The 144179-nt window shown below is 49.4% G+C and overlaps 2 protein-coding genes across 7 annotated transcripts in view; both read left to right on the forward strand.

Moving 5' to 3' along the window:
• Positions 1-13102: 13102 nt before the first annotated feature.
• Positions 13103-46443, forward strand: LOC122369512 (UDP-N-acetylglucosamine transporter-like). Of its 2 annotated transcripts, XM_043344306.1 has the most exons (7): positions 13103-13176; positions 17319-17510; positions 29227-29381; positions 29569-29691; positions 34492-34663; positions 35781-35899; positions 44387-46443. In XM_043344306.1, exons 2-7 carry the CDS (start codon positions 17324-17326, stop codon positions 44636-44638), a joined length of 1008 nt encoding a protein of 335 aa, XP_043200241.1. In that variant the 5' UTR covers positions 13103-13176; positions 17319-17323; the 3' UTR covers positions 44639-46443. The 2 variants fall into 2 exon arrangements, with proteins under 2 accessions (XP_043200241.1, XP_043200242.1); XM_043344307.1 differs by lacking the exon at positions 29569-29691.
• Positions 46444-141027: 94584 nt separating this feature from the next.
• The window catches only part of LOC122369514 (sodium/calcium exchanger 2-like), a 52948-nt gene continuing 49796 nt past the window's right edge, over positions 141028-144179 (forward strand). For 4 of the 5 annotated variants that reach the window (XM_043344308.1, XM_043344311.1, XM_043344310.1 and 1 more), the window contains exon 1: positions 141036-143116. In XM_043344308.1, the coding sequence (XP_043200243.1) occupies positions 141414-143116 (1703 nt within the window). In that variant the 5' untranslated portion in view covers positions 141036-141413. Of the gene's footprint in view, positions 143117-144179 lie in introns of all 5 variants that reach the window. The other variant, XM_043344309.1, reaches the window with a different exon arrangement.

Here is a 144179-nt window from a genome sequence, read left to right on the forward strand (position 1 = left end):
TTCCACTTTTGACACACCATGAGTAGGATCAATTCGTTAAGACCAAAGACGTGTTTTATGCATCGTAGAGCGTAGATAGTTTTGGTAGGTATAGGTACTTCATTCATTGTGCTGAATGCACGTTCATTTGTGGCAGTTTTCACAGGCAAGACATCAACTATGTGCAATAGAACGACTAAGTTGAAAAACATGCCAAAGGAGTAAATAAATGATAAGAGGGCAGCGATCAACGGATGTTGCCAATAGGTAGAAGGGCTGCGATCCACAGGAGGGCGCTAATAGGTAGGAGAGCCCCGATCAACATCCCGAGTTTCGATAGTAGGGCACCGATAGGTAGGAAGTTGGCGAGAAGCAGGAGGGCGCCAATGGATAGAAGGGCAGCGATCAACAGGAGGGCACCAATAGGTAGGAGGACCCCGATCAACAATCAACAGGAGGGCGCCACCAGGTAAGAGGGTGGCGAGGAACAGGAGAGCACCAATAGGAGGGTGGCGATCAACAAGAGGTCGCCAATAGGTGGGAGGGCGGTCATCAACTGGAAGTCGTTAATGAGCGGAAGGGTGACGATTAAAATGGGGGTGGCAATGGTGAGGAGGGCGCCTTTGCTCAAGAGGATGACACGAACAGGAGGGCGTCTGTGCGGAGGGCGCTGGTCAACAGGAAGGTACCAGTGGATAGGAGGGCGGTGATCAACAGGAGGGTGCCAGTGGTTAGGAGGGCGGCGATCAACACGAGGGCGCCAATAAGAGAAGGGCCCCGATTAACATTCAACAGGAAGGACTAGGGAACCAATAGGTAGGAGGGCGGCACTGAACAATAGGGTGCCAAAAAGGAGAAAGGCGGCCTTGAAAATTTCACATGAGGGCGCAATAGGTAGGAGAGCGCCAATAATTATGAGGACGCCGATCAGCAGAAGGGCGGCAATATGTAGCAGGGTGGCGACCTACAGGAGGGCGCCTTCGGGTGAGAGGGCGCTTATTTACGGGACAGCGGCTTACATAGGCGACCACCGTTACGCTTAGAGAGCTACAGCCTACAAATGTGGTTGGAGGGCGCCCAAGGGAGCCCTCCAACCGTATTTGGAGGGCGTATTTGGAATGGGCGTCCTCCGAGGGCGCCCTCCATCCGTATTTTCCCTGTAAACACATTCGCGATTGGAGGGCGCCCTCCAGTCGCGATTGTTTTTCGATTCGATTATATCACAATTGCATTTGCGATTGGAGGGCGCCTTCGGCGCCCTCCAATCGCAAAGGGCGCCTTCGGCGCCCAAGGGGGGGGGGGGGGCATGGCCCAGTGGCCCCCCCCTGCCTACGCCCCTGTAGCAGGCATTAGCAAAAATTGCGAGTAGGGCATGACAGAAAGATGATTAGTGGTTTGTATGGCATGGTCATTTTTAGCGGCTCGAAATAACATTTCTCAAGAAGTCTAACTAAAGAGCAAGTTGTTGTTGATTATCACTGACTTGTGTTTGGGGGTTAATAATGACTGAATTTTTGAGTTTGGCCCAAATTTTTTGACAGCATTGTGTGCATTGATCAATTCTGAGCTCAGGGACATATATTTTATTTAGATTATACGCGTTTGTTTTTCACAACTTCCAGCGCTTTAAAGAGCGCCGGGCCTTCAGTAGAGCGGCGAGGTGACAATTGCCCCTACATCATGTGGTTTACTGGCGCATATCTCGAAAAGTAGCAGGGAAAAGCAGCAAAGCACCTATATGCAACGAAAGATCAGTAATCAGAGGCTAGTATAAAATGTTCATTTTTAGCCGCTCGAAATAACATTTTTATAAAAGTCTAATTAAAAAATAAGAAATGATTTTTAATTACGTCTTGCAGCTGCTTGCAAAAAGCTAGCTTATCTTGCAGAAAAGCGATGCAATATGTGAGAATGATGTTGGCACAGTGAACAACAGTGCCCTGAACTAGTCTGACAGGAAAGTTCGTTCAAAACAACGATTGGTCAGCTAATAAAATACCACTAAAGATCATCATGAAAATCGGTAAATGTGGTGGCCACTAGAGAGTCTAAATTGTCTTGTGTTTGGTGACAACTGACGACCTCAATTTTGACCTTAGGGAAAACTGGCATCGGAATCGTATTCTTCGATCAATTTGGGATTAAATGATACCTATTTTGTTCATATTGCGGACAGTCAGTTTGGGGGAATTTCTAGCGCTTTTTCGGGCTGCCGGCCTACAGTGCGGCGGCGCTGCCGGTCGCCGCGGTTGTCACCCCCGCGGGAGCGGCCTCATCAGCGGCCCGCCGTCGGCCGTCACATCACCGGGATCCGCGCCGTCGGCCGCTTAAGCCGCTGCACAAATGAGCCGGCCGCGACAGCTGGGCCGCCGCGCCAGCGCCCATCCAGACCGTCGCCGTCGACACAGTGCGCACCGGCACACAGTGGTCAGTGGGCATCGCCGGGACCTTCGGGATATACCAGAGATGGCTCTGATGACAAAACCGGAGACAAACTTAGGAAGAAAACTTAGGTTGGATGGACTCTTAGATTTTCCACGCAAAAACAAAACTCACGAATAAAACTGTACAGGAGGAAGGGTAGGGAGAGAGAGAGAGAGAGAGAGAGAGAGAGAGAGAGAGAGAGAGAGAGAGAGAGAGAGAGAGAGAGAGAGAGAGAGAGAGAGAGAGAGATCCCTTTATTGGCAGACTCTGGGTCCATAAGAAGTAACACACAATAATGATGACGTGACGATCAAATGATGATGACGGTATGAAGATGACATGGGTATATGACCAACATCAGCAGCGCTCAACAACCACACAATTCTGCAGTCCACACTTTACGCATAGGAGATGTGTGGGCGATATCACTGTAATACAGCGTAGACATTATTCGGTTTTCTGACTTTTTCAAACGCGACATGAAATTCCACACAGCTCTGCGGTAGGCCGCATCAAAGCCATCTATGTGTTCTTGCGCAAACATTCCAGAGGCACTACAATATTTAGGGTAGCCTAAAAACATTCTAGCAGCGTTATTGAAACACACTTTAAATTTCCGAAGAACCGATGCATGAAACGAGTGCCATAAATGCATGTAGCTGATGTTAGAACAATATGCATTGTACAAATACTTTTTAACCGAATATGTACATAAAGCGAATTTACGACTCAATGAATTGGCACGACAACACAGTAATCGGTACTGGTGACAAATCTCGACATTGTCCACTTTGGTTCGTGTGCTCGAAATGTGGTATCCAAGATACTTATATTCGTCGACATATGAAAGCACACTATTGCACAATGATATCTTAGGGAGTGATAGATTTCGAAGACTCACGGGAAGCATGGCCATGCAGACTGTCTTTTTAGTATTGAATAGAATGTCATGATCTTTCGCATACTTGGAGCAAATGTTCAGCAATTTTTGAAGCCCAAAAGGCGTAGGCGAAAGAATGACCATATCATCTGCATAATAGAGATGGTTGAGACCAGGGGGCTGTCATCCCGAGCTTTCCTATTTGCCGGGCACCCGGATCTTTAACATTACCCGTGACGTCAGCGGACCGGACACTTCTCAGCTGGCCTTCCCCGCAAATTTGGCCTTGAATTCGATTTTGAGGGTCACGGACTCACGGTTGTAAACAAGTTCATTTCCTGTTTCTTGCTTGTGTTGTACCTTGGTTGTACCCTCGAGTTGATTGTTTGAAACCATTGAAACTTAAATTGATTGAATGATTCAGGACTTGATTCAGGATGTCGTACTGTGCGGTGGCTACATGCCGAAGTTACCGAAGGACTGGCAAGTTCTGCACAAAATCGTTTTTTCGGTTCCCGAAGGATCCAGCCACATGTGCGACCTGGGTGCATAGATGTTCGAGGCAGGATCCTATAAATGTGTTGCAGGCAAGGATTTGCTCAGACCACTTTCTTGATTCAGATTATGATCCTTCCTACCTTGTGAAAGCATCCCTGATGCCAGGTGTGAGCCCATGTCTGAAGACTGATGCGGTTCCAACACAGAATCTGCGCAGTGCTGGGTCTTCGGGGTATGATTTCATTTTAATGGATTTGATATGAATGCCAACTATTCAGTTGGTAATGTACTAATTCGAATCTTTCTTATTGTGATGGAAATTGTAACAAATTTATATTTGCTTTTGGATTTGCACTGTGACTGTGTGCGCTTGTCAGATATGTACCATGACACATTAATTTGTAAATTAGGTTGCTAGTAAGCAGGTAGGTACCAAGTTAGGTACCGCTACCGACATATTTGCATGATACTTGAAACATTTTGCATATCAATATAATCTGTGCATCAGTCACCAATGCTCAAAGCAGCTCACTGAAGTTGTGCCCTATTTGAATGTTGATGTAAATGGTGTTTCACAGACCGGCGCAACAAAGCACTCGGGCTTCAAGGAGTGATCGCCGACAGATGAAGTCCCTTGCGCAGGACATCACACTGAGGGAGCGTCCTCATCTCTGAGTGATAGATCAAGGTGAGGAGATAATTGAATTTGATATTTTCTTTGTTAGGTGCTTGAACTGTCAATACAAGGGCCCTGTTTCACCAGTGATAGCAGCACGCTGCTATTACACGTGTCAAATTGGGTTCCATGGAAACATCAACAAAGCATGACTCAGTCAATCTGTGTGATGTCATCAAATATTGCTGCTAGCATCTTCACGGCCATGCGATCAAACAAATGTATCAAACGCAATTCAACGAGACAGCAACTCTGGTCCAAACGAAGCTCACGGATTGCACGAAACGTCATTAGTGTGACCTCATCACATTACGTCAGCTCGTGCAATTTGATAGTAGGTAGCGTGCTGCTATCACCGGTGAAACAGGGCCAAGGGTTCCAGCAATCAGTAGTTTTGATAGAGACTGAATACACTCAGATGCTAGCTTTGAGAATGATGTTGCAATCAGACTCAGACTAAGCTTACCTCTGAATCACTTGAGTGGAAACTGTGGGCAAGGCTCTAAACCTGGGCCCTGTTTCACCGGTGATAGCAGCACGCGGCTATCAAATTGCGCGAGCTGACGTAATGTTCACGTTAGCTGACGCTAGCTGACATTAGCTCACAGTTGTGCAACTCTGAACTTATATTTATTCTATTGCTTTACATTACTCTGAAGAAGACTATTCCTTAACCTTCCAGGCAGGGGGAGTGGGGGGCATTTTCTTACATGGCCATAGTAAAATTGAGTTCATATTGTTTTGACTCATGGTGACCTGACCTGTGACCTGAGGTGGTATTATCAGTGACCTCTCATAGCAATATATGCACTAGGAAACTGGCGCCCTATCGCTGATTTTCGATTAAATGCATTTTACTTGATGTTATATTGCATTCCCAAGAAGACCCGTGAACAGTTTATTTTTATTGAACATTTTATTTTTGACCTGACCTGTGACATCATCGGTAACCCCAAGGTCAATAAAATTGGATTTCCCCCGAAAAATTAGACAGGGCTAAAGCACGCTGTTTGATTTTGCAGATCCATCCAGTAGTTTCGGAGATATGGGGGAGGCAAAAAAGTCCCACCCCCGCTCGTAAGGTGGCCCGGAGGCCCACCGCCTGCTGGGTCAATTATTAATTTTCAGCTTAACCGTGATGATAATTCACCCTGAAAATGAAGCGCGCTGTTCATTTTTTTTTATTTCAGATGCAAGAAAATACTAATGCTCTATTTCCTTCCCACAGATCTATCTCACTGGATGCTTCGAACCAGATGGAGTGGTCTCCTGCAGCTACGGATTTGCCGGCTGGCGAGGTCCAGTATCTGTCTCCCCTGGAGGAAGTGCAGAAGTTGAGCCAGCAAAATCGGCGTTTGAAGCTGCGCATGGAGAAACAGAAGCGGCAGTGGCGGCAAGAGAGACAGATGCTTCTGCGGAAGCTGCGAGTGGCTGAGCGGAAGGCGCACAAGCTCCAGAAACTGCTCAGATTGGGAGTCGTCACGGAAAAGCAGGTCTCGACTGTCCAGTCGGGTCACAGAGTGCAGTGGACAGCAGAGGACATCTCTCGGGCACTTGGACTGCGGTGCAGGAGCCGAAAGGCCTACGAGTATGTGCAACAAGTGATGCACCTGCCTCTTCCTTCCGCTGCGACCCTGTCTCGCTGGATCCGCGGCTTCCGCGTGACGCCCGGAGTAATAGAGGCAGCTCTCGCCGTACTGAGGGCAGCAGTCCAAGGTATGGGCGCCTTGGAGCGTCTATGTGTAGTGTCCTTCGACGAGATGGCACTGAGCAGCCGATACTGCTACGACGCATCAGCCGATCAAATCCTTCAAGGATCTAAACTGCAGCTTCTGATGGTTCGTGGACTCTGTGCTGCATGGAAGCAGCCACTATTCTACGAGATCGACTCTCCTATGACTAATCAGAAGCTGAACAGCGTCATCTCCGTGCTGGAGTCGCTGGGTCTGAGGGTGACAGCGGTCGTCAGCGACATGGGCGGAGCAAACGAGGGGATGTGGCGCTCCTCCGGCATCTGCGCCGACCGGACGTGGATCATCAACCCCGTGGACGATACCAGGTATTTCATTAGTGCCAACTTGAATCTCCTCTGTAGATCCAGAATCAATTTTGGCTTGTACTGCAATAACAATGTTAAACAGTTACAATTGTCGTAGTTTATTACGAAAATTATTTTTATGATGCATGAAAATGTAGTAGCTTCGTGATCAATAAGCCATTTAATGCTGTCGGTGACCGATGTGTTTCGCTCCACCACCCCCACTGAACCATACAGCATTGAGATAAGTGTTGTTGGAGGCAACTTTCAGACATATTCATGGACACCCTTGTCGTTAACGTGTGTGTCCGCATCAGTATAAAACATAAATGAATCTTGTTCATAAGGATCTTAAAATTGTTATCTTTGTATGTATGATTTCATTGCCATTTTGTCGATTGATCCCAGATACCTGACTGATCATTTGATGCTTTTCAATATCTTAACAGGTTTCAAGCAAGTGCAGTGGCGTAGTAAAATCATCCTATGAATTTATGAATCATAAATTATGTTTTCGCGGCATGGCCTTGTCCCCGATTCCCACAGATCCAGCCTCACAGTAATCTTAATCCTCACACGTATTGCATACAAAGTGAGCCTGCTGCCCGTGACCCGGTTAAAGTGACCATCCCTGATCCCACTCTAACATTAGTTTTGAGTTGAGATAGCCAAAATGGGGTCCCTGGCTTGCACTTACCGGTTTGAGCACTCACAAGATCGAGCAATGCCTCAAATCGAAAATATCTAATTTCAAAGTTGCAGCACTTGGATTCAGAGGGGCTAATGCATTAGAATGCTCCCTCTGAATGTGTGACGTCAGCGCAGATCTAAAGATTTCAAATCTTTTACTAAAACATTTGGTAGCACGCGATGGTATACGCTGCTTTGCGCGCAACAAGTGCCGCACTTTCAAATAAAGTCACTAGGAACAGCGGAGATCCCAAAAAGTAAACAAACGTAAAAGTCCAATGTCTTGAAAACCGGTGAATATTTTTCGATGAAATTTGGTAGATATTCGTTTTGGCTCTTTCTGAACCGAGCGACATCACTTTCATGCCATTTCATTAACTTTTTTATTTTAACCGCTTTTTGAGCCAGCTATTCGTGAAAAAAACGAGGGAGAGATCCGTTTGACACTCCCCCTACCCTCTCCATGAGTGTGATGGTAAAGGCAACTTCCCAATAACGTTTGGAGGAGCTTTCCTGATCCTAATCCTGCTTGTCCCGTCCATTCCTTTTATCCAAGGAGGGTGTGGGTGTTCGCCGACGCCCCGCACCTGATCAAACTGATGCGGGTGCACACGGTCGCGGACGACGGAGGACTCCTGATACCCGATGGTCGCGGCGGTCGAGCACTGCTGGGTCGAGGTACCTTCCTGGAGCTGCTCGAGCTGGATCGTGCCGAGCTGCGGGTCGCCCACAAGTTGACGAACCTTCATGTTCAGGTAAGTATTTTCAGACGTTTCAGACGAGGTAAATGCTATTTCGATCGATGTTTTTAAGCTTCTAGATCTCATCAGAGATCTTCCAACCGTTTTGCAACTACCAGAGTGGACCGGCTAGAGGGTGCCCTGCACTGGCCACCACCCTGCACTGTCATTTGGATGTCTCGCTTCGTGCTTTACGACGTGCAGGCTGTCTCGCTCCTTCGTTTGTCGCTCAGCTGGTGTCTTGCTGCGGGCTAAACGTGGTTTCTTTGACACATTGTCGAGCTTTTAATATAGCATTTAAGAACTGCTTTAGGGAACGCTGTGACTACCGAACATTACCGCCAACTTAGCTGCTTCAGACAGCGGCCCTGTGCAGCTATGTGTTTTGACTCCTCTGTGGCAAAACTGATGTAGTATTCGCCGCTTTGCTTTTGTTTGTTTGTTTGTTTGTTTGTTTGTTTGGTTGGTTGGTTGGTTGGTTGGTTGGAAGGTGGAACGATCAGTGAAAACATGCATTTGCTCGCAGAAGTACTGCATAGATTGACGCTTCACCTGGAGTTCCGCCAGCAGCCTCTTAGCAGCCTCACCGCATTTTTTATTGTTAAATTTTAAATAAGTGAGGTGGTACGATCAGTGAAAAATAAACTTTGCTGGTGCGAACCAACACGACGCACAACACCCACGTTTTCCCTTTCCACTAACACGACCTTATAGCACATATTATTGCTTGTAACGTGAAAATGCAATAATATGTTGTCAACATTGTTTTGCAGGGCACCGGTCAGGTGAGCCAGCGGGTCCGGCTGGCCACGCAGCTCTTTTCGCACACGGTGGGCACCGCCATCAAGGAGCTGCTGCCGCGCCGCCAACCACAGGCCGAGGCTGTCTTGACGGCCAATGCGTGGTTTGACGTTTTGAACAGCCGGAGTCAGTTCGACGCCACAATCGAGCGGTCCGCCTATGGGAGGACTGCTGAAATCAAAGCGGTCCAGGACCGGGCCCTGGACAAGATGACGTCTCTGATCTCCGACACTCGTAAAACGTCTGCAAAGCACCCCAACGGTCATCGGAGCATGCTGCCGTTCCAGCAGGGAATGCTACGAACCACAGTATCTCTCCGTGGGCTGTACGAAGAGCTCCATCGTACTGTGCCCGAGCTGCAGTTTGTCCTGACCAGCCACCTGAACCAAGATTGCTTAGAGAACTGCTTTTCGCAGATCCGGAGCCTGGGTGGAGCGAATACCACGCCCAACGCGGTAGAAGTGCGCTCCCGCCTGAAAGTGCTGCTAATGGCGCCGGCTCCACAGGTGGCTGCTTCCAGCGGTCGAGCAGTACTGCAGCTGGAACCCAGCGACTTAATGTCGACGAGCCGCGCACCGCAGCAGCTCCCGTGCGTCTCCAACGAGGCCCTGGAGGGCCTGCTCATTCAGGTACTTAGACCTACCAGCTGGGGGCACTGCCTGAATTGCTACATGTCTACTATCCTCCACGCCCTTGGAACGTATGAAATTTTGCAAATAGAGGATCATATGATTCTATCTTATTATTAAGCACTGCTTTAAAGTAATATTTTAAGTTTATAGTAGAGATTCTCATTTTATGCATAATCGTGCAGGCATACAAAAAACGGCAATGTCTAGGCATGCAGTGCCAACTGCCAAATATAGCTGATTTGGCATTCGTACTATCATTGCATCCATTTCCAGCTTTGACAGTTCTCAACTTTTCCAGTTTGAAGAGCCGGACCAAGAACTGGCGGCACGTGAGGACAACGAAGCAGAAGGAGCCTACCAGGCAGTAGCCGCTCCTCCATCTTCATCTCACGAAGAGGTCACGCCTCTCCAGTCGGAATCTGCGACAGCTGGAGACGAGCGCCTGGAACGGGAGGCCCTTGCGTTTGTCGCTGGCTTCGTCGCGGCCAAGTGCCGCCACCTGGATGCTGGGCTGGGACAGACTACAGACCAAGCTCCGCCCAGCTCAGTCCCATCCAGCTGGGTCCGCGCCCTCAGCCGGGGTAGGCTCACCGTGCCATCGCCGAACTGGATGACCATCGTGGAAGAGTTCGAGGTCATCTTCCGGTTGATGATGGGTGATACCGTCGACGGTCAGTCCGGTATCGTGCAGAGGCTGCTGGCGGCACTCCAGGTAAAGCGTCCATCTCTGGACGCCAGGATCGCGAGGAAGCTGGTGACGACGCGGGTCCACCTTCGGATCCGCTCACTAAACCAGCGCCAGGACGAAGTCGCAGCCGAGAGACGCGCCGCCAAGCAAGTCCGCCAGCACGTCCGGAGTGGTGAGCTGCATTTATTTCTTTTCGACTTGCTCGACATTTTTATCGCTATCATTCAATCGTCTTCAATCGTCATGGTAATCAAGCCATTGTAACCAGCTCTATGAGTGTAATGTCTGCATTATCTCTCCTATTTTTGTTTTGCACTTGAATGTGTCTATTTATTGCGCCCAGTTCAATTGGACAAATAGTCGAAATCGGAGTTGGCGTTAAACAGGACGGATTGCATGCTATATCTTGACTTTGGTAATCAGTAAAATTCCGGAGAGTCAGAATAGTTGAAGTGTCTACCGACCCTCCTTTCCGCTAGACCAATCGTTTAGTAGTGCTCCCAGCGAGCAGTGTTGTTACGATAAGTGGTGCTCGCGCTAAGATATTGTACAGTCTGTCTTAAAAGTACCGCGCAAAGTGACGGTGGATCCATCAAGCCTGACCGAGGGAGGGCCTGCTTAATTTGAGTCATCGAAGCAATTGATATTCTCGTCCATTCCTCAGGTCAATTGGTTCGGTGACTTTTAAATTAAAGCAGGCCTTTCTTCGGTAAGGCTTGATGGATCCACCGCCACTTTGCGCGGTACTTTTAAGACAGACTGTACACACTAAATTTTGGGGTTTCCCACTTAACATTAGTTTAAGCTCACCGACCGTCGCCATTTCAACAATCACTATTCACTATTAATTCTATCTTTATTTAAACAGCACCTTAATTAGATAGATTTTGTGGCCATTGATACGTCCACGTATTGCAGAGCTCAGGCCACCACTTAGGTAAGAAGGATCATTGATTTCACTTGACTTTGTTTCAGGTAAATCGGCAGGAAGCAGCTGAATCAGGTGGAGAACGCACTGCGTCTGCCGGCGGCGTCCAGTGCCGACATCTTTACCCCGGCATCACTCGCCAGTGTGGAGAGCGCCGTCACTTTCTGTCTTCTGAGGCTGTCAGACAGTTCAGCCGGGCAGCGAGCAGCTCCCGGCGCACCATCACTGGGAGCCAGGCCGGCCTACGCGAGGAGCGGATCACTTGTGCTTACGACTTCGTCCTGGCGCTGGTTTAGTGAGCGGATCCGAAGGTGGACCCGCGTCGTCACCAGCTTCCTCGCGATCCTGGCGTCCAGAGATGGACGCTTTACCTGGAGTGCCGCCAGCAGCCTCTGCACGATACCGGACTGACCGTCGACGGTAGCACCCATCATCAACCGGAAGATGACCTCGAACTCTTCCACGATGGTCATCCAGTTCGGCGATGGCACGGTGAGCCTACCCCGGCTGAGGCGCGGACCCAGGGCGTGATCACGCGAGCTGCCGGCTTGGCCTCTTGCTCCTTGTGCCGACTCGTGGTTGCGTTAACCATTCGTGATTGCGTTGTGCCGACTCGTGGTTGCGTGAACCATTCATGGTTGCGTTAACCATTCGTGATTGCGTTGTGCTGACTCGTGGTTGCGTTAACCATTCGTGGTTGCGTTAACCATTCGTGATTGCGTTGTGCCGACCCGTGGTTGCGTTAACCATTCGTGGTTGCGTTAACCATTCGTGATTGCGTTGTGCCGACTCGTGGTTGCGTTAACCATTCGTGATTGCGTTGTGCCGACTCGTGGTTGCGTTAACCATTCGTGATTGCGTTGTGCCGACTCGTGGTTGCGTTACCCATCGTCTGTGTGCCCGTGTGTGCGGGGACACGGACCACATGTGCTCCCTCACTGGATGGATATTGGATAGACATGCGCGAGCAGTGTTGGGGTCGTTTTGTTTCCTGTCATGGAATACATCTGTTGGTGGTTCTTAATTGGTTCGGTACCTAGGCTTTCGGACGGAGTGAATCAATGCTTTCGTTATTGTGCCCATGTGGCCGAACAAAAACACGATATCATCACCATTCACCATCCAGATACACCCCAGTTGCCCGCATGGCTTTGGCCCCCGGGACCCTAACACCGATAGCCCCGCGATTACGCACAGGAACATAAACCAAAACATAGTCCTTGCAATGCATTCCTCCAGGCTCCATCGCAGTCCTTTGTCTAGCAATTTTCGGAGTACGTATCTGCGGTATCGCGTCCGTAGCAGCCTTGGGAGCTGCTGGTGACTACAGGGGCCTCACGGGTCCCGAGTCATGTGGGCCATAGCACCACAGGGCACCGCATCTTTTTCGAGATAAATGACCGTTATGAAGCATGTCGCATTTTCCTGAGCATGACCTGGCGTTAACATAACTTAAGCGCCTGCCGGCCCTCGCCTGCCTGCGGCTGACAGCTGACGAGTGACGAGCCACCTGGAGATCGCCAACTCAACCCTAATTACGGCGTTGTCCGCTAGGTGGCGGGGTCGTACGATCCAAGTCGGGACAGGGGATTCTCATAATTATTTTGTTATCATATTTTCCCCCTTTTTAAAGTCATTTAAAAGCGCTATTGCACAAGTAATTTTTCGATTAGCAGCGATTCCAGCCGCCGCATCAGGGTCAGGATGGAGCCAGGGAGCGTATGCGCCGGTGACGTCACCGTAGTGTTGCAGATTTGTAACATTAGCGAGCCCCGGACGATCTTACCTAACTTATACGGCCTTGGACGTCGTGAACAGCCCTCTGGAAACGTGGTAGGTTAGGTTAGGTTAGGTTAGGTTAGGTTAGGTTAGGTTAGGTTAGGTTAGGTTAGGTTAGGTTAGGTTAGGTTAGGTTAGGTTAGGTTAGGTTAGGTAAGGTTAGGTTAGGTTAGGTTAGGTTAGGTTAGGTTAGATTTGGTTTGAATCTAACCCCCCCCTCCCCCACCCAAAAACCCCGATTTCCCAGTGTCCCCTAGGATGAAAATAGTTCTTGTTTCAGGATATTGTATTTAGTAGTCGCATCCAATTCTTTTAAATTACATATCTGGCGCATCAGAGGCAAAACAATGTCGCCATTTTGCGTCTCTGCAGTGTTGTGTGCGTAGCGCATCAAAGGTGGGGTGATTTCTTTATTATATTTCGGTAAGTGGTGCGAAGTTAAGTGTTTTGAAACTGTTTTTGATGTAATTGGCCATCGAGAAGGAGAAACGATCATCAAAATTGTGTTTCTTTAATGTAAAAAACTGAAGTTTTACCGACTTGTCAAAAAAACGAGTGTATTGCTTGTGACGAGGAAGCAGTAAAATTACAGAAAGAGTCTGATTCACTTTTCAGACATAAATTTTGCACAGTCTTACACTATTTGACATCCTGAATCCAGATATGATATTTACATGTGGCAGAAATATGAAAAACACCTAAAAATTTTAACAGTCACACCCCATTCACATCACCTAAGCCAGCCATGTGCAGTGCACACACCGCCGCAAGTGAGACGATAAACGCCGCTGTATTAAAACATTTGCTGCCATTTCTGGTAAAACAGTTGCGCAACGTATGTTATGAAAGTGACGTCAAAATAACACAACACAAAACAAATTGTGGTATATGGTCAACTCATCAGCAACTCATATGGGAAAGAGAACACCAGAAAATCGGCAGAAGCTAATTTACTAAATTAACCTAGCCTAACCTAACATAACCTAACCTTACCTAACCTGACCTACTGATTTTCACCTACCTGGGAAAAAGAAAAAAATTGCTCGCATGAATACCTAGATTTCAAGCAATGGTAAGTCAGATATTCTTGGGTTAAGCAGTTGTGTATCTGGCTTCAGGCCCTTCGTCCTGAAGCCAGATTTGACTTACCATTGCCTGTAATCTCTCCTAAGGCATTGCCTTTGGTATGACGGCACTGCATTAGGAGCGCCGGTCAGCCCTGTGCTAGCGCCTTAATTATTTCACAATGCGGCTCAGAAATGATTAGAGAATGTTATGGTATGGTGGACTAACGGGCACACACTGTGTAAACTGCTGTAGGTGAAACGAAAGCAAGTATTTTTTAGTAAAGAACTGCGATGGCAACATGATGACAATGTAAAGGGACTATCCCACCTTCTAAAATGTTGTTAAAACCAGTTAAATTGTGCCCGACTTTATAGACTGGATGACCAGGAACACGGTTCTGGCATTTATTTTTCATTAAACATCTTAGGCTTCCCATATTCCAAACACAAACTTTCAAATATTTGACGTCACAGCCCAAAATTACCTCCTTCCCCAGGCCACATTACTGTCATAAACCTGATTCTTTTTACTCTGTAGGCACCACAACCAAGTTCAGACCAAGTTTTAAGCGATTTTTCAACGAACAAACCCATTTAAATCAGAATGACTAAACGAGGTGACGTCACACTAACGGTCGCTCCATGTTGAAGATAGGGCCTTGTACAAAGCCCATTTTCAAATGAAGGGAACGAATTTCTTCAACACCAAGAGGTCGCGGTTGCAACCTAGATAGATAGTGGTTTCTGAACCTCGCCGCAAACTTGGCTATCTCAACTCAAACCCCATGCCCGCGCCCTGCTGGGGGGGGGGGTGTTTGAACACCCCCCTTGTGGTTTTTCGCGAATATCTCAAAAACGGCGGCGCGGAGCGCCGCCGTTTTTGGTACACCTTATCATACATCAATTCTACACATGTTGTAAAAAATGTTAGACCAAGGTCATTCAAGGTCAGGTCATCAGGTCACTTGAAGTGACCTCACCTCATAAAAGGTTTCAATGTCTGTCATAGCTACACCGAGTGACTGATCGCTTTGAAACTTTCAGCGATTGCTAAGAGCAATAGGATGTACAAAATGTATATCTCAGAATTTTGATATCGATGACCTAAGGTCAGGTCAATTTTGCGACCTCCCCATTATAAGTCAATGGGAGAAAATTGAAATGCGCCTCTTTTGGATGAAAGACATTATAAACACTCCCAAACACCGAATTACAAGTGGTTTATACACACTGAACATGAAAATGGTGTCCGTGACCCTTGTTTATGCCCTGAGGTCATCTTAGGTCACGAATGGTATCTAACAGTTTTTCGCAAATAACTTTTGATAGAGGCATGCTAAAGCGATGAAAACGCCTTAGATGTGTTCAGCTCGACGATACGGATCGACTGATATGCAACATGACCCTTTCCGGTCAGGTCATGACCTTGACCTGAGGTCAAATTTTCAAGTTGACCTTTCAAGGTCAAGTTATAGTTCATTCGATGCGTCTTGACGAGAGGAACACGATGCCGGTGAAAGTAAGCTCGTACAAGGCTTGGGTCAGAAGTTATTGCAGAAAAACTGTTTCCGAAAAAATCGGCTATTTTTGCAGTTTTTGCCCCCTGCAGGCAAAACCGTTGACGTTAGGTCAAATCTGAGAGAATTACTCAGAAAGGGCGTTAATAGGGCTATCGAATGCGCTTTTCTGCGGCGCTGTAGCTCTATTGGTTCCCGAGTTATGCGTTGACTTCTTGGAAATTTTCGACATTCGACCTGGAAATCGGCGAAATTTTGCCTTCAATGACCTCTGGTGACCTGACCTTTGACCTGACCAAAAAATTGACCGAAGTGATTTCGTCATTATTTTTGACGCTCTTTCGAACGCCGCCTTCCGCGTATCGCTACGTGGCCCAGGAGCCGAGTTACAAGGGGGGGGTGTTCAAACACCCCCCCCCCCCCAGCAGGGCGTGGAAATCCAGGACCCCCAGCCGGGCGCGGGTTAAAGGTGGGATAGTCCCTTTAAATGAACGCACGCTAGCGGCGTTTGAACTTGCGAGTATCTGTCAGTAATTTTACGACATAGAAAATGTCACGAATTCTGACAATCATAGACGAGGCCGGTTTTGACACAAAAAAAAAAAACAACATGAAAATCATGCTTTTTCAGACACCCCAAACATTTGCATGACTGGCCATATTGCGATTTATTCGATTAGGTGAACTTGAAAGGTGCCCTTTTCGGTACCTATTTATGGCCACTCGTGAGCCCCATTTGCATCACTGTGCCATCGCCCGTAGGCACCTTATTGGCATTGATCTAATAGTGTGAGATATGATGACAGACTTTCTATCCGACACATTGTGATGTCCGAGACTGAAAGCTGAGCGGCTGATGCTTCTGAAGCCCTCCCAGCCTTCTCTTCCACTAGTTCAAAATGTCCAGCGGCGGCTTCATGCAGGATTGCCTTTGGGCTGAGCGAAACCCATGACATGTCCGTGTGCCGGCAGCCACCATTGTCGCCCTGCCTCTGACTAATATGTGCGCCGGCAGCCACCATGGGCGCCCTGCCTCTGACTGATATGTGCGCCGGCAGCCACCATGGGCGCCCTGCCTCTGACTGATATGCGCCGGCAGCCACCATGGTCGCCCTGCCTCTGACTGTATGTGTGCCGGCAGCCACCATGGTCGCCCTGCCTCTGACTGTATGTGCGCCGGCAGCCACCATGGGCGCCCTGCCTCTGACTGATATGTGCGCCGGCAGCCACCATGGGCGCCCTGCCTCTGACTGATATGTGCGCCGGCAGCCACCATGGTCGCCCTGCCTCTGACTAATATGTGCGCCGGCAGCCACCATGGTCGCCCTGCCTCTGACTGTATGTGTGCCGGCAGCCACCATTGTCGCCCTGCCTCTGACTAATATGTGCGCCGGCAGCCACCATGGGCGCCCTGCCTCTGACTGATGTGCGCCGGCAGCCACCATGGTCGCCCTGCCTCTGACTGTATGTGCGCCGGCAGCCACCATGGTCGCCCTGCCTCTGACTGTATGTGCGCCGGCAGCCACCATTGTCGCCCTGCCTCTGACTGATATGCGCCGGCAGCCACCATGGTCGCCCTGCCTCTGACTGTATGTGTGCCGGCAGCCACCATGGTCGCCCTGCCTCTGACTGTATGTGCGCCGGCAGCCACCATTGTCGCCCTGCCTCTGACTGATATGCGCCGGCAGCCACCATGGTCGCCCTGCCTCTGACTGTATGTGCGCCGGCAGCCACCATTGTCGCCCTGCCTCTGACTGATATGCGCCGGCAGCCACCATGGTCGCCCTGCCTCTGACTGTATGTGTGCCGGCAGCCACCATGGTCGCCCTGCCTCTGACTGTATGTGCGCCGGCAGCCACCATGGTCGCCCTGCCTCTGACTGTATGTGCGCCGGCAGCCACCATGGTCGCCCTGCCTCTGACTGTATGTGCGCCGGCAGCCACCATGATCGCCCTGCCTCTGACTGTATGTGCGCCGGCAGCCACCATGGGCGCAGTGCCGCTCAAGTGGCTGACGCTGCTGGTGATCACGGTGCAGACGACGGCCCTGGTGCTGGTGATGCGCTACTCGCGGGCCAACGCGTCCGGCCGGCCGTACTTTGCCAGCACGGCGGTGCTGCTCACCGAGGCGGCCAAGATGACCGCCGTGCTGCTCACGCTCTGGCTGGAGAACGGTAGGTGAACCTCACTCATGCCATTCCGATGCATATACTCACAATTAAAATCACCTACCCGCTACATTAACCCGCGCACCGACGGGGTCTGCGCCAACTTCGTACCGACGGGGGGGGGGCGGATGACCGCCCCCCTGAGATCTCGAGAACGAAGCAAGATAGCGACAAGCGGTAAACGGCAAGGGATACGCACGGACAAGGTCTACAATTTTTACCTAGGTCATTTTCAGGTCAGGTCAAAGATGACGTCACAGGGGTCAAAAAAGTCAAAATGGCGGCGCTAGGTATAGGGAGAATTTTTCTCGAATAACTTTTTAAACTAGTCAATATAGGAACAAATTAAGGGCACCATCGTGATCCTCTCGTCAATCCGCATCGAATGATATATATGTTGACCTCGAAAGGTCAAGGTCAAAGGTTGACCTCAGGTCACGTGACCTCGAGGTCATCATGTATATCATTCGATGCGTCTTGACGAGCTGAACACAATGAGACCATCCGCGCGGCTGTGTCTTGTTCCTGTACGGAGTTATTGTCAAAAAACCGCTGGTGACCTTTGATGACGTCACATGACCTCACAGCTGCTCAACAGCAAAACAGACCTCAAGCTAGTGAAGGTTGATCGTATATGAGATCATGTATGGTTTATAGGGCCATTCCGACCCGTTTTAGTGGTAAAAACAGGGAGTTTATTTGTATTAGAATCTTGTGGCCGCAGTCGTGCCACTGCGGCGCCGCCGCCGCCCCGTCCAGGCTCGGGATGAGTTATATGGCATTGTGCGGGGCGGGGCCGGGAGGAAACGGCCGGCGGCACGCGCAGCGCAATTGTAAATTTAAGATATGTCATTTAAGGCACGTAGGCCGCCAAGCTGGCGCCTTCCGTCACCTCGTCGCTGCTGTGCAAGTTCGCACTCGTTTTGGGCGTGTTCTAGACGTTTCGTAGCCTGTTGAATAAAAGGTGGGTCACGTACGACCCCCGGCCAGTCTGGGCCGGCGCGCGACGGAGGCAGCTGGCAATACAACGGCAATGTGGACGTAAGGAGTTTACAACAAGCTATTTCGGCCTTGGAAGACTGCCGTGATGGGGAACGAGAAGGAGACCTGTGATGGTTCGGACGCTGCGGCTGATCTCCGCTTAATCCCGGAGTTTGACGGTGTGTCGCAGCCCGTGTGCGAGTGGCTGGACAAGGTCGAACTTGTGTGTCAGCTGCGCGGCATCAAGGGACTGCACGTCGTCGTCCCGCTGAGACTCACTGGTGGTGCGTTTGCGGTATATCAACAGCTCGGAGAAGATGAGAAGAAAAAGTACGAGGACATCAAAAGGGCCCTGACATCGGCGTTTGCTTCGGATCGGTTTGAAGCCTACGACCAATTTGAACGTAGAAGGCTGCGTCCAGGTGAGACGGTGGACGTGTTCGTCTCTGAGCTGCGCCGGCTGGCTGGCTTGTTCGGAGGTATGCCGGACGACAGCCTGGCATGTGCCTTCGTGGCCAAACTGCCAGATTCAGCACGCCGTGCGCTCAGGGCTGGATCACGGATGGAGGACATGCCGTTTAGCCAGCTAATCGGTCGCGCTCGGGCCGTGCTAGCCGACGAGGAAACAAACACCGCGGCCGCCGCCGCTGGCACAAGGACTGGAGCACTCCCGGCCACAATGAAATGCTACTCGTGCGGGCAACCGAACCATATCGCCCGCGACTGCACGGCAGGCCGCGGACAGCGGGGCCGTGGAGGCCCCCGTGGTGGACGGAGCCTCGTGAGGTGCTACAACTGCAACCGGCAGGGGCACATCGCCTCTGCGTGTCCGGAAAACGACGCGGGAGGGGAGAGCTCAGCGCCAGCCTCCTCTCCTGTCGACCAGTGAACGGGGCGCTGCCAGTCGCGCAGCTGTCGGTGGACGGAGCGAGCTGCAAAGCGCTGGTTGATACAGGATGCAGCCAGTGTGTAGCTCACGTGTCAGTTTGTCGGAGGTGGAACCGACGCCCGGTGAGCGTGATGACAGTGAGTGGAGGGCGTTATTGGTGTGAGGGGTCAGGCGTGGCACGCGTGCAGCTGCGGTCCGGTGAATCAGTGTCCGTAGATGTGCTCGTCGTAGCACGTAAGCCACTGGGGTTTGAGTTCATCCTCGGGATGAATGGTATCAGAGCACTGGGTGGCGCTACAGTGAGTTCGGATGACCGAGTCAGATTCGGAGTTGAGGCAGCGGTGTCTCATATAGCGGCGTCAGTGGCCTCACCCGGTGACCGGGTCAGCTGTGATGGTGAGAGGACTGGGGTGTCGCGTGCAGTGGCAGCGACTGCACGGGTGAGTCATGATCAGGCGAGCAGTGAGGCGGCCCCAGCGTCAGGTGCAGCGGCGGCAGCTGCAGCAGTGAATCGAGCTGACAGCAGTAAGGGGGATCCGGTGTTGGGTGCGGCGGCGGCGGCCGCACCGGCTAATCGAGCCGACGAGAAGGACTTTGTGGTGAGCTTTGATGAGACAGAAAAGAAGTGGTCGGTGGAGTGGAAATGGTGTGGAGGAAAGAAGCCCGAGCAGCTGCACAATACAGCAGAGGAGTACGCGATTCCAACAGAAGCCCGACACGAATACGAGCGAGAACTCTCCAAGTGGGTGGCGAATCAATGGCTCGTCCCTTATGATGAGAGCGTGCACGGGAGGGTCAAAGGCACGATCCCGCTCATGGCGGTCATCCAACCGAAGAAGGACAAAGTGCGTCCCGTCATGGATTTCAGGGAGTTAAATACGCACCTGGACCCGCATACAGCTGACGCGGATGTTTGCAGTGAAAAAATCCGTGAGTGGCGTCGGTGTGGACGAAACGTGTCTCTCCTAGATCTGCGAGACGCTTACCTGCAGATCCACGTGCACGCATCGCTGTGGCCGTATCAGACTGTAGTGTTCCAGGGCAGACGGTGGTGTCTGAGCAGACTTGGCTTTGGGCTCAGTCTCGCACCGATGGTGATGAGAAAGGTGCTGGAAATGGCCCTGAAACGTGACCCGAGGGTGCACACCGCTACATCACCTTACGTGGACGACATACTCGTAAATGAAAACATCGCTACTGCATTAGAGGTGAAGGGTCATCTGGAGGCGCTCGGTCTGACCTGCAAATCCCCGGAAAAGGTGTCAGAAGGTGCTCGTGTCCTGGGCATTCGAGTCTGGGGGGAGCGGCAAGGACTGTTCTGGAAGCGGGACAACCAGGATCTACAGCCGCCGCCAAAGCTGACGAGGAGAGAGGTCTTCTCGCTGTGCGGACGTCTGACAAGTCAGGTCCCGGTGTGTGGCTGGCTGCGTGTCTCCGCATCCTACCTGAAAAGACGCGCCACTGCAGCGACAGACGGCTGGGATGACGAGATCACCGACCCAGAACTCCAGAAAATGGTCATGGAAACGCTGCAGCGCGTGAAAACGGCCGATCCCGCACGAGGTCGCTGGGATGTCACCGGCGATGAGGGAGTCGTGTGGGTGGATGCCAGCTCCCTCGCCATAGGAGCCGTGCTGGAGATGGAAGGCAGCATCGTTGAGGACGCCTGCTGGCTTCGGAAAAATCCCGAGACACACGTGAACCTTGCAGAACTGGACTCTGTTGTGCGTGGCATCAATCTATCCCTGGCATGGAACCTGAAGAAAGTGACTATCGTGACGGACTCGAAAACGGTCTATCACTGGCTAACAGATGCGCTCTCCGGCAGAGCTCGGATAAAGACGAAGGCGGCGAGTGAAATGCTGATTAGAAGGCGCCTGGAGACCGTGAAGAGTCTGAGAGATGAGTACGGCCTCCAGCTGACCGTGAAGTGCGTTCCGTCAGTGGACAACAGGGCTGACGCACTGACGAGAGTGCCGAAGAAGTGGCTGAACCAACAAAGCGATCCTGAGGTCTGCGGCGCTTCCTTCTCGGCGCCGGATGTGGTCAGGATCCATGAAACAAGCGGACACCCAGGCATCGGGAGAACGCTGCGCCTGTGTAGGGAGCACGACCCGGCTGTGAGCAGGCACCAGGTGCGCAGTGTCGTTAGCCAGTGCGAAAGGTGCCAGTCCATCGATCCAGCGCCCCAGCGGTGGTCACATGGTTCGCTGAGCGTGACTAAATGCTGGGACAGGGTCAGCATGGACGTCTGTCACGTAAACGATCAGCTGTACCTGACTCTGATTGACTGCGGTCCGTCTCGGTACGCGATCTGGCGGCGGATAAAGCGACAGGACACCGGCAGCATCATCACGGCTCTGGAGTCGGTATTCCTGGAGCGCGGCGCTCCGAGGGAGCTGCTGACGGACAACTTCACCTCATTCCGCAGTGCCGCATTCCACGAGTTCGTCAGCCGGTGGGGTGTCAGCGTCCGGTACCGAGCTGCCCATGCGCCGTTCGGCAATGGTGTCTCTGAGAGAAACCATAGGTCGGTCAAAACAATCGTAGCGCGCAAAGGCTGCTCAGTGGCGGAAGCAGTCTACCGCTATAATGTGATGCCGCGCAGTGATGACCTGAACTCTAGTCCTGCCAACGTACTGTTCAACTACAAACTGAGAGTGCCGGACGTGGAGAGTGAGGAAAAGTGCGAAGAGAGTGAGTGTGCTATGTTCAGTGTAGGCGATAAGGTATGGATCAGAGACCCTAGTCGCCGGTGTGATGTGCCAAGTTCCATAGGAACAGTCACCCGACAAGTGTCGGCGCAGTGTGTCGAAGTAGACAATGTCCCCCGTCACGTGAGAGATCTGAGACTGGCTTTCGTTCCCAGTCCGGAGAGTGACCAGACTGAGCCGCCGATCAATGACAATGACGACTCTGGCCCAATTATCTTGCGAGAGTGTGCGCACGAAAGCCACGGGGAAAATGTGCCCCCTGTGACGTACGCTGAAGTTCTACGCCGCGGCATGCGGGAGAGACGCCCTGCCGTTCTGACCCAGTACGATGATTTGTAGATCAGGGGGGAGTGTATTAGAATCTTGTGGCCGCAGTCGTGCCACTGCGGCGCCGCCGCCGCCCCGTCCAGGCTCGGGATGAGTTATATGGCATTGTGCGGGGCGGGGCCGGGAGGAAACGGCCGGCGGCACGCGCAGCGCAATTGTAAATTTAAGATATGTCATTTAAGGCACGTAGGCCGCCAAGCTGGCGCCTTCCGTCACCTCGTCGCTGCTGTGCAAGTTCGCACTCGTTTTGGGCGTGTTCTAGACGTTTCGTAGCCTGTTGAATAAAAGGTGGGTCACGTACGACCCCCGGCCAGTCTGGGCCGGCGCGCGACGGAGGCAGCTGGCAATACAACGGCAATGTGGACGTAAGGAGTTTACTACATTATTTTTCCCCCATTGACTTATAATGGGGAGGTCGAGAAATTGACCCGACCTTAGGTCATCGATATCAAAATTCCGAGATATACAAATTGTAGCTACTAATGACCTTATAACATCCTGCGACTTTCAAAGGCCTCCGACATCTACTGTAGCTCTGGCACGGTGACAAAGTTGCAAAAAAAAGTAACTTGAGGTTGGGTCATTCAAAGTGACCTGGTGACCTGACCTTAAAAGTTAGGAGGTTGAAACTTGCACACCAGGTGTAAAATTGATGCGAAAATAGTCGTACCAAATTTCGCGGCGCTACGCGCCGCGGTTTTCCCGCTATTCGCGAAAAATCTCAAGGGGCGGATATCCGCCCCCTCCCCGTCGGTGCGCGCGTTAAAACTCGTAAGTTGCAACTGTGCACATTGCACTGCGCCATAAGCTCCCGTTTTGGAGACACCTGTTAGCCGAATACCTATGAGGAAGGGTGTTTAATGCACCTTCGGAGGTCACTGGTTCAACCTTGTGCGTAAATACTAAATACGCACAAGATTGAAATCTTGTGCGTAAATACGCACAAAATTATCGCAACTTGCGATAATCTTGACCTGACTTTGGATCACAGATGCAAAGAAATAATCCCATTTCAGCGAGTTATATGATCTGGTACCCTATTGTCAAACACCGAGTTTGAAACTAGTCAGCAGTCATTGGATGTCATCAATTGCAAATTTCTGATGCTTTTTACCGTTTTGATATTTTTCACAAACCGGCTCATTCCTCATCACAAAACAGGGTCACAGCGCCGCGGAAAATCGCATTCCATAACAAGACTTTCGCTAAGATGTCCTCAGATTTGGCCTCACGATTGCTTCAAACAACCTTTGTGACTTCTTATATGACGTCATGCAAGGGGAAAAATGCAAAATTCGGCCTGAGGTCGGGTCAGAGTCGTGATCTTTACATTACAAGCCTGTGGAAAAATATTGAAATGCGGCCTGCTTCGAGTAAACGAGTCGGAACCACCCAATTCTCTCAGGATGATGACAGATTATCTTATATGTAATGACCCTGGGCCCAATCTTAGCAAATGCCGTGAATGCGCATTCACGGCATTTGGTAACATTCAGAACTATTCCACATTCACTTATTCATTCGTTCAGGCAACATTCATAATCATTCACGCTATCAAAATCATTGGACAAGATTAGCGGGATGTAAATAAAAAGGATATCATTGATATCAGTGCCGTTAACTCCGGCCAGTGCTGTCAAATCCTATTCACGGCATTGGTAAGATTGGGCCCAGGTGCCATTTACTGACAGGGGCACCGGGAGGGGTCATGTGAGGTCATCAGTTACAGCACATCTTTTAGAACTTCGAAGCTCGGTGGGTAGAATAAGATCAATGCCGGTGCTCGCAGTATGCTTGGACCTAGACAACGCGGCCGTGTAACACCAGCGCTGGGTGAGCTTGGCTGGGCCACCCTTGATGACTACGTGACTACCTACCCAGTAAACATGCTGACGTCGGCCCGACGTCGGGCCGAGGCTCGGCCCGACATCGGCCCAACGTCGGTTCAACCTCGGCCCGACATCGCGATCGGCTGGACGTCGGATATGCCCGCATGTTCCGACGTCCAGCCGAAGTCCAGCCGACGTCGAGCCGACGTCGGGCCGAGGTCGTTTGCCGAGGTTGACGAGATCGTTTGTCGTTGGACCGAAGGGACCCACGTCGGCATGTTTATTGGGACAACGCGCCAAAAATATCAACCGGCGGCGGGATTCGAGCCCCCCAGTCGCCGACGTCGGCATGTTTACTGGGACAAGACGCCAAAAGCATCAGCCGGCGATGGGATTCGAACCCCATGACATTAGAACGCGAGGTAGGTGTTGTGTTTCGGTCGGTTCGAATGAAAGAGTTGTATCTAATGAGTTAAACGAGATTTATTCCGAGAACTCTTTCCTGAGTCGTTACGTTAATCACGAAGTAAACAAAACGTAATGGCGTGCGTCGTCTCTGCCTATCCGCGCCAGTCTTGTCGACCGGCGGGCCCAATCAGCTGGCGGCGGCACAGGCGCACTCAGCTACGGACCGGGGCGGGCGGCGGCGGCACGGGCGCACTCAGGACTCGGGCACGAGCCGGGGCGGCGGCACGGGTGCGCTCGTGCGCCAGAAACACACGACAACACACCATCTCCCCCCAAGACGACTGCGGTCGTCTTCACTACGGAGAATAGGTCACACCACCCCAGCGCACGGACAAGCGATCGGGGGGCTGGCGCGCACGGCTGCTCCGGCGCAGCGGGGGCGGCCGCGGTGCGGCTGCTCCGACGGTGGCGGGGACGGACTCGCCGGGCGTTGCGCCATCTGCGGCCGCGCGGGGCGGCTCAGCGGCGGGTGGCCCTCCAGTCTCAAGCAGTGGCCGGTAGGGACGGAGGAATCGCCGATTCCGCCAGAGGACTCTTCCGCTTCCCGTCTTCACCAGGTAGGTGCGGCGCTGCCCGACACCGACCACTACACCGGGGCGGTCCCAGCGGCCGGTGTCACTGTTTTGGATGTCCACACGGCTGCCGATGCGCATCTGGGACAGGGGACGGGCCGTCCCGTCATGGCGGCTCGTCGCCGCCTCCCGGTTCACAGCGGCCTTCAGCTCACACTCAGCAGCAGCGCGCTGCCACTCGGGCGCGAACGCACGGTGGTGGGTCGGCACACACGACCGGATCGGGTGTCCGAACAGCACCTGCGCCGGAGAACGTCCGTCCGCGCGCGGCGTGTTCCTTAGCTCCAGCAGTCCCCGGCTCAGCTGCTCGTCATCCAGCCGGCCGCCAGTGGACGCCGTGATGATGAGCTTTTTCACTGTTTTTACGGCCGCCTCGGCGTGGCCGTTAGACCTCGGGTAGTGTGGGGACGATATTTCGTGTCGCACCTCCCAGCGGCCCAGGAAGCGGCGCAGAGTTCCAGACGTGAACTGCGGTCCGCCGTCCGTGCGCAGAACTGTTGGTACTCCAGTCTGGGCGAACAGCGCGCGCAGCTCGCGGGTCAGATGCTCTGCCGATGCAGTCCGAGGGCAGATGGTCACGTACGGCCAGCCGGACAGTCGGTCTGCATACACCAGATACGTCCGGCCGGCGACATGAAAATAGTCCGCCGAGACCGACTCGAACACACGGCTCGGCTGGTCGTCTTCCCGCCACAGCGGCTCGTTGGCGTGGCTCGGCACCAGCTGCCGGCAGCGCGGGCAGGATGACACCACGTTGGTGACGTCACGGTCGATACCCGGCCAGTACACGCAGAGGCGGGCGCGGCGCTTTGTTCTCTCGATGCCCTGGTGCGACTGGTGCAGGCGGTCGAGGATGTCTCGTCGGAGGCGGGCAGGGATCACCAGCCGGGGGCCGTACACGATCAGGCCACCGTCCAGCGCCAGCATGCCCCGCACACCCCAGTACGGTCGAACGGCGGGGGGCACCTCGTGCCGGTGCTCTGGGAATCCGTGCAGAATTGTCTCTCGCAGGGACTCGTACTCGGGGTCGCGGTCGGCGGCGGCTCGGATCCTCTCCAGGCTGGGATAGTAGGTTCGTGTCCTACCGACCGCGCCATGTTGTGTTTCGGTCGGTTCGAATGAAAGAGTTGTATCTAATGAGTTAAACGAGATTTATTCCGAGAACTCTTTCCTGAGTCGTTACGTTAATCACGAAGTAAACAAAACGTAATGGCGTGCGTCGTCTCTGCCTATCCGCGCCAGTCTTGTCGACCGGCGGGCCCAATCAGCTGGCGGCGGCACAGGCGCACTCAGCTACGGACCGGGGCGGGCGGCGGCGGCACGGGCGCACTCAGGACTCGGGCACGAGCCGGGGCGGCGGCACGGGTGCGCTCGTGCGCCAGAAACACACGACAACACACCAGTAGGTTAGTGCGCTAACCACTACGCCACGCAGCCAGATAGCGAATTCAGTTTGTTTTGCTGGGTTATGCCCTTTCGGTCTGACAAGACCATTTCAGAGCCGGAAGGATGATAGAATGGAGACATTGGTCTTCTTGGCGAGCACCCTGGGTCCAGTTCACATAGATTCCCTGGTCCCATTGCTGTTACGTGACACTTATTGGAAAGGGCGACCCCACAATGGATTCATATAGCCACTCTTGCACGCCTGCACCAACGTTTCCCAAAGTGTCCCTTTGATAAGTGGCACTTTGGCAAAGTGACACTTGCCGACTGGCCTTTCTATATGAACTGGGCCCGGCCCTGGTGAGTTGCCGGGGCTGAGCCTGACCAAAGGATAGGCCGAGCAGCCTCCAAGCACTCACCGCACCCGGCTACGGGCGGCGAGCTCGGCTTACGGGCAATCCCAAATGGGATAAAGTTTCCCGTCCAGTCCGGATCAGAGTGTTGCGGCGTGGAGGAAGATTTGAGTTTCCTGAGGATATTTTAAATACAGAAGCTCTTTATGAAACATGAAACATGTATTTTATATTATTTTAACGGTAAAAACAGCGGCCGATGTCGGTCCAACGTCGCCCCGACGCCGGCCCGACGTCGGCTGGACCTCAGCAATTGATCTCGGTCCGACGTCGGCTGGACCTCGGCTGGACGTCGGTACATGCGGGCATATCCGACATCCAGCCGACGTCGTGCCGAGGTTGGACCGACGTCGGGCCGACGTCGGCATGCCGATGCCGAGTTGCCGACGTCACCCCGACGTCGGCCGACGTCGGGCCGACGTCGGCATGTTTACTGGGTACTTGAGGATGGTGACTACGAATATGATGATGAACAGTTATGACGATGAAAAATTGTGCTTTTTCGTGGAATGTTGTACCGATGACGGATGTCATTCAAGAGCATCGTAGTGCCAATGATCAACTATCAAACTTCGTAGGTTTACTTTTCCATGGTTTCACGGTTAGGATCAAAGTGCTGCCGAGTGCCGGCGCAACCCCGACGTGCAGGCTGGTTGGCGCTTTGTTGCATTTTCTTCCCGTCTGAATCGAGCTTTTAAACCGACGTGTAGCTCCATAGGTGTTGATTGTGCATTATCGACTAACTATAGTAAACAGCACGGCGCGCCGGGTCACGGCCCCATTGTAGATGCCCGTGTCTGCAGGGGCTCCGCCACGGTTTTGGGATTGGAGGGGTCCGGCCCAAAACACAAAACCTCCGGCTGGCGGATCCAGGGTGGGCATTTTGGGCGAATTCACCCCCTCCCCCGCACTCTGCAGCTCCCGAAATCGATGAAAAGTTGTCGTTTTTTTCTAGAGTTCAAAGAAAACTTAACAATTTTATCGGGATAGTTTTGCTCTAAACCGAAAAACTAAGGCTCAACCTGCACACGGAATCGAAAATCGAGAAGCGGAGCCCATTGACACCGACATGGCGGCCTCTAAAATCAACGTTCTTGAGGAATGGAGGCCGCTGTTGCGCGCTCCAAGGGCGGTGTTAGCTATCAGACAGCGCATTAGGCTCTCAGTGACTGGCATGTGCTTGGGAATTCAGGGGCCTTCATAGGCGCTCAGATATCTATGTAGGCTCTTAGGCCAGTGTCGGGTCCTCCAAGGCCGTAGTTAAAGGAAAGCGCAGGGCTTTAGGGGTCGTAGGGTTTTGCAAGTCCTGCCCTGATATAGCAGTATGGGGTCCTTAGAGACTGACATCCAGTCTCTGTGATCAGAGTGTGACCTAGCTTGACCTGAAAATGGATATCAAAATGCTGCACTTGAATCAAAGGTCAGGTTATGGGGATCCTGTTAGAGTTGTGACTTGTAGATGTGCTATCTCTACCAACCTGCATTCAGAGCCCTGTGCAAATTATTGCAGATTACCTCAGAATGGTGCGAGGCTGCTTCGACTAGTATGGTGCTCGAAAAACCGGTTAACCCTCCCCCCCCCCCCCCAACACTTTCGGGTGACCTCACATGGAAAGAAGAGGATTCTCAGATCGATTTGAAGCTCTTTTGGGGCGGGTATTGTGTCTAAGAGGTGTCCTGCAAGCTGGACCCCTCTCATAAAATTACCTATAGCCGAACTCTATCATGCTTAGCTAAATCCTAGCAATCTTCATCGCATTCTTCAAAGTATAAATAATAAAATGGTAGAATAGTGACACTTCCGTACATATAGGTCGGCGAATGTTGAGCACCTTGTGAATCGTGTGTCACAATATTTTAAGGATTCCCTACATTTCTTGATCTTAAATTCCTTAGCTTTGCGACTGTCAACACATTCTAAATTATTCAACACATGTTGTGAATGAATTAGTCATTTTTACGCGAAAACAAGCTTGCAGGTATAGGAATATTGGGGGGTACTGTACCCCCCCCCCCCGGTAAATTATTGGGGGGGGGGGTCCGGACCCCCGCGTACCCCCCTGTGGCGGAGCCCCTACGTGTCTGACAGCTGGCCTGCAGGGCGGCCTGTCGGCCGGCTGACGAGTGCTCTCTGTGGTGTCAGGCCGGTCGGTGGCGCGCACGGCGGCCCTGCTCCGGCGCGACGTCTGGGGCCAGCCGCGCGACACGGCGCAGCTCGCCGTGCCCAGCTTCCTCTACACGATCCAGAACAACCTGGTGTTCGTGGCGCTCACCAACCTGGACGCGCCCACCTTCCAGGTTAGAGAGACCACCTTCCAGGTTAGAGAGGCCACTTTCCAGGTGAGACAGGCCGCCCACCTTCCTGGTTAGAGAGACCACCTTCCATGAGACAGACCGCCCACCTTCCAGGTTAGACAGACCGCCTTCCAGGTGAGACAGACCACTTGGTTGCCTCAGTGCGCTGACTGCAGGCGCCGCCGGGCAGGTGCTGTACCAGCTGAAGATCCTGGTGACGGCGCTGATGTCGTCGGTGATGCTGAAGCGTCGCGTGGGCGCCGTGCAGTGGGTGGCGCTGCTGGTGCTGGTGGTCGGCGTCGGACTGGTCCAGGTGAGCTCCGGGCCGGCTCCGGCTCCGCGTCGGACTGGTCCAGGTGAGCTCCGGGCCGGCTCCGGGCCCGGGTCGGACTGGTCCAGGTGAGCTCCGGGGGCCGGCTCCGGGCCGCTGCACCGCTGGCCGCCGCGCGCTCCCCCCGGCGGTGTTCTGTTCGGCGGACTAGTGGCTAGTGATTGAGTTCATATTGTCAGTCTGGTCCTGGAGAATAGAATCGAACCGGATAACAGCAACCAGTTAGACAACTTTTATGTATAGCAACCGAAAGCCATTTAAGACAAACAATAATTTCATATTCAATGACCTTTGCCTAACAATTATAAAAACGGGTGTTTCACTTTGAGTGTCAAAAAGTATCCGCTTCTAAACGCGACATAAAATGTAAAATAAGAAGGAGCACGGGTCTGCGCGCATGGTCTTCCCGCAAGCTGTTGGACATCTGCGTTTTTCTCTCTTACGCTGTCATTTTTGGCATGTCAGTTGATTTGCAACGAAGCAGGAACAATGGACTACCCACGTTCACGTGTGACGCTACCTAAATATAATAATCTGCTACCTGACAACATATAGACCTTAAAGGAAACTTTACAATGTTGTACAGGGTGTCTCAAAAGTTCGTTGACAGGTACCGGCCATGCTTTTTTGTCAATGATTCTGAATCAACGAGAAATTAACAGTCGAAATTTTGCATGAGCATTGGTAACAGCCTTCCCCCAGCAGTCGCATTGTTTTTAAGTGCATTCAACCCTTCATGAGCTCACAAAAAGGGTTCACCTCTGACCACGGGTCAGGCATGAAAATGGAGGTTGCAAAATCGGGTCGGCTGAGAAACTCTCTGATTCAGGAGTAATGGGAATGGTTAAGTCGGAAATGACACATGGCAAAGTGTCGGCGAGGATGAGTACAACATAAAAACGGTGGCTAAAATTTGTGAAGGACGAAAACATGCGAAACTAACAGCGTTTTGAACGACCTTCGTACGGCAGCAGACTCGCTCTCCGGAAAGCAGCTGAAAATGCGGTCATAACTATTGAAAACTGAGCAGAAGCTCACAGACAGAATTATCCAGTTTCAAAAATTGCAGGTCATCATAAGATAAAGACAAAGAATCATTTTGAAATTGTTTATAATATCTATAACGCTAAATTTTTGGGGAAAATAACACGAAAATCGTCAATGACAAGGCAACTGACCCTCCAAAAGTGTCATTTAATGTAAAGTTTTATCTTACGAAGTTTCAAGAGGCAGATATGGAGCAAATGGCTTTCTTTTAGATACAAAATCCCAACAAAACCGCACGATGGACAGGTTTTGGCCGTTTACAAAGCAGAACCTCTCCTGAGGAAAACACTCCGCAACCCAGCGAAGGTCTCGGCATGGGGAATGAAGAGCGTTTGGGATTTGCAAAATTTGCAAATGTGTCTAAGAAACAGAGGGCCGACGCATTCTGCAAGCGGCGCCATGATTTAAGTGCGTAGCACTTTTGCGCCAATTGCATACTTTATTTGTTATATTCATCTGTTTGTTATTGAATAAATGGTCTCTCTCTCTCTCTCTCTCTCTCTGCTACGATATGCTGCGAAAAAAATTGCCCCTGGCACTTCCCATTTGTTCAGGAATGGGGTTGTTTTGAAAAGGAAAATGATGCTTGGGAGGTCGGCGCCAGTCATTCATGAAGGAGTTAGCGCCAAAGAAGACCTACAAAATACTCACGGATGGTGTCGATGCAAGCTGTCGGCTTTCAGGGAGAAGCGGATGTTGCCGGAGAGCTCGTCAAACCTAAATTCGACGCTGAAACTGCAGGGGATTCCCCTACAAGAGCTTGAAAGCTGGTAACCTTTTTTCAGCCTCCGGCAGCTGACGGAGCGACAAAAATCGGTATGGGCAAATATTTTTTTGGAGATGCAGCAAAGGGTTTGGTTTCCAACCTTCCGAATCAGTTGTCAATGCATGCACATTTGTCTAGTGTACACACAGATACAAAAATCTTAGATTTTTGGCCGGTTCTTATATGCTTTATTAGAATGAGAAATGTGTAAACGAACTTTTGAGACACCCTGTACTTAGCTCCATAAAATAAGTACTGCAATCTAGAAACGCTCACCAAATCTAAAGTTACCAAGCGATTTCAAAGTTCTTTATATGGTCATGTAGACAAAAAGCGGCGCTACAACACTGCTGTCTCGAATTCTCAAAATTTTGGGTTTTTGACCCCCAAAAAGTCAAAAAATTGATTTTTTAGAAAAACAAAAAAAAATCAATTGTTTTTTAGAAAAAAAAACTCAAAAAATCCAAAAAAATCCGAATTAAAAAACGGAATATAATTGATAGCCCCTGCACTCTTCTATATACATACCAAATTTCAGATCGATATCTTGTTTTTTTGGCCAAGTTATAGCGAAAAAACTGTTCAAAAATGATGACGTCAAATTTTGAACTCAATTTTTTTTGCGATTCTAGACCACGTAGGGCAAAACAAAGACCACCATTGAACTCCCCTTGACGAGCTGCATCGAATCGATACCCATTTTATGCAAAAATACCAACTTTGAAATTTGACCTAATTTGACCTGGCTTTTACCTGACCTTGACCTGACCTTCACCAGAACATAATCTAAACTGACCCCAAAGGCTGTCTGACCCACATGATCGTATTTGGCATATAAAATGAACCATAATGCATGCATCACATGATATTTTCATATTGTGACCCTCAGTGACCTGATCTCTGTGACCTGGCCTGGTATCAGTGACCTCAAATAGCAAAATATGTGTTTGAAGAACATTTTCCATCGATGATTTTCAATGAAATGCATTTTACTCGATTTTACAACGCATTTCTTGAAATGCCTGTAAACGGTGAAAATTCGACCTTTGGCCTGACCTGTGACGTCATCGGTTTGACCTAGGTCAATAAAATTGGGTCACAAGGTAGTTCCCTGATGGGGCTATCTAACACCGTTTATCGCTTGTCGCTAGGTTGCGTGGTTCTCGAGATCTTAGGGGGGGGGCAAATTGCCCCCCCCCCCCCAACAGGACGCGTTGCCCGGCAGAGCCCAACGGGGCGCGGGTTAATTATTTCACTGTGCGGCTCAAAAATGATTGGGGAAGGCTAAGACATAATGGACTGACGGGCACACACTGTGTAAACTGCTGTAGGCAAAACGAAAGCAAATAATTTTAAGCAAAAAACTGCGATTGCAACATGATGACAGATGGTTAGATCACGGCAAAACCAAAAGAGGTACGGCTTTTTGTGACCCGCCATTAGAAGCAGCACTCAGCAGGCTTAACCCTCGCCGGACCTATTGGTTTTCTACATACGCGCCGGCCGAGGGGGGGGGGGGGCGGGTACGACCCCCCCCCTCGCCGTTTCGCCCCTGGTGGAGCTAGCGCGTCGCGGAAAAAACGAGCGTGTGCGCCGTTACGAGACGCAGAGATTGGTACCCGATTTTAAGGTCCTAGGTCAACCGGTGACCTCTGAGGTCAGGTCAAGTGCCCCAAGATACGGTTCAGTTTTTGGTGAATAACTTCGCAAAAAACGGCCGCAGAGCGCCGATTTTGGCAGCATCGTGTTTGTCTCGCTCAGGCGCGTCGAATGATATACTTTTTGTCCGGGTCAGGTCAACTTGGGGTGTTGACCTCAGGTCAAGGTCAGGTCAGCACCCCCAGGTCACGAAGTTGGTCGAAAGAGGTCATGTCGCATATCATTCGATTCGGCAGGTCTTCCTGAGTCCATTGGTGGCTTTCCCGACTCGCTAGCTCAATTTGATCAAGAGTTATTGACGAAAAACTAATATGACCTTGATGACGTCATAAATGACGTCACGCAAGGTCAACATTGCAAAAGTGACGCATCTAACCTTGCAAGGAGTGCATCAAATCACGATTCTGTGTGCTTGAGATAGTTGGAGATCGTTCCCGGCGCCAGAATAGCAGTTTTCATTTTTCCACATTGACTTATAATGGTGAGGTCACGAAAATGACCTGACCTCATATGACCTTTAGGAAAAATCCGAGATATACAAGTTGTGGGACTCATAATGGATACTAGATCCTGCAAGTTTCATTTCCCTGTGACATCTCCTCTGGCAGTGAGGGCGTTGCGAAGTTGCGACATCTGAAGACCGTGCAGAGGTTCACTTATGACGTCATAGGTCAGTGACCTGACCTGACCCAAAAATGCGGTTGGTGTCAAAAAATCCGGCTTGGATCAAAGGTCAGGTATGCCAAGTTTCAGCTCTCTATCGCCAGCGTGTTCGGAGCTATCGCGAAAAAAACCCTATGGGGGGGGGGGCGGCACCCGCCCCCCCCCCTCGGCCGGCGAGGGTTAAGGGATCATTGCCATGCATAATGTTTGCAGTTTGTATTTAATGAACGCACGCTAGCGGCGTTTGAACTTGCGAGTATCTGCCAGTCATTTTACGGCATAGAAAATGTCACGACTTCTGACAATCACACAAGAGGCCGGTTTTGACAAAAACATAAAAGCTATGTGGTTTCAGATGCCCCAAACATTTCTTTGGTTGGCCATATCGCGATTTACTCGGTTTGGTAAACTTGACTTTTTGGTATTTATGGCCACTCGTGAACCCCCTTTGCATCACTCTGCCCCCCCCCCCCCCCGCTGACGTGGGCAGGTGGACAGGACAGCCGCCGCGGCCCGGCTGTGGTCAACTGTTGAGTGCCCCCCCCCCCCCCCCCACTGACGTGGGCAGGTGGACAGGACAGCCGCCGCGGCCCCGCTGTGGTCAGCTGCTGAGTGCCCCCCCCCCCCCCCCCCGCTGACGTGGGCAGGTGGACAGGACGGCCGCCGCGGATGGCCGCCACCGGCACACCAACCATCTGGTGGGCCTTCTGGCCGTGCTGGCGCTCTGCATGTCCAGCGGCTACGCGGGCGTCTTCTTCGAGCGGGTGCTGAAGCACGGCGCCGCCAGCCAGTCGCTCTCTGTGCGCAACATGCAGCTCTGTGAGTGAGCCGCCCGCGCGCCCAGTGCACCCGGCACCTGCGCAGCTGACACCTGGCCACCGTCAGCCACATGTATACCTATATCTACCTGCTGCCGGTCGTTTAAAGTGCCTTCAATGCACATGCACGTGATTTGAGATGCGAAAAACATGTTCGCTCAAATGAACTCCGGGCCTGCTCCGGGCTGCCACCAGCCGCAGCAGGCAGAGGCGTTCACTCTTGGCCGTGTATTGGCGTCAACAGCAGCAACACGATGGCGGCCAAAAACCACTCACACACATACCAAGGGTAGCCGAGGCAGCAAACGGCAAATCCGAATCGCCAGCCCAGCGCGGCTGTCCCCCGTGCGCACACCACATCCGAACAAGCCAAGCTCAACCAGCACAATGGCGGCCTCCTATACGGCCTTGATGGTGGCCAAAACCGATTCGATTATTTATAGTCACCGTGTTTTTTGTAACGTTCTAGTGCCGTCATGTCACACCATTTTCGCCTAGAAAAGCAAGATTAGCTGTTTGTTTAATTGTTCATGGACAGTTCGTGAACAACGTTGCTTTGTCCGTTTATTTCATACTTTACGAATTCCTTCATTCAAGGTCATCTGTGCACGAGCAATGGTCTGTCCCCAACCCCGGGCTGGCTGTCCCTATCCCTGTCCCTGTCCTTGTCCTTGTCCTTGTCCCCGGGCTGGGTGTCCCTGTCCCTGTTCCTGTCCCTGTCCCCAGGCTGGGTGTTCCTGTCCCTGTGCCCGGGCTGGGTGTCCCTGTTCCTGTCCCTGTCCCCGGGCTGGGTGTTCCTGTCCCTGTGCCCGGGCTGGGTGTCCCTGTTCCTGTCCCTGTCCCCGGGCTGGGTGTTCCTGTCCCTGTTTTCGGGTTGGCTGTCTCTGTTCCTGTCCCTGTCCCCGGGCTGGGTGTCCCTGTCCCTGTCCCCGGGTTGGCTGTCCCTGTTCCTGTCCCTGTGTCCGGGCTGGGTGTCCCTGTTCCTGTCCCTGTCCCCGGGCTGGGTGTTCCTGTCCCTGTCTCCGGACCGGTTGTCTCTGCCCCCGGACTGGCTGTCCTCGGCTCTCGGAGTGACTGTCTCTGTTCCCGGACTGACGATGACTGCCCGCTGGCTGCAGCGCTGTTCTCTGTACCATTCGGCGCGGTGGCGGCGGCCCTGAACGACGGCGCTGCGATCGCCGAGCACGGATTCTTTTACGGCTACACGGGCTACACGTGGGCCGTGATTGCACTACAGGTGAGCCACGGACACCTATACCGGCGCGCTGGTACGTGCAGACTATACGGCTGGCGCCAGGACGGTCTTTGCGAGGGGAGGGCTTTCCACGTCAAATCAGCATCGAAATACGACACCACGCCTATTTTGCTGAAAATGTGTACGCAAACTGGACATCGTATAAAACTGACTCACGTCCATTTTCGAAGTTTGATGATTTATCGCTGGGATATAGGCCATTATGATTCTTTTTTTTCTAAGTTCGACCTTCACTGTAAACGTCTCTTTAAACACAGCACGAGAATTAGTAGCTGAATTACTGAGGAAACTCGCTGGCGCACAATTATTTCGCAGACTATCAATTGTATCAAAATTATTTCTACCTGGCTCCTTTTTCCCAGACTCGCAGCTCAGTATTTGCAACCCCACAAGGATCGAGTACTTGTCAGAAAGTATAACTGAACTAATTAATAAATCGCACGGCGTTTAACGTAAAAGTATACCAGTAAAGCGCTTTTTGGGGCGACCAACGGAGCGAGCGAGAGGGTGGGCCTTGCACGTGCGAAATTTCGAGGGGGTACCTCCAACTAACTTGTGCACTGCACCCTACTAACCGGTCTCTAGCAATGTGCCAAATTTGAGCACAATCGGCCTAGCCGTTCTCGAGATCGGGAAGCAGCACCCTGCACGTGTGCCCGTGCAAAATGTGTCCCAACTGATTTTTGCACTGCACCCTACTTACCGGTCCCTAACCATGTACCAAATTTCAGCGCAATCGGTTCAGCCGTTCTCGAGATCTGGAATCGACCCCTGTACGTGCGCACGTGCAGCAGCAGCCCAACTCAGGCACATGGATATGCATTGCCTAGTGGGTGCCTACCTACATGCCAACTTTCAGCGCAATCGGCCCTGTAGTTACTGAGATATTGCAACTATTACAGAACTGACACCTCTTCGTTTTGCACGTGGCACGTGCATAAGGGGTCACCCTCACGCCTCGGGAATTGTCCAATACTTGGTAGAAGGAATGAAGCTCTGCCGTGCAAAGGCAAAAACCATTATGTCGGGTCAGAGGCCATTACCTCAGGTCAGAGGTCACCCGAACATAATGGGTTTTGCCTTCATACGGCAGAGCTACCCTACAAAAATTACCGCATGTAAATCGGCCAAGTGGTTGCTGAGATGCCTCGCAAAAGCGTCCGCACGGCCGGCCCACCGGCCGCTCATACTAAAAAATTTCCGTTAATCTACGTAAGACTCCGCTCGCTCCGTAAAAAGCCGTCCCACACTGGACCTCGCATGCGGGTTGCTAGTTTTTGGTTTTTCGGGTTTCTTTAAAATTAAAGAATACCCTCTATGTTGAGTGACCCTCACCACCATGTAACAAGCGAGTCTGCATGTTTTTAGCATGCGAGCCAACTTGCATCGCATTTCAAAAGTAGGGTCAACTTTCGATTTTGCTCGCTGCGAGGTTTGCGTGTTTTTCGTTGGAGTCGAATTTCGGCTCGTTGCGGTGGTGTTGCGACGATAGGTAATTTTCTGAAGGTGTACCGTCTTCACTGCATTCATGAAGTTACCATAAGGGAACGGTCTGATAACTCTATGAATGAGTATTATGCCCGCAAACTCAAAACCCACAAACTCGCAACCCGCATGCGAGGTCCAGTCTGGGGCGGCCTATGACTCCGCTTGCTTCGCTCGCTCCGTAATCATCGGTGTTAGAAACTTATTTTGAAAGCATTAGTTCATATCTCAAATACAAAGTGCGCTAGCCAGTTTTCTCAGTAATTCAGCTAGCAATTATCGTGCTCTTTCCATAAAAATGTTTACAGTGAGGGTCGAACTTAAGAAACGAACTATAGCTATAAATATATTTTTGAATGTGTTATTGTTCTAGTTTTATTTTTGTCATCCGAACAATATTAACTGGGTCTGATAGGCAAATCGCAATTAATTACGCTTCTTTTTTTAAAATGAAAGAGGAATGATCTTAAACATAAACCGCGCCCTAGTGGGGGGGGGGACTATTCCATCCCCCCTCCAGTGTTTTCGCAATATCTCTAAACTACTGTGCTGATCGTCGCGAAACTTTCAGTACCTTCTCGTGCATCATTTGTACACCTTGTGTCCAAAAATTGTTTTTGAGCCTATGATAGGTTGGCCACAAATGACGTCAGAGTGACGTCATGTTAACCCATTTTCGACCCCAAAAAGTTATGCGGGAAGGTTTATCATGCCTACAGTTTTGAAGATAGAGAAAAATGTACAGAATCAAAAAGATGTAAAATGAACTGCTACAAAACTGCTGTCTCGGATCTTTTCTTTTTAGTTTGACCCCCAAATTTCAAAAATGATCTTTGGAAATAATACCCTAAAATACCAAAATCAAAACTTCGAAAAACCGGATTATATGCTCTAGACCTATTAGTCTGCTATCGACATACCAAATTTTAGCTCGGTAGCTCTATTTTGGGCAAAGCTATGGCGAAGAAAAACAGCTGCTCAAAATTGATGACGCCAAAAATTCAAGGCCAATATTCGCCGTTATAGACCACGTAGAATAAAACTAAGACCACCATTGGATTCCCTGTGATGAGCTGCATCGAATAGGTAGCCCCTTTTATGCAAAATATCAACTTTGAAAATTGACCTTTTTAACCCTTGCCCTAGCAGGACATTTTTCATTACGCGACCTGGCTGATGAAAAATGTCGAGGTGGTCGATGCGACCCCCTCGCGATTGGCTCCTATGGCACCTAGAAACACCAAATTTGGTGGGTAGGTGCCCCCCCCCCGGAATTCTCGCCCCTGTGCAAATTCGGTTGCTCTAGGTCAACATTTAGGGGGGTTTGGGGGTATAAATAAAAAAGTTCACTAAAACTGGTCAAAAGTTTTTCGCTTATACCTTTTGATCTAATTAAGATAGAGCAAAAACAAAAGCACCAGTGAACTCAACACGTCAAGGCGCGTCGAATGGCATAGGGGAGGTGAAAACGATGTAACTTAAAATTGACGACACATTTCTGCATTTTCTCAACGCTGGCAGTTGTCGTATTCATTTTACCTTACTGGACAATGAACTTGAAATGATAGAGTAACTACTTATAATGAAATTGTGACGTATTACAAAGGTCTGCAAGGCGGCCAACTTGCCCCACTAGCAGGGTTATTTGGCCGGAGGTGTGGGGCAATTTGGCCGGTGTTAGTTTGAGGCCGGGATTTTTTGTTATGGGCGAGTCAGCTTCACATTCAGCAATGACGTGTGTTCTACGACGCATTTGACGCATTAATTCGGCGGCTGACTCAGCGGTCACAGGGGTCGAAAATAGTCAAAATAGTGGCTCTAGATGCGATCACAGTTTTTACGAATAACTTTTGAAGTAAACAAGCTAGGTCAAAACTAAAAGTAGCATCATAGTTCTCTCGTCAGTCCGCATCGAAACATATGTGTGTTGACCTCGAGAGGTCAAGGTCAAAGGTTGACTTCAGGTCACGCTACGCTACCTCAAGTCGCTTGACCTCAAGGTCACGTGATTTCAAGGTCATCATGTATATCATTCGATGCGCCTTGACGAGCTGAGCACAATGAAACCATTTGCGCGGCTGTATCTTTTTCCTGTTAGGATTTATTAGCAAAAAAACGTTTGGTTATCTTTGATGACATCACGTGCCTTTACAGCTGCCCAATAGGAAATGAGGCGTCAAGGTTGTCAAAGTTGGTCATGAATTATGTCATTTATGGCATAATTGACCATGACAACTCGGCTGTCCCAGCCAAGCGACCCTGAGCGCACCGGCCAAGCTGCCCCGCTAGTCCCGGCCAAATAACCCCACATTGCTATTCTGAAAATATGTGTCATAAAGTCGTCATGGCTGTACGGAACTAAATGAAATTGCTCTTGGAACCGCTGAACACCCCTCAAGAATGGCGCTATAATGTCGGAATTCGTGTACAGCCCAAATACTACATGTTATGCAACTTTTTAAGCGAAGTTAAAGTTGTCATTTTCTAATGAAATTCACGTTTTATTTATTTTGAAGAAAACTATGAGGGGGAAGTTTTGACATTTGTCCTCGGATTAGTTCTGCATGACAAATGAATAGAGACTAGAGTTATTTCATTCACTTTTATCAGATATTGTACAGGTGGGGGCGGCCAATTTACACCACCGCGGTGCACCGGCCAAATTACCCCAACCTCCCCTACTTTTTGCTTGCTTAAGTGTGCTTAAAAAGTTAAGCACAACTTTAGTAGAATTTAAGTCTTAACCCGCAAACCGTTGGGGGGTGGGCCCAAAGTGGTGGGCCCCTGTGTTTTTTTGGAGATAACTCAGAAACGGCTGCGAACTTCGACTTGAAACTTTCAGTACCTCTCCGGACATCAATTTTACACAACTCCTGACAAAATTAGGTCCCAGGTCATCTCAGGTCACGAACTATAGAGGTCAACCTGAGGTTATGTTCGGCGATTTTTCGTCGAAAAAGTTGTTCACGGAGAAAAATCGCAGAAAATCAGGGTTTCAACTTAGCGACTCAAAAATTGGAGCATTGGTATAAAAATGTATGGCAAACGGAATGGCTATCTCGAAATTTCCAAAATATAAAAATATCTAGATCTAGGGATTTTCTAACTCAAAATTTAGATTTCTTGAGATATTTTTGAAATTTGGGGAAATTTTCAAAAAACCGGTATATATGTTAGAGAACCCTTTACTGGCCTTACACATGCCAAGAATAAACAAAATATCTCTAAAACTACCTGAGATATTGCCATTTAAATGACTGAAAAAGTAGCGACTGTTCTTATGACGTCACAATATTTTCGGTATTCGTGCTTGAAATCAGTCGGGACTAATATTTATGATATCAACCTCTTGGTGACTGAATATGATCCTTTACGTGACTTGCGTCCTTTCACGTAAAAAAAAAAATGTTTTTCGTTGTAAACCGGTACAATTTGACCTTATTTGGCCTTTCTGTGACGTCATAGATACAAGAAAATGGTCAAGGAGGTTTCCGTGGATGCATATATCGACACCTCTTTTTTAAACCCCACATTTGTTCTCCGGTGAATTTCAGACAAGTTGGTTAGAGACCTTCAAAAAAGGTACAATCACTCGATTTTTCTCAAGTTTGTCTGTCTTGGCAGATAAAGCAATACCAGAACAGGCCTACGAACACACATATTTGATCAGGATCGGACGATTGGACACTTTTAAAAGGAGATATTTCGTGCCTCCCGGAAATTCACGGGAGAGCAGATGTGGGGTTTAAAAAAAGGTGTCGATATAATATATATGATATGCCTTCATAAAGACTCGAATATTTACAATTTAACATGCCTTTCCTTACGATTCACCAAAGTGTTTTCTGATTGGTCGAGGCTGACCCCTGTTGTGACGTCACAGGTCATCATCCACTCAGGTGACTATCCACATGCCAGATCTATCATATACATCATATCCAGACTCATTTTGAAAACTAAGATTTCACTTTTATGGCCGACTTCTCGTCATTGCAAATTGGACTGATTTGACCTTGCTTGACCTCCCTGTGGCGTCACAGGTCAAATATCAAGGTCATCGATATCCTATCTTGTGTATCTTTATGAGCTCTTTCGATTTCCGTTTGAATTTTTCCGATCCGGATATTGGTTCTGGAGATACCTACGACGGGGGCCTTTGCCCCCCCCCCCCCCAACAGGACGTCGAACCTGCCAGACTTCAACGGGGCGCGGGTTAAGAATGGTCGAAATGCTGAATGTTACATATTATTCGACTCGGCTGTTCAAGAGGAACAAAATGATACCATTTTGAAATCTCTTTCTTTATTATGTGACAAGTTATTGGCACAAACGTCATTTGACCTCAGTTGACCTCATTTGACCTGACCCTTGGATAACTACACCAAACAAAGAAAAGACAAGTGACATCATGTTAAGTACTGTGGTGTCAAAGCACAAAAGCGATAGAACGAAGCGTATTTCCCGAATTGGAGTCATTTGAATATTTTCCCATAGGCTTAACATTACGACGTAATGACCTCTAACTGGCCTAAGGTCAGTGACATAAAAAACGAACTATATGTTATACAACTCGGTGAACTTAGCACATCCTGAAAATGGAAGGAAATCAGTCCAAAAATGTGATTTGGACAGGTGCATAAATAAAATTGAAATTTGACCATGACCTTGTGCCGGTTTTTCTGACCTGGTAAGTGGTAACCTGACCCAAGGTCACCCGGACCTGAAATTTCAGGGCATGTGTAGAAAGGTTGCCCCATAGGCTGTGCCAAAGCCGTTTTTACGCTATCTTTGAAAAACCTTAGGGGGGCGGGGTCGCATTGGCCCCTCCCCCTGCCAGGGCGAGGGTTAACCTGAACTTTGTTTGCTGTTTTGTTTGCTCGATTTTATTGAATATCTTCGCATATTTAGACATTATACACTACAGTCTGGGATCGGTGCAAAAGCTATTCAGCTTATTTCATGGCACCTCTCCCTCACACACACTAGCTCATTCACACGTCATTCACGACAAAAAAAAGCATCGGGTGCAAGACAAATACCTAATGATCTAAGTGAAGTTTTCATAACGAATCAAAAGAAAAATAGGTAGGGGAGAGTGGGGTAATTTGGCCGCTTTTTTTAGAAAACGATGTAACTAAAAATCGACAGCACATTTCTGCATTTTTGCAACGCTGAAAGGTGTGGCATACATTTTACTTTCTTGGACAGTAAACTTGAAATGATTGAGTGACTACTTATATTGAAATTGTGGCGCATTACAAAGGTCTGCAAAGCGGCCAAATTGCCCCACTAGCAGGGTTATTTGGCCGGGGGTGTGGGGCAATTTGGCCGGTGTTAGTTTGAGGCCATGATTTTTGTTATAGGCGAGTCAGCATCACATTCAGCAATGACACGTGTCCTACGACGCATTTGAAGCATTTTGGAGGTTGACTCAGCCGTCACAGGGGTCGAAAATAGTCAAAATAGCGGCTTTAGATGCGATGACAGTTTTTTACGAATAACTTTTGAAGTAATCAAGTTAGGCCAAAACTAAAAGTACCATCGTAATTCTCTCGTCATTCCGCATCGAAACATGTACGTGTTGACCTCGAGCGGTCAAGGTCAAGGTCAAGGTTGGCTTCAGGTCACGTTACCTCAGGTCGCTTGACCTCAAGGTTACGTGAGTTCAAGGTCATCATGCATATCATTCGATGCGCCTTGACGAGCTGAACACAATGAGACCATTTGCGCGGCTGTATCTTTTTTCTGTAAGTTTTTATTAGCAAAAAAGCGTTAGGTAACCTTTGATGACGTCACATGCCCTTACAGCTGTCCAATAAGAAATATGGCATCAAGGTTGTCAAAGTTGGTCATGAATTATGTCCTTTATGGTATAATTGACCATGGCAACTCGGCCGTCCCAGCATAGTGACTCTGAGCGCACCGGCCAAGTTGCCCCGCTAGTCCCGGCCAAATAACCCCACGTTGCCATTCTGAAAATTTTTGTCTATAAAGTCGTCATGGCTGCACAGAACTAGATGAAATTGCTCTTGGAACCGCTGAACAACCTCAAAAATGGCGCTATAATGTTGGAATTCGTTTACAGCCCAAATACTACATGTTATACAAATTTTTAAACGGAAGTAAAAGTTACCATTTTCTAACGTAATTCACCTTTTATTAATTTTGAATAAAACTAAGAGGGAGAAAGTTTTGACATTTGTTCTCGAGTTAGTTCTGCCGATGACAAATGAATAGAGACTAAAGTTATTTCATTCACTTTTATCAGCTTTCGTACAGGTGGGGGCGGCCAATTTACACCACCGGCCATATTACCCCACTCTCCCCTACCTACAATGATAGAGTAAATGCACTTACAACGCATTAAGTAATCGTTGTTATCAACTAAGTTTCGTATAAAGCATAAGTAATTAAAGTAGTGCTACCTTGTACTGTAACACCTGAACGTAAGTGTAATGTAAGTAATGTAACCTTGACCTGACCTGCACCAGAACATAACCTAAACCGTCCCTGATGGTCGTCTAACCAAAGCCATGGAGTTGGAAATTAAAAATTTGTCATAAAACATGCACCACACGGCCCTAGTAAAGTTGGGTTCATTTGTTGATCCTTGGTGACCTGACCTCTGTGACCTGACCTGGTATCAGTGACCTCTTTTAGCAAGACGTGTACTAGGCAACCGACGCTCTATCAATGACATTATGAAAGATTTACGTCTATTCACACGCCGACCCATGGTCAGAGGGGAACCCTTTTGTTAGCTGATTAACAGTCGGATGCATTGGAAAGCAATAAAACTGCTTGGTGACGGTTGTTACTTGTTGCCACTACCCATGCAAAATTTCGACGCCGGGTTTTTGGCTGTTACGGAAATATTGTCGAAAGAGCATGGCTGGTGCCTGTCAGCGAACTGTCAGGACGCCCTGTACTGTACAGTGTACACTGTTCAGATGTCTGTGTGAGCGCGGCGTACCCTGTTTGCAGGCGCTGGGGGGCCTGGCCGTCTCTGCCACGGTCAAGTACGCGGACAACATCCTCAAGGGTTTCGCCACGTCCATCTCGATCCTGCTGTCGGTGCTCATCTCGTGGGGGTACCTGGGCGACGTGTCGCTGTCGGCCGGGTTCGCGGCCGGCGCGCTGCTCGTGGTCGGCGCCACCTTCCTGTACAGCTGCGGTCGGCCGCCGCCGCGCCCGGCCGCCGCCGCCGCCGCCGCCGCCCGCCACAAGGTAGAGTAGCGCCGGCCGACCTGCCCGCGACTGAGCGGCCGCGCCCCGGGCAGCCCTGTGACACGGCAACCGCCCGCTGCACTGGCCATCACAGGGCATTAGATTGATGAGCGTGTGAGATTAGATAGTACGTGATTCATAAGTGTACTGAGGTCACGAGGCTGTGTGCCGTTTTAAGATGTCGGTCATACTTTGTCCTTATTGTAACGTAGCTGACAGCGGCGCAGCATCAGCTCGGTGCGGTACCCATGACAACCTCAGCCAGTTCGTCATCCAATCACCAGTAGCAGCTGGCCTGCTCAACTGCTACCACTGACATCACTTCAATAAATAGCAGTCTATCTTTATGGTCTTATCAATATGTCCTCCCTAAATCTGGTTGGAATACCTAGCTTATGTCAAATTATGCATGTGATGTTGTAGGTAACCTATTCAACAATAGCAAATTAGCTCTGATCCACAATTAGCTTTGAGCTTTCGCTGAGTTGTCTTTCTTGGAAAACCTGTAGTAACGGCTCGTGTTGACATTATGCAGCGCGGGTGCCTGCCTGGAATATTCAGCGACATAGTCTCATATTCGGGCTCGGGCGGGGTTGTGAGCGGGTGGTGGCGGCCGGCGGCTGTTGCTGTGTGACCAGGTGTGACCGGCCTCTGTTCCCGTGTGTCAGGTGTGACCGGGTGCCGGGGCAGGCGCGCGCCACCCACTGTGAGTAGGTGGGCCTGGGTCGGTGCCGTCCGACCCCGTGTGCCGTCCGTCCGTCCGTTAGCCAGGGCCGGTGTCCGTGTGCGGGCTCCGGCGCCCAGCCCGGCTAGTCACCGTGTACTCGCATGGCATGTCAGCAGTGTGTAGGTACGGCCGGAGCTGGCGCCGACTGGCCGGCAGCCGGGCGGCGGGGCGGGCCCGCCTCTGCCGCCGCGCTGCCGGCACGGGCGCGGCTCGCAGACCGCTGGCACACACCCGGTGCGGCATCCAGTGCCAGTAGCGGACGCTAGTATCGGCACGACACTAGCGTCCGCCTTCAGCTGCCCTGAGCGTGTCACCGCCGAGTTTGGCCAGTAATTTGCCATTGCCACCCTCAGCGCCAGTTGCTCTGTGATTGCGGCGTCGGCTTGGCGGCGCCACCGCCGAGCCGACCCTCACTACTGACGTACTGCACCGAGCCACTCTATGGCGGCCGCAAATCCCGCGCCACCATCAAATCGCAGTTTATGCATGCATATACCCCCCCCCCCCGCCACAAAAAAAGACTTTGCTGCCAGTGGCTGATCGCGTCTCCTGGCCTTCTTGCTCTCATATGGACATCCCTCGCTTGTGTTGAGCTTCGTTCTCCTTCCGCTTTATCATTTTGGTTGTTGAATCCTTCTGGCCTGTTATTAGCGTTGTGTTTTCCTAGACTGGCTGTTTTCTTTACGCTGTGGATGTTTTTTTGCTCCATGTATTGTTAAATGTGTACATAGCTTCCAGCTTTTCAGCGGTCGTCATGTAGTGTAGGCGCCGCCGCCGGAGCTGGCCGCGGCTGCTGGGCCGACGCGCGCTGCACTCGGAGCCGGCGCCGGCTGCTGCGGCTCTGTGGCCCGTGCCGCCGAGCGGGCGAGCCGTGCCGTCGGCGGCCGCTCGGCGCGGTCAGCGCCTGTGACAGTGTGCCGGCCGGCCGCCGCCCGGTTGGTGCTCAGTGCGTGCGCCGCGGTCGTCACTGCGGCTCTTCTGCCGGGATAGTGCTCATTCGTCGCCGTGTTCCGTTTCGTTTTTGACTTGGAGTGTATGTCTGTGACTGCACCTATGTCGATAGTGTCATTATAGCACTACATTGATAGAAGGTATGCTATGAATTGCCAGCTACGGTCATAGTTCACCCTATTACTGGCGGGCTCTACGGAGTACCTTAACTGATAGGGGGGACGATTCGGCCCCTTGATATCACGAGAACCGCGCGGCCGATTCTAATGCGGTAAGCGGCATTCGGCAGCCCTTATCGTAAAGTACATTTTCCAATTTTAAACAATGTAAAAAAGTCTAAAATTTGAAATTTGAAATACAAAAGGTTTGAAATACAAAATACAAAAAAAAATCGTGGAATACATATAAATGCAATCCCTTATTGTTTCTCGGCCGATGTCTTCCAGATTTTAGTACAAGCTTCTCAATGAATCCTTCAATCACATATATTCCGGCTTCCACTGTTTTCGAAAATCGTAGGCGGTTCCAGGTACATGAAAATGGGGGCGAGTATTTTTTTTTTTTTAGCTGCAGAAGAATAAACGTTGCAGACTTAACAATCGGATGAGTCAAGTTTTCGATCGGGATAGCAATTACAAGCAGGGCTGCGGAGTCGAAGTCGGAGTCGGAGTCGGAGTCGGTCGGAGTCGACAGTTGTGACCGGAGTCGGAGTCGGAGTCGGAGTCGATTTTAGAAACCCGAGCCGGAGTCGGAGTCGGAGTCACCAAAAATCTGTCGACTCCGCAGCCCTGCTAGGTCTGCGGAGTCGGAGTCGGGAGTTGGAGTCGGTCGGAGTCGACAATTCTGCCCGTAGTCGGAGTCGAGGTCAGAGCTGGTTTTTGAAAGCCGGAGTCGGAGTCGGAGTCGCCGAAAATCCATCGACTCCGCAGCCCTGATTACAAGTGTCCTTTTAGCAGAGGCGGGTGCGAGTAATGACATGCATTGCATGCAATGTATGTCATTATGTCATATATACATAGTGCGGTTTTGGCCACTATGCATTAATCACCACCTCCCATCGTGTCTACACATGCGCCTATTTAACATTGATCATGGTTGCTAATATGGGAAATCAATTGGAAATACCGCAGTATGCTTACAAATATGTTTACGCGGTTTGTAGGGTAAGGGCGGGTAAGAGTACGCGGGCGATAAGAGTACGCATCAGCTGTTTCGGTTGCTTAGCAACGCGGGTTTGTCGAGTTCATGAAGTGACATGAAGCCGCCAGTGCGTGCTTGTCACCAACGGAACGTGGGCGTTGAGCGGCGACGCTGTTGAGTTTAAGGCGATGAATATTATTTTCGAGCGTTATGATATTATTATGGTATGGTACAATAATGTTGATACTTGGCAGTTCAGATAAGGTACATTTCCGCGATTGTTGTGGGAAACTTGTGAGGTTATCTGGGGAAATACTGTGCAGTGCAATATTCTGTTTGCGAAGTTTTGCACAACGTTTCGGGGTTGTTTTGTGCGCGAATGGCATGTACGGTAAGAGGACGCACTGTTCAGGAGGGTAAGAGTACGCAGAATTATACATTAAATCGAATATACAGAAATAGACAATTATTAATCTATCGCTCAATGACGTTTGTTTTGTAGGTATATCATCAATGGAGCACTGTGATGCAGATGCGTACCCGAAATTCTTCCAAATACGAGTTATTCTCCCTTTTAATTGTGCATGTTTTTAAAGAAACACACGATATGATTATTTACTGATTTATAGACTTGAAATATTTATTTTATGTTTTTCTTTTTGGATACTAGAATTAACTTAACCCTCGCCCTGGCAGGGCATTTTTCATAACACGGCCTGGCAGGGGGGGGGGGTCGATGCGACCCCCCCCCCCTCGCGATTGGCTCCTATGGCACCTAGAAACACCAAATTTGGTAGGTAGGTGGGCCCTCTGGAGTTCTCGCCCCTGTGCAAATTTGGTTGCTCTAGGTCAATATTTAGGGGGGTTTTGGGGGGTATAAATGTAAAAATTTCGCTAAAAACAGGTCAAAAGTTTTTCGCTTATAACTTTTGATGTAATTAAGATAGAGAAAAAAGAAAAGCACCAGTGAACTCAGCACGTCAAGGCGCGTCGAATGATATACTTTTTAGCTTGTTTAAGTGTACTTAAAGTTTTTCTTAAATTTTAAGTAAACTTAAATTTATAAATTAAGTTTAAGTTAACCAAATTGCATCATATCGCATATCATTCGATTCGGCTGATCACCAGGAACACAATGGTACCATTTTTTAAGCTCTAGCGTCATTATGTGCCAAGTTATTGGCAAAAACGTCATTTGACCTCAGTTGACCTCATTTGACCTGACCCATGGATAAGTACACCAAACAAAGAAGCACCAAGTGACCTGCTGTTATGTACCGTGGTTTCAAAGCACAAAAGTGATAGAACGAAGCGGATATCTCCAGTATTTTCCGAATTTAGTATTTTCCCATAGGCTTAACATTACGACGTAATGACCTCTAACTGACCTCAGGTCAGTGACCTCAAAAAAGCCGGACTATATGTTATACAACTCGGTGAACTTAGCACATCCTGAAAGTTTGAAGGAAATCAGTCGAAAACTGTGAGTTGGACAGGTGCAAAAAGAAAATTGAAATTTGACCATGACCTTGTACCGGTTTTTCTGACCTGGTGACCTGACCCGAGGTCACCCGGACCTGAAATTTTCAGGTCATATGTAAAAAGGTTGCCCCATAGGCTGTGCCAAATTTGGCGGCGCTGCGCGCCGCCGTTTTTACGCTATCTTCGAAAAACCTTAGGGGGGGTCGCATCGACCCCCCCCCCCTGCCAGGGCGAGGGTTAAATGCCCTCTGAGTTTGAAGTTAAGCATTTGGACAGTACAAGCTACATAGGTGTGTGTTCATATGCTTGCGTACTCCACCCGCCTGGCGTGCGTACTCTTGCACACCCCATATGGTAAGAGTACGCAACTGCAGCGGTACAGAAAATGTCAGTTTTAGACCACTTCCATTTACGCTGAAGGATCGTTGCCCCATGGGATGATGGCTAATTCAATGAACTTTAATATTCCCTATTTGCGATTTCTTTCTTTCAAATATTAAACAAATGAGAGCAAGAAATCCACTAAGTGCGTACTCTTATACGACTTCACCCTAATTGTCACTTTCTCATGTGCCCCCACCTCCATTCCTCCACTTTAAGTGGCGTATCCAGGATCTTGGAAAGGGGGAGGCCAAACCTGCTCGAGGGGGCCCCATCCTTACCTTAGGGGCCCCAGTAGTATAGCGTACTTAACTCACGCCCAGGTGCGGTTATTTGCCACTTTTGCCATGTGAGGGAGCCTTTTTAGGCACACTCGGCAATCTAAAAAAAAAAAAATGTTGAAACGTGAAAAAGGCATCGATATCGATAGCTCTGTAGCGTACAATTTATTTCAGCAGTAGGTATTTTTTTTTTTTTTTTTGCTTTGGTCGTCGCTAGGGTCACTAAAGATCATCAAAAGCAAAATGTCTTTCCCAATTTTTTTTTTAAGATTGTAACATTTTTAGAAGGGCAGATGTCAGTCTCTTAGTGTCTTGCGCTGGTTGAGGGCTGGTACCCTTAACTTTAGAAGGGCCCGACTCGGTTTGAGCTCTGATCTAGACTCTGATGGCTTTATGTCGCCCACATTGGCCTCACTCCGACCTCTGAAGGCTCATTCTGGCCTTTGAAAGCCCCACACCGGCAACAGAGTGAACCACGCTGGCCTCCAGGCCCCATAATGGCCTCAGGAGACCCATGCTATGGCTGACCTCACAGGGCCCCCCGCTAGCTCTTGGGAGCCTTTGAGTCAGGCTCTGATGTCCCTATGCCGCTCTCGAACCCACGCCGGTCTCTAGAAGCCCACGATGTCCCCTGAGGGTCCCACGCATGCCTTTAAGGGCCACCCCTACCTGAGGGCCTCAGGGGTCCCAAACATGCATAAGGTCTGAAGAGTGGCTGCCGAGGCCCTCGAGGTGGTCTCCAATGGCCCGACGCCAGCCTATGAAGGCCCGCGCTGGCTTCTGAGGGCCAAGCACCAGCCTCTCAAGTCTGGAGTCAGATGACAGATGGCCCCACGCTGGCTTCAGAGGGTTCACGCTGGTCACAGAGGGCCCCACACTTGCCTAAAAGGGCTCCACATTGTCTTCAGAGGGCCCCAAGCTGGTCTCCGTGGCCAATGGACCTCAATCTGACCTAAGAAGGTCCCATGTCTCTGGGCTTAAAAGACCCAATGCTGGACATCGACGGCCCCACGCTGGACATAGAGGGTCCCACACTGGCCTTAGAAGGCCCCACAATGGCCTTAGAGGGTCCCACGCTGGCCTTAGAGGGCTGAGCGCTGGCTCCTTAGGGCTCTACGCCAGCGTCAAAGGTTCCCACGCTCAAATCTAAGCTTTTTATGGCCGCCAAAGCGACCTCTGAGGGCTCCACGCTAGCCTCTGGGGGCTCAGCCTTGGCCTCTAAGGGCCCTACGCTGGCCTATGAGGGCCATCAAATGGCATTTTAAGATAGTTTGACGCAGTTTGACCCTGAAAGTTACTGGTGGCCCTTCATAGGCCGGCAAGGGACCCTCAGAGGCCGGGAGGCCCTCAGAGTCGCTGGTAAGTGGTCGTCAGATGCGCTGGCCTAGGGCCCTCGGAGGCGCCAAAGGCGCCTCAGAGCCACCGAAGTAGGCCCTTAAGAGGCACTGGTGTGGGACCCTTAGAGGTGGCAGTGAAGGCCTTCAGAAACTGGTGTGGACCGTGGGGCCATAACAAACGGGTATGGGGTCCTTACAGCTGATCCCTGATTGACCGGCAACAGCCCTCAGAGGTCGGCAAGGTCCCTCAGAACCCGGCGTGGGGCCCTTGTATGTATGTATGTATGTATGTATTGACGATCAAGAGCAATCCACAATCGGCGTGGCGATTACACTCCGAGTCCGAGCTGGTTGAAGATAACACAAGAAATAGGTACCTACACAAGAAAACGCACACACTTACGGATACGAAATACACAACGCGAACGCCGAACACGCACATACGTGGTGTAACCCGCACGAAGCCGCGTTCATAACTATGTACACACAGACTCGTTTGCCTTTCATAGTCCAAGAGTCATGAGGCTAACTACTATGGCTAGGTACTCTGGCTAGGCTTAAGCCCCTTTTTTACAGCACGGGCAAATCTGGCTGGAGGCAACTGCGTTAGCTCGAGGGGGAGAGTATTTAGGAGCGCCGCGGCACGGTAGGCGAATCTACGTTTTCCGGTCTCTAGTCGGGGTCGCGGTAAGTGGAAAAGGTGGTCTTGGCGAGTAGACCTTGCTCGTGTTTGGGAATTTTTGGAAAATAGGGTCGCGATCTCCTCGGGTTCACCTCTCTGGATGGCCTTGTGCGCCGTGATAAGGGTATGGTATTCAGCCATTGTTTTAGGTGCCATCCAGCCGAGTTGGTCCCGGAGATGGGAGACATGATCAAATTTACGGCGACCGAAAATGACTCTAGCGGCAAAGTTAAGAATTTTCTGAATGCGATCGAAGTTCTTTTGGCTACCATTACCAAATACGGAGAGACAGTACTGGATCCGTGACATGACGAGAGCCACCACTAGTGTCTTGGTGACACCGTCGGGGAGATAGTGGCGGACATGGGAGAGGCCAATTAGGAGACCCGTGCATCGGCGACTGAGCTCGGACACATGCGCGTCCCAGGACAGGGTGCCGTCGAAGATAACGCCCAGGTTACCCACCTGCTTGCATGGCACTAGTTTGGTGTCGCGAAAAGAAACGGTGAAAGCAGGTATGCTTCTCAAATTTTGCCGACTGCCGAAAACCATGAGCTGAGTTTTAGCAGTGTTTACTTTAAGAGCATTTGCACTGAACCAATGGTCGAGAGACGCCAGTGACGCTTCCAAGCGCGAGATGAGTCCCCTAAGGTCGTTTAAAGGGCCACTCACCAACAATTGAGTATCATCAGCGTACTGGAAGACTGCTGCATCCTCAGAATAAAGTGATAGATCATTGGAAAATACCGTGAAGAGTAAGGGACCGAGTGCCGAGCCTTGAAAGACGCCCATAGAGTTGGGGAGAGGTTGTGATAATACCCGGCGACCGGACTCGTCCTTCAATGACACACTCTGTGTGTGACCCTGGAGATAAGCGGTGAACCAGGATGTCTCTATGCCGTGCATTGCCAATTTAGCGAGTAATAACTCATGGTTGATGACATCAAAACATTTGCTTAAATCAATAAGGCATAGCATAGAGACATCCCCCCTATCGGTGGCGGCCAGGATTTGGTCACTGACGGACAGAAGTGCTGTCTCAGTTGAGTGCCGGGGTCGGAAACCGTGCTGGGTATTGGCCAGAAGATGGTTTTGGGAGAGATAGCGATAGAGCTGTTTGTGAATGACTCGCTCGACCACCTTCATAATGACAGGTACTAAGGAGATGGGTCGAAAATTAGTGGGATCAGATGGGTTTCCAGACTTGAAGATGGGGTGAACCGTCACGTCGGGGATGACCGACGGCACCTTGCACTGAAAGATACGGCAGAACGGCTGTTTTTGAAAAATGATTAAAAATACTTTTGTGCTGTTATGACGCATAAAACGCTTATCAGCATGTTCCTCATCATGTGATAAAGGCATATCCGTGGTCGAAAATAGCTGAGCCCCTCCCCCAATTTCCAACCACCGACCTCATAAGCAAAGGATGTAAGCGTAATCCTTAAGGGCGACTTTCCTATACATATCCGGACATATGCGTCCTTATGGAAATCGGTAGTGTGGCGATTGGCGACGCGCGCGACATCTGTGTGGCGACCAAGTGGCGACTGTGGCGACACCTGGTGGCTGCTTTTCTGCTGTATGTAGGCATTGGGGTTTTGCCAGATGTGGTTCCTACTGCTACACCACTATGTTGACCCAATACTAGAAAAGTTATTTTGCTAGTAAAAGGCAAGCAAATTGAAAGTTGATTTATAAAATTGCTTATAAATGATTACGAGATAATAATAAAGAAATTTTGATTGAATAATTATTTAAATAATCAACCGTGAAACTATATTCTGGTAGGTTTAGTAGAAATAAGTCCGTGCAACCTTGTGGCAGAATTGCGCATATTGAAAACGGTGTGACCGAGTTCACCGAGAGAGATAGGTCTGGGCTTAAATCTACCGGTTACGACACGCGGCAAACGGCCAATTTGCTCAACAACTGGATTTTGGTCACGGATCTCTGTAGCGACGCGGGGACCCACAGAAACGAAAAAAGAATTTAAAACGTCAGCCGATACATCAGGTTGAACACTAGGTCCGTCTTTCTTACCAGCCACAACCGACCTAATACTTTTCCACACCTTGTTGGGACCCCGCCCACTAATCTCTCTGTGAAGTTCGCCGCGTCGGTCTCGTCGCACTGCGGCCCGGACAGTTCGGTTCAAGTCTTTGTAAACCTCCGACTTTCTACCGAACTGCTGTAACGCGGTACGACGTTGATCCATGATTTTAAGTGTGGCGGGGGTAACTGGTGGTGCTGTAGGATTACGGATGGTAATATTCTTTATAGGTGCGTGATCGTCAAAAATCGGCAGAAATTCGGTCAGGAAAGCATCCCACTGGTCACTTACGTTCGTGGCACTAAACACGCCCTCCCAATCGGCAAACATCAGGTCAGAGTTCAGGGCATCGACATCTATACGGTTGATCGAGCGGGATTGAACAACTGTAGGATTTTTGCGTTGTTTCGGGACGTTAATAGACACACGAAGGAGTTTGTGTGGGCTGAAGTGGCAAAAGGATGCAGAGCAATCACGCACAAGCTCTCTATTTTTAACCATACAGACGTCTAGCAACGAGCCGGAAGTGTACGTTGGAACGGTTACAAGCTGCTCAAGAGAATAATTCGATAAAAAGTCACTGAGGTGTACGCGCGCACGAAAACTCTCCTCCTTCAACATATCACAGTTTAAATCGCCACAGATCATAAATGGAATCTTGGGAAAATCAATTAATACACGCTGTAACTGCGTCTCGAGGTCCGAAAAGTCAGCTCGCAGAGCGGCATCGGTCTGTCGGGGCGGCCGGTACACAGAGCAAACAATTAACTGGCGATTTCGTTCGAGCTTGAACAACATCCACCGAGTTTCCAGGAGACTGCCGGGGTGCGGGGATGTGCTCGGTTTGATGGTCACAGTTTTCATGTCCGTTTTTGACAGTACGGCGACCCCGCCGTAGCCGCTGCCGTCTGGTCGGTCGACTCGGCTGAGAGAGTAGCCGGGAATCACGAGAAGTCGATTTGGAGTAGAAGGGCGCAGCCAGGTCTCGGCCAGGAGGCAGGCGTCGAAATCGTGACGGTTTAGTTCTTCGGTGAGTTCAAGTAGTTTTGGCTTCAGGCTTTGAATGTTCAAAACGCCGATCAAAAGACCGGTGTTTGCTGTCTTTGTGAGCCGGCGGGTTTCCGAGATGGTGAGTCGGGCCGGTTGGGTGAGGGTTCTGTGACTGGGCTCCTCTGGTGCGCGGGTTGTCGCGCGGTGCTGCCGGCCGGACCCACATACGACACTGATTGATTGGTGTGCGTGAGCTCTGGTACGGCGGATCAGGTGAGACAGACGAGGGGGTAGGCTGACCCTGATCCTCTCGGTGACGTCACTAGTCGCGTCGTCCCAGCAGAGCAGTCTGCGGACTGCCAGCAGCTGTTCCCGGTCATACTTGGTGTTAGTCCTGACTTGGGTTTGTGGACGCTCTACACGGCGGGGTAGAACCCCAGCGTCCGAGGCGGCCGGCTGATAGCCGCAGCCCCCTCCTCCTCCCCTGGCGCGTCTGGCCCGCCGTCCGCCACGACACCCGCGGTGAGCGGGCCGGCGGCAGCGGGACTCCGTCGCCTCCCGGGCGCCGGCCATGTTGACATTAGCCGGCCCGAGTCCCGTCCCCTCCGCTGGTGGTACCGGCATCCATGGGGGCGGGTGGGGGAGCTGAGGTCGAGTTCATCCGCGCGCAGTCAACGTCCGACAGAAAGTAGTACCGGGAAAATCGAGCAGGACTTCCGACTGAGTAGAGGTAGAGTTGATCTGTTTTCACGAATACATACAGTGAAGAAAACCGCGAAACTTGAGTCGGTTGGTCGTAGGCAAGCAAGTAGTTTTTCAAATATGACTTCGGGCGTTAGCTGCCCTCTCGCAGACCACGGCTTGACAGAGAGATATGCGAATAATTCTTGGACTTACAGTTCTGGAGAGTGGCCACAAAGATGCAGAAGGAGATTACGAGCACTCCGATGCCAAATTTCACAGCCTGTACACGAAATTTCTCCACAAACGATACGAAAAACGAAGGAGCGCCTGGGGGTCGCCTGTATAGCGCGCGCGCCCAGCCGCTTCTGGAGATAAGTGTGACTACACAAGAGACCATGGGGTGTTCTCACAAGCCCTGTGGTGTCCTTTCCAGTTGAAGCGTGGCCAGCGCGAACCCTCTGCTGCCAATTGGCACCGCAGGGTCCCTCGGGCCCGAGGGGGCCCTAAACCTTATAACGGACATGTGCCCCTCGCCCCTGGCTATGCCGTTGAATCCAAGTGATCAGGGGCTGTTCAGGTGATCAGGGGCCTCTCAGGTGACCAGGGGCCTTGCAATTGACCAGGGGCCCACCAGGTGACCAGGGGACCTTCTGATAACCGGGGGCCGGTTATACCAGGGGCTCCACGGGTGCCTAAATGCCTTCATGTGACTGCAGGGGCCCTTCATATAGCCAGGTAATCCCCGGGTAAACATGGCCCCTTGGGCGACCAGGGTTTCTTCAGGACACTGGCCAGGGGCCACCCAAGGGATCAGAGACCCCTCAGGTAGCTGGGGGTCCCTTAGATAACCAGGGGCCCCTCAGGTAGCCAGGGCCCCCTCAGATAACCAAGGGGTCTCAGGTAATTACGGGCCCCTTAGGTAATCAGGGGGCCCTCAGATAACCAGGGGCCCCTTAGGTAACGCAGGGGCCCCTCAGATAGCCAGGGCCCCTCAGGTAACCAGGACTCCTTCAGATAACCACGGGCCCCTCAGGTAACCAGGGCCCCCTCAGATAACCAGGGGCCCCTCAGACAACCAGGGGCCTGTCAGATAACCAGGGGCCCCTTAGGTAGCCAAGGGCCCCTCAGATAACCAGGGGCCCCTCAAGTGACCAGGGGCCCCTCGGGGCCCCCGTGGCCCCCCTTGGGTACGTCACTGCACTCAAGTACGCAGGGGCCCCTCAGATAGCCAGGGCCCCTCAGGTAACCAGGACTCCTTCAGATAACCACGGGCCCCTCAGGTAACCAGGGCCCCCTCAGATAACCAGGGGCCCCTCAGACAACCAGGGGCCTGTCAGATAACCAGGGGCCCCTTAGGTAGCCAAGGGCCCCTCAGATAACCAGGGGCCCCTCAAGTGACCAGGGGCCCCTCGGGGCCCCCGTGGCCCCCCTTGGGTACGTCACTGCACTCAAGTGACCCTAAGGGCCCACTTGCATGTTTGATGCCAAAGGGGGAGGCCATGGCCTCTTGGCCTCCCCCCTGGATACGCCACTGACTTACGTCTTACGTTACCATTGCCTATGTGCCCGTTTTATTGTATAATAGCACCATAGGTATAGGGTTAAAATATAATGATTTTGAGCCGTCGTTTGATATATAAACATGTAACATCTGGCAGAGATTTCCTCACTTATTTCGATTTTTTACACATTAGAATAATAACCCCTCGGCCTCAAGGTTCAAGCCTCCTGGTTTCGACCAACGTCCGCCTACGCTAATTTTGGCCTCACACACTTCACAGAGCATAATTACGAATGAAACTACTGCTTATCGCTGATGCAAACCAAAATATCTAGCTATGCTATCAGCAGCGAATGTTAGCGGAGTCGCGTTTTAGCGAAAACAAGACTCCCAGAAACCGGCCCAGGAGACGCCTATGGACAATATGCAAAACCAAACTCAGAATTTTGGCCCAATGCTCCCAATGAATGCCCAGGAAAAGTCCAATTTCACGTCGGCTGCTCAAGCCTTTTTCATACAGAACAGGAAAACTGATAGGAAAAGGAAAAAACAGGAAAAGGGAGCCGAATTGCTTCCCACCACCCACCAGTAATAGTGTTAACAATGCATGTGAAATTGTGAAGAGGTATTTGATTTGTTACCACGTCTGCAGCTACGCGTGATTGACGAACTGCAGGCCTAATCGGTGAATGCCAGTGTTGTACCGCCCTGCAGTGTCACTGCACTGTCCTGTGGCAGTGACACTGTACCGCCCTGTGGTAGTGTCACTGTATATACCGCCCTGTGGCAGTGTCACTGTACCGCCCTGCGGTAGTGTCACTGTATATACCGCCCTGTGGCAGTGTCACTGTACCGCCCTGTGGCAGTGTCACTGTATATACCGCCCTGTGGCAGTGTCACTGTCTATACCGCACTGTGGCAGTGTCACTGCACTGTCCTGTGGCAGTGACACTGTACCGCCCTGTGGTAGTGTCACTGTATATACCGCCCTGTGGCAGTGTCACTGTATATACCGCCCTGTTGCAGTGTCACATCGGTGACAGATTGTGAGTGAACGTTTACTGAGCTTGTACTGATGTTCTGGGTATGTGTACCTACGAGTATGTATCTATTTTGTTGGCCCGAAATAGACACTTGATGCTGATTACCATTGTTGTATTGTTTTGTTATTATTATCGTCATTGTTATTATTATTATTATTATTATTATTATTATTATTATTATTATTATTATTATTATTATTATTATTATTATTATTATTATTAATGTTATTATTATTATTTATGTTATTATTATTATTAATGTTATTATTATTATTATTACATAATATGAGTAAACATCACACTTAAGTTCAAATGCTAGTTAAAGGTAACGCCGCATCTCAAACGTGTCTCAGCCGCTGACCTTTAACTAGAGCCGCGCCATTCGGCACTGGTGCGCGGTGACCCGACCTAACCTCGCCGCAGGGGTCGTGCGCCATTCGGCACTGGCGCGCGGTGACCCGACCTAACCTCGCCGCAGGGGTCGTGATGTCGCCGGCGGGCGGGCGCGAGCGAGACGGCTGATGCCCACTCAACGCGGCCCGAGCGAGCTGAGCGGGCCGGCGGTGGTAGCGGCTGCGTTAGCACTTAGCTGCGCTGCCGGACAGTGGCGTAGCCAAGGGGGCACAGTGTGCACGTGCCCCTCCCATCGGGTCCTGGGGGTCCGAAGGGCCAAAGGCGCCCCCAGGACCGATGACGGTCCGCGGGAGTGGTTGCCGCTGACGGTCCACGCTGGTCATGTTTCGACTCAGAAGGGCCCCGCAGGGCTCGCAAGAGCATCCCATGGGATCCTAAACGTGCACGGTAATCTCCATAAGGGCTTACGACAGTTTCTGAGGGTCCCTTGCCGACCTCTGAGGACCCCTTACGGGCCTCTAAGGCTCCTTCTCATGGCGGTTCACCACAGCGTACCTGCGCGCCAGGTGCCGCTGCAGACTCCCCTGCAGGCGGTGGCCGCCAGAGTTGATTTCAACCACCGGGAACTGACCGTGTGCTCTTTATACCTACCACCAGGTATAGCGCTCCCGGTGGTTGAGCTGCATCGACTTGTCGATGAGCTTCCACCTCCGGTCCTGGTAGTCGGCGATTTTAACGCCCATAGCTTGGCGTGGGGTTGCGACACGACTGGCACTCGTGGTCGACTTTTAGAATCTTATATCCGCGATGAGGCGCTCTGTATTTTAAATACAGGACAGCGCACCCATTTTACAACACCCTCCGGTCAAACATCGGCTCTGGACCTGAGCTTAGCCAGCCCGCAGCTAGCTCAGCTTTTTAACTGGTTCGTCCATGACGACCCACTCGGGAGCGACCATTTCCCGGTGTGGCTGGAGCACCAGGAGTCCCCAGTAGTAGGCAGCCGTAGGTGGAATCTCCGGAAGGCCGACTGGGGCGATTTCCAGACCGCCGTAGAAGCCTCTGTTTTATCCAGAGCCGACACCTCTGTGATATCCAGTAGAGGAGTTTACGTCTCTACTCATTGATTCCGCAAACGGATGCATACCCAAGACGTCGAGCCAGCCTCGTCGTCCTCCTGTTCCCTGGTGGACCAAGGAATGCGGAGACGTGATTCGTGCCAGGAAACGCACTTTTAGAAAGTTTGACCGGAGTGGTACCACTGAGAACCTCATCGCTTTTAAGAAAGCGCGGGCTTTTGCCCGACGCGTTTTAAAAGAGGCTAAGGCTGTTTCATGGCGCACTTACGTAAGCTCCTTAAACCGTTTCAGTGGCGGATCCAGGGGGGGGGGGCAAAATGGGCATTTGCCCCCCCCCCCCAACGGCGTAATTTTAACATTACGCCTATGGACGAGGCATGGAAAGAATCGATAAATTGTTATGGTTTGCCCCCCCCCAAAAAAAAAACTCTGAACTGGATCCGCCACTGAACCGTTTTACTCCTACGACCCAGATATGGCCACGCATGAAGCGTATTGAAGGCCGGTTCAGCTCTGTTCCGCTTCCGGTTTTAAGAGTGAACAATACGGACATATCTCACCCTTCAGACGTCGCAGAGACGATAGGCCGTGTACTCTATCAGCGCTGCCGAGGAGAGTCCTCACGACCTGCACCAGCCGCCGTGAACACAGCACGGGCGGGCTCAGCGGCCGGGATCGGCACCAGCACACGCTCGCGGCTCCGACTATGGGTGTGGTGAAGTCTGTCAGCGTCTCTGTCCAGCCTGTGCCGTCTTAGCTGCACAAGACGTCCAGCCCGGACTCCTCGTCAGTTGTGTGCGACAGTTGGGGTGCAGCAGCACCCCAACTGTCGCACATGGATATGCATTGCCTAGTGGGTGCCTACTGCCTACCTACATGCCAACTTTCAGCGCAATCGGCCCAGTAGTTACCGAGATATTGCGCCACTGGCGCCCACCTGAACCGGGACTTCAGTCGAGATCAATGGCGCCCCTTCAGAGCGTCCGACACCCTATTGAAGGCAGAAGTGACCCCATCCAAGCATTGTACCCTTCTAGAGCACCCGGTGCCCTTCTGAAGATCACATTCGTCCTATCTGAGATCGTTGGCGCCCTCCAGTAGTCACTGACGCCCATCTGAATGGAGACGTCAGTCGCCCCGCCCCATTCAAGATCGATAGCCCCCCCCCCCCCCCTCCTGAAACCACTGACGCTGGGTAATTATGTATTTGATAATGGGGCTTTCTCATCGACACCAAGGGCCCTTTTCAAGATGCAGCAGCCAGGCGGCGCCGAGCTGGGCTAGGATGTGCCAAGCGTTTCTTATAAGGCAGCCTCGTTAGTGCCACCCCTCGATGCCATACCGCCCCCCCCCCCCCCCAATGCGACGCCGCCCCTTCACCGTAGCAGTAAAAAGTGAAATATGTGAACTGCGGTGTCCGTGCTGTGAATGAGGCCCCCTCTGGCCTGCGGGACGCACTAATCTTGCCTACCCGCGGCCGAGGCGCCTCTCCTCCCCTGCGCGCGCAATGTAAGTGGGCCAGACCTGTGCAATGTGCATGCACATTGTACATGTGAACAGATGTTTTGCGGTCGGCGGTTTTTTATATAAATACATTTATGTATTTTTGACTTACAGGGATATATTGTAGAATATCCAAGACAGTTAGGATAAATGATAAAAATAACACGTCAAATGTATATTTAAACACACACAAAGCTTTCGGTATGAAAATACCTTGATCACTGTGTTAACAGAAATGAGGACAGAAATTGTCACCGGCAGCTTGTACAAAAATATAAAATAGCACTCGAAAAATAGATCACAATCACGAGATTATCTATCGGGGTCCTGCCACTAAGCTTACTGCGCATGTTGCTAAAGTTATAAATCCAGTTCTAGTATTGATGGTATCGCGTGCTGATATGTGAGCCGCTTCTAAGATTTTTCGTGTCGTTTTTCGTGCGCCCTTCTCTAATAATCGAGTTGCTCCCCAGTTCGGTAAATGATGAGATTGTTCGGCATGTACGACGATTGCGTTCGATGTTCGATGAAACTTAAGGTCACTTTTATGTTCTTTAAGTCTCGTTTCGACCCCCCTCCCCGTTTCTCCCACGTAGCTTTTGTTACACCCACCACAAGGAATTTCGTATACTACACTTTTCGGAGAATCGGATGTGTCGGACGTCTCTTTCGGTCTTCGTTTAATCATCTCGTGTATCTTCGTTCCCGTGTTCGTTGCTACTCGTACGCCTGTCTTCTCAAGTGATTTAGAAATAACCTCCGCGCTCTTGAAGTTTGGAATCGATATCCATTTTTGCTTTTTCCTTCTTTGTTCTTTTTCCTTTTGTTTTGGGTTCTTCTTTATTCGTTCGGCCTTTTGCTTTTGCCGAATGAGATACCCCTTCGGGTATTTCAGTTTCGTGAAAGCGTTGTAAATATGCTTAATCTCTTCGTCCAGGAACTCCTCATCACAAATTCTCATTGCTCGCAAAAAGAAACCTATAACTATACCACTTTTCACACGCTCACTGTGGCCAGAGTAAAAATGAACATAATCTTCTTTGTTGTTTGGCTTTCTATGTACCTTAAATTTGAAACCTGTCTCTCTTCTGATGATGCACGTGTCTAAGAACGCTAGTTGGTCATTTTCTTCGTACTCGATCGTGAACTGTATTTTCGCATTGACGTCGTTCAGTTGCGCTAGTTTTTGTTCCAGATTCGTGTTTTCTGGAACGATCACTAGGACATCGTCCACATATCTCATCCATATGGAGCTGGACCCCATGATTTCGAAGAAATTTGATGCTTCCAGAGTTTCCATATATAAACAAGCGGCTACTGGGCTGAGAGGAGATCCCATAGCCAGTCCATTCTTTTGTAAGTATTCCTTTCCGTTGAATGAAAAACAGCCAAACTTCATGCACAGAGAAACTAATCTGATATAATCTTCCTTTGGAAGTGGGAGAGAATCCTCATCAGTGGTGCTTACCACTTTTTCGATTGCTTCTAGGGCACCTTGAATGGGGACGTTGGTAAAAAGGGATTTCACGTCAAAGCTTGCCATTTTCATGTCCTCTACGTTTTCTATTTCTTTCAGTTTAGACATCATGTCTGATGAGTTCTTGAGGTGCGCATCGCTGATAGATCCGAGGGCCATCGACAATGGTTTTGCCAGTGTCTTAGCCAGATTGTGGGGGGCGCTCCCAATACCGGATGTAATCGGGCGCATGGGTATCCCGTCCTTGTGCACTTTGGGCAGACCTTTCATTTTTGGAACAGCTGGTGCTTCCTCCAGTAAATGATACATTTTCTTACCCCTTTCAGATTTCTTCATGATTTTCCTAGCCTCCGTATTGAAAATCTTGCTCTGCTTCTCGGCGTATCCGTTTCGTTTCTTTTCGTACGTTTCTTCGTCATCCAACATGCTTTGCATCTTCTCGAGGTATTGTGATCGGTCCATAATAACTATCCCCCCGCCCTTGTCTGCTTGAGTCACCACAATATCGTTATCGTTCGCTAAGTCACGCAATGCTTTAACGTATCTCCTTGGTAGGCTTCCAGGTTCTTGATCTGCTAGTGCTTTGCAGCATGCCAGAATACCTTGAATATACCCCTTATCTACATCAGATTCGTTCCATTTAAAGTTCTTCTCTACATGCTGAACAAAGGAGTATTTGTCTTTACCTGAGTCAAATTTTAAACCCAAGGATAGCGCTTCTTTTTCATAGTCAGTCAGCGAACGGGACGAAATGTTCATTACGATATCAATAACAGCTTCTTTATTATAACAGCTATATATAACAGCTTATATATATATAATATAACAGCTTCGTTATTTCCAGCTTCTTTCCATTTGCTAGCATTGCACTGTTCTTTAAGCTTGCGAAGCAGCCGTTTTCGTTGTTCGTGATATACCTAGAGGAAGCAATCAACGAAATAAGGGATCACATTTATGTGCTAAACGACGAAAGGGAGGGGGTGCGACTAGGAACGAATCTCGAAGGCAAACTGAAACGACTCAATCACGAACAACGAAAACGGCTGCTTCGCAAGCTTAACCCGCGCGGGGCTGGGAGGGGGTAAATTTTACCCCCTCCCCTCGCGAATTTTTGCGATGTCTCAAAAACGGCGGCGCGCAGCGCCACCAAACTTTCAGTACCTTTTCTTACATCAATTTGACACGTTCCCTGAAAATTTGAGCGAAATCCGTCGTAAATTTTTTTAGAAATTGACGTTTTAGTGACGTCATGTTCGCCATTTTCGCCTCAAAAACGGCAAAAGTTCAAACGCCGCTAACATCTTCATTTTTAAAGGAATCAAGACGTAACAAAAAAGGTTATACGTAATTTTACTTTGTCTATCAAATGGCTATCTCGGTTTTTTGAAAATTTTGGATTTTGGCCTAAATTTTTTTTCAAAAAACTGACTTTTTTGGGAAAATCATTATAAAATCCAAAATTTTGAGTCTATCGAAAAAACCGGAATATATGTCAGAGAAGTAGTCTATGTGCACCTACATACCAAATTTTAGAAGAATCGGTTCAAAAATGTGGGAGTTATTCAAAATTTTATGACGTCACGACAAACAAAATTTTTGAAAAAAAATGACTTTTTTTGGAAGTTCTAGACCTCGTACGGAAACAAAAATAGCACCATTCGATTCGCCGTGAAAAACTGCATCAGATAGACATCTTTTTTAGGCCTTAACAACCAACTTCAAAATTTGACCTCACTTGACCTGACCTTGACCTGACCTCGACCTGAAATTCATCCAGAGGTGGTCCATATCACTTATTGAGTGTGCCTATTGAATTCTATGAGTAAAATGACCCATAAAACATGTGTCGCACATGCCCTTTTCTATATTTTGTTTTTTGGTGACCTGACCTGACCTGACCTTGACCTTGACCTCTGAATGATATTGTATGCAACGAATATTGTCTTGGTAGCCTAAGAACACGTTTTGGGCGATCAGTCTCAGTCCATGACTCCATTCTTCGGCAACTACGGTGCAAGGCCGATACTGTAGAAACGTGCCATTTGTACCCTTGACCTGACCTTGACCTTGACCTCAAACTTTAAATTAAGTACATGTTTTTAGTAGTTCGTGATGAGAGCTTTCGATTGGCGTTTGAATTTTCCAAATCGGACCATTAGTTCGGGAGATAACAGGGGGGGTAAAATTTACCCCCCCCCCCCAGCCCCGCGCGTTCGGCTGGAGACCCCAGCCCCGCGCGGGTTAAAGAACAGTGCAATGCTAGCAAATGGAAAGAAGCTGGAAATATTGATATCGTAATGAACATTTCGTCCCGTTCGCTGACTGACTATGAAAAAGAAGCGCTATCCTTGGGTTTAAAATTTGACTCGGGTAAAGACAAATACTCCTTTGTTCAGCATGTAGAGAAGAACTTTAAATGGAACGAATCTGATGTAGATAAGGGGTATATTCAAGGTATTCTGGCATGCTGCAAAGCACTAGCAGATCAAGAACCTGGAAGCCTACCAAGGAGATGCGTTAAAGCATTGCGTGACTTAGCGAACGATAACGATATTGTGGTGACTCAAGCAGACAAGGGCGGGGGGATAGTTATTATGGACCGATCACAATACCTCGAGAAGATGCAAAGCATGTTGGATGACGAAGAAACGTACGAAAAGAAACGAAACGGATACGCCGAGAAGCAGAGCAAGATTTTCAATACGGAGGCTAGGAAAATCATGAAGAAATCTGAAAGGGGTAAGAAAATGTATCATTTACTGGAGGAAGCACCAGCTGTTCCAAAAATGAAAGGTCTGCCCAAAGTGCACAAGGACAGGATACCCATGCGCCCGATTACATCCGGTATTGGGAGCGCCCCCCACAATCTGGCTAAGACACTGGCAAAACCATTGTCGATGGCCCTCGGATCTATCAGCGATGCGCACCTCAAGAACTCATCAGACATGATGTCTAAACTGAAAGAAATAGAAAACGTAGAGGACATGAAAATGGCAAGCTTTGACGTGAAATCCCTTTTTACCAACGTCCCCATTCAAGGTGCCCTAGAAGCAATCGAAAAGTGGTAAGCACCACTGATGAGGATTCTCTCCCACTTCCAAAGGAAGATTATATCAGATTAGTTTCTCTGTGCATGAAGTTTGGCTGTTTTTCATTCAACGGAAAGGAATACTTACAAAAGAATGGGCTGGCTATGGGATCTCCTCTCAGCCCAGTAGCCGCTTGTTTATATATGGAAACTCTGGAAGCATCAAATTTCTTCGAAATCATGGGGTCCAGCTCCATATGGATGAGATATGTGGACGATGTCCTAGTGATCGTTCCAGAAAACACGAATCTGGAACAAAAACTAGCGCAACTGAACGACGTCAATGCGAAAATACAGTTCACGATCGAGTACGAAGAAAATGACCAACTAGCGTTCTTAGACACGTGCATCATCAGAAGAGAGACAGGTTTCAAATTTAAGGTACATAGAAAGCCAACCAACAAAGAAGATTATGTTCATTTTTACTCTGGCCACAGTGAACGTGTGAAAAGTGGTATAGTTATAGGTTTCTTTTTACGAGCAATGAGAATTTGTGATGAGGAGTTCCTGGACGAAGAGATTAAGCATATTTACAACGCTTTCACGAAACTGAAATACCCGAAGGGGTATCTCATTCGGCAAAAGCAAAAGGCCGAACGAATAAAGAAGAACCCAAAACAAAAGGAAAAAGAACAAGGAACTAGGAAGGAAAAAGCGAAAATGGATATCGATTCTAAACTTCAAGTGCGCGGAGGTTATTTCTAAATCACTTGAGAAGACAGGCGTACGAGTAGCAACGAACACGGGAACGAAGATACACGAGATGATTAAACGAAGACCGAAAGAGACGTCCGACACATCCGATTCTCCGAAAAGTGTAGTATACGAAATTCCTTGTGGTGGGTGTAACAAAAGCTACGTGGGAGAAACGGGGAGGGGGGTCGAAACGAGACTTAAAGAACATAAAAGTGACCTTAAGTTTCATCGAACATCGAACGCAATCGTCGTACATGCCGAACAATCTCATCATTTACCGAACTGGGGAGCAACTCGATTATTAGAGAAGGGCGCACGAAAAACGACACGAAAAATCTTAGAAGCGGCTCACATATCAGCACGCGATACCATCAATACTAGAACTGGATTTATAACTTTAGCAACATGCGCAGTAAGCTTAGTGGCAGGACCCCGATAGATAATCTCGTGATTGTGATCTATTTTTCGAGTGCTATTTTATATTTTTGTACAAGCTGCCGGTGACAATTTCTGTCCTCATTTCTGTTAACACAGTGATCAAGGTATTTTCATACCGAAAGCTTTGTGTGTGTTTAAATATACATTTGACGTGTTATTGTTATCATTTGTCCTTACAGGGATATGTTCACCTTAAAAAAAGTGGAGTGGATGGTTCCAAAACAAATGGTCGGTAATACCTAAATGGGTGGCTACATGCCATTAATTGACTGAATTTTGATGAGAATGATGAAAAACTGTTATCAAAATGATGACGTAATTTACGGTAGTGACGTCATATACAACACAAAGCCACCATGTGGGAATGTAGCGAACTAAAAGTCGCTTCAAGTTAAAGAAAAAGGGCCACCTTTAACATGGGGATTGAAACTGAGATAGCCATCTTGTACCTAGCCCGTGTCCGAAAACCTATCTGTCTGCCTCCTTACGGCCGATTTCGGCCTCCATTCGTAGTTATCGGCAATTTTAAAAGAAAATACGCCAGGAATGCGTCCTGATCCCAGGAATGCGTTCTTATCCGACAATACAGCCACCCGCGGCGAGGCTTTGGTTTTTTGCCAATCAGCTCCAACCAGCTCAGCTTTAACCAATCAGCTTATCTGACACAATCCGACGAGTCTGTCTTCTGAACGCTGATTGGCTTGAGTGTGACGTCATCGCTATGCCATCATACAGTAGGTGCCGTAGAGAGCATCAACATAGTACCAATATGTTAAAGGGACCCTCCCACCTTCAAAAAAGTTAATGAATTGGCATGAAAGTGATGTCCCTTGGTTCAGAAAGAGCGAAAACAAATATCTACCAAATTTCACCGAAAAATATTCACTGGTTTTCAAGATATTAGGCTTTTACTTTTGTTTACTTTTGGGATCTCCCCTGTTACTAGCGACTTTATTTGGAAGCAATAATTTGGCAGCCTTAAAGTGCGGCAGACGTTGCGCGCAAAGCAGCGTATACCACCACGTGTTAACGATGGTTTTAGTCTAAGATTTAAAAATCGTTAGATCTCCGCTGACGTCACAAATTCTAAGGGGGCATTCCAATGCATTAGCCCCTTAGAATCCGAAAACTGCAAGTTTGAAATTCCATATCTTCGAATTAAAGCATTTTTCGATGTTGTGAGTGCCCAAACCGGTATTTGCAGGCCATGGCCACCAATTTGGCTATCTCAACTCAAAACTAATGTTAAGGTGGGAGTGTCCCTTTAAATAGTTTTAAATACTTTTTCGCGAATTGTGCACTTCTGACACCAGTTTTAAAAAGAAAATGAAAAATAATAATGTCAAAATGAAAAACAACGATATCTTCATATTTCACGAAGGTGGCCCTTTTCCTTTAAAGTGAATCGATGTGCTACAGACATTGTGCGCAAGTTTCGATAATTACGCGAGCGTTTATGGCTATTTGTGTGCATTTTTTCGATGTAACATTTTTCAAGCAATTTTTTTTATTTTGTTTTTGAAACGAACCAAAGTTCGTCCTACTTGTGGCTCAAAAAGGCTTTGGTATTGAAGCTTCAAAATGATATAGCCATGAAGAATATTGGATGGAACAGTGGTGAATCAAATTCAAATTTATAATAACTAGAGGTACAGGTTTACGCGATAACTGTATGTCTTGATTTATGTTATGTTACGGGTGCATTAGTTTGGGTGATTGACTTGTATTTTTATCTGTATTATTTGGGTAGATTTGGGTAGCTGTTTTTAATTAAACTGTAAGGCGGGCCCGGGCAGCGCTTGTCTAACAGCACTGCGGATCCGAAGGTTGGGACTTGAATTGTGAAAACCGCCCGCCCGCCGCAAAACGCAAACACCATAGGCGTAGGAACAGGGGGGGCCAGGTGGGCAAGTGCCCACCCACTTTTCGAGGTGGGGGGGCCAACCATGTGTTTTGGCCCACCCACTTTTTACTCGAGGCCCCTCGTCTCGATTTGAGAGGACGTCGTCACCTTCCAGAATAAACAAACTCGGTAAAAATAAGTTCCACGAATCCCCACCACGGACTCCAAGGGGCCGTGATGGATCCAAGGAGGCCCTCTGTTCATACTTGTCAGTCGAAGCCCCTGAGACTGATGGCCTGAGAGGCCCTAGTGGATCTGAGGAGGCCCCAATATCCACACTGGTCTGGGGAGGCCCCTGACACTGGTGGTCTGGGAGGCCCCTCCATCCACACTAGTCAGAATAGACCCCTGACACTGGCGGTCTAGCCGAGGCCCCCTACCTTCACTAGTCAGAGGAGGCCCCTCTATCCTCAATAGTCAGAAGAGGCCCCTGAGACTGATGTCTGGGAGGCCTATCCATCTACACTGTAGTCAGAGGAGGCCCCTGAGACTGATGACCTGAGAGGCCCTTATAATCACACCAGGCAGAAGAGACCCATGATACTGATGGACTGAAAGGCCCTTCTATTCATACTGGCCACAGGAGACCCCCAAAACTTTCGGTCTGGGAGGTCCCTCAATCCGGCACCAGTCAGAAGAGTCCCCTGAGACTGATGGCCTGGGAAGCCCTTATATTCACACTAGGCAGAGGAGGCCCCTGAGACTGATGGTATGAGAGGCCCTCATATTCACACCAGTCAGAAGAGGCCCCCGAGGCTGATGGCTGTGAGGCCCTTCTGTTCATATAACTGGCCACTGGAGGCCCCTGAAACCGGTGGTCTGGGAGGCCCTCTATCCACACTAGTCAGAAGAGGCCCCTGAGACCGATGGTCTGAGAGGCTCTTATATGCATACTGGCCACAAGAGGCCCCTGAGACTGATAAGTCAGAGAGGTCCACTCGTAATGAATCTGAGGGGGCCCTCTATCCACATTTACACTTTTCTAGGGAGGCCCCCGGGACTGATGGTCTGAGAGGCCCTTTTATTTTTACTGTCCACAGGAGCCCCCTGAGATCAATGGTCTGAGAGGCTCTTCTATTTATACTAACCAGAGGAGGCCCCTAGGATGAATGGTCTAACAGGCCCTTCTATTTATACTAGCCAGAGGAGGCCCATGAGACTGATGGTCTGAGAGGCCCTTCTATTCAAACTAGGCAGATGAGGTCCTTGAGAATGATAGTCCGAAGAGCCATGCGGCGGCAACTGGCCGTGGCCATATTTCGGCTCGTGTTAACCTGTGTTGCCTGGACGCGCCCCTGTTTGCCTGGTGCCTGGGCGCGCCCCTGTTTGCCTGGGGCATCTGGCCGGCCAGGGTCGGCCGGCCGGGTGCTCTCGACTGAAATACAGTTACCCGTTGGTCTCGGAACGGAGCGTTTGGCGTGACATGGTGGCAAGCGGCTGGGAACGGTGAGAGTGAGCGTGATGGCGACGGACTTTAGAGTGTCGGTGAGCGACTTCCCGTTTTACGATGGGTCGGCTCGCCCTTCTGATTTCATGCGACAGTGCCGCCGGCTGGCCAAACTGGGAGGAGTGACTGACGACAAACTCTGTGAGATAGTCGCGGCTCGTTGCAAAGGCCTCGCCTTAGAAGTCGTCAACGCCATCGAAGACTTCGACGGCCCACTGTCGTTGGATAAAATCCAAAAGGCGCTCACGGCTCGCTTTGAGAGTGGGGCTACTACTGCCCAACAGGCCGCCGAGGCTCTCTCCTCGCTCGTCAAGGGAGCTGACACGGCGGCGGGCTATGGTCTGAAGGTTCAGCAGTTGGTTCGGAAGGCATGCCCGGAGTTTTTCGGCGACGATGGTCAGGTGAAGAAGATCTGTGTTCCAGCGCACGGCGCCGCGCTCTATCGTCATTTCCTCATCGGGATATCAGATCAGAAGAAGCGGCTACTATCACGACTGAAGGCCAACACGTTCGAGGCCTGTGTCTCCGAGCTCACACGCGAAGAAGCTCTGCCTGCTGACCAGGCGTCGGAGGCTGTCACGTTCGCGGCAAGACAGGTCCGGTGGAGCAGCCCAGATCGGGAGCCCGGTGCCGGCCGATCCGGCGGGAGCGGCTGCCGGTACGATCGTGATGAGAGCGACGAGTGGAGCGCGAGGCATTCGCGTGATGACGCAGTTTCTGCGTTCCGGTCATCTTTCGGCGAGAACAGGAGACCACGTCCATCGTCTCTGGAGCGAGACGGGAGTGTATCGCCTCGGAGCCGGTACCGGTACTCTTCACAACCTGCCAGACGGTCATCATCGCCACCACCTTGGCGTGCTCCATCCCCGTCCCCGGCTGGGGCGGGACCTGGACGACGCGGCGGCGTAGGACGGAGCTACTGGCGCGGCGGCGGCCGATCAGCTGACCGGCCAGCCGCGGCCGGCCCGGGCCGGCGCAGTCCGGGCGGCGGCCGCCCCGGGAGCCGGGAGCGGCGGCGGCCTGACTCGGGGGAGCGGCGCCCGTCGGGAGTCGACCTGAGGACGGAGGACAGGACGACGGACCGGTTGGACGGCGCCACGGACAGCCGGAGAAGTAACGTCCGATGCTGGTCATGTTCGGGATTTGGCCACATTAAGCGTGAGTGCCCAAACGAGTGGCGGGACAGGTACATCGAGTAGGCATAAAGTCACTGCCAATTACCAGAGCGTCTCTTAACGGTTATTTGGTTGGAAACTGTCTGTTGGATTCAGGAAGTGAGAAAAGTCTTGTTAATGCATCTGTCATGAGAGTTATCGCTCCCGCCATGGAATTAGGTCAACCGTGTTCACTTATTTCTGCGTCAGGACATAAATTGAGAGCTCTAGGTACGTGTAGCCTGTCCGTGCGAGTTGAGTCGGCTGAGGAAAAGGAAGAGATGTCTTTTGAGTTTACCGTTGTGGAGGCACTGGGCCATGACTGTATTTTTGGATGGGACTTTTTGCAGTTGAATAGAGCTGTACTCGATTGTTCTGACGTGTCGGGTCAATTTAAGTTGAAGCTTCAGAAGCCGATCAGAGTCCCTCCCAGATCCGTGTCTTGTGTGTGTGTAAAAACGAACTGTGTTCTCTCGTCGGATGCGTGCTATGTGTTGACGGGACAGCGTTCAGGTGATATTGAGATCACAGACAGTCTGGTGAAGCCGTACACAGCGCGACAGATACCGCTCACCATTCGGAACCGGTCTGACCGATTCGTCACTTTGCGTAGGCGAGACGTTGTGGGGTACCTGCAGCCTTTAGATGGCGCAGGTGTCACCGAGTCGGTCGCGTTCTCTGACGAGGATGAACACGAGATAAATGCGGTGTCCAGCAGTGACAATCAGTTTCTCGGTCTGTCATCGGAGGAGGTTTTGGACAAGTTCAATGTGGGGAGTGAGTTCGCCGGTCCGGCTAGGGAAAAGCTTGGTTCATTGCTGCAGTCGTTTCCCGACGTTTTTCCACCAGTTATGCCGATATAGGATGCTATCAGGGAGGCGACGTTGAGCTAGAGTTAGAGCCGGGGACCAGGCCAAAGTTTTCAAAGCCGTACCCGGTACCTCTGGCGAAAGAGCAGCCTCTCCGTGATCAGCTGGGGAAGCTGCAGGCCAGCGGGGTGATCGCGGTGGGTGAGCCGTGTGAGTGGAATTCGCCGGTCGTACTTGTAGCGAAGGGAAACCGGTCGGAATTCCGTATCGTGCAGGATATGAGGGAGATAAACAGGAGCCTTCTGCCAAAGAAATTTGTTCTCCCGAGTATCGATGAGTTTCTCTACTCGCTGCACGGCTGGAAAATCGCGTCATCACTGGATATTAAACACGCGTTCTGGAATATGCGACTCTCCAAAAACTCGAGCAGAATTTGTGCCTTCCACACGTTGGGCCAGACATATTACCCTCAGAGGGTACCGATGGGCTGTGCCCAATCATCTTACTTCTTACATGTCATGATGCACCGCGTTCTAGGTAATGTACCAGGCGTATCTATTTATGCCGACGACGTACTGCTCACTAGTCCAGACGCCGAAAGCCATCTGAAGCTGTTGCACACCGTGCTGGATAGGCTGGGAAAGGCGGGTCTGAAACTTTCGCCCGAGAAGTGCAGCTTTGGAATGAACAAACTGTCATATCTTGGGCATCAGATTTCCCCAGATGGCGTATCCATCGATCCGGAACGGATCCGCTGTATCGCAGAGCTGCAGCCTCCATCCTCCGTGAAAGAGGCAAAGCGTCTTTACGGATTCTTCGCGTGGTTCCGGAAATTTATTCCACAGTTTTCCACTATTTCAGCCCCATTAGTAACGTTGGCAAACGCAGACGCATTCTTTTGGGATGGAGATTTAGATGAGTCGTTTAGTTGTCTAAGAGACGAACTTCTTTCAAATCGTGTGCTGGCCTACCCCACCCGTGGAAATAACGATAGGTTTATTTTGTATACCGATAGTAGCACTGTAGGTTCCGGTCAAATCAGGGGCGGATCCAGGAAAACTCCAAGGGGAGGGTCATGAATCGAAGTGGTGCCCCTACCTATACCCAAAATTAAAAACTCAACGGATTTCGTCCACTTCATTTTGGTGGTGCCCCCATTTTCAGTTTTTTTTTATTTTTATTTTTTATTTTTAGTCAGTATCTTAACTCTTACCCACAACCACATTTACCAATTGTAAGCAAGTATATATGAATGTGCTATGTGTATATATGTTGTGGACGCTGAGTAGTGAGTACTTACCAGGAACGTTATCAGGTAAGCGAATCGTTGTCAGTCCGACGAACTTGACCCTGGCGTCTAAAGGGTCTGTCCTTGACGCTTCAGGCTTGTCAGGGGCACCAAAGTCCTTCCAGGGACACCACAAACCTGTCAGGGGCACCTACGGCCTTGCAGGGGCGCCACAGGCCCGCCAGGAAGCAGGGGCACCACAGGCCTGCCAGGAAGCAGGGGCACCACAGGTCTAGCAAGTATACACGACAGGCCTGTCAGGGGCACAACGGGCCTGTTGGGCCCATGAGCACCCCTTTGGGCAGGGGCACCACAGTCCTTCCAGGCGCAACGTAGGCCTGTGAGGGGCACCAGCGGCCTAGCAGGGGCACCAGTCAACACAGGCCTGCCAGGGGCACCACAGCCCTGCCAGGGGCACCAGAGGCCTGTCAGGAGCACCACCGACCTCGCAGGGGTACTTTGGGCCTGTCAGGGGCACCACGGGCCTGTCGAGAGGCACTTCAGGCCTTTCAGGGGCACCATAGTCCTCTCCGGGCGCAGGGGTAGCAGGGGCACCAGAGGTCTGCCAGGGGCACTACAGGCCTAGCAAGGGCACCACTGGTCTATCAGGGGCACCACGAGCCTGTCATAGCCAGGCATCTCAGGCTTGTCAAGGCCCAGGGGCACCACAGGTCTGTGAGGGGCACCAGCGACCTAGCAGGGGCACCAGTCAATACAGGTCTGCCAGGGGCGCCACAGACCTGCCAGGGGCACCACAGGCCTAACAAGGGCACCACGGGCCTGTCAGGGGCACCTCAGGCTTGTTAGGGCCCAGGGACACCACAGTCCTTCCAAGGGCACCGCAAGCCTGTCAGGGGCACCAGAGGCCTGCCAGGGGCACCACAGTCCTTCCAGGGGCATTACAAGCCTGTCAGGGGCACCAGAGGCCTAGCAAGGGCACCACAGGCCTGCCATGGACACCACAGGCCTGCCAGGGGCACCACCGGCCTTGCAGGGGCGCCTCAGGCCTGTCAGGGGCACCACGTGCCTGCCGGGGACACTTCAGGCTTGTCAGGGGCGTTACAGTCCTGTCAGGGCCCAGGGGCACCAGGCCCGTGGTGTCCCTGCTAGGCCTGTGGTGCCCCTGGCGGTCCTGTGGTGCCCCTGTCAGGACTGTGATACCCCTGATAGGCCGGTGGTGCCCCTGGCAGGTCTTTGGGCCCCCGGGCCTCAAGGGGGGCCATGACCCATGTGACCCCCCCTTGGATCCGCCACTGGGTCAAATTCTATGTCAAGTCCAAAACGGCGTAGAAAAGGTGATAGCATTCAACGGCAGCAAGTACAGTATGAGCCAGTCGAAATGGACCATTTACGAGCTTGAGGCAGGGGCGGATCCAGGAAAACTCCAAGGGGATGGTCATGCATCGAAGTGGTGCCCCTACCTATACCCAAAATTAAAAACTCAACGGATTTCGTCCACTTCATTTTGGTGGTGCCCCCATTTTCAGTTTTTTTATTTTTATTTTTTATTTTTAGTCAGTATCTTAACTCTTAGCCACAACCACATTTACCAATTGTAAGCAAGTATATATGAATGTGCTATGTGTATATATGTTATGGACGCTGAGTAGTGAGTACTTACCAGGAACGTTATCAGGTAAGCAAATCGTTGTCAGTCCGACGAACTTGACCCTGGCGTCTAAAGCGTCTGTCCTCGACACTTTAGGCTTGTCAGGGGCACCAAAGTCCTTCCAGGGACACCACAAACCTGTCAGGGGCACCTACGGCCTTGTAGGGGCGCCACAGGCCCGCCAGGAAGCAGGGGCACCACAGGTCTAGCAAGTATACACGACAGGCCTGTCAGAGGCACAACGGGCCTGTTGGGCCCATGAGCACCCCTAGGGGCAGGGGCACCACAGTCCTTCCAGGGGCACCGCAGGCCTGTGAGGGGCACCAGCGGCCTAGCAGGGGCACCAGTCAGCACAGGCCTGCCAGGGGCACCACAGACCTGCCAGGGGCACCAGAGGCCTGCCAGGAGCACCACCGACCTCGCAGGGGTAACCCAGGGGCACCACGGGCCTGTCGAGAGGCACTTCAGGCTTTTCAGGGGCACCATAGTCCTCTCCGGACGCAGGGGTAGCAGGGGCACCAGAGGCCTGCCAGGGGCACTACAGGCCTAGCAAGGGCACCACTGGTCTATCAGGGGCACCACGAGCCTGTCACAGCCAGGCATCTCAGGCTTGTCAGGGCCCAGGGGCACCACAGGTCTGTGAGGGGCACAAGCGACCTAGCAGGGGCACCAGTCAACACAGGTCTGCCAGGGGCGCCACAGACCTGCCAGGGGCACCACAGACCTGCCAGGGGCACCAGAGGTCTGCCAGGGGCACCACCGGCCTCGCAGGGGCACCTTGGGCCTGTCAGGGGCACCACGGGCCTGCCGAGGGGCACTTCAGACTTTTCAGGGGCAACAGTCCTCTCCGGGCGCAGGGGTACCAGCGGCCTAGCAAGGGCACCAGAGGCCTGCCAGGGGCACCAGCGGCCTAGCAAGGGCACCAGAGGCCTGTCAGGGGCACCACAGGCCTAACAAGGGCACCACGGGCCTGTCAGGGGCACCTCAGGCTTGTCAGGGCCCAGGGACACCACAGTCCTTCCAAGGGCACCGCAAGCCTGTCAGGGGCACCAGAGGCCTGCCAGGGGCACCACAGGCCTAGCAAGGGCACCACTGGCCTGTCAGGGGCACCTCAGGCTTGTCAGGGCCCAGGGGCACCACAGTCCTTCCAGGGGCATTACAAGCCTGTCAGGGGCACCAGAGGCCTAGCAAGGGCACCACAGGCCTGCCAGGGGCACCACCGGCCTTGCAGGGGCGCCTCAGGCCTGTCAGGGGCACCACGTGCCTGCCGGGGACACTTCAGGCTTGTCAGGGGCGTTACAGTCCTGTCAGGGCCCAGGGGCACCAGGCCCGTGGTGTCCCTGCTAGGCCTGTGGGGCCCCTGACGGTCCTGTGGTGCCCCTGTCAGGACTGTGATACCCCTGATAGGCCGGTGGTGCCCCTGGCGGGTCTTTGGGCCCCCGGGCCTCAAGGGGGGGGGGGCCATGACCCATGTGACCCCCCCCCCCCCCCCTTGGATCCGCCCCTGGCTTGAGGTATTTAGTTTTATCACGGGGCTAAAAAAGTTCTACAAGTACCTGGATGGAGCGGAATTTACGTGGGTTTGTGACTGTCGCAGCGCCCTTAACCCTCGCATGTGTAGGGGGGGTCGGATGGCCCCCCCCCCATGGTTTTTCGCGAAAAACTCGCGTAAAAAGCGGCCGATCGCGACGAAACTTCCAGTACCCTCGCATTGATCAATTTGACACCTACCCTGAAAATTTCATGACCCTGACCCAAATGACCTTTGACCTGTGACCTCTTTTCCGAGACCATGTTTGGCCGGAATCGCGATTCGGCGTACGTCGGCTCGCATTAGCCGCGCGTTTGCAAGCTTTTCGTGGTTTCAAACGTTCAAACATGTGATTTGATGTTGCTCCCATGCATTAGGGTGGGTGTCAAGGTCACCTGAAGGTCAGGTCAGGTCATTGACCTTTGGTGACCTCGGGTGACCTCGGCTCACTTTTTCGAGTTTTACATGTTTCTAGGCTAGTTTTTGGAGCTGAATTCGAATTTAGCAACCATTTGAACATTTACGAAGTAGTTTTGGTGCCTTCGTAACATGTTACGAAGCTGTCAGAGGCGGTTGACACGTACTACGAATACCCGTCACGACGCCTACTGATTGACCTGACCTGACCTGACCCGACCTGGTCTAAATGCTTAAAGACATCATCTGTGATCAAAACTAACACGATATTCGTGATCAGCACCCCGAAAAACCCCTTAGCAGCCACACTTTACGACTTTCTAATAGGTCCCGATTTTCCCGACCTTGGGTCATTGACCTGACCTGGAAGGTCAACCAATGACCTAGGACCTTAAAATTGGGTATCATCGGCTTCCTCTCGTCACGGGCAACACGCTCGTTTTTTCCGCGAAGCTCTAGCTCGATCAGGGGCCAAACGGCAAGGGGGGGGTCCAACCGACCCCCCCCCCCCCCTACACATTAGAAGCTGGAAAACGCCGCACACATGCGAGGGTTAAGATACTGAGTAATACCGACGAGGGAAACACCCGTATCGTGCGATGGCGTGTGTTTGCGAGTCATTTTAAATTCACCACGGAGCACCGCGCAGCGAAAGACATGCAGCACGTAGATATGATTTCCAGAATCCCTGAGAGGGAAACTGACGCGCGAGCTGAGACGGCCGGCGCGCAATCTGAGACGGCCGGCGGGACGGTCGACGCGCGAGCTGAGACGGCCGGCGGGACGGTCGACGCGCGAGCTGAGACGGCCGGCGGGACGGTCGACGCGCGAGCTGAGGCGGCCGGCGCGCGATCTGAAACGGCCGGCGGGACGGTCGGGGCGAGAGCTGGGGCGGCCGCAGCACGAGCCGGGACGGTGGACACGGGGGCCGGGGCAGCCTACGCGCAGCCCTCTGCCGATGCAGTCGTCGGAACGCCTGGCGGTGGGGCCGGCACCCGGGGTGGCGTGGCCGAACGCACTGATAAGGATCATGTCGTAAATGCGCTTGCTAGCCAGAGTGAAATAATCTGGTACACTCGGGGGCAGATTGATGTTCCACCACTCCCTACCCATCGGGCTCCCATGGCTCAGCACTGGCTGCTGCCAGTGGCAGCACTGGCAGCACTGGCACTGGCAGGCAGTGCTGAGCAGTGCTGAGTGCAGGCAACACTGGCAGCAGCCAGTGCTGAGCCATGGGAGCCCGATGGGTAGGGAGTGGTGGAACATTAATCTGCCCCCGAGTGTACCAGAAGCATGACAAAACATGTCGGGCTCTCGTTCACCGACTCAAACACCAGAAGTGGCCAAAGTTATGCCCTCCCGCGTTGAAGAAGGAAAAAGTTGAACATTTCTTTTTGCGTGACGGCATTTTCTGCCGTCAGGTTGGCTCAGACGCTCCCGTAACCATAGTCTGGCCTCAGGCGAAAAGGTTTGAACTCATGTACCGGAACCACGACGTCTCACACCATGCCCACTGTGGATACGAGAAGATGCATGAGAAGCTGTCACGCGCGATTTGGTATCCGGGTTTAGGACGTGATTGTAAAAATTACGTGGACAGCTGTCAGCGGTGCAGCGCCGGGAAAGATGACAGGGGACCGCCGGTACCCCCGCTGGTGGCTCAGTCGGCAGCGGCGCCGGGGGAAGTTTTGGTTGTAGATATCGTCCACATGCCAGCCAGCCGTGTGTCGGGGAGAACACTGGTGTTGACTTGCGTTGACAGGTTTACGGGTTTCCTCGCGCATTACCCTTTGGACACCGGCATAACTGATGGCATTGTAGATGCTCTCAGTACGCAGTTCTTGACGTTTGGGCCGCCAAAGAGTTTGGAGACCGACGCTGGTTCGAATTTCAAGAGTCAGAAGCTAGTTGATTTTTGTAAGTTTTGGGGTGTTACGATCCGTCACGCGGTAGGAGGCCATCATGAGGGAATTGGCAAAGTAGAACGTAGGCACCGAGATATAAAACGCAGGCTCCGTGCTCTCTCGGACAGCTTTGGCACGGACTGGGAAAGTCACTTGCCGAGCATCATATTTTCATTGAACAATGAAGTATCCTCAACTCACGATTATTAGCCATATTTCTTGTTTTTCATGAGACACATGAATTCGCCCCTGTCCGATATGATCACTCGCCCGGTTTCGCTGTATTCCAATGATTTCGTTCAGGAGAGAATGCGCACAGTGGCACAAACGTTAAAGACGGCTCACGACTCGGTTGATGCATCTCAGAGGACACAAAAGAAACACGATGATACGAGACACCATGCTAAGATGACGATTTTGAAGCCAGGGGATCAGGTCCGAGTGAGAAATGTTCGATTTCGTCCCGGTGTTTCTCGCAAAATGCATGATCCGTGGTCGTCTGTATGTATTGTCGTCGGTACGGTGGGGAAGCGACATGTCGATCTCTTAGATCCTAGTACGGGAATCACGCGGCGAACGCATCTGAAGTTCGTGAAACCAGTGGTGCAACGAACGGTGTAGAATGTCTGTAGACATACCGAAGTGTTGTTTTGTCGTTGTTTTTGTTTGTCGTTGTTTTCTTTTTCATTTCATTAGAGGAGGAAATGTTAACCTGTGTTGCCTGGACGCGCCCCTGTTTGCCTGGTGCCTGGGCGCGCCCCTGTTTGCCTGGGGCATCTGGCCGGCCAGGGTCGGCCGGCCGGGTGCTCTCGACTGAAATACAGTTACCCGTTGGTCTCGGAACGGAGCGTTTGGCGTGACAGCTCGGTAGGGCCCCACAGAGCTCATGAGAGCACCTCAAGGGCTCCTAAGTAGACACGCTTATCCCCATAAGGGTGCCACGCTGGCTTCTGAAGGCTCCTTGTAGGCATCTAAGGGCCCTTTCCGGCCTCTAACGGCTCCATCCGCTTGTGATGGCTCTACACCAGTGTTTATGAGCGCCACACAGCGGCGCCTTTGAGGGTCATACTAGTGTCTCTTAGGGCCCTATATCGGTGGCTCTGGGGGCCCCACACCGGCGCCTCTGTGGGCCACCACACCTGTGCATCTCAAGGCTCTATAGGTACAGCCCTCAGCAGACTGCGTGGTAGGTATTCTTTTTCGACAAAACCGGTAATAACTCAAAGATTATGTTATCAGTCGGTCGGAACTCACTGCAAGTAGAGGCGCCATGCTCCACTCCTTCGATTGGGTCTATCACTAAACAAAGTAGATGCCTTGTGTGGCAACAAAATGCAAAAGTTTGTTTTTGGGGCAAATATAAACTTTTGGGTTTTGTTACCAAACAGGATGGAAAATGAGTACGATGGTAATGCCAATCCAAGGTGCGGAGTCTCGCGCATCTTGCTGTTACGATTTCCGAGTGACCGATAGCATAGTATCCTCGTTATTCTCGGTTTTGTCGAAAAAAGAATACCTGCCACGCAGTTTGCAGAGGGCTGTACATCTGAAGGACCCACACCGACATCTCTGTGGGCCCCATACCAGTATCTCGGTGCTCTGAAGGCCCCACACCGGTGACTCTGAGGACTTACCGGCTCCTGAGAGCACCATGTTGATGTCTAACGGCTCCACAAGGCCACTGAAGGCACCACACAAACTCTCACTGAGCTCTAATGTCCATGTACCGGCCTCTGAGGGATTTAAGCCAGCGCATTCATAGCCCCACACCAGCAATTGTAAGGGCTTCACACTGAAGTATCTGAGGGTTCCAAACCGGTGTCTCTAAAGGGCCACATACCGGCATCTCTGAGGGCCCCATACCGGCGTCTCCGAGGGTCCACATCTGGCGGGCACCCATCAGCGACTGAAGGTCCCACACTGTCGACTCCGAGAGCCCCATCTGCGTCTGGGAGCACCATGCCGTCTCTAAGAACCACAGCGGCTCCGGCTCCTCCGTACGAAAGATGGGCGTCTGCATGCCAAAGGGGAGCGGTTCTGAGACAGTAGGGCACCTACGTGCAATAGAGGGGCGCCTATGAAGCCCATAGGGGCGCCTCAATGCGAAAGAGGGGCGCCTCTGAGGCCTACATATATGGGCGTCCACATGCAATAGAGGTCTGCAAATTGCAATTGATCAATGCCATGGGGGTGCAATGTGCATTCATAAGAAACAGGGGCGCCGGCATGGCAAAGAGAGGCGCCTTCAAGTGTCCATAAAAGAGAGACGCCTATGATAAGCGCACATTGTATGCGACAACGGGGCGACTGTTGGACATATAGGGATGTCTCTGATGACTATACATAGGGCGCTTATATGCCAAAGAGGGCGCCTATGAAGCTAATGGGGGCACCTGGGAAACGAGGAAGACATTTGTGTAAGGGTTTTCAGGGGTCATGCGCCGTTTGCGGCAAATACAGGGTGGGGCAGAAAGATTTACCTGTTTGTTTTCAGCCCATAACTCAAAAATTTATGGACGGATTTTAGTGAAATTTTGCATGCGGCTTCCCAACTGACTCGTGTATAACTGTTACGATCGTTTTTAATTTTATCATGGTTGTTGATGAGCTATGGCGGATATTACAAAAAGAGCCCAAATTGCGGTGCCGATGCAGGCTGGCCACAGCGTCCGAAGCGTTCCCAAACAGCTCGGTGTTGCCATAAAAACTGCTAACAAAATAATGAAATGCCTGGAAGAGACAGGTACAGTGTCGATGAAGTCCATGGCAGGCAGAACAAGGCATGTCCGCACCAAAAAGCTGGTTGATATCGTGCACAAGATGGTGTTTCGAAATCCTAGGCGAAGCATGCGCAAACTGGCAAAGGACCTTGATTTTACGCCCAAAACGGTCAGGAGAATCATAAACGACGATTTGGGCATTAAGTAATACAAGATGCAAGGTCGACACCTGATTTCGGCGGCATCCAAGGAAAAGCGGCTACACAGGGCCCAAAAGATATTGGAGGAAATCAGAAGCGCCGGCAACAAGGTCTTCCTCTGATCTAATGAAGAGATTCCCACGGTTGAGCCCCAGATGAACTCCCAAAGCGACATAATCTTGGCAGATGGTACATCCAGTATTGATCCTGCTATCCGGACCAGTTTTGGTCGCCACAACCCTGCTGGTGTTATGGTTTGAGCTGCCGTCGCATCCGACGACTCAAAAGGACCCTTGATCTTCATCGAGGCGGGTGTGAAAGTCAACTCAAACGTTTACGTCCATCTGCTGGAGGAACATGCTTTACCTTGGGTCACTCAGTCGTTCCGAGACGGATACGTCGTCATCCAGGACGTTGCGTCGCCTCACACGGCCAACTTCACTCAACAGTGGTGCAAGACCCACATGCCTGGGTTCTGGGACAAGAACATGTGGCCATCATCAAGTCCAGACCTGAGCCCGATGGACTTCACCACCTGGGCCATCCTGGAGAGGGAGATGTGTGCAACACCACACAGCAGCATCGCTGCTCTGAAGCTGGCCCTCGACACGGCATGGTCGATTTTCGACGAGGGCACCGTGCGGCGCTCGTGCCACTCCGCAGGTTGAAGTTTCGGGGCAGGGGTGAAGACGGAAGGTGGCCATATTGGTCAATATTACCGTTGCTGAGATGTGTACATGCTACTGAATACGTGTACTAAAAATCAATTGAATATCTTTGTTCGGGACCGAAATATTTTAAGAAATCAAGAGGTAAATCTTTCTGCCCCACCCTGTAGATTCAAAAATCGGAGAGATAATAAGTTTTAAAAATGATGCGGACTTTCCGCACTGTTTGCTTAAGCGGTTACGCCCCTGGGTACATCTGCCCGATCTCAGAAGCTAGATTTGGAGGTCATACTTGAAAGCAGCCAGCAGGACGAAGCAAAAGTTGGAGGCCCCTGAAAATAGGAGGCCCCCTGGAAAAGGAGGCCCCTTGACAGGGTGGCCCACCCACTTTTCATGACGTTCCTACGCCCGTGGCAAACACCGCAAAACGCGCAAATCGCCAACGCAAACTTCGCAAAAAAGAAACAATCGCCCGCCCGTCGAAAACCACAGAAAAACGCAAAAAAAGCCGCAAAAAACGCCCGTCCGCCGCAAAACGCAAACACCGCCGCCGCAAAAAAGCCCGCATCGCCCGCCGCCAACCGCGAAACGCCGCAAAAAAACGGCCGCCCGCCGCAAACCGCAACACCGCAAATAACGGCCGGCCGCCGGCAACCGCAAAACGCCGCAAAAAAACGGCCGGCCGCCGCAAACCGCAAAAAACGGCCGCCCGCCGCAAACCGCCGCAAAAAACGGCCGCCCGCCGCAAACCGCCGCAAAAAACGGCCGTCCGCCGCCAAACGCAGACACCGCAAAAACACCCGCAACGCCCGCCCGCCCGCCGCACGCAAATACCGCCGCAAAAAACGCCCGCAACGCACGCCCGCCCGCCTACCCTACTCTACCCTACTCCTACTCTACCCTACTCCTACTCTACCCTACCCCTACTCTACCCTACTCCTACTCTACCCTACTCCTACACTACCCCTACTCCTACACTACCCCTACTCCTACACTACCCCTACTCCTACACTACCCCTACTCCTACACTACTCCTACTCCTACACTACCCCTTCTCCTACACTACCCTACTCCTACACTACACTACACTACACTACACTACACTACCCTACCCTACCCTACCCTACCCTACCCTACCCTACCCTACCCTACCCTACCCTACACTACACTACCACCGACAGTCCAAGTTTCAGCTAAATCGGCCCAGAAACGGCTGAGATATTGCAAAAACAAATTAATAGTATTTACTGGCGTATTTAGTATTTACCGACACAAGGCACCCTTGGCGAGCGGTGCCTTGTGTCGGCCTTCGTTGTCAAAGGTCAATGACCTGCCGGCTCTAATGCTTTTCATTCAGTTTTTTAAGCGAACAACTGAGCCTTAAGCACGTGCCCTCTGCTCGGCGCCGGTCGCGGCCCCACCACGTGCACACCGCTGAACCCGCACCCTCGAAAAGTTGATACGACAAATGGGTGCACGCATCCGACTTTCCGTGAAAATTTCACCCCCGTAGCCCTTACCGTTCCCGAGCAATAGCGTGTTTTTGCCAATTCTAATGTTAACCCTATGGGCGCGCGAGCACGCGCTGCGGGCGCACCCCCGGCCGCATCATGCCCAAAATTTAATACGACCTACGTGTAAAGGTGGCCCACATCGCTGTAAAATTTCACGGCCGTAGGTCAACGGACGCCGCCGCAATAAGCGCTACAAAGTGACTACGTCGCACACGGCGGCGGGGTACTTTTTAGGATTTATAATATAGACTAGAGGTACAGGTTTACGCGATAACTGTATGTTTTGATTTATGTTATGTTACGGGTGCATTAGTTTGGGTGATTGACTTGTATTTTTATCTGTAATATTTGGGTAGATTTGGGTAGCTGTTTTTAATTAAACTGTAAGGCGGGCCCGGGCAGCGCTTGTCGAACAGCACTGCGGATCCGAAGGTTGGGACTTGAATTGTGAAAAACCGCCCGCCCGCCGCAAAACGCAAACACCGCAAAACGCGCAAAACGCCAACGCAAACTTCGCAAAAAAGAAACAATCGCCCGCCCGTCGAAAACCGCAGAAAAACGCAAAAAAACGCAAAAAACGCCCGTCCGCCGCAAAACGCAAACACCGCCGCCGCAAAAAAAGCCCGCATCGCCCGCCGCAAACCGCGAAACGCCGCAAAAAAACGGCCGCCCGCCGCAAACCGCAACACCGCAAATAACGGCCGGCCGCCGGCAACCGCAAAACGCCGCAAAAAACGGCCGCCCGCCGCAAACCGCAAAAAACGGCCGCCCGCCGCCAAACGCAGACACCGCAAAAACACCCGCAACGCCCGCCCGCCCGCCGCCAAACACAAACACCGAAAAAAACGCAAATACCGCCGCAAAAAACGCCCGCAACGCACGCCCGCCCGCCTACCCTACTCTACCCTACTCCTACTCTACCCTACTCCTACTCTACCCTACTCCTACTCTACCCTACCCCTACTCTACCCTACTCCTACTCTACCCTACTCCTACACTACCCCTACTCCTACACTACCCCTACTCCTACACTACCCCTACTCCTACACTACCCCTACTCCTACACTACCCCTACTCCTACACTACTCCTACTCCTACACTACCCCTTCTCCTACACTACCCTACACTACACTACACTACACTACACTACACTACACTACCCTACCCTACCCTACCCTACCCTACCCTACCCTACACTACACTACCACCGACAGTCCAAGTTTCAGCTAAATCGGCCCAGAAACGGCTGAGATATTGCAAAAACAAATTAATAGTATTTACTGGCGTATTTAGTATTTACCGACACAAGGCACCCTTGGCGAGCGGTGCCTTGTGTCGGCCTTCGTTGTCAAAGGTCAATGACCTGCCGGCTCTAATGCTTTTCATTCAGTTTTTTAAGCGAACAACTGAGCCTTAAGCACGTGCCCTCTGCTCGGCGCCGGTCGCGGCCCCACCACGTGCACACCGCTGAACCCGCACCCTCGAAAAGTTGATACGACAAATGGGTGCACGCATCCGACTTTCCGTGAAAATTTCACCCCCGTAGCCCTTACCGTTCCCGAGCAATAGCGTGTTTTTGCCAATTCTAATGTTAACCCTATGGGCGCGCGAGCACGCGCCGCGGGCGCACCCCCGGCCGCATCATGCCCAAAATTTAATGCGACCTACGTGTAAAGGTGGCCCACATCGCTGTAAAATTTCACGGCCGTAGGTCAACGGACGCCGCCGCAATAAGCGCTACAAAGTGCGTACGTCGCACACGGCGTGGGCGGCGGGGTACTTTTTAGGATTTATAATATAGACTAGCTAGAGGTACAGGTTTGCGCGATAACTGTATGTTTTGATTAATTATATGTGACGGATGCATTAGTTTGGGTGAGTAGCTTGTATTTTAGCTGTATTATTTGGGTAGATTTGGGTAGCTGTTTTTAATATAATAGCGATAGTTGCGGAGTGTCCAAGTCTTTTGTATGTTAGGCCCTTTTTTTAACTCAATCCTACCCCTACCCTACCCCTACCCTACCCTACCCTACCCTACCCCTACCCCTACCCTTCTCCTACACTACACTACACTACCCTACCCTACCCTACCCTACCCTACCCTACCCTACCCTACCCTACCCTACCCTACCCTACCCTAGGCGCTATTTTAACTCAACCCTACCCCTACCCTACCCTACCCTACCCCTACCCCTACCCCTACCCTACTCCTACACTACACTACACTACACTACACTACACTACACTACACTACACTACACTACACTACACTACACTACACTACACTACACTACCCTACCCTACCCTACCCTACCCTACCCTACCCTACACTACCAGCGACAGTCCAAGTTTCAGCTAAATCGGCCCAGAAACGGCTGAGATGTTGCAAAAATAAATTGATTGTATTTTCTGGTGAATCCCCTTGGCCAGCGGTGCCTTGTGTCGGCCTTCGTTGTCAAAGGTCAATGACCTGCCGGGTCTGATTATTTCCACTCAGTTTTTAAGCGAACAACTGAGCCTAAAGCACGTGCCCTCTGCTCGGCGCCGGTCGCGGCCCCACAACGTGCACACCGCTGAACCCACCCCCTCGAAAATTTAATACGTCAAATGAGTGCACGCGTTCGACTTCCAGCGAAAATTTCACCCCCGTAGCCCTTACCGTTCCCGAGCAATAGCGTGTTTTTGCCGATTCTAATGCTAACCCTATGGCGCACTCGAGCACGCGCCACGGGCGCACCCCCGGCCGCATCATGTCCAAAATTTAATACGACCTACGTGTAAAGATGGCCCACATCTCTGTAAAATTTCACGGCCGTAGGTCAACGGACGCCGCCGCAATAAGCGCTACAAAGTGACTACGTCGCACACGGCGGCGGCGGCGGATTATTTAGGATTTATAATATAGATAGATTTGAATTCGAGGTGCTGAGCCTCACTGTAAACCAAATCTACAAGTTGGCTCCTTGTTACAAGTTTGTTTCCAATTCGCATCAGGCGCCACCTTGTCGATTCACCAACCCCAGGCCAACAAACTAACAGTTTGTCTACAAGTTTGGTTCCAATTCGCATAGGCGTCATCTTGTTGATTTACTAGTCTAAGCCTTGTGGACCTACCAACTTCTGGATAGGCATAGGCGTTTCCTTGTCGGTTCACCAACCCCTGGTTTGTTGATGAACTATCCCTTGACTGGGCATTGCTAGCTTACAAATTGTCAACAAGTAAGTGTACTAACGCTACGCCCCCTCGAGCACCACCATGACTACGCCCCCTTTCGCTGATTTCTGGCTACGCCACTGCTGATTTAGGCCGAGGGCAGGGATATAATTGTTCGAATGCTTGAAATGAGGTGTTAGTATTATCATGGTATTACTAATGTTAGTTGGACTTTCGTTACCGGCTTGAGTTGAGATGTAAGTTTCACAACGTTTCGGCCAGTTACTTCTCCGGCCGTCGTCAGTGTTCTTTGGCCCTTAGAAGGACTTGGATGCTGGTGGCAAGTATGTTCCACCAATAAGCGTTTTGCCCCACCAACTTTAGCTGACTTGCAGGACTTTGTTGCTTTGCAAATCAATCTTTTTTCGCATTGAGGAGCTTTGAATTGTACGTGTAAATTGTAATACAAGATATTGTATCTGTGATGATAGGAATTGATTCATTGTGGCATTTTATTCAGCTTGACAATCAGATGTTGTAGGTTTGACGGTTTTTTCCCCACCAACTTTGCTGGAAAAGCTCCACCCATGGTTGGTGGCGTTGCGCCATAAGCGTCACACCTTTCGAAAATTCCTGTGCTCAGCGGGAATCGAACTCGGGTTTCCCCGGTGATAGGTCACGGTTCGTGGTGAAACTAGCATCCCAACTCAAGACGGGAACGAAAGTCCGATATGACATCGGTGAGGGTAAGGGGGCTTTTCATCGCATCCGAACTGCAGATGGCTGGGCCGGCCGCTGATCTTGAGACCACTGCACTGGTGTCTGGTTGGCGCCGTCTGGCGTCGGTGCAGCCGTGCCGTCCGAGAGGAGAGCCACTGGCGCAGCAGCTCTGCCGTGGCCCGCTCCTCGCGGCCGAACCCATCACGTTACGCTCCGCGACGGCCTTGAATTGGCGCTGCCGTCTAGTTGACGTGACGTCACCGCCGTCCAGTTGACGTGACGTGACCGGGGTCTGGTGTGACGTCACCGAGTCGGGAATGACGTCCCGATCGGATGTGGTGCCGGGCGGGCAAACGAGTCGGCGGTACTGCAGGGCTGCAGGCAGTGAACGGCGGCACGTGCGCCGGCCAGCCGAGCCCGGTGGGCTGTGACGTCGGAGGGCTGAACGCGGGCTGTCGGCGCCCGCTGCCGTGTGCTGGGGCACCCGACCACTGTACCGCAGGTAAGTACCCCGGATGGGAGACGAGGCGATCCATGCGCGCGCCGGATCGGGGGGGGGGGGACTGCAGCCGGCACGTGAAGCCGCGGCCGGCCGGCGACGATCGACGGCAGGCTGTCCTCGGCCAGCCGGCTGCGGTCGACGGCAGACAAAATGTTACGACGAAACGACGAACCGGAGAACCAAACGTCAGATGAAACGATTACCTAACGAAAGATAGGTATTCACTATTCATAATGTACTGGAAATTATTTCAGAGAGATGACTTTAAAAAACTGATGGTTGACACGAGCATGAGACGTGATGAACGAATACAGGGTGTCCGGAAAGTTCTGGCGCTTTTCAATATTTTCTCAAACAAACGCCATTGGTTCATAGATACTCATCAATGGATCAAAACAATTACAAGGGACACCAAGCCACATGCTTCTGCTAAGTGCCTATTCATTGTAACCATCGTCGGCGCCGACGACGGCCTCGACGTAGGGGAGGAAGCGCCTGCGGGTTTTGACGATGTGGGGCATTTCCAGGTCCTCCCATGCCGTCATGATGCGATTCTTCAGCGACTCCAGGTTGGTGTGATAAATGGCCTAGATCCTGTTCTACAAAACGCGTAGCACGCCTTAGTCGAGCGGGTCAGGTTAGGAGAATAAGGCGGCCTAATCTTATTTTGCCACGGTGATCTGGCCCGGCAAGCTCCTCTGTCAGTTTAGCTTGAACGGCAGCGGCGTTGTTAGAGGGTGCTCTGTCAGCTCTGTGCTGTTGAAATGCGAAGTGACCCTTAGGGCAAGTCGTCTTGTCCCTCGGTTTGATGTGGCTGTCCAGGAACCCCTCGCGGACCAGCCTGTTATTCATTTATTCGACATTGACGAAGATGATGGGACATTTTTGTCCATCAGACCCCCGCACTTTCTTCGATTGCCGCGCTGAAATGCTGCTCCGTTCTCGGCAGTTTTGACGAACCGCGGTCGTACCGGCCTGAGGATATTTTCTAAGGAATTCCCGAGTCGGAATAAACCTTTACCTGCTAAACCATTCATCGAAAAACGCCGCATCGCGCTGAAACTCGCGCCTCGTTCAAGTCGCACCCGGCGGCCGCGCGCAGGCATTCAGCGACAAGGCGCATCTTTGTCCATTTACCCATCACTAAACACGATTCCAGGGTCATATTTACACGACCCCTAGCTGAGCGGTCAACGAGAGGTCATGTCTGTGGTGATTGGCTGAATGTCCAATAATCACAGCGCGCGTTAGACGGCGTCCAAAAGAAGCGCCAGGACTTTTCGGACACCCTGTATGATTGAATGGCACAGGGGCGTCGTTTTGTATAGGCCTGGTAGCGCCCGAGCCCTATCAATGTTCCCCGAGCCCCACCAATATTTTGTCAGCTATCACTTGAAAATGAAAATGAGCGAATAAGTAATTAGGTAGGACACAGACAAACATCAAAGTTCTAACAAACAGCACATGACACATGTAGCTGAGAATGAGATGTTGGGTGGATGCTTCCATTTCGCGTCTAGCTAGACGCGTCTAAGTCAGGGCCGCCCTACACGAGTGCGTTTTTCATGCGGTGCGGTTGCGGTGCGGCTGCCGCACGTCAGGATGCGGCTGCCGTGCGGCTGCCGTGCGTTTACCTTGCGGCGCGACGCGGCATCCATGCGGCGCAGCGCGGCACCCATGCGGCACGGTGCGGTTTCGTGCCATGAGTCGCGGATGACAAGAAAAAAATAGATGTTCAATGCAGCAAAATGCGCAACATTAAAGAAATGATGTTTCAACATTTGATGATGTTTCAACTTCCCAACGGACCTGCCGCCGACCTGCCGGACCTGTCGCCGCCCTGGGACCTACTGCCTCGTCTACGCTGCCGCTCTGGTGAAACTGCCGTCGCCCTGCCGGACCTGTCGCCGCCTTGGTAAACCTGCTGCCGACCTGCCGCACCTGCCACCGCCCTGGTGAATCTGCTGCCGACCTGCCTGACCTGTCGCTGCCGTGGTGAACCTGTTACCGACATGCCGGACATTTCTCGCCGCCTTGACAAGCTTGGGGAGCCTGTGCTGCGCTGCCACCGCTCTGCTTAAAGGAAAAGGGCCACCTTTAACATGGGGATTGAAACTGAGATAGCCATCTTGTAGCCCGTGTCCGAAAACCAGTCTGTCTACCTCCTTACGGCCGATTTCGGCCTCCATTCGTAGTTATCGGCAATTTTAAAAGAAAATACGCCAGGAATGCGTCCTTATCCCAGGAATGCGTTTTTATCCGACAATACAGCCACCCGTGGCGAGGCTTTGGTTTTTTACCAATCAGCTCCAACCAGCTCAGCTTTAACCAATCAGCTTATCTGACACAATCCGACGAGTCTGTCTTCTGAACGCTGATTGGCTTGAGTGTGACGTCATCGCTATGCCATCATACAGTAGGTGCCGTAGAGAGTATCAACATAGTACCAATATGTTAAATAGTTTTAAATACTTTTTCGCGAATTGTGCACTTCTGGCACCAGTTTTAAAAAGAAAATGAAAAATAATAATGTCAAAATGAAAAACAACGATATCTTCATATTTCACGAAGGTGGCCCTTTTCCTTTAACGTGTGATGTTGCCCGGTTCCTGGCTGTCGCGTGGTCAGTCAGTCGGCACAGTGTGTTTGAAAAGGCGACATCTTGTGCAGGTTTCTGACAAATTGGAACATTTTATTGTACTCAAGCAGGGGCTCCGCCACTGTTTTTGGATGGGGGGGGGGTCCGACTCAAAACACAAAACTTACTGGCGGATCCAGGGTGGGTATATTGGGCGAATTCCTGGCCGTTGCACCTTGTGCACACATTCTGCTCTCCGTACGATTCAACGATGGTGGCCGGCCCCTTGTATGGGAGGCCCAGCTTTGGCTTACTCCTGCTGCCACCGTAGGGTCTGTCACCCACACTTTGTCTCCCGCCTTGTAACAAGTAAGGCGCGCCTTCTTATCGCATCGTCCTTTCATCTTCCTGGCTGCTTCTTCCGATTTGGTTCGAGCGTCCTGGAATGCCTTTTTCAGGGTGGTGATCGGTCTTCCAAGAAACTTTGGACCTGCACCAGTGGCTCAGGTGTACGAAACTTTGCATCCGCGGGAAGACGGGCTTCCTGTCCATGGACCAGGAAGTAAGGACTAAGGAGTGTATTGTGTTGTTCCGTGTTTCGATGAGTTGTACGCCATAGCCGCTGCTCTGATTTTAAAATCCCAGTCGGAGCCCTGTGGCTCAATAAACTTCGAGACGACGTCCTTGAGCGTCCTCATAAACCGCTCCACCATCCCATCGCTTTCTGGGTGGTACGGTGTTCTTGTTTTTTCGATACCAAGCCTTCTGCACTGTTCCTGGAAAACAGCCGACTCAAACTGCCATCCCTGGTCTAAATGAAGCCGTTCCGGAACTCCAAAGTCGTACACCCACAACAGCAGACAGTCTGCGACCGTCTCAGCCTTTTCGTTTTGCATGGGGTAGACTTTTACCAGTTTGGAAAAGTAATCCATTATTACCAGGGCGTAGCGGTTCCCTCTGCTGGAGCAGGGCATTTCGGTTATGTCCATCGCCAAACGTTCAAACGGTCGGCTCACAAGTTCAGTTTGAAGCGGTGCTCTCGCTGCGGTAGACGACCGGTTCCTGTGCTGACACAATACGCAGGATTTGCAGTAGTCCCGGACCTCTCCGTACGCACCAGGCCAGTAGAACCTCTCCATCACTCGGTCTAGAGTCCTCCGGAAACCCATGTGACCCGCTGTGTCATGATCGTGCAGACTCTGAAGGACCTCTTCCTTCTTGCTCTCTGGGACCAAGATCCTGAAGCCGGTGTCGTCATTGTGTTTCCTCGCCATACCCAGAACATGCTCTCTGATTTCCAGGCTTTCAAAATTCCTCGCAAAAATTCATTTTCATGCTCCTTTTGCCTTCGAATCAACCCGATGCACTTGGCCGTCCTGCACCCATCGAACGACCTCAGCCAGCACCCATCGAACGACCTCAGCCAGCGCCTCGTCTTCTTCCTGGAATGTCCGCCAGTCTGCTTTGGCAAAGCCCTGTCCGCTGTTGTGTTGGTAGACCTGGACATCTGTCTCGCCTGGTCCTCGGCTTCTCGACAGACGGATGTCGTTCCAATTTGGTGCCGACTTTGATCTAACGGGTCATCTCCATTGGGATTCGGTGAATTCAACACCTCACCGCTGTCCTGTTCCTTCGCACCCGCGAACGGAACGGAATGGACAGGGGGCATGAGCGACCCTGCTGTTGGCTGGACGTCAGGCGCCACCTCTTGCGTCACCTCGCCTCTTGCAGGTCTTCGTGAGAGTGCATCAGCGTTGCCGTGAATCGTGACTCTCGCCCGGTCTGATCTCGACCTCGAACTCATAGGAGCTGAGCTCGACTGCCCAGCGACCTCTTCTGCCGGTAGCGTCGTTTGCAATCGCAATCGACTTTGGTAAGTTTCTCAAAGGTTTTGTGGTCTGTGCACACCGTAAACGGCGAGCCAACCAGATATTGCCGGAAGTGGCGTATCGATCACACAATCGCCCAAAGCTCCTTGTCGTAGGTTGGCCATCTTTTTTCCGACTTAGACAGCACCTTACTGGCGTAGGCGACCACATGATCCTCAGCATCGACTGTCTCTGTGAGCACTGCGCCTATCGACGCGTTGCACGCATCGCTGTCCAGCCTGAATTTGCCTCACGTGGGCAGTCGTAGCACCGGTGCGGAGGTCAGCACGTATTTCATCCTTTCAAAGGCGTTCAACAGCTCCGGTGACCAATCGAGCGGGCCCTTTCGCGCTGCAGCCTCTCGTAAGAGTCGAGTTTCCTCGGAATACTCTTGACGAACTTGCTGTAGTCGCCACACACGCCCAGGAAGCTCTGTAGCTCATCAGCGTTTTGAGGTTGTGGGCACTGAGCCACCTTTCCCACGTTTCTCGGGTCTGGAAGCATTCCCCCCGACATGACCTTGTGTCCCAAGAAGATCACTTCCTGCCTCCCCAGGAGGGTATATAGGGCCTTGCCCAGGAGACACTTGCTTGGCTTCAGCTTCATACCAGCTCCTCGGATCCTGTTGAACATCTCAGTCAGTGTTTCGAGGTGGCCCTTTTCGGTGCCGTTTAAGACAATGATCTCATCAATGTAGACCAGGCACGTTTTGTTGTCCATTCCTGCCAGAATGAGTTCCATGAGCTTCTGGAATGTTGGTCCAGCATTTTTGAGGCCAAAAGCAGAGACCTTGAAGTGATGAAGACCCTTGCCTGTTGTAAAAGTAGTCTTTTCTCTGTCCTCTGGAGCTATTTCGACCTGCCAGTATCCTGACGCCATGTCCAGCGAAGAGAAATATTTCGCTCCTGCCAGTGTGTCCAGTGCATCGTCCACTCGGGGAAGGGGGTGGGACATCCCATGAGTGACGCTGTTCACAGCTCGCAGATCCACACAAAATCGGTAGCTTCCATCTTTTTCCTTACCATCACAATCGGTGAGCACCACGGACTGGTGCTTTCTTCTATGACGCCGTCTCTGAGCATCTCGACCTTTTGTCGTTCCACTTGATCTCGCATCTTCAGTGGTATTCGGCGAGGCCTCTGCTTGATCGGAGCGGCATCTCCCGTCTTGATTTCATGTTCAGTGAGATCGATATCATCGGCGCCCTTGCTGAATATGTCAGAGAATTCACGCACCAGCGCTTCTAGCTCTCGTTTACCTTCTTCTGACAAGTCACAATTCTCCAAATCCAGTCCTGGAACATTCGTGACTGAAGGCTGTGCTGCATCGTTTGACGCATCTGCCTGCTCACAGATATCGTACAAGTCCTCTTCTCCTTCTGAGATGGTGAACAACGTTCCTACGCCTGTGTGCTTCATGATTTTAGCCTCGGTCGTGCCGGTATTGACCACTTTGATCGGGATACCCCTATTGTATCGGACGATCGCCACTGAGCGTTGCACCCATAGATGTTCCGCGTTCTTTTTCTCACATGGCTCCAAGACTCCCTGGAAGCTCTGGCCTAGGGTCTACATTTATTTGCGCATCGTAGTGGGATCCAACAATCGTTGGCTACATTCCAGGATGGCAATGTGTTCTCAAGAAGCTCCGAGAACAGAGGAGGCTGGCCGTTGATCCATCAACCGGTCGCCCTGCTCTTCCAATGAGTTGGCCAGCTCTTCATTGATCAGTGAGAAGTCTGCTCCAGAATCCAACAAAGCCCAACTCTGTCTCCCTTCCAACACCACCTTGATCATTGCTGCCGTCTTCCGAGGCTCCTCACTTTTGGCAGCTGTTTCCCGCCTCCCGGTCACAGCTGCACTTAGTTTTCCGACAGATGTGGGTTCTGGCGGCTGAGCTCGGGACGCTTCCGATTGGTAGCCATCCAGTGGCCAGCTTTTCCACAGCACAGACAAAATGCTTCTGGTCTCTCGGTCATATTTGGTCTTCTCGGTGAAGCACGTGGACAGTTTCTTTTAAAGTGACCCGGGTCGCCACCGCCGAAGCACCTTGCTTCTCTCCCCCTTCTTTGGGGGTCCATTTCGTCCGTTGAATGCTGCGCCTCTCCGATCGCAGCGACGACGCCCAGTACCTCGTCCAGCTTCTCCTGCAGCTTATTGACTTTTTGTTCGAGCTGGTCTTTCGAGTTTGGCGCTTTTGCTACAAGCACCTGATCGGGCGGCCTTCCCTCTACGTCACTTGAGCCAGCGACGGCTCCGATCGCGGCCAGAGCCTCCCGAGTCCGACGGAGACATCGCACCTCTTTTACGGCCTCGTCTAAAGTGCTCAAGGGCTTGTCCATCAATTTTGTCTGTAGCCAAGGCCCCTTTAACCCACACAAAAATCGACTCACTTTAGCTGACTGTAGGTCTGAGAAAGATATCTCGGGGTAGGCCCTCTTGGCAAACCCCTGGATTCTGTGGTCGAAATCCTCGAATGATTCTCCTGTTTGTCTGATAGCCTGGATAAGGTCCGAATATGCGTGAATAGTGTTCACGTCTTTCCCAAAGCGTGCCTTTAGAGCTTTCTTTACCTCGGCGTATTGTCCTCGCAGCTTTTCTGGCATTGACGTGCACACGTCCAATGCCTTACCATCTAGGCATATAAATAACGCTTTGAGCCATTCGCTTTTGTCCCCCAGGCCTGCCAATAGCTCAAACCGCTGGATACAAACATCCCAGCCTTCATCATTACCTCCGTCAAATTTCCTGATCCGGGATGTAAAGCGCAGAAGTTTGTCCGACTGGAATTTCTGGCCTGTCTTTTCCTCCTCATCAATTTCTGTTTTGTGCACCGAGTGACAAGCAGAGTAGGTATACCTCTCGCTGCCCCCGCCTCCAGGTGAGTTATCGAGTGAGCAGTGGAGTGCACCTCTCACCCTCGGCTCAAATAAGAATAGAAAAAAAACAGCGGCGGATGCCCTAAGTCCTAACCGGGTCCGGGATAAGATACTCAGTTGAAGAAGGCAAACGTAGGCTTCTTACCTTCGACCGCGCCAATGTTGTGTTGTCGTCTCCGACGCCAACAGTGCTCAGACTTGCACTCTCGTTTATTGCGTCCGCTCCTGGTAACCGACTCCAACACACTGACCGCCTCTCGGCGGCGACCCAGCCCCGGCCGCGCAGGGCCACGCCCCTGACATTCGGGGCCGCGCCATAAACCACGGGACCGCGGTTCCTATGCCCGCGGTCGGGCAGCGCCACAAGGGTCGAGGAGCCACTGCCTACGCCGCTATAACTAAACTACGCCACAGTAACATGTAACGAAGGCACCAAAACTACTTCGTAAATGTTCATATGGTTGCTTAATTCGAATTCAGCGAAAAAACTGGCCTAGAAACACGTAAAACTTGAAAAAGTGAACCGAGGTCATCAAACGTCAATGACCTGACTTGACCCTCAGGTGACCTTGACAGTTGACACCCACCCTAATGCATGGGGCCACCATCATTTCACATGTTTGAACGCTTGCAACCACGAAAAGACTGCAAACGCGTTGCTAATGCGAGCCGACATACGCCGAATCGCGATTCCGGCCAAACATGGTCTCGAAAAGTAGGTCTCAGCCCTCAGGTCAAAGGTAATTTGGGTCGGGTCATGAAATTTTCAGAGTAGGAGTGAAATTGATCAACTCGAGGGTATTGAAAGTTTGGTGGCGATCGGCCGCTTTTTATGCGAGTTATTTGCGAAAAATCGAGGGGGTCCATTCAACCCCCCCCCCTATACGGGCGAGGATTAACCCTCGCCCCGTTGGGGGGGCCATTTTGGCCCCCCCTGTGGTTTGTCCTGAATAGCAAGAAAACAGCGGCGCGCAGCGCCGCCAAATTTTCAGTACCTTCCCGGGCATCAATTTGACACCTTCACACCAAATTTCAAGTCTTAGGTCACCTTAGGTCAGGAGTTATTGAGGTCAAACTGAGGTCATGTTCGAGCAAAAATGAGCAAAAAACATGCAATCTTGAAACGCTCACCAAATCTACAGTTATCAAGCAATTTCAAAGTTCTTTATATGGTCTAGTAGACAAGAAGCGGCGCTACAAAACTGCTATCTCGGATTTTCAAAATGTTGGGTTTTCCAAAAAATCAAAAAATTGATTTTTAGAAAAACTATAAAAAAAAATCCAAAAATTTTCCGAATTTCGAAAAACCGGAATATATGTGATATTCCCTGCGCTCTTCTATATACATACCAAATTTCAGATCGATATCTCGTTTTTTGGCCAAGTTATAGCGAAAAACTGTTCAAAAATGATGACGTCAAATTTTTGAACTCAATTTTTAGCGATTCTAGACCACGTACGGCACAACAAAGACCACCATTGAACTCCCCGTGACGTGCTGCATCGATTCGATACCCATTTTATGCAAAAATATTAACTTTGAAATTTGACCTAATTTGACCTGACCTTGACCTGACCTTGACCAAAACGTGACCTAAGCTGGCCCCAAAGGCTGCCTGACCCACATAATAGCATATTTCGTGTAAAATGGACCATAAAACATGTATCACACGACAATTTCATATTGTGACCCCCCAGTGACCTGACCTCTGTGACCTGACCTGGTATCAGTGACCTTAAATAGCAAAATATGTGTTTGAAGAACATTTCCCCATCGATGATTTTCAATGAAATGCATTTTACTCGATTTTACAACGCATTTTTTGAAATGCCTGCAAACGGTGAAAATTGGACCTTTGACCTGACCTGTGACGTCATCGGTTTGACCTAGGTCAATAAAATTGGGTCATAAGGTATTTCCCTGATAGGGCTATCCAACACCGTGTGCCGCTTGTCGCTAGGTTGCGTGGTTCTCGAGATCTTAGGGGGCCAAAATGCCCCCCCCCCCCAACAGGGCGCGTTGCTCGGCAGAGCCCAACGGGGCGCGGGTTAAGTTGTCTCTTGTATATGTTATACCTCTACCAACCTGCATTCAAAGTCCTGTGCAGATTATTGTAGATTACCTCAGAACGATGTGTGGCTGCTTAGACTAGTATGGTCGAAAGACCGGTTTGGACCCCCCCCCCCCCCCCGGCCCCCCTACACTATCAGATGACCTTGCGTGGAAAGAGAATTCTCGGATCGATCATTCTGAAGCTCTTTAACACGCGCACCGACGGGGGGCGGATATCCGCCCCTCCCTCTGAGGTTTTTTCGCGAATAGCGGGAAAACCGCGGCTCTGCGCGCCGCGAAATTTGGTACGACTATTCTCTCATCAATTTTACACATGGTGTGCAAGTTTGAACCTCTTAACTTTAAAGGAACCCTCCCACCTTCAAAAAAGTTGATGAATTGGCATGACAGTGATGTCCCTTGGTTCAGAAAGAGCGAAAACGAATATCTACCAAATTTCACCGAAAAATGTTCACTGGTTTTCAAGATATTAGGCTTTTACTTTTTAGGCCGGACCAAATCAGATCTCCGTGTCTCATGTTCGCAGACGACGTCAAAATTTATAGGAAAACTAGATGGCCATGTTTGCGCGATAACTGTATGGTATTTAATTGATTTTACGGGTTCTGTAGTGTGTACCAAATTTGAGAGAAATTGGCCCAGCCGTTCTTGAGATAGGAAACTGCTCCTTTCCAGGTGTGCACGTGCATTAGCATTTAGCACCCTACATATGGTAATGTGTCGTTCGATATATGTGCCCATTGACAGTCCCAAAATTCAGCACAATCGGCCCGGTAGCGGCTGAGTTATTGCAAGAATAAATTTATTTTATTTACTGGCGAATTCCCCTGGCCAGAGGTGCCTTCCGGTACCGTTTGTTGTCAAAGGTTCAATGGCCTGCCTGGGCCTGCCTGCCGAAGCCACCGATCCGATTTCGTCGAAAAATACCTGTAACGTTAACAAAACACGGTCGGGTGTTTGAGTCATTTTCACAAAAGTTTATTGACTTTTCGATAATATTTTGGGTGGATATTGGTCAGAAAAGAATGCTCTTTCCGAATATGTAGGTTTCATAACGATTGATCATCGTTTTCAATACGTTTTGGTGTTGTAAAGGACATCGCGCTCCGTGCAAATCAAATTTTCAAATTAATTTTTCATTATTAAAGAAATGGTACGGATCAGCAGTTTTTGTTTGCTATTCTCTGATTACACATACATTTGTCTGCAAAATGATACAACACCGATTTCATTCCGTCAAGCCGTTTTCCAGCGGCATCGATTTTCCCGTCACAATGCACGAAATCGGTCATTTTTTCACAACCGGGGGCATAGGCGCGGGAGCCGGGGGGGCAGTGGGGGCAGCTTGCCCCCCCAACTCTGGGGCCGTGGGGGCGGTGCCCCCACAGCTTTGAGACGGAATACCACACTTTTTTTGCAAATGTTTTCTTTTTTTGTTGAAAAAGCCGAGGGGTGAAAAATAAGTGGCCTAAAACCGGTGAGAAAACTAGATTTGGGGGTACCCTAGGTTGATCTCTATTATGGCGTGCCCCCCCAGTCGGAAAGCAGTTCCCGCGCCCCTGACCGGGGGTGCTGTCTTGCACGTGGCGCGTGCTATACTATGAAACCATGTCAATACGCTAGGCCCATCTCTCCTCTATCGAGTGGTGTAAACCGCTTCTCGCTGCGACCCTCCGTTGCCGATTTATACAGCCGGGAAGCAGGCGCCGCAGGTCGGTTTTCGCCCGATCGTCGATTTGACCGTTTCCCGTGTTAACCCTATGGCGCACGCGAGCGCGTGCTGACGGCGCACCCCTGGCCCAATCACGCCCAAATTTTAATACAAAGGCCGCCCACGCCCACAGATTCGGCATGCCAAATTTCACGTCGATACGCGGCGCCTTTCAGGCGCAATAAGACACATAAGGCCTGACGGATGGATGGAGACCGTACAGACAACTTATAAATCATAATATAGACTAGAGGGACAGCATTACGCGCAGCGTAATAAATCAATTTTCATTAAAATCGGCCCAGTAGCGGCCGAGTTATTGCCAGAATAAATTTGGCGTCTCCTCCTGGCCGGCGGTGCCCTGTTCCGGTATTCATTGGCAAAGGTCAGTGACCTGCCGGCTCTGATTTCGCTCAGTTTGGCAAGCGAAGAAACTGAGCCTAATGCGCGTGCTCTCTGATCGGCGCCGGCCGCGGCCAAAATTCCGCAAAGATGCGCTCGCCATGTGCAGGCCGGCGAGCGCACCCCCACCAAAATTTAATGCGACAAATGGTTGCACGCGTCCGACTCGGCGCGAAAACTTCACCCCCGTAGCCCGCACCGTTCCGGAGCAATAACCCGCCAAGCGTGACTGACGCGTTACATACATACGTACAGACATTTTGATTTTTATATATGTAACTAGAGGGACAGCATTACGCGCAGCGTAATAAATCAATTTTCATTAAAATCGGCCCAGTAACGGCCGAGTTATTGCCAGAATAAATTTGGCGTCTCCACTTGGCCGGTGGTGCTCTTTTCCGGTATTCATTGCCAAAGGTCAGTGACCTTCCGGCTCTGATTTCGCTCAGTTTGGCAAGCGAAGAAACTGAGCCTAAGGCGCGTGCTCTCTGCTCGAAGCCGGCCGCGGCCAAAATTCCGCAAAGATGCGCCCGCCACGTGCAAACCACCGAGCGCACCCCCACCAAAATTTAATGCGACAAATGGTTGCACGCGCCCGACTCGGCGCCAAAGTTTCAGCCCCGCAACACATAAAGTCGCCTCGCAACAGCCCGCCAAGCGTGACTGACGCGTTACGTACAGACGTTTTGATTTTTATATATGTAAACTAGAGGGACAGCATTACGCGCAGCGTAAAGAGGGACAGCATTAAGCGCAGCGTAATAAACCAAGTTTCATTGCAATCGGCCCAGTAGCGGCCGAGTTATGGCCAGAATAAATTTGGCGTCTCCTCCTGGCCGGCGGTGCCCTGTTCCGGTATTCATTGCCAAAGGTCAGTGACCTTCCGGCTCTGATTTCACCCAGTTTTGGAAGCGAAGAAACTGAGGCTAATGCGCGTGCTCTCTGATCGGCGCCGGCCGCGGCCCAACATACGGCAAAGATGCGCCCGCCACGTGCAAGCCACCGAACCCACCCCCACCAAAATTTAATACAACAAACAGATGCACGCGTCCGACTTAAGTCCAAAATTTCACCCCCGTAGCCCGCACCGTTCCAGAGCAATAGCCCGCCAAGCGTGACTGACGCGTCACATACATACGTACATACATACATACATACATACGGACGTTTTGATTTTTATATATGTGATTCACAGCACAGCCAATGCAGACCTCCTGCAGGAGGATCTGGAAATGCTGTGCAAATGGTCCCAGCTTTGGAAACTTAAACTTAACCCAAGTAAATGTAAGTCTTTTCGGTTGACACTCAAAAAGTCCCCCATTTTAAGAAGCTATTTCATCGGAAACACTGTCCTCGAGCATGTGGACACCATCAGGGACCTCGGTGTCATCCTGGATCAAAAACTTACCTCTTCCTCCCACATTGAAAGCACCGTCAAGAAAGCGAACCGGGCACTTGGGCTTCTGATTCGGACTTTTCAAAAGCCTAAAACTGGCCGTCAAATTAATGTATCGTCCATACGGGTCGCATACTACGCACATGTTCGATCAATTCTCGAGTACGGTAGTGTTGTTTGGTCGGGGGCATCAAAAACAAACACAGACAGACTCGAGAGAGTTCAACACAAATTTTTGATCTGGCTGAACCGATGCTCTCCCCCGGCCACAGCCTCTTAAAGTTTGGACTACACTGCCCTGCTTCGGCACTTTCGGATGTGTGCCCTGTCTTCTCGAAGGGTGCAGCATGACATTTTATTCATCCGCAATGTTTTTAAAGGGAGGATCGATCCGGCTTTTCTTTTACGGAGTTTTTGTATATCTGTACCTGTTAGGTTAGGTCGCCAACTATCGCTATTTCAAGTGCCATATGCACGTGTGTGTACAGTCAGAGATGGTCTGTTTACGAGGGCACCACGTCTGATCAATGAATATTTTAGGGCCTCGCCGACATCTGATATGTTTTTCGATGGTTTTAGCACATTCAGGAGATGTGTCGTTGACTATGTGAGAAGCCGCTAAATGTGCAGCCGCTCTTCGTGATTTTAATGATTTTGTCATTGTGTTGGTTGTATTATTATAGGTAGGACTTCGTCTTTAAATGGGGTGTCCCCGTCGACGATGAATTAAATAAACTAAACTAAAAAACTAAACTAGCGTACCTAGCTAATCTGAGCAAACTTAACGCATGCATAGTAATAACAAAATGGATTGATGACACTCCCATATAGCTCGGCGAGTGTTGAGTACTTTGTCACGACATTAAGGACTCCCTACATTTCTAGATCTTAAATTCTTTGGCTTATATAGCCTTATACGACTGCCATGACTGTCAACACATTCTAAGTGCATTATGTGAATGTTAGTCATTCTATACGCGAAAACAAGCTTAAAGGTAGTGTGCCAGCTTTCCTGGACCGTATGGAGTTAATGGCCCAGATAAGGAGAACCGGATTTTTAGCACTTATCCATACCTTCAAAACTCATGGAAACGTCTTAAATTCTTCAAATTTTGAGTACCCCAGTGCGAAATTCGCCCCGACGGGTTGTCGGTCGTACCCCAACCACATTTCACACCACTATGAACAATAAATGCACATTGCACACACTGAAATCGCTATTACCGATAGGCTCATCCAATCAAGTTTCGATAAACCCGTTCATCACCATCTCCTGCGGTTTCGAATACGCCTGTTAGGTAGTGCGGTAGACCGCGCCCAAAGCCAGGGCCCTGGTTACGTGAGGTAGCCGAGTCGGGGCAGCGTGCGCTGACCCAGGCCGGGGCCGCGCGTCCTCCCGGTGTCATGAGATAGCCCGGGGCTGCCCGGGGATGCGGTAGACCGCGCCCAAAGCCACGGCCCCGGCTTGGGTCAGCGCACGCTGCCCCGACTCGGCTACCTCACGTTACCGGGGCCCTGGCTTTGGGCGCGGTCTACCGCAGGTGGCTTGCCCCGACTCGGCTACCTCACGTTACCGGGGCCCTGGCTTTGGGCGCGGTCTACCGCAGGTGGCTTCTGCTCATACTTTGTGGTGCGGTGGTGGTGCGTCGGGCCGCGCGCTCTGACTTCGGCCAAGAAAAATGCGTCAGCTGATCATTGTCACTTCTGCCACTTTCATGTGGTGAGATGGGGTCATAACTTTAGAGACGGCTGTTTCATATCAATTATTTTACATAAAATAATATTTCAAACCCTAAATTAATGTTCGACAGCCAAATTAAAGAAACAATGCCAATACAGGCTTACAGTTTAAATTCGACATTGTGGTGTCTACGATTAGACAGCTGATAACTCATTCCCGTACGTCGTAACTCTATAATGACCTTTGCTTATTGTCACATGTGCGTCGCACTCGCGATTGTTGCCGACGCCTGTTTGCAAGTCAGCCCACTACAGTTGTTATACATATCGAAAAACCGATAAACTTTTAGGCGAAAAAAAGCACTATTTTAGGCCCATTTTTGATTTTTTTGCGATATTAGGTAAAAACAGAAGTTTCTTATCCTAGGAAAAATCAAATGGGAAATCATTGGAAGGTGGCACACTACCTTTAAAGGTACACTGTAAACCAAATCTACAAGTTGGCTCCTTGTTACAAGTTTGGTTCCAATTCGCATAGGCGTCACCTTGTCGATTCACCAGCCCCAGGCTTGTTGGCTAACAAACTAACAGTTTGTCTACAAGTTTGGTTCCAATTCGCATAGGCGTCACCTTGTCGATTCACCAGCCCCAGGCTTGTTGGCCAACAAACTAACAGTTTGTCTACAAGTTTGGTTCCAATTCGCATAGGCGTCACCTTGTCGATTCACCAACCCCAGGCGTGTTGGCCAACAAACTAACAGTTTGTCTACAAGTTTGGTTCCAATTCGCATAGGCGTCACCTTGTTGAGTACTAGTCTGGGCCTTGTGAACCTACCAACTTCTGGATAGGCATAGCCGTTTCCTTGTCGGTTCAACAACCCCTGGTTTGTTGATGAACTAGCCTTTGACTGGGCATTGCTAGTTAACAAATTGTCAACAAGTAAGTGTACTAACGCTCAGTTCGAACTTGTTCTTCCTTACAATCGCTTTGTTTGCGTTGATAACCTTAAGAACTTACGATTCGCGTTCGTTTTCAATTGCCACGATACTGATTCAGGAAATATTTTCTATACGGACAGGTCATTTTTTGGCTGGAAGTGGTGCACAAAATCATGACTGGCATCAGTTATTGCTCAAAGGCTTGCGCTGACAGGAAACGAAATACTGATGGGTTATATAATCGATGAATGCATACACCACATCCATTCGGAAGTTTCTGGAATCATTAGTATTTATTACGGTCACGTACCTACATCACGTAGTATGTAATTAATACTATTGACTGGAGACAATTCTAAGTGCATATTTCCAATGGATGTGGTAAATGCATGAGGTATAAGGTATACCTATCGTGCACCGTCAGCATATAAGTCTTTGAAGCAAGAACTGCTGCGTATGTGGAAGAACATGGTTTTGTGCATCGCATCAAGCCAGAAGTATAACATGCCCGTATGACGAATATTTCCACATTGACCATAACAATCATGGCAGTTGCACGATCACGCAGATAATTCGAATAAAGCATGATCGCCAACCAGATTAGCTTTTACAGCCCATATATGTCCATCAGTTAAGTTAAAAATACAAAGAGTTGAATTAAAGGCAAATAAATGTATTTATATATAAAAAACACCGACCGCAAAACATCTGCTCACATGTGCATGCAAAGGTCTGGCCCACTTACATTGCGCGCGCAGGGGAAGGGAGGCGTCTCGACCGCGGGTATAGGCACGATTAGTGCGTCCCGCAGGCCAGAGCGGGCCTCACTCACAGCACGAACACCACAGTTCACATATTTCACTTTTTACTGCACAAATGCTGGAACAGCCCTCGTCGCTGATCCATGCTGCGCGGCGGCCGCGCGACAACTGCTGGTTTGAACGGTTTGAAACCGCCGCGCCGGGGCCGGACGGCGACCGCTGATTGGTCCGCCAAGTCTGACGTCACGGGTGCAGCTGACCATGTGTATGCTGACCAGCTGACCAGTACAAGTTAGGCGCCGGTTAAATAACCATGCGGCAACAAGTTTCCAAAACTGGTTAAGAAACAAACGTTGAAACAAATGTAGAGTTGGTCTGGATACTGAGAAGTTGGTGTGCATAGTAACTATTGACTCGTAGTTGTCATCTGACAAGCAATGCACCAGACAACGGCTTGTTTGAAAAGTATCAGTTGGTAAACATACCAAGAGATGATTGGTTATATTACACAAGACTTGTCAATTTGGTTTACAGTGTATCTGGAATACCTATGGGGGGGGGGGGGGTACTGTACCCCCAAGTAAATTATTGGGGGTCCGGACCCCGGCGTATCCCCCTGTGTGAGAACGAACTTATGGGACACCCTGTAGACTAAAATATAAAACCATAACATGGCACGATCGCTATAATGTACTTTTTTGTCATTAATAGGTATAGCATTTTCGTCGGTTTTCGCGCGCGTTTCTCGCAATGACGGAGAAAGGCAAGCTGAAGCCAGTAGACCTGGGAGCCCTCACCCGACTCCTCGCCCAGCAATTGGAGCTGGCTCAAGAAGCTCAGCGGCATAGCCAGCAGCGGGAGGAGCGTATGATGGCCGTAATGGAACGGATGTGGGCCGGGCCGGCGGCAGGGGCCGGCGCTGCAGCCGCGGCGGCTACTGCAGCGGCCACCCCAGCCGATACGAACGCAGCCGTCAGTCTACCGCCCAGACTGCCGGCATCAGCGACTCCCGCTCCCCAGCTGTCGTCATCGGCGTCACTGAAGAAGTTTGAGCCTGCTGACTGGTGTCCAGTGTCAACTGAGCTTCCTGTTCTTTACAATTCGTTCGTGGTTACTGTGCAGTTTTAGAGGAACCGTTCGGCAGAATGTGCCGCACAAAATCTGGAGAAATTAGGGAAAATGAATGGGACCCGCACACCAGGACACACCAGCCTTAAAGGCTCTGCCCCTGCCCAGGGGTTAAGTCCGGATATCATTTCAGCCCCCCTCCCCCTCCCTCCCTCTCCCTGAAACGATATACGGATTGCACCACTACCTCATGCTGATCCTCTAAACGATAAATGCGATTATTGCCAGAAGTGCGCTTTTCGACTGGGTGCTGTTACTCAAATGCAGAGGACGGTTTTACTTTGCCGTCATTGCGGGTGCTTATCAATTCTGGTATTGCAATCGGCAATGCATCCGTTCTGAAAATGTATGCATAAAAAAACGTCGCAATCTGCGCCGTAAGCTCTATTGAAGAAGATGGACTGGAACACTGAACAGCGGTCACAGGGCTTCGTAAGCCGTTCGCCAGAGCCAGATGTGCCATGAAAATGAAGCCGCACACCCACTGAGCTGGTCGGGGTTGTCACGGGAGGCCTGCACTGAGCTGGTCGGGGCTGTCACGGGAGGCCTGCACTGAGCTGGTCGGGGCTGTCTGTCCCCGCAGGCTGGCGCGGCGGTGGCCGAGTTCAACTGGCGGCGCGCGCTCGTCTCCACAGCTTCAGGGTCTTCGGGTCGGACAGGAAGAAGCGCGCCCCATTGGAGCCGTTCCCAGGCGGCGTCCATTCGGCTGAGCTGAGCTGAGCTCTCTGCGCGAGACTGAGCCGGATCGGTCAGGCAGGTCGGAGGCACCAGGGCTGCGAGTTGATGAGGGTCATTTTACACTTCTGGGTGTTAAAACTTGGTTCATCTCGAGACTAGGCTGTGCGATTGCGCCTTGTTACCGGCTGTGGAAGACGCAATATTTTAGAACACTTTAATTACACATTTTTTGTGTTAAAGGGACCCTCCCACCTTCAAAAAAGTTTATGAATTGGCATGAAAGTGATGTCGCTCGGTTCAGAAAGAGCGAAAACGAATATCTACCAAATTTCACCGAAAAATATTCACCGGTTTTCAAGATATTAGACTTTTACTTTTGTTTACTTTTTGGGATCTCCGCTGTTCCTAGCGACTTTATTTGGAAGCAATAGTTTGGCAGCTGAAAGTGCGGCACTTGTTGCGCGCAAAGCAGCATATACCACCGCGTGCTACAAAACGTTTTAGTCAAACATTTAAAAATCGTTAGATATCTGCGCTGACGTCACACATTCAGAGGGGTATTCCTATGCATTAGCCCCTCTGAATCAAAATGCTGCAATTTTGAAATTCAATATTTCCGATTTAAGGCATTTCTCGATGTTGTGAGCGCCGAAACCGGTAATTGTGAGCCAGGGACCCCATTTTGGCTATCTCAACTCAAATCTAATGTTAAGGTGGGAGGGTCCCTTTAAGCTCTTATTATGACTCGAAAAATATGCCTAAGTTTTTAAGAATATCTGGAACAGCCCGTTAAATAGGTAAAAAGCTATTTTTTCACTAAAACGCAATTAGGTATTGTTAAAGGAAAACGGCCACCTTCGTGAAATATCAGTTTAACATATTGGTAGGTACTTTGTTGATACTCTTTACGGCAGCTACTGTATGATGTCATAGTGAAGACGTCACACTCAAACCAATCGGCCTTGAGAAGATAGACTCGTCGGATTGCGTTGGATAAGCTGATTGGTTAATGCTGAGCGGATTGGAGCTGATTGGTTAAAAACCAAAGCCTCGCCGCGGGTGGCTGTTTACAGGATAAGGACGCATCCCTAGGATAAGGACGCATTCCTGACATATTGGCTACGTTTCCATGACACAAGCTAAGCCGATTTTGAAAAATGGATTTGCTCCATCATAGCATTTAGGCATAATTTAAAAATGTAAATATAGGATTAGGTGCTAGCTAAAACCATATAGGTATACGCTCATTTTTTGCATAAGGTAAATAGTTTCCGAGAAAAACGCACGTGAAATTTCGCTAAATCGATTTAGACGTGTCATGGAAACGTAGTGACAGCATTGACCTATAATAAGTATAGACAGACTACACTGGCTTAATCAGCGCCTGAAGGCCGTTCCCGCTGAGCGACACTAGCGCCACCGTACGTGTAAGGGCACGAACTAATGACACAATGCTTTGTCTATGGGAAAAACGCGAAAGTTCATCAACTTCTTTCTCGTAAATAACACGACGGACCGAAACGAGACTGCGTCTACAATGTAGAAGCGTCCAAGCTTAATCACTTGAACATAGCACAAAGTCATAGGGTGAGGGGCACGGCACGCGCCACGTGCCAACTAAGTGGTGACAAATTTGTTCGATCAACAATAACTTTACAACGACTGGGTTGATTGAGCTGAAACTTGGCATGTCGGTGGTCATGCAAATGATAATGCATTTCCACGTGTCACGGTTTGGGTGCTGCTGCACGTGCGCACGCGCAGGGTACGCTTCCAGATCTCGAGAACGGCTGGGCCGATTACGCTCAAATTTGGTACGTCGTTAGGGACCGTTTGACAGGGTGCCGTGCACAAGTCAGTTTAGGTCCAGCTTGCACGTGCGCACGTGCAGGGGTCACTTCCACATCTCGAGAGTGGCTGGGCAGATTGTGCTCAAATTTGGTACGCCGTTAGGAACCGTTTAGCAGGGTGCCGTGCACAAGTCAGTTTGGGTCCAGCTTGCACGTGCGCACTCGCGAGGGGTCGCTTCCACAACTCAAGAACGGCTGGGGAGATTGCGCTCAAATTTGGTACACCGGTAGTGACCGTTTAAAAGGGTGCCATGCTCAAGGCCATTTGGGTCATTTGGGCTTCATGATTGCGAATTCGATTAAGACAGTTTGTTAGTTGATATAACATTATGTATTGTGTATTTAAGATGAAGCTCAGCAGTAACATTCATGACATCATCAAAGCATCGTCAAATCATATGAACTATGAATACATGAAAATAATGTTCATGGTAGTAGAGACTGTGGGATGAGTGGCGATATAGGTACTCATACCAATCTGAGTGCACAAAATTATGCATCATTTCATTCACCCATGAGCCTCTTTAACCCGCGCCCGAGTGGGCCTTTCAGCCAGCTTCGCCATAGTGATGGGAGGAGGGGGCCGACGTATTTGTCCACGCCATATTATCTCACAAAGGAAGAAAGGTATAAAGATGCAGAAAAGGCAGTAGGTAGCTCGCTACAAGGACTTTGAGAATCATCTAGACAATTTTTCGATCAGGTCATCGCTAAAGGTCACTGGTGTCTGGTGATCACCAAAAGTTCACGAATTCTGGTTTTCGATTTTAACAACGTTCCACAAATCAGCGCACACACCAGTAAATGAGGGGCCTTCTGCTCTTGAGCACTTATGTTGAGCCACTAAGAAATAATTAAGCCAGTCATTAGCAGGTCACACATAGTAGGCATTTCGACTGCTGCAGTCTTGCTGACCTTCCATTCAGTTTTCTTGACGGCTCCAGCCTCCATCGTGTTTAATTGCAGTAGCAACTTACAACTGAGGTTCGTCAATCTTTTTTACTTTATATCTCGGCCATAAGTCGGGCTATGTCTGGTTCAGTTGGCAGATGAATTTCAGCTCACTCCAGAAGCCTTCCAGCAACAGGAACATAGGCCTGTGCCTTCTTAGGTAGAGCTTGGGTAGACCTCGTACAAACCGTTTCTTATAACATTTGTGAAGATTGCAAGTGTCTCTCAGTTTTTTCTTCTCTTGACTCTAGCCATTTATGATAAAATTATCAGTGTCTCACTGCTCTAGCAGATTAACAGGATGAAATTAAAGAAAATGAAATAAAATGCTTTAATTACATAAATACCAAATATCTCAGATCACACCGCTTGAAATGCTTGCTGTAATAACGTAAGTCAATTTTATCGCCTTGAAATGATTCATTTATCACGTGCAATATGTGCTTGATATTTGTTTGTGCTCGTTATTGGTGACAAACTATCTTTTCTTGTTTAATATGCACAGAACTGTCAACACACCTTACGCAATTTGCAATGCGGCAACAATAAATGATGCCGAGGACTTTGTTTATTCCGTTACCATGGAGACGATTTCGTGAGGCTTGACTTCAACCCTTAAACGTTTAAATAAATGTTTTGTAGTTAATGTGAGCGTGATGTTACACATTTTGAAATAAATTAACGTCAAATATTTAATAAACTTTTATTTCTACGTCCGTGCTTAAAGGTTAGGATTGCCCTTATCCTGCGCTGTAATTTCAGAAAACAATTTCGTTCTTTGATCGACGAGGAACGCCGCAAAAACGCGAGTAGTTCGTCTATACTTATTATAGGTCAATGAGTGGCAGTCTTTTAAAAGGGGAATATTTGTTTCTGGTCCCTAAAAAGCTGTTTCTGGCACCTAATTGCTGATCAGCCCCAAAATGCTTATTCAACCCTAATATCTGAATCTGGCACCTAATTGCTTCCACACAGCCTAAAGTTGCCAGATCGTCTAGTTGAACTCCGTATTTGCTGTTTGCTGATTCAGCACCAAAACCAAAACATCCAGCACCTATTTTATTCCACGTTTGCCTACCTAATTCGCGTAATCTTCCTGATAATATGTATCCTAACAAACATGAACGTTGCATTCGGTGATGTCAAGTGCCATTTTCGCCAGTGGAGATAATGATTAATGCCATTTCTAGCCAAAAGAGAATCACTAGCCAGCTATGGTGCAGCATAGCAAGACGCTCCTATACCAGCCCGCTATGTAGAGACTCAGCCATTTTGACGTGAAAAGTTTGGATCCGTCACTTCCAGCCAGGCTCTCCGGTCATAAACTGGAGTAAAGCAAAATGTCAACTCTGAACAGACATGCCACGCAACCGGCCCTCTTTTCAATATTATTAGCTTTCTGCAATCATCGTCTGACTCCATCTCGATCAAACCCAGCATCCGGTTTCTACAGGGGCGTTTGACTGACCGGCCACACAATAACCAAAAACAAAATCAAAGCTTCATGCGCACATAAGTAAGAAACGGATGAAAAAGGCACAACCACGGCACAACTCTGCGCGGCGAACAACGGACAATGTCCCACGCAAGATCCCGCGTTTCTTCAGCGGCCTTGAACGGAATGAAAACATTACATTTCTTTTTTGGAGCTATTTAATGACGTCAAAAAATACAATACCCGTTTTAATGGTCAAAATTGAGACAATTACTCACAAAAATGTTTCCCTTTAAGCATTACAAATAAATACTTTTAAATATTTAAATGACATTGCTTTTTCAAACAAATCAATATTATTTGCTTACTTAAACGTCATATACAATGCTGAGATCACTACGGGGCTGTCTTAGAGTGTAGCTGCACTGGCAACCTTTAGGCTAGACTCCAGGGGTCATTATACCCCTGGAGTACAGTACTGGCTGATTCTACCAGCCAGTAGTTCATTTTTCTACTAGATTGGTGCTACGCTCAGCATTTAGGTGCCAGATTCAGAAAAAAGAGTAAAGCGTACTGATGAATAGGTGCCAGAAACAGCTAATTAAGGTCATTTTCCATGATTGGTGCTGGTATCCACCAAATAGGTGCTGAGGACCAATTTTGGGGCGAGTCAGCTTTTAGGTGCCAGAAATAGCTTTTCTGGGACGCAATTAAATGGCGTCCCTTTTAAAATTGCCAATACCTACGAATGGAGGCCAAAATCGGCCGTTAGGAGATGAACTGGAGGGTTTTCGGACACGGCTACAAGATGGCTATTTTAATTTCAATCCCCATGTTAAAGGTGGCCCTTTTCCTTTAAAAAGAATGCACATTCCAGCTTTGGGATTATGCGGTGTACCACATGTTTACATCTCAGGGTAAAGATCACTGTTTTTTCGAATGACGTAAAGGACTTGGCTGGAGCTGGAGATCTTCTGGACCTTTCCTGATGGTGCTCCAGCAGTGTGCTGAAGCTGGAGACTTTTCATGACCTGAAATGACCTCAGGGGCATAAAAAGGGGTCACATGTGCAATTTTGTCCAAAGCCATATTGTCCGCGCGCGGTTCGGCGGCAGTAGAGAGCCTCTCGTGCGGTTCCCGATAATACTGCGACCACTGGCGGATCCAGACCTGCTTTGGGGGGGGGGGGGCAGCTCATGCCAGGAGCCAAACCTAGGGTACCCCCAAATTCTGTTTTCTCATCGGATTTAGGCCACTTAAAAGACATTTACTAAATGTGGAATAATGCAATTATGAACGACACTACAAGAAAACGATTGGTTGATATGTATGTAAAACCGATGCAACAATCCAATGAAACTGAGATATTGATCATTTGGCCAAAAATTACGCGACTAGACCCTAAAAGGTTGAGAGGGTCGGTGTTCCCCGTCTTCCCCTATGTATGCCATGAAGTCAATAAAAGAGCTCACCCTTCGCCGTGCCCGGGAAAAGAAGAGGTTCGCTTTCTCTATCCATGCTCAACTTTCCCCACGACGTGTCTCAACTTACCCCGCCCATGGGGTAAGATGAGCAACGTGCAAGATGATATTTGGCGTAGTTTTTTCAGTACAAAAATAAGCGGTGTGAAACATTTCTGGCCACCATTACATGCGCAAATGACCACTCTGTCCGTCCAAATCGTAAACGCAGAAAAATGATCATAAAGTTAGCCTGTAGCTTACGAAAAACAAAAAGCGGCTCAACTTATCTCATTCTTCCCTATACATAGGGCTGTAACAGGGTTTTTTGGGGTGCTGATCACGAATTTCATGTTAGTTTGGATCATTGATGATGTCTTCATGCATTTAGGCGAGATGGCTAATTCAAGTATATTCAGTTACATAATATTTCATCACTTATAAATTATCTTTTCAACAGTCATTGATCATTTCATACAAAATCACCAGCACTGGCGGATCCAGAAAGGCAGTCTTGGACGCTACGGGGGCACACCCCCAAAAAGTGTCTCCAAATTCCAAAAAATCATCGCATTCCTATTCCTCACGCACTGCCGTGCAGTTTAAAACAAACCTTTCCCAATTAAAATTGTTTAGTTTTCGTTTTAATCTAAAAAAGGCAAATTTTTGTCGATTTCGGGCTCCGCGGGGGGGGGGCATTTCCTCTTAATGACCCCCCCCCCTGGATCCGCTGCAGTGATCACCAGTTTCATCATTTCATGTTAACAGTTTCATTTCTATCAATCATTCCAGACCTCACCTTTGAGGCCTTTTTATTTTTTTTCCAGAAAAGTTACATCATCTTAATTCCTGGCTACATGTTGGGATTTTTAGAGTAAGTTTCTGCAAGATTGTGCTTTTTTGTTAACTCCAAAACCTCCTGACTCCTCTCCCATAACAATAGGAATACGCAGAGCCATCAGCCACGTCAGCTTTTTCGACAAGCTTACATAGATGTACTAGTTGTTTAGATGTAGCAGTGCCATTCCAGAGCAGACACCACGCCGCGAATACCCATCCCCGCCACGCGCCACATCTCAATCTCTGTGCCGTTGTGGTTGGTTGGTTGTGAGTTAAGCACCATATCCTCTTGGGAACAGACGCTTATATAGGAATACCTCACCCGGTTTTCTAGCGTTAATTTGGTGTATGGGCCATGGGGCCACTCCAAGGACGTATAGGCCACTCGACCTGCGTTAATTCGAGTCGTGCTGACTTACGCAGAGTTTGACGGTGGCCTACCGGCGTAAGTACAAAATGCCGTACCGGTGCGGTGCCGTTGACTCCAACCAAGGCTCAATATAAATCTCCGACGCTGAAAGTCAGTTGGGCGCCACTTTTCCATCCTTGAATAGCTGCCAAATCGCTACCAACTTAACAACGGAAAGGAATTTCTAAAGGAAGTTCACTATCGAAGGCTGGAACTTACCAGCAATCAATCATTTTAATGACCAATCCCGGTGCATTTTGGGGGGGCTAATTTATATTGGCGCCCCTATCGAGTTTCGAATGGGGGGCCTTAGCCCCTGCCACCCCCTGGATCCGCCAGTGACTGCGACTGGTACGACTCCCGGTAATATTGCGACTGGTGCAGCTCCCGATAATACTGCGACTGGTGCAGCTCCCGGTAAAATTGCGGCTGGTGCAGCTCCCGATAATGCTGCGACTGGTGCAGCTCCCGGTAAAATTGCGACTGGTGCAGCTCCCGGTAAAATTGCGACTGGTGCAGCTCCCGATAATACTGCGACTGGTGCAGCTCCCGATAATACTGCGACTGGTGCAGCTCCCGATAATACTGCGACTGGTGCAGCTCCCGATAATACTGCGACTGCTGCAGCCTGCCTCCCGCGCTCACTTTTCATGTCAGATTTTTCTTGTGTTTTTTTTTCATGCTTTTTTATTGTTTGATGTCTGTGTACTTCTGAAATATTTATGGATCTTCTTTCCGTTTTTTTTTTACGCGCTCATTCATTCTCTTCCTATTCCCTGTGATGTCCGTTTTTTCTTCTTGTTCGCCCGTCACCTCTGCCCTGCTCGTGCGCTCTATCCCCGCGTGTCGGCCTCTGTCGACCTCTGGAGGCGGTCAGTCCCTCCCCTCCGCCTCCCTGTCGTTGGGCCACCTCACTCGGAGGGCTTCCTTGCAGACGGGTCGTCGGGTGGCGGCGGACCGGCGCCGGCGCTCACCCGGCGCCGGCCGCTGGACGCGCTCGTCGGACGGCCCGCTGCAATCCAACTGCCGGCCAAGGCCCATACGTACCGCCAGCCACCGGACGCCAAAGAGCAGCCGGTTCAACGCAAAGCCTTCCCTTTGTCCTTGGCCGGAATTAAATAGCCAGTAGTGCAGATAAGAAAAGTAAGCAGCTAGCTCATTGCTATAGTTCGTTTATTTTAAGTTTGCCCCTCACTGTAAACGTCTCTTTGAACACAGCTCGAGAATTGCTAGCTGAATTATTGAGAAAACTAGTTAGTGCACATTGTATTGGAGATATCAATAATACTTTCAAAATAAGTTTTGAACACCGACGATGTAACGTTATGTTAAACGCCGTGCAATTTATTCATTAGTTCAGACATCGGGTGCGTTCGGAGAGCGCGGAATATTCCCCGTCATCGTGAAAATTCCCCGTGTTGCGTTCGGAGAGGGACATTCCATACCGCCAATTTCAAGGATCGGCGCTACTGCGCCAAGTTGAGTTCGTGGGATTTTGTTTGGGTTATTTGGGTTGGCCCAGTGCTCTTGCTCTTGCTCTGACTTGCTCTGAAGCTCTTGAAGAAAGAACAACTAAGAAAAATCACCAATTATTTTCAAAAAGTCCCATCTGTACTGTGCCCCCTCCCCCCCACCCCAAACACACACAACACAACGCTTCAAATTATCGTTTTCATTGCTTCAGAGGACAATATCACACAACTGAGTAAGCATTATCAATTGTTGGATTTGCAATAAAACTGATCAGGGTGGAAACAAACGCAAGAAATATCCATTTATATTCAATAATATACTCACTCGAGCATATTGATGGGCGCCGCCATCTTCACGGGAACGACGCGTGAGATGCTTTTTAGATTCCGCGCTTTCCGCGTCCGTTCCGTGGAACTTTCCCCGGGAATCGCTCTCCGAACGGCACATTCGGCGGAAATTTCATGCCGGCGTGGAATATTCCCCGGGAATCTGCCTCTCCGAACGCACCCATAATTCCTGAGAAGTCGTCTTTCCCTGTGGGTCTATAGGTATTGGCAAATACAAGCTATGAGTCTGTGAAATAATAAATAAATTTCATGAAATTGATCATCTGTGAAGTCTGAGGCCTGTTTAACTAACAAATGAAGTTTGAATTTACAAAGAAAAAACTTAAGTTTAAAGGGACCCTCCCACCTTCAAAAAAGTTTATGAATTGGCATGAAAGTGATGTCGCTCGGTTTAGAAAGAGCGAAAACGAATATCTTCCAAATTTCACCGAAAAATATTCACCGGTTTTCAAGATATTAGACTTTTACTTTTGTTTACTTTTTGGGATCTCCGCTGTTCCTAGCGACTTTATTTGGAAGCAATAGTTTGGCAGCTGAAAGTGCGGCACTTGTTGCGCGCAAAGCAGCATATACCACCTCGTGCTACAAAACGTTTTAGTCAAACATTTAAAAATCGTTAGATATCTGCGCTGACGTCACACATTCAGAGGGGTATTCCTATGCATTAGCCCCCTCTGAATCAAAATGCTGCAATTTTGAAATTCAATATTTCCGAGTTAAAGGGACCCTCCCACCTTCAAAAAAGTTAATGAATTGGCATGAAAGTGATGTCCCTTGGTTCAGAAAGAGCGAAAACGAATATCTACCAAATTTCACCGAAAAATATTCACTGGTTTTCAAGATATTAGGCTTTTACTTTTGTTTACTTTTTGGGATCTCCCCTGTTACTAGCGACTTTATTTGGAAGCAATAATTTGGCAGCCTTAAAGTGCGGCAGACGTTGCGCGCAAAGCAGCGTATACCACCACGTGTTAACGATGGTTTTAGTCTAAGATTTAAAAATCGTTAGATCTCCGTTGACGTCACAAATTCTAAGGGGGCATTCCAATGCATTAGCCCCTTAGAATCCGAAAACTGCAAGTTTGAAATTCCATATCTTCGAATTAAAGCATTTTTCGATGCTGTGAGTGCCCAAACCGGTATTTGCAGGCCATGGCCACCAATTTGGCTATCTCAATTCAAAACTAATGTTAAGGTGGGAGTGTCCCTTTAAGGCATTTCTCGATGTTGTGAGTGCCGAAACCGGTAATTGTGAGTCAGGGACCCCATTTTGGCTATCTCAACTCAAATCTAATGTTAAGGTGGGAGGGTCCCTTTAAAAGAAATAATTACCAACAATTGAGATTTGAATTTCACGAAACCTCTAAGCATGAATTTTGAGTTAACAATTTTTTATTTTAAACTTTTAACTATTTTACAAAAAAAAGTTGGTAAGAAACATCGAAATTGCAAACTTTCTGTATCACGAAGATCACAAACTTGAAAGAAAACGTTGAACTTACAAACACGAAATTCCAGTGGCCCTGACGTTCGGAATTTTGTTACTTTTTGTTCAGTGATGCAAAGCAATCAATTATTTAAAACAGATATGTTGTGCTGAAACATTTTATGCTCTTTTTTACTTAGCACAATTCCTATAAACCAGCAACGAGCAATATTTAACCCTATTCCTGGCGGGCTCCGCCGGGACAAGAAACTGGCGGGGGGGGGGGCCGATTCGGCCCCCCCCCCTGAGATCTCGAGAACGAAGCAAGATAGCGACAAGCGGTAAACGGCATCGGATACGCACGGCCAAGATCTACAATTTTTACTAAGGTCATTTTCAGGTCAGGTCAAAGATGACGTCACAGGGGTCGAAAAAGTCAAAATGGCGGCGCTAGATATGGAGAGAGTTTTTCTCGAATAACTTTCGAATTAGTCAAGATAGGAACAAACTAAGGGCATCATCGTGATCCTCTCGTCAATCCGCATCGAATGGTATATATGTTGACCTCGAAAGGTCAAGGTCAAAGGTTGACCTCAGGTCACGTGACCTCGAGGTCATCATGTATATCATTCGATGCGTCTTGACGAGCTGAACACAATGAGACCATACACGCGTCTGTATCTTGTTCCTGTACGGAGTTATTGGCCAAAAACCTTTGGTGACCTTTGATGACGTCACATGACCTCACAGCTGCCCAACAGCAAAACAGACCTCAAGGTAGTGAAGGTTGATCGTATATGAAGTCATGTATGGTATATGGGGCCATTCCGACCCGTTTTAGTGGTAAAAACAGGGAGTTGATTTTTCCCCCATTGACTTATAATGGGGAGGTCGCGAAATTGACCTGACCTTAGGTCACCGATATCAAAATTCCGAGATATACAACTTGCACATACTGGTACCCTAACTAAACCCTGAAGAGAAGAAATTGATCGGTCAAAAACTCTAGCTCTGGCGTGATTGCAAACTTTTCTGAGGTAGGGTCACCAAACCGCCTCTGGTGACCTGACCTGAGGTCAAATCAACTCAAAATTTTCAGACATGTTGCGTAGAAGCCTTTTAGGAAAAGTCAGAAAATTTGAGCTTCCTAGCTCAACGCGTTTGGGAGAAATAATCAAAAAACCTCAGGGGGGGGGGCTCCTGAGGCCCCCCCCCCGCCAGGAATAGGGTTAAATATCGTCATGTTTTGTCATTCTCGTGCCATAGATGCATTCAACAGTCTTCTGCTGTCAAATGTTTTGCGTGCTATTTTCTTTCAATAATAAGATATTGTGAACTATAGTATACATAATTTTGCAACAGTCTCATTATTTATTATTTAATTATGCAATTTTTTGGCATAAACACTCGACATAACTTGATAAAGAGATGCAATATCGGCAACATAATATAGGTCTTGATTATGAAGTTAAGTAAAGTAAGTGAAAACGGATTTTACATAGTTTGCAAAAATACTTATGAATTATAAAGTGCAAACACTTGTAATCGCAAGTTTTTAGTGAAACAGCCTCTGGTCAAATCAATGTGCAGTGACGTGCACCAACCAGTTTTCTCAGTAATTCAGCTAGCAATTCTCGTGCTGTGTTCAAAAAGTCGTTTACAGTGAGGGGCAAACTAAAAAAAAAACGAACTATAGCTGTAGTTCGTTGAAAAAAACGAAGTACTATAGCTGTAGTTCGTTTATTTTAAGTTTCCCCTCACTGTAAACGTCTTTTTGAACACAGCACGAGAATTGCTAGCTGAATTACTGAGAAAACTGGTCGGCGCACATTGTATTGGAGATATGAATAATATTTTCAAAATAAGTTTTGAACACCGACGAAGTAACGTTAGGTAATATTAACCGCCGTGCAATTTATTTATTAGTTCAGACATAATTCCTGAGAAGTCGTCTATCACTGTGGGGCTGTAGGTATGGGCAAATACGAGCTATGCGTCTGTGAATTAGTAAATAAGTTTGATGAAATTGATCGTCTGTGAAATCTGAGGCCTCTTGCACCAAAATCCTCTTGCACCAACGCTCGGATTATTTTGCATCGTATGCCCAGTCCGAGTCTCAAATGTAACAATTAATGTGCAAAATTTAGCAAGCAGATGTAGCATTATGTATTGGGCTATTGCAAACAAACTTACCACCGTTAGATTATCTTATTCTAAAACCGGTTTTTCGATTTTAGCTAGCTAGGTAGTTTGGTGCAAGAGGCCTCTGGTGAAATCAATGTGCGCCAACCAGTTTTCTCAGTAATTCACCTAGCAATGCTCGTGCTGTGTTCAAAAAGACGTTTACAGTGAGGGGCAAACTTAAAAAAAACGAACTATAGTAGCTCTCCCTTACCCCGGATTATAGCCTTCGCCTTGTCGAGATATACCTAAAAAAAGGTCGCGCCGTCGCTCGGCAGTGCCGGCTACCACGCTGCGCCGCGCTGTGCTGCTGATTTACATGCAGTGTATGAGAGTTGAGCTAAAAAAAAAATAGTTCTTTTAGCTCAACTCTCATACACTGCATGTAAATCAAGGACTCCGCCATGGACCTTCGGTTTTGAAGTCTTTGGGACCGAAGCTTAGGACAAAACACTTCCCTCTCCTCTCGCCCGGCTCTTGTCCACGCAAGCATCGACAGACATGGTTGAAATGATGACCTAATTCACAGGGGCAACCATAGGTATCAGATACAGCTTAGCATACTAATTTGGTAAGTAGCAATAGACAAGTATTTGATATGGCACAGCACGTACAGCACGTTCGGGTGCCGTGTTAATTTGTTAAGGTGACCATCCCAACTTAACATTAGTTTTGAGCTGAGAGAGACAAAATGGGGTCCCTGGCTTGCACTTAGGTACGGGTTTGGGCACTCACAACATCGAGAAGTGCTTTAATTCGGAGGTATTAAATTTCAAAGTTGCAGCACTTTGGATTCAGGGGGCTATTGCATTTGAATGCCCCCTCTGAATTTGTGACGTCAGCGCAGATCTAGCGATTTTAAAATCTTATACTAACATTTTTGTGAAGCAGTGGTGGTATCGACCCCCACCGGACACGATTTGGTAGCCGAGGTCTGTGACGTCAGCTGGGCGTGAAGTTTTCCCTTCACCATAGGCTTTACACACAAATTGACCAAAGTTCATGCCAGGATATCTCAGTCTGGAAGTGCAACAAGGATTAAATGTTGGCGTCATTAGCTTCAGTGTTTCATTTTATATCTGAAAACGTCCATTATTAGGCCTCAAAGAAGGTACAAGTACTCGAAATCGAAGTTCAAGAAGATGCTGTCGTGTACATAATCTGGTAGCATCACGTGACCTCTTTACAGCAGTTTATAAAAAATTTCAAAATCTAGTTACACGATTGCTGCTTCAAACAACATGAATAATACATCTTCAACATTTATTACTTCCCGCTTCCGTTAAGGTCACAACATTGCAAAAAGCAAAGTTTACCACCGTAGTCACGTGACCAAAGGTGTAGCGGGGGTCGGGACAAACGCTTGAAGGGATTTATTTTTTCAAAATAAATTATATAGTTTTCGTGATGAAATTGAAAGATTGTAATTTTTCATTACATAATACGAATTTTGGTATGTGGGATATTTTATTTGTAGGCAGAATTCTCCACATAAAAAATGATAATGACGTCACGGGGGCTTTACTAAAAACATCCGACCTACCTGTTTCTTATAGGTATCTTGGGTGGTATATGCTGTTTGCGCGCAACATCTGTCGCACTTTTAAGATACCAAATTATTGCTTCCAAATGATGTCGCAGGAACAGCGAGGGCTTTGAAAAGTAAATAAAAGTAATTGTCTTATAGCTCAAAAACCGGTTAACCCGCGCCCCGGTGGCGGTCTCAGCCAACTTCGCCATAGTGGGGGAGGCATATGTTACCACCCACCTCTAACTCAAAAACTAAGAGGGCTAGAAAGATGCGGTAAAAAGCAGTCGATAGCTCTCAATGCGTACCTACGTTTGAAAGTATTTCAGTCATTTTTCATCTTAGAGCAATATGGGGGTCACCAGAGGTCATCAGAGGTCAAAATTTGCCAAATGTCAGTAAAAGACATAAAACCGCGTTCATGAGGTTGTGATCATTATTCAAGTCAGACCGGTTTCGTTCCACAGTGAGAACATCTTCAGTAACAATATAAACAGATATGTAAGTTACATGTTTTGATGGGATGATTACCCTGACACGATATCGAAATTATTTGCACACACATATGCACACATGTAAAACTCAGTAAGTACACTTCTTCCAGGTGGAGAATTGTTCTACTTAATGATGACGACGCGCGACGGTGATACAAATGCACATTGCACATGAGAGCAGTTGCACACCATTGGGTACACACATCATAGAGACTAGAGTTAAGCGGTGACATTGAGAGGATATGCCGATGAAATGTCGTTTATTTTTGGTCGCAACCGAAAGATGTATAGTGATTCTAAAATTCTTAAATCAGGGAACGAGCTGTTCGTACCAAGAATTTCAAAATTATCAATCGTAAACGGAGCGTCACATGATAACGCATGATCTCTAATGGACGAAACTGCTGGGGTTGATGACATCAGTCCGGTACGAGGAGATCTGCCTTGGTGTTGAGCCACTCTGGTGAATAAACGTTGATACGTGGAACCAACGTATGACGCCTGGCATGAGACGCAACTAAATTTATAAATGACACCAGAGCGACTCGGCTTGGGCAGTTTGTCCTTGTAACGGAACAATGTTCCAATCGTGAACTGGTTACGCAAAACTACTTTAGGGTTCAGATATGGATAATATTTCGTTAATAGGGACACGACTTCACGATGCATCTTAAGCGATTGATCACCATAGAAAGGTAATACAAAGTATTTTTCCAGCCTTTTAACTGAAGCTACGGTTGGGGCTGGACTGAACTGCTTCTGTAGGAAGTTCCGAACTGAAAAATCTACAAGTCGCTTTGGGAACCCATTATTGCAAAAGAATGACGTTAAAAACTTCACCTCTAAATCGAACAATCTGTAGGTTGAACTGATCCGAAAGGCACGAAATATGGCTGATTTCACAATTGCCCTCTTTATGAGCATTGGAATAGAGCTAAAGAAGCTAGTTCCAAGGCCAGTGAAAGTTTTCTTTCTATAAACTGAGGTTTCAAAGCCACTAGCTGTTCGTTTTATATATACATCAAGAAAAGAGATCATGCTGTTAGTCTCCGTTTCTTTCGTAAATTTCATTCTTGGGTGCTGAATATTTAAGTAGTTGAGAAACTTGTCAACATGTGAATGATGCTCGAAAATCATAAAACAATCATCGACATATCTTCTAAAGTAGACGGGACGGTATTCTCGAGGACAGTTATCAAGCCAGTTCTTCTCATGATGACACAAGAATGCGTTAGCAAACGTAGGGCCTAACGGTAGACCCATTCCCACCCCATCAACCTGTTTGTATAACTTCTGGTCAAAGATAAAGTACGAATTTAGCACTGAAATCTCAAGCAAAGACCTAAAACAGTCCTTAGCTATCCCTGCTACCGTTGAGCAGTTCCGAAATAATGACTCTGTGCAGATATCTATGGTTTCTGTAACTGGTATGTTCGTGAATAAACTTTCAACATCGAAACTAGCCATAAACATGCCCTCTTTAACCTCAAGTTGCTGAATGTCATTTACGAATTGGTAACTATTTTGCACAGTATACGCGTTCACGGTGAGGGGAGCCAAAATCGAAACCAAATATTTGGCAAGTTTAAACGTAGGCGTCCCACATGCTGAAAAAATGGGTCGCAATGGAACAAGCATCTTATGTACCTTAGGGAGCCCGTAGAGAACTCCTGGGACGGAGCCGGACGCGAATAAGTCGCTGTACACTGTACAGTTCCTTCGAGATCATACCCAATTTCTTCATTTTACCCAACAACCTATTAACTTTATCTTCAACTTGTAACATGATTTTGTGTATGGAACCTGACTGAAGCGATGGCTTATCAACAGAGTCGCTTATCAAGCAAAATTTCGAGTCATCAGCTAAAACAGTGGACATCTTTTCAACGTACTCACTCCTATCGAGAATCACGACACCCCTACCTTTGTCCGGCTTGGTGACAACAATAGACGGATCGGCAGCCCACTCTCGAAGTGAGGCGACATCTTCTTTCGAGAAAATTGAAGAGAAGACTTTGGAAGACTTGAAGCCATGAAAGTGTTTATGACAAATATTTCGTATCTTGGTCTTGACACCTTGGAAGGTGATGTCAAGTAATTATAGAGTAATAAAGGTGATGTGTGCAAATAATTTCGATATCGTGTCAGGGTAATCATCCCATCAAAACATGTAACTTACATATCTGTTTATATTGTCACTGAAGATGTTCTCACTGTGGAACGAAACCGGTCTGACTTGAATAATGATCACAACCTCATGAACGCGGTTTTATGTCTTTTACTAAAGTTTATTCTACTTCTAAAACCATCAAAGGACAAACTATATGATTTGCCAAATGTCATTATATGTTTTTTTTTTCAGAAAACATGCCGTTATCTCAGGAACCATGGTAGCTAGAAAAACGCATGAAAAAGCAATTGATAGCTTTTGAACACTTCTTTTGATAAGGTCATCATCAAAATTGACGTCAGGTCAACGGTTAAGCCTTCATAGGTCAAACATTGTGAAAATAGCTGTTTTTGGATAAAGCTTTTTTCACGAATAAATTTTGAACCAGCGAAGATTAAGAATTGGCAACGGCACCAGCGTCCTTCTCTCCTTCAGTCGTCTCGAAAAATATATTTTTTATCTGGAAAGGTCAAAGTCCAACTTTGACCTCAGGTCAAGGTCACGTGGTGACCCAAATAGGTCATGTTGCATTGCATTCGATGCGTCTCGACAAGACAAACACAATGAAGCCATCCCCAGCGGTCTATCTCTTTCCAATCGAGAGTTATTGGCAAAAATCTGCTTGTAGCCTCAAATGACCTCGGATGACCTTTCTAGAGGCGTTAAGCAAAAAAAGACACCTTGGTCGTCACGGGTGGTCCAAATTATTGTGATTCTGAAATGTTTGGACTGTTCCTATGCGTACACACGGATCTAGAGGCATTTTCATTTTTCTCCATTGACTTATAATGGAAAGGTCACGCCACTGCACAGTGCACAATGGGACCGGAGCGAAAATTAGCGCGACATCGGTACTTTTTCGTGTTTCGTGCCCGCTTTTCACATGAAAGGGATGACAGAATCATACAAATGGTAGTCTGTGTACTTTCTAAGCAATTTCTGACAAATTTAATTAATCAATCATTAATAGTTAAACTAACTAATTAATTAATTAATTGATATGTTGACCTGCGCTGACCTCGACTCGGTTCGGTCACGTGATAAGATGGCAACACCTGTCAGGTCAAGTCATGACGGCACCGGAAATTCCGATAAGCAAATAATGTAGCCACCAAAACCATGATGGGAATCTGATTGCCTACATGACTATAAACAAATTTAGTACGAGTCAAAGTGTATTAGACACTCCAAAAGCAGGTACGGATATGTCCGTACAAAAGTTAAATATAGTTGGCACTTGGCAACCTTGTACAACTCCTGAGGTTCTTTTACTCACAGCTTCCGGCCGGCTCGCGGTAACCGCGCACGGCCAGCACCGGCGACCTGAAGTAAAAAAAAAGCCTCTCATATTCGCTCTGGCAGGCTGAGGCAGCTGAGCTATACATTTTCTGAAAGGCAATTGATTGGTTAACACCTTAAAGATAAAAGAAGAGCGGGACCTAGCGGGACTTTTTATATCGGCATTCCAGAATATTTATAACAGCAAAATTAGCTCACAATTTGAAAAGCATCTAAGAAAACTTAACATTTGAAGCGTATTTATATATTCCGCTAAAAGTTTTTTGTTCCATCGTGAAGCCCATGGTCTAAACTATCAGGCTATACCCCGAAAATATTGATAAAGCCGTCTAATACCGGGTGGCCCAGAAAAAACGTTCCGAACTTTGGAGTCCTATATCTCAAGTTCGAGTGCAAATAACGAGCCAAAATTTTCCTCAAGTTTGCGTCATTTCTTTGCGCATTGGTATGCAAAATTACAACACTATACCATCATTTTCAAGCTGGCAATCTTGAGTTGTATTAAGCAAGACGTTTTTGCTTTTTTTGCCGATGTCGAATGATAGTGATGATTGGGTCCCATGTTAGAAAAAATAGAAAAAAAATAGAGCACGTGAATGAAACCAACACGTATGTTCTTATTTTAAATATTTTTGTCTCACTGATGTGTCAAGTATTTAAATACTGAGCCAAAATGGTGCTCATGAATGCCATTCGTTTCAACACCAAGTCCTGTTTCGAGCAGGAGTGGCACGGTGCATGGATTACTGCTGATCGCCCTCCCTTCAAGTAGATCAAACAGTAAATCGACCGGATAAGGAAAACAAACTAAAGCAGACTGGTTCCTGTACCAGAAGACCACAGAATAGCTTATGAAAAACAACATTGCCAGCAGATGACAAAAAAAAAAACTGGTTAAAAACTGCCTTTTCCCAGGAATGTCAGCCAGGAAAAAATTTGAGCCACAAGATGGTTAGAACACTGGAAACTTCTTCCGATAATGTTGCCGCTGGCACAGAGCCATCGTGGTTGCATGAGGGAATGTGTCATCCTGGACAAACCTGAGACCCGAACCGTCAATGAGACTAGCTGCCAGTAGCAGTCATGGCTGTAGGCCGCGGTGCCGTGGGGTGAAAGTGACGCGCTCACTCACATTTTTGAGTAAACATCAGAGCAAAAAAGTATTTTTTACATGGCATGCTTGAAACACGAACCGTTCATAATCTAATTAACCGAAAAGCATGAAAATCACACCATTTACTGAAAATATGTGCCGCATGGACTATTCGAAGCTTCAATGTTCTAGCTTTATCACTTTCTGAGAAATATTGATTTTAAGTTGGGAACGTTTTTTCTGGGCCACCCGGTATATATTTTTTCTTGCCTACATTAGCTGCTACTTTTCTCCGTACGAAAACGGGTCTACGATGCTTGTCACGGAACTTTGTGTTTGGGCTGATGTGGCGTGGACGCTGAACACCATGGACGAAAAATATTTGCAGATCCGTGGTCCATTGACATTTCTGAACTATGTGACACAGTTTAACTAAATTTGGGAAAGTTCGGCAAATCCACCAATGTCGCGCTAATTCCGGCTGCGGTCCCATCGTGCATTGACCTGACTCTCGGTCACGGATATAAACAATCCGAGTCCCGAGATATACAAATTATAGGTACCCATAACATCATGCAATCAACCAAGTTTAAAACCCCTCTGACAAACACTGCAGGCTGGATATGATTGCAAACTTTTTGAGGGGGGCTTGGTCAGATAACTTGAGCTGGTGACCTGACCTGACATGATTTGGGGTCAAAAATTTCACACGTTGTCCAAAATTGATGTACAGGAAGCTCTTCCAAGCGGCGCGGCGCTACGCCGCGGTTTTTATTCACACGCAAAAAACGCGACAGGGTGGTAACATATCCCCCATGAATATCTGCCAAATCTAACATGAATGCCAAACATGAATATCTGCCAAAATTCACTGAAAAACACTAACCTTCGGCCCAGTGGGGGGCACTGGGCCGAAGGTTAGTATTTTTCAGTGAATTTTGGCAGATATTCATTTTAGTAAGAAAGTTAACCTCACTCTCATTCTTCCTAAAAGTAAGTTCCGGATTCGAAATAAAACAACTAAAGTTGTTTTTGAAATAAAAATTCGAAATAAAACAACTAAAGTTATTTATCTCGAATCCGGAATTTGCTTTTAAGAAGAATGGGAGTGAGGTTAATTTTCGTACTATTTGTTACAATGTCTCTCAAACTATAGCGTTGAAACATATACCTAGTGCAGATTCAAGATATTCATTTTTGCCAACTCTGAACCATGCGACACCACTTCTATGCCAATTCATTCATGTTTTGAAGGTGGGAGGGTCCGTTTAAGGCCGTCCCGTGGCTCAATTAGTAGAGCGTTGGACTGCCGGCAGTGCAGTGGAAGCCCGGCATCGAGTCGCGACAGGGTGCTCGATATTAACCGTTTTCACGACAGTTATCTGGTACACATTTGGTTCACATATGGTGCAGATTTGGTCAAATTAGGATCCTTGTGCTTTTTAGTATTTGTCAGCTCGGGTTGCACAGCTGCTTTACCTTGTTAATCAAATAAGCAGACATTATTTTCGACTAAAATAAATAAGTTCATGATGGCCGTTTTCACGACGGAATAGCAGGCATCTATTTGATACCTGTTTGATCCTTTGGTTCCTCAAGAATTTTAGTAGTTCTTTTTAGTAGTTTTCCCAGCTTTCGAATGAATGGTGCGTTAGTTTGCTATTTTTCTATTAAATATCACATCGATTTACTTTATCTAAGGACTTATCACTAATATCAACATGAAGCGTAAGCACAATTATAAGATTATGAAATTATCAAATACTAGTACAATAGTTAAAAAAAAAGATACTGAGTTGCCACGCTACAAAGAATATATTCATTTATGGCGCACGACAGACATTTAGAAAGCAGCGCCCTGTTTTATTGCACGCTGCTAGCCGCTTCCCTTTGGTTTTGCAGGCCGACGTCATTGGTTGTTACACGTATGATGTCACGCGACTTGTGGCCTATCACGGCTCTTTAACCCGCGCCCCGCTGGGCTATTCAGCCATACGAGTGATACGCGCCCTGCTGGGGGGGGGCAGATTCTGCCCCCCCCCCTGTCTAACTTCCGAACCGATGCACAGTGGGGATTTTTCCGATCTAGCGCCTATTAATTCAAAAAATCTTTTTTGGATTTTTGTTTATTTTTTGTGTCAGTAGGGCTAAGAAATGTCTGAATTTTTCATATAAGGCATTGTTTTATCTGTATGTCCACAGCAAAACTAGGAAAAATGCGCCCAAAGTTCACACTCATGCGTGATTACTCAATGAGCTCAGCAAGGCCCGAAAGTATAGCTCAATTTCATTGTCCTGTCCTGTTGGTTTTAATCTTGCGAGGTCTTAAAGTTGCATATCATCTGAAAGGCACCTTTATTAAGAATGGAATGGCAAACAGAAAGTATGCCACAACCTTACTAAGGTCACAAAAATGCCCTTTACAAAAAACCTTTACAGACACCATATTGAAGCAATGGTATTATAAATAAATGTAGGAAATCAACAATGTTCTCCACACTTTTCCACTCCGAAATATATCCTATCGAATTCGCCACTTTCTCCTGCACAAGACAACGCCTAGTTTGGCTGCCGAAACTTGCCTGGACACGGAATATTCACATTAGAGTATCTTAACACCCCACTCGAGGAGCGCTAGGGCAAACAGCATGTTCCGGACATAGGCGAATAATTTTACTTCGTGATTTATATGATGCATATTTTCTGAGACACATTCATTAGGAAAAGGATGACAAGCGTAAATTATACATACCGTAACCTTATTAACCATCGCACTTGTGGGGAGGGGGAAGGGGTCGGATAAAACCCCATGGTTTTCCGCAAATTACTCGCGCAAAAAGCGGCCGATCGCGCCGAAACTTTCGGTGCCCTCGAGATCATCAATTTTACATCTAACCTAAAAATTTCATGACTCTGACCCAACTGACCTTTGACCTGTGGCATATTTCTCGAGACTATGTTTGGCCGGAATCGCGATTCGGCGTATGCCAGCTCACATTATCTGCGGTTTACAGTCTTTTTTTTTGTGGTTTTAAACGTTCAAATATGTGAAATGATGTTGGTGCTATGCATAATGGTGGGTGTCAAGGTCACGTGAAGGTCAAGTCAAGGTCATTGACCTTTTGATGACCTTGGTCCACTTTTTCGAGTTTTACTTGTTTCTAGGGTAGTTTTTGGTGCTGATTTCGATTTTAGCAGCCATTTGAATATTTACGAAGTAGTTCTGGTGCCTTCGTTCCATGTTACGAAGCTATCAGTAGTAGGTGACACTTCTATGGATGGCCGGCAGGACGCCTACTAGTTGATCTAACCTGACCTGACCCGACCTGGCCTAAATGCATAAAGACATCGTCTGTGATCAAAACTAACATGAAATTCGTGATCAGCACCCCAAAATACCCAGTAACACCCTAACTTTGCGAAGTTTCAAGAGGTCTCGATTTCCCAACTTTAGTTCGGTCATTAAACTGACTTGGAAAGTCAGCTTATGACTTTGGACTTTGAAATTGGATATATTCGGCCTCATTTCGTCATGGGCAGCACGCTTGACTTTTCCGCGAAGCTCTAGCTTGATCAAGGGCCAAACGGCTGAGCGGGGGGTCCAATTGAACCCCCTGTACTATGTTGATTATGCACATTTACAGGTAAAATTCTCACCAGGGCCTCGTTTCATAAAACTCTGCCGTAACTTACACCTTTCCGTAATTCACACCCTTTTAAACTACGGAGCGCAAATAAATCCGTTTCACAAAGCCACAACTGGAATTGTTTACACCTCCGTGACTAAGCACATTTGCGTAGTTACCGTAATTTATCAAGCGTCCTACAAATTACAATTTCATGTCAACACTTATTTGTTTACGAGAATTTATAAAACAATTATGTTGAATTTAAATCTTAAAAATTATGTATGAAAAAACAAAATTGATATTGATGACCATCCTTTATTAAAACAATATATTAAAAACGGACGCCATTTAATTGCGTCCCAGAAAAGCTATTTCTGGCACCTAAAAGCTGACTCGCCCCAAAATTGGTCCTCAGCACCTATTTGGTGGATACCAGCACCAATCATGGAAAATGACCTTAATTAGCTGTTTCTGGCACCTATTCATCAGTACGCCTTACTCTTTTTTTTGAATCTGGCACCTAAATGCTGAGCGTAGCACCAATCTAGTAGAAAAATGAACTACTGGCTGGTAGAATCAGCCAGTACTGTACTCCAGGGGTATAATGACCCCTGGAGTCTAGCCTAAAGGTTGCCAGTGCAGCTACACTCTAAGACAGCCCCGTAGTGATCTCAGCATTGTATATGACGTTTAAGTAAGCAAATAATATTGATTTGTTTGAAAAAGCAATGTCATTTAAATATTTAAAAGTATTTATTTGTAATGCTTAAAGGGAAACATTTTTGTGAGTAATTGTCTCAATTTTGACCATTAAAACGGGTATTGTATTTTTTGACGTCATTAAATAGCTCCAAAAAAAGAAATGTAATGTTTTCATTCCGTTCAAGGCCGCTGAAGAAACGCGGGATCTTGCGTGGGACATTGTCCGTTGTTCGCCGCGCAGAGTTGTGCCGTGGTTGTGCCTTTTTCATCCGTTTCTTACTTATGTGCGCATGAAGCTTTGATTTTGTTTTTGGTTATTGTGTGGCCGGTCAGTCAAACGCCCCTGTAGAAACCGGATGCTGGGTTTGATCGAGATGGAGTCAGACGATGATTGCAGAAAGCTAATAATATTGAAAAGAGGGCCGGTTGCGTGGCATGTCTGTTCAGAGTTGACATTTTGCTTTACTCCAGTTTATGACCGGAGAGCCTGGCTGGAAGTGACGGATCCAAACTTTTCACGTCAAAATGGCTGAGTCTCTACATAGCGGGCTGGTATAGGAGCGTCTTGCTATGCTGCACCATAGCTGGCTAGTGATTCTCTTTTGGCTAGAAATGGCATTAATCATTATCTCCACTGGCGAAAATGGCACTTGACATCACCGAATGCAACGTTCATGTTTGTTAGGATACATATTATCAGGAAGATTACGCGAATTAGGTAGGCAAACGTGGAATAAAATAGGTGCTGGATGTTTTGGTTTTGGTGCTGAATCAGCAAACAGCAAATACGGAGTTCAACTAGACGATCTGGCAACTTTAGGCTGTGTGGAAGCAATTAGGTGCCAGATTCAGATATTAGGGTTGAATAAGCATTTTGGGGCTGATCAGCAATTAGGTGCCAGAAACAGCTTTTTAGGGACCAGAAACAAATATTCCCCATTAAAAACAGCAGAAAGCCAGCTAAGCAGAAGTGCCTAACAACGAAAGTGGCGCGACGCGGCGAATAAACAAAATTCCGATCGTGGCCACAAAAAGCGACCGGTACAGAAGATTTGCAGTTTCTTTTTCTCATTTTGGCTGTTCTTTCTTCCTCACCGGGCTCAACATGATAAAATAGAGTAAGAATTAGCTTCGAATCTTCACATTGACTCAAAATCACGCAACATTTTTGTGCGTAGTTTACACCACTGATATCAAGAGCTTGATAAAATATTCGGCGTTAATTACGTCGTTTTATGAAACTCAAATGGCATCAATTGGTCCGGAATCGAGAATTTGCCGTAAATGAAGCTCCGTACTTTCGATGGCGTGAATTACTCCGGTCTCCGGCTTTATGAAACCGAATTGGCATCAAATACGCCAAATCTGGCATAATTGACGGAACGCCGTAAGTAATTCCTTTTATGAAACGAGGCCCAGGACACACCAGCCAACATCTGTGCACAATCTGGCTACAATTCTACCTATGGTTTGCCCTCTACGAATAAATACGTGCTAGATCGGAAAAATCCCCACTGTGCGATGGTCGTAGAAAGACGGGGAGAACGGCAATCGAAAGCTCTCAACAAGGCGGATCTAAAGAGCCCAAATTTTTTTGCTTAAATAGGTCAGAGGTCAGGTCAAGGTCAGGTCAAGGGTACAAAATGCAAGTTTCTACAGTATCGGCCTTGCACCGTAGTTGCCGAAGAATGGACTGAGACTGATTGCCCAAAACGTGTTCTTAGACTACCAAGACAATAGTCGTTGCAAAAAATGTCATTCAAAGGTCAAGGTCAAGGTCAGGTCAGGTCAGGTCAGGTCACCAAAAACAAAATATAGAAAAGGGCATGTGCGACACATGTTTTATGGGTCATTTTACTCATAGAATTCAATAGGCACACTCAACAAGTGATATGGACCACCTCTGGATGAACTTGGGGTCGAGGTCCGGTCAAGGTCAGGTCAAGTGAGGTCAAATTTTGAAGTTGGTTGTTAAGGCCTAAAAAGGTGTCTATCTGATGCAGTTTTCCACGGCGAATCGAATGGTGCTATTTTCGTTTCCGTACGAGGTCTAAAACTTCCAAAAATCATTTTTTTCAAAAATTTTGTGTGTCGTGACGCCATAAAATTTTGAATAACTCCCACATTTTTGAACCGATTCTTCTAAAAATTAGTATGTAGGTGCACATAGACCACTTCTCTGACATATGTTCCGTTTTATATACCCTCATAATTTTGGATTTTATAATTATTTTCCCAAAAAAAGTCAGTTTTTTTTTTAATTTGGGCCAAAATCCCAAATTTTCAACAAAAAAAAAACAAGATAGCCATTTGATAGACACAGTAGAATCACGTATAACGTTTTTGTTACGTCTTGATTCCTTTAAAATTGAAGATTTTAGCGGCGTTTGAAATTTTGCCGTTTTTGAGGCGAAAATGGCGAACATGACGTCACTAAAACGTCAATTTCTCAAAAAATTTCCGACGGATTTCGCTCAAATTTTCAGGGATCGTGTCAAATTGATGTATGATAAGGTACTGAAAGTTTCACGTCGCTGGCGTAACGCGTTTAGAAGTTATTAGCGAAAAACGGGAGGGGGGCAGATTCTGCCCCCCCCCCCCCAGCGGGGCGCGGGTGATATCCACCAAATGAATGCAACAATGGCCTTTTAAGTTGATCTCTGTGGCCATCTGTCTATGGAGCGACCAATATGAAAGTTGGGTGAATTCACCGGGGTTACCTACATGACTATGAGCAAGCAAATGTGTATCAGGAATGGATTTAGGTGGAGAATTGCGCTGGACCATGAATGCTCGAGCGACCACGCCCCGCGTCCGACTCCCAACCGCCGCGTGACCCGAGGCCCCGGCGGTCACGTGACCTACCGGCCGGGACTGCAAACGGCCTTCAACACCATTATCGTATGACGTCATATCCTACTGAGGTGCTGATTGGTCGGAATTAGATACCTGAAGGTAATTATCCGCCGTAGTTATTTTTGTGTCATTGTTTTGCGTGTTTTTCTTATATGAAATGTAATAAAAAATTGCCATATTTTAATCACCATTAAAACATAACTGAATAGGTATAAAAGAGAACTCGATATATACTTTCCTTGTTTTTAAGAATTCCGGAATTAGATACCCGAGGGAGCAAAGAGGGAGCAAGTTGCCACGCTGATTTGATACCTCATAGTAGAAAGGTGGGCTACTAGAACCGAAAATTGCTGTGTTTGTAAATAAATAAGTGATTTGAGGGCAAAGAATGCCCGGATTTAAACTTCTAAAATTATTTTGAACATAAAATATTTCAGTTTGAGGGATGTTAAGGCCTCAAAGAGTAGGTACTTTTCAGGTATCAAATAGGTTCCTCTGCGAAAGTTCCGTCGTGAAAACGGCTGATATGAAGATATTTGTTGCAAAAAAAAAAGATTTGGTGCAGCAAAGTTGGTCGAGTTTGGTATATTCGCCAATTAACCCGTCGTGAAAGCGGCCATTACGCGACCCCTGACGGGGATGGTCTGCGGCTGGTGGGAGCTGCAGCCGCAGCCAGTTGGAGTCCGCTGAGTGGGACAGACCTTACCCGGCCCTGATGGGCACGTTGAACTTTCGAATCTCATCCTCCCGTTACCCGGCATTGCGTGCTTGGACGGTAAGGGACGGGGTCTACGCAGCAAGCTTTGCTTAGCGTGGGCTAAGCAAAGCTTGTCTCTGTCTCCCGTCCATTTTAACAGTCGAATTAAATTGATAAAAAATTTGGGGGGGGGGGCCAGGTGCAGTCTACAGCAGAAGTGATGTGCGGTTTCAGTCATGGATATGTTCTGATTCTGAAGCTTAGGAACGATTAGCCGGACTATAATGAAATTTTGAATGTAGCTTACATGTATCGTCACCCTTGCAGTGCAACTATTGACGTCTCCTTGACGATTACTCTGCATTTAAAAAATCGCCTGCAGTCAAAGCCATCCGTTGAGACTGGTAAAACCGCACATTACTTAAGCGGTGGGCTGTACGTTTTATATAATTTGCCACGTCATGTATGTACCTAGTTTTCACGATGGGACTTTCGCGATGAAACCTATTTGATACCTGGAAAGGTACAGCCCACCGCTTTGAACTATATCGGGTTGGCCCGCCCGGGGAGGTCCGGCTACAGGGTGGGCGCGGCGGCGGCTCTGTAACGTTACGTGGATGGCTCCATCGCTGTACTTCTGACTTGTTATATTGCAGAATACGGTCGCCAATGAATAAATCTTTGCAATTTTTAACCCTCGCCCATATAGGGGGTGAGGGTGGGGGTCGAACGGACCCCTCTCGGTTTTTCGCAAAAAGCTCGCGTAAAAAGCGGCCGATCGCGACGAAACTTTCAGTACCCTCGAGTTTATCAACTTTACACCTACCCTTTAAATTTAACAACTCTGACCCCAATGACCTTTGACCTGTGACCTGAGACCATGTTTGGCCGGAATCGCGATTCGGCGTATGTTTACTTGCATTAGCCGCGCGTTTGCAGTCTTTTCATGGTTTCAAGCGTCTCAACATGTGATTTTATGATGTTGGTCCCATGCATTATGGTCGGTGTCAAGATCACTTGAAGGTCAGGTCAGTTCAATTGTTGGGATATTGTGACCGCGGACCGGCCGTGTGGGGCCGTGGAACAGGATGGGTCGGCGGCCCGGCCGTCCGGCCGGCGAGCCGCCTGACCGCCGCGCGGTCACCGCGCATGCGCTCTGTGCCGTGGTTATATAACGGCGCGACCGTGACCGGGCGTGGTCAGTCGGCGGGTCGCCGTGTCCGTGCTTGGTCTTCGGTCGCTGGAAGCACAATACACCGTGTCGTGGTATATGCAGCTTTACTTGGCCCTAACACAATGACCTTTGATGACCTCGGTTCACCTTTTTTAGTTTTACATGCTTCCAGGCTAGTTTTTGGAGCTGATTTCGAATTTAGTAACCAATTGAACATATAGGAAGAAGTTTTGGGGCCTTCGTAACATGCAACGAAGCTGTCAGTGGCGGTTGACACCTATTAATTATGAATACCCGGCAGGACGCTTACTGGTTGGCCTGACCTGACCTGACCCGACCTACGTTCGCGGCTAGCAAAACACCAATACGGGCGAGGGTTAATGACATGAAGGTGCTTATGGTGTAAGTCTTTGTTTTTACTCCCTTTGCTGAGGTTCAGTCCTATCGGTGCGTGTATTTCAGCAACCATCTACCGATTCATGTGCTTCACCAGGAGTATTCACACAGAAACATAATTAGATATTGATTTTTTTCAAGCAACTTTGGACAATCATAAGAATTTACCAGAGAAATGATGGGAATTTCGTAAACGATCCCTCCTCCTAATGCCCATCATTACTGGGACCCACAATTTTATGCCTCTTATTTTCGGTTAAATTCCAGGATTTCGTAATCAGAGTCGGAGTCGTTCGGAGTTAACAGTTCTAACCCCAGTCAGAGTCGGAATCGGAATCGATTTTGGAATCCGGACCAAGACTCGTAGTCTGAGTCACCGAAAAACCATCGACTGCGTGGACTTGCCATGGCTGCGGAGTCCGAGTCGATCGTAGTCGACAGTTTTGCCCGGAGTCAGAGTTGAAATTGACTTTTGAAAGCCGTAGTCGGAGTCGGAGTAACTCCATCGACTTCACAGCCCTGGTAAGCACATCACCTGTCGTAAGCTAGTTCTCCTTACTTTCAGAGGCGGAACTATGCCGTAATATGTCAGCAAGCATTTATAATGCATCGTAAAAGGTCTCACATAGGTTTAACTGTCAATTTTGAAACCAGGGAACCATTTTCAACGGATCCGAGCAGCGCTGGGATTAAATTCGCGCTAAACTGGTGTTTGGCCACACTGTGAGCGGTCGCTGAGCGCGCTGTGTGTTGCGGCTCGGCATAAGCAGAGCGCCGCGATCATACCGGATCCGGCTGATGGGTGACGATTGTTGTCGGCGACCGACCGACCGACCGACCGACCGACCGACCGACCGACCGACCGACCGACCGACCGACCGACCGACCGACCGACCGACCGACCGACCGACCGACCGACCGACCGACCGACCGACCGATGGGCGCCCCAGTCGGTCAGTGGACAGCTGATGGGCGCCCCAGTCGGTCAATGTGGAGCTGATGGGCGCCCCAGTCGGTCAATGTGGAGCTGATGGGCGCCCCAGTCGGTCAATGTGGAGCTGATGGGCGCCCCAGTCGGTCAATGTGGAGCTGATGGGCGCCCCAGTCGGTCAATGTGGAGCTGATGGGCGCCCCAGTCGGTCAATGTGGACAGCTGATGGGCGCCCCAGTCGGTCAATGTGGAGCTGATGGGCGCCCCAGTCGGTCAGTGGACAGCTGATGGGCGCCCCAGTCGATCAATGTGGAGCTGATGGGCGTCCCAGTCCAGTAATTGTCCGGTGGCCGCGGACAGCCTGGCCGACCAGCGTCCGCCAGTCAGGGCGAAAGGGGGCAGTGAATGGAGTGCGCCTCGCCCCCTGCTCTCGAGTAGGTGGATGGCGACGGACCTTGAGCGGCACACCGCGCCCCTGACAGACCGAGCCTAGTGTGGTCGACGCACTGCGCCCCTGACAGACCGAACCGGGGCGACTCATTGTGCCTCTCGGCTTAGGTTTTATGTGTACGGTTCGCTTAGCGTTGGAAATGAAGTTAAAAAACATCGAAGCATAAGGTGGCGTTACAGGATAGCTTTCAGCCACTTCAGCTTCCTGACAACCGCTACTGGACAACCGGTTTGGTCACTCGGCTGTTTGCATGTCCTCGATTTCTTCGTCGGCCAGGCTGACACAGGATACATTGGTGCGTACGTATTGGTGTGACTGTGTACATAAACAATATGGAGAACTTAGCACCTTTACATAAAAAAGCCAAAATGCTGCGAGCAGCCTGCTTCGTCAGCAAAAGGCCGTCCCTAGTCAAGGCACGCCTCGCTGTTTTGTTTTTAGTTAGCGCCCTGCACAGACATTCTGAGAGCGCATCGTAATGCGTAAACGACGACTGGGCGACGTTCGCCGCGACTACGCTATTTTTGGAGTTTTTGCCCTCTGGAGGCTAAACCGTTGACCTGAGGTCAAATCTGAGGACATGTTGGCGAAAAAACGTTAAAAGAGCTATTGAATGCGCTTTTCCGCGGCGCCGCGCTGTAGCTCTTTCGGTTCCCGAGTTAGCCGTTGGCAGTTTCCAAAATGTTGAAATAGCCAACATTTTACCTTTGGTGACCTCTGGTGGCCTGACCTTTGACTTGACCCAAAAAACGACTGAAGTGTTTTCGTCCTTATTTTGGGCGTTCTTTCGATTGCCGCTTACCGCGTTGTCGCTACGTGGCCCAGAAGCCGAGCTGGAAGGGGGGTGTTCACCCCCCCTTCTAACTTGGAGTCCGGCCCGGCGCGGCGCGGAAGACACCCCCACCCGGCCCGGCGCGGAAGTCTTGGAGCACCGGCCCGGCGCGGGTTAACCCGCGCGGGGCTGGGGGGTAAATTTTACCCCCCTCGCGAATTTTTGCGATATCTCAAAAACGGCGGCGCGCAGCGCCGCCAAACTTTCAGTACCTTTTCTTACATCAATTTGACACGTTCCCTGAAAATCTGAGCGAAATCCGTCGGAAAATTTTTGAGAAATTGACGTTTTAGTGACGTCATGTTCGCCATTTTCGCCTCAAAAACGGCAAAAGTTCAAACGCCGCTAACATCTTCATTTTTAAAGGAATCAAGACGTAACAAAAAAGGTTATACGTAATTTTATTTTGTCTATCAAATGGCTATCTCGGTTTTTTGAAAATTTTGGATTTTGGCCTAAATTTTTTCAAAAAACTGACTTTTTTGGGAAAATCATTATAAAATCCAAAATTTTGAGTCTATCGAAAAAAACGGAATATATGTCAGAGAAGTGGTCTATGTGCACCTACATACCAAATTTTAGAAGAATCGGTTCAAAAATGTGGGAGTTATTCAAAATTTTATGACGTCACGACACACAAATGTTTTGAAAAATGACTTTTTTGGAAGTTCTAGACCTCGTACGGAAACAAAAATAGCACCATTCGATTCGCCGTGAAATACTGCATCAGATAGACACCTTTTTAGGCCTTAACAACCAACTTCAAAATTTGACCTCACTTGACCTGACCTTGACCTGACCTCGACCTGAAATTCATCCAGAGGTGGTCCATATCACTTATTGAGTGTGCCTATTGAATTCTATGAGTAAAATGACCCATAAAACATGTGTCGCACATGCCCTTTTCTATATTTTGTTTTTTGGTGACCTGACCTGACCTGACCTGACCTTGACCTTGACCTCTGAATGATATTGTATGCAACGAATATTGTCTTGGTAGCCTAAGAACACGTTTTGGGCGATCAGTCTCAGTCCATGACTCCATTCTTCGGCAACTACGGTGCAAGGCCGATACTGTAGAAACTTGCAATTTGTACCCTTGACCTGACCTTGACCTTGACCTCAAACTTTAAATTAAGTACATGTTTTTAGTAGTTCGTGATGAGAGCTTTCGATTGGCGTTTGAATTTTCCAAACGGACCATTAGTTCGGGAGATAACAGGGGGGGGGTAAAATTTACCCCCCCCCCCAGCCCCGCGCGTTCGGCTGGAGGCCCCAGCCCCGCGCGGGTTAAAGGAACTATCCCACCTTCTAAAATGTTGTTAAAACCAGTAAAATTGTGCCCGACTTTATAGATTGGATGACCAGGAACACGGTTCTGGCATTTATTTTTCATTAAACATCTTAGGCTTCCCATATTCCAAACACAAACTTTCAAATATGTGACGTCACAGCCCAAAATTACCTCCTTCCCCAGGCCACATTACTGTCATAAAGCTGATTCTTTTTACTCTGTAGGCACCACAACAAAGTTCAGACCAAGTTTTAAGCGATTTTTCAACGAACAAACCCATTTAAATCAGAATGACTAAACGAGGTGACGTCACACTAACGGTCGCTCCATGTTGAAGATAGGGCCTTGTGCAAGGCCCATTTTCAAATGAAGGGAACGAATTTCTTCAACACGAAGAGGCCGCGGGGGTTGCAACCTAGATAGATAGTGGTTTCTGAACCTCGCCGCAGACTTGGCTATCTCAACTCAAACCCCATGTTAAAGGTGGGATAGTCCCTTAGAAATAGAAAGTGCGCAACAAGTGCCGCACTTTCAGCTGCCAAACTGCTTCCAAATAAAGTCGCTAGAAACAGCGGAGATTCGAAAAAGTAAATAAAGTAAAAGTAAAATATCTTAAAAACCGGCGAATATTTTTTCGGTGAAATTTGGTAGAGATTCGTTTTCACTCTTTCTGAATCGAGCAACATCACTTTCATGCCAATTCATTTATTTTTTGAAGGTGGAAGGGTCCCTTTAATTTGACGTCAGAAAGTAATTTAAGCCCTCGCATGTGTGCGGCGTTTGCCAGCTTCTAATGTGTGTGTGGGGGGGGGGGTCGGTTGGACCCCCCTTGTCGTCTGGCCCCTGATCGAGCTAGAGCTTCGCGGAAACAACGAGCGTGTTGCCCGTGACGAGAGGAAGCCGATGATACCCAATTTTAAGGTCCTAGGTCATTGGTTGACCTTCCAGGTCAGGTGAATGACCCAAAGTCGGGAAAATCGGGACCTGTTAGAAAGTCGTTAAGTGTGGCTGCCAAGGGGTTTTTCTGGGTGCTGATCACGAATATCGTGTTAGTTTTGATCACAGATGATGTCTTTAAGCATTTAGACCAGGTCGGGTCAGGTCAGGTCAGGTCAAACAGTAGGCGTCGTGATGGGTATTCGTAGTACGTGTCAACCGCCTCTGACAGCTTCGTAACATGTTACGAAGTCACCAAAACTACTTTATGTTCAAATGGTTGCTAAGTTCGAATTCAGCTCCAAAAACTAGCCTAGAAACATGTAAAACTCGAAAAAGTGAACCGAGGTCACCAAAGGTCAATGACCTGACCTGACCTTCAGATGACCTTGACACCTACCCTAATGCATGGGAGCAACATCAAATCACATGTTTGAACGTTTGAAACCACGAAAAGCTTGCAAACACGCGACTTAATGCGAGCTGACATACGCGGAATCGCGATTCCGGCCAAACATGGTCTCGAAAAAGGGGTCACAGGTCAAAGGTCATTTGGGTCAGGGTCATGAAAGTTTCAGGGTAGGTTTAAAATTGATTAATGCGAGGGTGCTGAAAGTGTCGTCGCGATCGGCCGCTTTTTACGCGAGTTATTCGCGAAAAACCATGGGGGGTCCATCCAACCCCCCTACACATGCGAGGGTTAAAACTTTGACATAAAGCCAAGGCCCAAAGTCTGGACTCTTGACCTGGCCGGATAAGGTCATGATGAACATCAGGCGATTCTATCGCTGAGCTGAACACATCGTGGAATTATTTTCATCGCTTTAGCATATGTGTCTATAGTTACTGTAAAAAACTTGAAAAGCATTTTTGACCTGAGCTGATCTCAGAGGCATAAATGAGGTCACGGGTGCATTTTTCGATTAATTGTGGCTGTGCCATGTTTACATGTTCCCCGATGTGTTAGTGTTATTATGCATTTCGTCCAAAAGAAGCGCAGTTCAAACTTCAAATCCTAGGACCTACGTCACCGATATTATAATCCCAAGATAATGTTTTATATGCCTACTTAGGTTACTTTTGCTATCATTAATCGCTGAAAATTGCAAGCGAAAAGCGATCATTCAGTCGACGTAACCATGGCGAGCAATTCATCATTGTTCCCGTGGAAATGTCATTTGACGTGACTTGTGACCTGACCTCGAGCGATCGGGGTCTGAAACTTCTAACAACATGTGCAGAAAAAGCGTAAAGATGTGTGACAAAAACAGTTCCTGTCAGGCGCGGGTTACGTCATTCAACACACTCAGATCCAGGCATAAGTAAATAAGCGATTTTTAGGCGTCGAACCCCTGTTTCAGGGGCGCCTGCATATTTTCTCAGTTAACTTTATTTTAATAACAGCCTTATGTCGTTTATTTTGACTATTTTCTTCTAAATTTGATTTCCCTTTGGGTACAACATGCAAAAGGCAATATGTTTCGGAGACATGTAAATTACAATATCGTTGGATAAGTTAACGCCTTTGACGAGTGTGATGGCCTACGGAATGTATCCGTACAAGTTTGGGGACCGTGGCGACGCCCCTGGTCGAAAAGACGACATGCTCGAATATTTGTCAACGGTGATCAACAAACCCCTATTCTGTCACATGGAATTATGCATGCGTAATTGTGCATTGCTGTAACATTTTACATATAATGTCTCCAGTCTTCGAGCAAATCTTGTAGTAGGCGGGGATTTGGGAATCCCTGGTAGCTGATGAATTTTATTTTTAAAGGATGTTTGACTCAACTACGATGGGCCCCTGACAAATATTTCAGGGGTGGGGGGTGGGGGTAGCTGACCCTCTGACTTTCTCTGGCTACGCCACTGGTAGGTAATCGCTAAAGAACTGTATTTAAAACGTTAGCTGTACCTAATTTGTGCATGCAGTATGCATGTGTAAGTTCGGGGGGTGTAGGTGGGGGAGGGGGGGGGGGGCTATCCGACATGTCGCTGAAGCCCTTGTTGTCTGTCTGCAGGTCTCGGCTCATCTTCTTCACCTAAGCGGCGTGTTTACTGGCCGTGGTTAGGGGTTCCGTACGCACCGTAGGGACACCGGCCGTAGGGGACACCGCAGTGGACACCGGCAGTGGACACCAGCATTCCAGCCGGTCTGCCTTGCGACTGACGTCACGCGACTGACGTCACGCCAGCGCAGCGCTCGGTGTGTATGTATGTATGTGTGTGTGTAAGTGTATGTGTGTGTGACGTCACTGGCGCTCGGGCCGGGGCGTGTCGGCGGCGACTGCACTGCAGTGCGGCCTGGTGCGCCGACGGGAGAGGTGGTGGGGCGTCGGACCGCCGCGAGAGCTCGGTGCCGAGGTGGTGGTGGAGCCGGTGATGGAGCGGTAGCGCGACCGCCGCCATGCCGCCGGCGCTGCTGTTGCTGCTGCTGCTGATGGCGGCCGTGACGGCGCGGGCCGACAACACCACCCAGCGCTGCGTGCCGGGCCTCCTGCTGCCCGTCTGGGAGCCGCAGCACAGCCTCAGCACTGGAGATGTGCTGGCGCGCGCGCTCGTCTACTTTCTCTCACTCATCTACCTTTTTATTGGCGTGTCGATCGTAGCCGACCGCTTCATGGCCTCCATCGAGGTCATCACCTCCAAGGAGAAAGAGGTCACCGTCAAGAAGGCCAACGGCGAGACGCAGATTGTTGTTGTGCGAGTCTGGAACGAGACGGTGGCCAACCTGACGCTGATGGCTCTGGGCTCGTCGGCCCCCGAGATCCTCCTCTCCATTATTGAAATATACGCCAAGAACTTTGATGCGGGCGCGCTGGGGCCGGGTACTATTGTGGGCAGCGCCGCTTTCAACCTGTTTGTCATCATCGCCATTTGTGTGTATGTCATCCCCGACGGGGAGGTGCGCAAGATCAAACACCTGCGCGTGTTCTTCGTGACGGCTACGTGGTCCATCTTCGCCTACGTGTGGCTGTACCTGATCCTGGCGGTGATCACGCCCGGAGTGGTGGACGTGTGGGAGGCCCTGCTGACGCTGCTCTTCTTCCCGGCTACCGTGACCACCGCCTACATCGCCGACCGGCGCATGCTCTTCTACAAGTACATGAAGAAGGACTACCGTGTCAACAAGCGTGGCGTCATCGTGGAGAGCGAAGGTTTGGAGCTGAGCAGGCCCAGCCACGGGCCGTTGGGCGGCGAGCTCAAACAGCTCGACGAGGAGCAGGTGGACGAGGCGGTGCGCGAGTTCGAGGAAAACCGACGCGAGTACATTCGGATCCTGCGCAAGCTGCGTCAGCTGCACCCCAGCCTCGAGATGGAGCAGCTCGAGCTGATGGCACGCGAGGAGGTTCTCAACAGGGGGCCCAAGTCGCGCGCCTTCTACCGAATCCAGGCCACGCGCAAACTCACCGGAGGCGGGAATCTGATGCGGCGCGCGCTGCAGGCGGAACGGCGTGCCAGCACTGTCGACCTCGATGACGTCAAGATGGACGACAGCCAGCACGCCATCCACGTGTTCTTCGACCCGGGCCACTACACTGTGATGGAGAGCGTCGGGGAGCTGGCGCTGACAGTGCGTCGCGAGGGCGGCGACCCGAACCAGTGCGTGCTGGTCGACTACCGCACAGAGGACGGCTCGGCCAGCGCCGGCAGTGACTACGTGGCCGTCGCCGGCACCCTCTTCTTCGGGCCCGGAGAGAGTGTTCAGACGATCGGTGTATCGGTCATAGACGACGATCTGTTCGAGGAGGACGAGCACTTTTACGTAAAGCTGAGCGGCCTGCGTCTGGCCAGTCGAGACGGCGCGCCGGTGGGCCAGACGAACGGCAGCGCCGTGCGCCGGCACTCGGTGCCCGAGCTGAGGCTGGTGGCGCCGTTCGTCGCCACGGTGATGATTCTGGACGATGACCACGGCGGCGTGTTCTCCGTGGCCGAGAAGGACGTGGAGATCGTAGAGTCCGTGGGCACCTACTCACTGCGCGTCTGCCGATGGTCGGGCGCGCGCGGCCGCGTGGCTGTGCCCTATGTCACCCTCGAGGGCACCGCCAAGCCCGGAAAGGACTACGAACACTGCCAGGGGGAGGTGGTCTTCGAGAACAACGAAACCGAGTGAGTACCGGCAGCACGCTCCGGCTCGTTTTCCGTTCCCAAGTGTTTCCTAAGTGACTTGCGTTCTATGTATTTTTTAGGGGAAAACTCTTCGAGACGCCCTATTAGGTGGCCTGACCACTCAAGCCCTATGAACCTAACTGTAAAATAATTGTCAGTCGTTTCATTAAAATTTTTAGGGTAGCAGAAATATTTCAAACAGGATGCTAGCAAAAGATTGATTATGTTATTCCAAATTAAATAAATGTTTTTCCTAAACAAAGTATCTGTCCTAATAACAATACAAAATGGCTACAAATTTGTAAACTGGTTGTGAGCTTCTAGGGTCAACAAAGGGCTCTCCCCTAGCTTTGATGCGCCACACTTATGCAGTGGCGCGGGAACTACTTTCAGGCGGGGGGGGGGGGGCACACCTGACATTTGCCGGTGTCATCCATGATGGAGATTGACGTAGGATACACAGGATTCTAGTTTTCTCACCGGTTTTAGGCCACTTATTTTTCACCCTTTAGCCTTCTCAACGATGAGAGAAAAAAACGAAAAATGCAAAAAAATATGTATTCCGTCTTAGTTGAGTGAAAGATTTGCCTATTTTGTAACGAAGAACAAAGGTTTAATAATAGAAATAACACTTCCGACATCGTCCTGACCTTGTCTGAACCAACTTATGCTGAATCTTACTAACACTTCTCCGTCTAGGCTGACGGTCACTCGATACAGACAAACTCAGAGTACCTACCTATATGTATTTCTATCGGACACATTTCTCTCCATTTCCACATGTATCCGTCCCTGACGGGCACTTAGGGGCCCAAGGGGTTCGCTGAGAGGCCCACCCTGGGTCAGCTCAATACATTTCATCCCGGCCTCCGAAGGCCCCAAGCCGACCTCGGGGGGGGGGGGGCTCTAAGCCAACCTCTCAGCCCCCTTACCTCAACCCAACCCACGCACACATGCCTGCCCCCGCTCCCGATGGGACGCGGCACTGCCGTCTCCGCGAGCTCCAAGTGCAGGGCCCAAGTGGCCACGCCGGGCTCGGTTGCCGGCTACCCAGTCTGGGGCG

This window comes from Amphibalanus amphitrite, unplaced genomic scaffold, assembly GCF_019059575.1.
Source record: "Amphibalanus amphitrite isolate SeventyFive unplaced genomic scaffold, NRLGWU_Aamphi_draft 001044F_arrow, whole genome shotgun sequence".
NCBI classification, from domain to species: domain Eukaryota; kingdom Metazoa; phylum Arthropoda; class Thecostraca; order Balanomorpha; family Balanidae; genus Amphibalanus; species Amphibalanus amphitrite.

What these genes read in the sequence shown, in the direction of transcription:
- LOC122369512 (XM_043344306.1), top strand. Translation starts at nt 17,324, where the DNA reads ATGGGCGCAGTGCCGCTCAAGTGGCTGACGCTGCTGGTGATCACGGTG. An exon ending in CACGCTCTGGCTGGAGAACG is followed by an intron (nt 17,511 to 29,226) that starts GTAGGTGAACCT and finishes CTGTGGTGTCAG; the next exon opens with GCCGGTCGGTGGCGCGCACG. An exon ending in TCGGCGTCGGACTGGTCCAG is followed by an intron (nt 29,692 to 34,491) that starts GTGAGCTCCGGG and finishes TGACGTGGGCAG; the next exon opens with GTGGACAGGACGGCCGCCGC.